Genomic DNA, 144,179 nt, shown 5'->3' with positions numbered 1-144,179 from the left:
TTCCCTATGCTTATGTCACACCAAACTGACTCGACACTGCCCTGTCCATCGATGTCGACTGGCTTCACTTCCTTGGACTTTATGTGTTTCTTAATTAATAGCATAACCCCTCCTCCCCTCCTGTCCTGTCTATCCTTTCTATACACATTGTATTCCCCAAATTCCAGTTCCGCATTACTTATATCTGTGTGACACCACGTCTCTGATATCCCAACAATATCTGCCTTTGATGTTTTGAGCAATACCTCAAATTCATCAAATTTATTTACCAAACTCCTAGCATTGGTGTACACGCAGGTATACATGCACCTGTTTCTATTCTTAGCTACCCTAACACAACCCATGTGTTTACTTGTACCGCAATGACTACCAGCAGTCTCTGAAATATCCTGCATCTTGTTTTTCAGACTTCTGCTCATTTCAATAGAAGCAGTGCAAGAATCACTTCCACCTCTGCCACTGGCTACTGTTAATCTATTAGTCCTTGTATCCCCCCCAACTAGCAGTTTTCCGACCCACCTAACACTGCCTCGACAGCATCAGCAAAAATTCTTGCACCCTTTCTATTTAAGTGTATCCCATCCCTGTAGAAGCAATCTCTCCTGTTAACAAGTACAGTCCAGGCTGAAAAAAATTCTACCCCTTGAGCCTTGCACAATCCCTCCAGGGCCGAATTGATCGACAAGGCTCTCATCATATACTCCATCCTATCGTGTCTGGGCAGAATTGCAGACACTTTCAAGTTCAACCCTAATTCACGGCTTTTTTTCAACAGTGACCTGTACTTGCTAAGTAATTCCGCCGGTCTCCTACTCTTAATATCATTAGTGCCAACGTGTACAACTATATCACCTTTTGTGCCCTTAAAAGATGATATCCGCTCTACAACGTCATCAACCTTTGCCCCTGGCAGACATACCCTGGTCCTATTCCACCTATCCTTTTTACAAAGTATGTTCCCCGTTTCCCTGACAATAGAGTCACCAACAACTACTAGTTCCTGTGGGACCAGCGCATTCTGCCTAGGGGGCTGCTTCTGTGTTGCCTGATGACCAAGTGCAAGCTCTGGCGTTGATGTGGGCAGCTGAGAGCTTGATGGGCCCCTCAATTTATTTCCTTCGAGGGCATCCACCCTGTCCTTCAAGCTCTCATAAAGGCCCATAACAACGCTGAGTTGTCGCCTGATTTCCTTGCACTCCTTACATCGTGCACACACACAAAGACATCCCCCTTGGCAATATCATGTCCCGTACCCGACTGCTCCGCAAACATCAAGCAAACAGTGCATTTTAATAGACTGTGATTCAGAGGGCAACTGCCCCCCTCAGTTCTCCCCTGAACCACAGCACTCCCATTAGCTTGAGCCTTTTGCTTTGCTGCTCTGGTCAGAGTCATGATTCCGATTTAATTCAATAAAATTCAAAACAAAAATTAAATCCTTAAGTTATATCCCAAAACAGTTATGTTATATATATATTTTTTTCGGTATCTAGTGTTTTCTACGAGTTCCCTTTATACAACTTCCGTATCACGTGTACCACTATAGTTATATATTAATTATTTGTTACGATTAAGTCGTTATATATATATATATATATATATATATAGAGTTAAAAGTACAATTTAATTGACAATAAAGTTTATCAAGATTAATAGATTTACTCATTAATTGACAATATTATATTATGCACTATACGACACTAAGCTTATGCTATCGTGTAAAAATGGCGGGAATTCACGAACGGTATTTCTACGGACTCGTAAGTATTGATTAGCTTCCAAATCTCGCTATCTCAATTTAGAATAAACTAAGGATCCTGACTAGGTCTATAATCTACTTATAGAAGATAATTTGATATAACAGTTGGTTAATAAATCGACTAAATTTGGTTAAAAAAAAATTTGGTTTGTGACACGTGGATTTGATACCGTTACCGATACTAAGTAATATCTACAAAATCTCTGTCTAAGTTAAACTTTAAACTAAGTATCGTAACTAGGAATATAAAGCTACTCTAGAAAATAAGTTAATATGACAATTTAAACTAATAAAGCAGAAAATAAATCAGGAAAAACTTCTCTGTTTGAAGAGCTTTAAGGAGCAATGTCCGCACAGGCTAACCTCGCACCCAGACTCGCACCCAAATATTCATTTGACAATGAATATTATTAATTACCATCCTTAGTGATTATGTGGATTCAAACTATAGTCAACTAAAATACATTCACTGCTTTACTGCAACTTGACAACTCAGCAATACCAAACTTTTATGTTAGTTCTAATGTTGTGTCTTACATTTACAGAGTCCAAGTAGTAGAATGTAAAAGGAATGATATAACCATTAGTACTTTGTCTTTTAGTCTGTGTACTCATAAAATATTAGCAAATAAAGTATTTATTTACTAAGTAAAGAGTATTTATGTTTAAAAAAAAAATGGAAAAAAAACGGTAAAAAATTTTCGGCTATAACATGCTTCGCTTTATAACACAGGCATTAAAGTTGTCACCTGATACTTGCATTATATTGGGGTTGCACTGTATTTACTAATACTAAATATTAGTGTGAAGGGTTTGGGAAGAAATTTGATTTTGATAAGAAGTCTACTGCTTCAGTTGTCTGCTGGCATTTTATATTGAAAAACTTGTAAAATTGTAATTGTTTTCAGTTAGAATTAGTTCTAGCTTTCGGTCTTCCTTAATTAAGTCTGACAACAGAATTTAACATGGAATTCAGAAATGTTACCAGTTATTAAGTAGTTCTGTTGTGTGAGATTTTAACTTCTTGTAATATTTTATACCCAGTAAAGTTCAATGCCATTTAATTAGCATTATTCATATTTCACATTAATTCATTATTATTATTATTATCCTCATTATAACTATATCAGCGAGGACTGAAATCTACCTCCTATTTTTTTTAATTCTCAATAATTTGATAAAAAGATAGATACAAAAAACAAAAGAAATATTAGAGATAAAAAAATAATATTAGTATATACATACATATTATTTGTATTAATATGCTTGTATTTGATTTTTAAATTGATCCAGCCAACCATTGTTACATACAAAATCACCGCATCCAAATTATTTAGCAAATTCTTCTGCTTGAGCCTTCAAGATCAGACCGTCTGTTGAAACTCCAGCACTCCTTTGAACCATTGAAGCAATGCTTCATCAGCATTCGTAACCTCGTACTTTCTAATTTTTTTTTTTTTTTTTTGTGTTCTTTTCCAGTGCTGATATGTAAACATGTTTATTCTTCCACAATGTCAATACCGTTGAAGAGGATAAAGAAAACGTTTTACACACTTCAACATTTTTTGCACTGCATTCTAACTCCTGAATAATTTCGATTTTTTCACAAATCGAGAGACACTTTCTTTTGTTAGCAGACATGTTTCCGAAGGAAGGGTACATTTCTAACTGATTTTGCTTTAAAATGACAGTAAAGTGATCTCACACAAAGTTCTTAGAAGTCCCATTTCCAAAATTCTTAGAAGTCTTGAAATAAATTTATGGTTCAGTGAATACAAGAACGCCAATGCATGAAAGGGACAGGGGCTATACAATAGCCCCTGTCCCTGAAAGGACGAGCTCATAAACTTATCGCTAATCTGATGCGAGTGGTCATAAAAGCTAAGTCGCCCTTTTCATTTTTGTCTATTCCAAGAATTGGGTTTTTTTAACTACCCGAGCAATTAAGAATTTTGCGTAGTTATGAAAATTTGTACGGTATATATCCATGTAGTACACATGTTATAACCATGAGTTATTGTATGGGAATAGGTGTAAATTAAAATCATCATGGCTTTTTGCTCGTTACAGCCATGATCTCGTTATTTCTGTCTCGTTAAAACCAAATTCATCTGTATTTCCATTTTGTATAAGGATGCACAGTCAGATCTCAACAAATCATTCTGTGTGCCTTCTACATAAACCATTACGTAAAACTCCAGATTAGGGTACCCCATCCAACATGGCAGCTAGCAAAACAGTTGGAAAGCAGTGATTGACAAGTTATGACTCTGCCCACTGTCCGCCTAGGGTGTTTTTTCCCCACTTACTGCTGTTTTTAGATCCCGAACTCATTTCCCAATTCAAAAACAGCGGGGTGGGGGATAACCATTCTACCTAAGCTAAGCACCCCCTTCCTCAACAGCACTGAGGGCTGATGACCCTCCTATGTGTGAGTCCTGTGGCACAATTTTATTCATCAGACACATTTTAGTTGACTGTCCAGATTTTAGCAATATCCGTTTTACCATTTTTAACCATCTGACTGAGCTGTATACACTCAGTCAGATTTTATCCGACAATGACAATGTGTCTGCTATTTTTAGCTTTTTGAAATCAATAAAGGTTTTTAATCGTATTTAAAATTTATATGTTATTGTTATTTCTTTTATTGATTTATCTTTTTTTATATATTTGTTATTATATATCTGGACATGGTGGCCTAATTAATTAGGTCACTTTTAAGTGACCTAATTAATTAGGTCACTTAAAAATAAAATTTTTAAGTGATAAAAATTTAACATCTCACTGAGATGTTAAATTTTTATATATTACCTGGTCTTGGGGCATTATAGCCTTAGTTGCTAATGCGCCAATAAAATCCAAATCAAATCAAATCAAACCTCAACAACACAAAACAATCAGAAAGAAAATGCCTCCACAATAATCATCCAATCACAGCACTGAGTGGGAGGTGCCTTTGCCTGTCAATCACTTCTTTCCTCCCCATTTTGGATGGGGTACCCTAATCTGGAGCTCAGCCAACCATTATTATGTTGTATAGCTTGATTATTTTTGTTAATTGTAGTTCAATAGAAATGCATTAAAAAATCAAAAGCATTTACTCTTGTCTACTTGAACTGATTAACAAATTATATAATTTCAAAACACAGTAAAACTCAGGTAGTAATATTCTATTTTTGAATTATAAGGTAACATAAAATGCAGCACAAGTTGAAAACATAACATGATAAAATATGTGAATTTCATTAATTGGATTTTAAAATTAGAGTTGCCAGGTCTCTTTTTTAACAATCTTAAAATGAACTATAAAAATTTTGTGAAGGAAGAAAAATTAATGTTGTTGAACATATCGATAATGCTTGAGAACTATTAATTGGTAACCTATAATTACAGGGTATGTCAAAATTATGTTAACCCATATGGAATGAACATTTGAATTTTATTTATTTATTTTTTTAATGTTGATAAATGTTGATTACAATAAATGTGTTTTTCCATATAAGTGTTAACATAATTTTGACAATGTTTTTTCCATATAAGTGTTAACATAATTTTGACATACTCTGTATAACTAAATGAAATTGAATTAGATTGTAATAGATTCTTTGTTACTTTTTCAGAATTCTGTCACAATGTAAGAAGTTAAAATTATTAGATGTCTCTTTTTGTGGACAGATTGATGTTAAAACAGTTGACCAATGGAGAGAAGAATTCCCACATGTAGCTTTTAAGAGAAGTTTTCAACGATTATGACAAAAGATGAAGATATTAAATAATATGTCTTATATTGCAAGTTACAGTTGGATAATTTTATATCATCATCAAGTCCCATCATAAATAAATCTCTGAAACATTCCTTAGGTAACACAATTTTTTTTACTTGAAAAAAAGTTGTGTATTTCTTGTCAATAAATCTGTTGTTAAATTAAAATCCTACTGATTATTATAAAAAAATATATTCTGCATATTAAAAAGTTATCCCTGAAATATTTTCCAGCAGCTCTTTTGTGTTTCATTGTTAGGAATATATAATGAATTACTTTTCAAACGTGTCTTTAAACTCACTATGAGAATTATTTTATTTTCCCTCTAGAAAAAAAATCTCGGCTTTGTACATTTCTTCTATGAATCACATTGAAAAGTGGCCTATTAGGTACACTTACTTAATATTGAGTATGTTCCTCTTTAGCCCTCAAAAAAGCCTGGTTTTGTTGTGGCATGGGCTCAATGAGATGTCAAAAGCTTTTCACAAGGATGTTGGTCCATGTTGACTCATATACCTTCCACAGGTTTTGCAAATTGGATGATTGTAGATCTCTACTCTAAAGAGATTGTTCTACTTCATCCCCACAGGTGCTCAATTGGATTGATATATAGCGACTGCAGAAGCCATCGTAGTAGACTGAATTCACTTTAATAGCCCTGAAACCACTTTTGCACAATTTGTGATGTGGCACAGTTGGAAGGACCCATTTGCAGATGGATACACTGTACCTGTGAAGGGTTGCACCTGGGAAGGGATTGGAAACAATTTCCAAATAACCTATGGCATTCATATGTTGCTCCACTGTTATCAAGGACCGAATATGAATCTCAGAAACATTCCCCACACCATTACAGTGCCACCACCAGCTTGCATTGTTGACACCTGGCAGGATGAGCTCATGAATCCATGCTATTTTTGTATATTCTGGTTCTCCCAACAGCTTGAAAGAGAAGGAATCAGTATTCATCAGACTAAGCAATGTTTTTCCGATCTTCTGGTAGTGTTTCCTGAGTTCGCTGTAACTGTACCTTCTTGTTTTTTACTAATAGATGTGGAACCCAGTTCAGTCATACACTACAATACCTCATCTGTGACAATGTACTATGAATTGTGCATTCTGAAATGCCTCTGATTAATATTGTTGTACTGGGTTGTTATTTGATTGGCTGACTAACCTTTCTATTACCCTACATAAATCTTCTCAGCCACAATTGGCCTCTCACATCAATGATCTCTTTCTGACCACAGGATCTCCATTGGCTGGATGTTATTTGGTTATTGGACTTAGTGGTAGTCATAATCAAAATAATTGATTATGGCTGATAATAGAAATAATCAATAACACCACTCTGCATGATTTTTGATGTTTTTAAACTAATAGCTGTTTTTAACTCAGTATTTTACACTGATTTCAGAAATGTTATTCATGCTTTTTCTATCAACTATCATTTTTTCACAAATCACTTAAGTTGATGCCATGAATTTTATTATTTTAAGTTAGGAGTAAATGCTGGAAATTTGTAAACTAAATCTTCACATGTTGGCAACAATACCTTCAGTCATTTGTTTCTTGACCCTGAAAGCTCCGCACAGCAGTATTTATCATTGTGAGCTTAGTTTATTTTTAAGGTTATCATGTCAAACTTGTGCTGAAAAGTGAGTAAAATGTCGTCATGCATATGTTTGAACAATGTGCATGTATTTTTTTATATTTGTGGAAGTTATGTAGTCCTCAAACCAGGGCCGTGCCAAGCCATTTTAGTACCTGAGGCCAGGATGAAAAATTGTGCCCCACTGTTAATAATGGCAACGTTGGCAATTATTTAATCTTTCTTTTGGTGCCCCTTTCGGCTTTTAAACTGAGGCAAGAGCCTCATTCGCCTCACCCTCAGCATGGCTCTGCCCCAAGCAAAGACAATATATTACAGAATTTGTAAAAAAAAAAAAAAAACTGTGTTGTGCTTACTTCAGAGTGAAACTCAGTAACCAAGATAAACAATGGGCTGCACATAAAGTTTGTCAAACTTGTGTTGAAGCATTAAAATTGTAGAAAAATGGCAAAAATAAGGCTATGCCATTTGCAATTCCCATCATTTGGCAGGAGCCTACAAACTCACTGTGATGACTGTTACTTTTGCTTGGTTAATGTACAGGGATATAATGCAAAGAGTAAGAAGGGCATTGTGTATCCTAATATTCTATCTATCATTAGACCAGTCCCATATGGAAATAACCTTGTTAACAGGAGAGACTGCTTCTACAGGGATGGGATACACTTAAATAGAAACGGTGCAAGAATATTTGCTGATGCTATCTAGGCAATGTTGGGTGGGTCGAAAAACTGCTAGCTTGGGGGGGGGATACAAGGACTAATAGATTAACAGTAGCCACTGGCAGAGGTGAAAGTGATTCTCGCACTGCTTCTATTGGAATGAGCAGCAGCCTGGAAAACAAGATGTAGGGTATTTCAGAGAATGCTGGGAGTCATTTCGGTACAAGTAAACATATGGGTTGTGTTAGGGTAGCTAAGAATAGGAACAGGTGCAGGTATACTTGCATGTACACCAATGCTAGGAGTTTGGTAAATAAATTTGAGGTATTGCTCAGAACATCAAAGGCAGATATTGTTGGGATATCAGAGACATAGTGTCACACAGATATAAGGAATGCAGAACAGGAATTTGGGGAGTACAATGTGTACAGGAAGGATAGACAAGATAGGAAAGGAGGAGGGGTTATACATTAAGTTAAGAAACACATAAAATCCAAGGAAATGAAGCCAGTCAACATTGCTGGACAGTGCAGTGTTGAGTCAGTTTGGTGTGACGTAAGCATTGAGAGATCAAAATTAAGAGTAGGAGTGTGTTATAGGCCTAATGACTCTGATGAGTATAATAAGGAACTGTACAGGGAAATAGAGTGGGCCAGTAAATCGGAGAGTCTTATAATGGGGAATTTTAATTTCCCAGATATTGACTGGAATTTGTGGGTTGGTCACTCACACACTAGCAAGGCTTTTATGGATTTATTGGATGATTGTTTTGTACATCAGCATGTTCAGGAGGCAACTAGAGGGAATAATATTCTTGATCTGATTATCAGTAGTGATTCTTCATGCATTAAGAATCTGCAGATAAAGGAACCACTAGGTGGCAGTGATCACAGTGTGCTGAAGTGGGATTTACTCAAAGAGGTAACTACCATCAGGGGTAAAGGGAAGGGTTTTTGCTTTCGTAAAGGTGATTATGGTGGTCTGAGACAGTATTTAAATTCTGTACGGTGGGACCAACTGATGATGTTACCAACAGCAAATTCAAAATGAGAAGCATTCAAAGAATTCTTCTTGGACACTACTAGGCTCTACATACCAACTAAGAAATATTGTTCAAGGTTTAGGCCTAAATGGATGTCAGATCAACTAATGAAACATGTGGCAGAGAAGAAAAATGCATGGGATACATATAAATTAATGGGTGACATGGAAGCCTATGATAGATATAAGCTGGTCTGTAACCAAGTCACAAAAGAGATTAGGCAGGCAAAGGCAGATTATGAGAAATCCTTGCCAAAGGATGCAAAGAAAAACAGAAAAGAGTTCTTTACCTATGTAAACTCTAGAAGGAAAGGGATGAATCAGATTGGTCCACTGGCTAATAATGGTTCAACTGTTGATGATCCCGCTCAAGTGGCTAACAAACTAAATGAGTATTTTGCATCTACATTCACCCATGAGGAGTTATTCAGGGAGGGGAAACTCTGGTAGTGAGCTGGATGATTTTGTAATAACTGAGAGGAAAGTGGAGGTGAAATTTTTGAAGATAAACATAAAAAAGGCACCCGGGGTGGAGCGGATCCAGTTATACTAAAGGAGGCAGCAAAGGAAGTAAGCAAACCTTAGCCATAATTATGAGAGGTACCCATGGACTGGAGATGTGCAAATGTAACCCAATCCACAAAGGAGGATCAAAGGGAGACACAGGTAATTACAGACCTCTTAGTTTAACTTCTGTTCCAGGGAAATCAGTGGAGGCACTGGTTAAAGAAGCATTGCAGGATCATCTAGACAAGACTTCAGTTATAGCTCGGACACAGCATGGGTTTGTTAAGGGGAAGTCTTATCTGACCAATTTGATTAGGCGCCTCCGTAGCCAGGTGGGAAGGAGCAGTAGTGCATAGCACACGCTTCTTGATTAGACCGGGGTTCGAGCCCGTCACCACCAAATATGGAGGATGCGGAAAGATCAGGGAATGACCACCGCATATTCCTGGAGCAATATGGCCTTAGTTGCTAATGTTACTAAAAACCAAATAACTAATTAGACTGGATACTATGATGTGGTCACAAAGGAACTGGATGCAAGGAATAACTTTTATATCATATATTTGGATCTTAGAAAGGCTTTTGATACCGTTGCACATGGAAGACTACTGCACAAATTGGAGCAGTGTGGCATTGCAGGCAAATTGCTGCTATCGATAAAGGGATGGTTGAGTGGGAGAAGACAGAGAGAGTGGTAATCAATGGACACTGCTCATCGTGGACTAATGTTATTAGTGGAGTCCCTCAGGGTTCAGTATTGGGTCCATTGTTGTTTCTGTATTTATATATGATATTGATGATGGTATATCAAGCTTAATGTCCAAGTTTGCAGATGATACAAAGGTTGGCAGGGTTATTAAGGACACTAATGAGAGTACACTGCTGCAACAGGATCTAGAAAAGTTGAGCAGATGGGCTGAGAGGAGGCAAATGAAGTTTAACATTGACAAATGTAAAGTAGTATATAGGGAAGCAGCAACCCCAGAGTGACATATCAACTCTGTGGTACTACACTGACAGTGGTAGAGAACGAAAAGGACCTGGGGGTAATTGTGCAGGCAGATATGAAGTTTTCTGAGCAGTGCAGCCGTTGTGCAAGAGTAGCTCATAGTGTCTTGTCAATGATATACAGGAATTTTTCTAGCAGGGATAAGGAGGTGATTATCCCCTTATATAAGGCAATGGCCAGGCCACACTTTGAGTACTGTATACAAGTCTGGAGGCCTCATTTTAAGAAGGATGTATAGCTGTTGGAACGAGTACAGAGGACAAGATTAGTGAATGGAACAAAGGGTTGCTCTTATGAAGAAAGGCTTAAATTTTGCAAATTACAGTGACTGGAGACTAGGCACCTGTGAGGTTTTTTGGTTTTTAGGAGCATTAGCAACTAAGGCCATATTGCTCCGGGATATGCGGTGGTCATTCCCTGACCTTTCCGCATCCTCCGTATTTGGTGATGATGGGCTCGAACCCTGGTCTAATCAAGAAGCGTGTGCTACGCACTGCTGCTCCTTCCCACCTGGCTACGGAGGCGCCTGCGAGGTGATCTGATTGAGGTGTATAAAGCCTTGAATGGCTTGAGCATGCTCAATGCTGATGGAATGCTCAGAATAATCATTTGAGAGGGCATAAATTCAAATCGAGGAAAGACAGATGTAGGATAGATGTGCAGAAGTTTGCCTTTAGCCAGCGGGTGGTTGGTTGGTAGAACAGACTTCCATCCTTTGTTGTGGAAGTTGATAGCCTAAATAAATTTAAGGCTGAGCTGGACAGGTACTTGGAACAAACAGAGGGGTGGAGCGTGTTTTTTTTTTTTTTTTTGGCTGACGCTGCATAAGCTTTCTTTCTTGCATCATATGCCTCTACTAATGCTAATCTCCTGATTCTGTGCCCTCCATTTATGGCTTCGCATCTGTTGTTGAGAACTTCGTAGGTAACAACAAGGATCCAGACTACAAGAATATATGGGTAACCCTCACATAACACAGTAGTTAGGTTTCCTATAAAATCTTGTGTAGTGCAAACCGTATTATACGAGACTAAGAACCACTACAAAATGGGGGTTACATTCCAAAAGCTAACAAAAATATATTTTTTATAACTATCTGAAACTTAATTTTTGTTAAAAATAGTAATAACTGAACAAACTGTGATACATATATGCCTGATAATGTACTTTCATTTAATTTTCTTCCTCTTCATCACTGATAAGCTCAATTAAACGAGAATGTTTTCTCTGTTACAGAATATCTTCACCTTCTGCGGCATCTGGATTTCGTGAATCTTCTGCTCTTTCCAAAAAATTTGTAATCTGGGTTTGTGTGCTTTTGCTTGATAGATCTTTGTAAATTTCATTGTATGGAGCTAAGCATTTTTGAAGCTCCCTTTTGAACTTTGTACTCCTTTCAGTCGAAGGATCTGCATTCAAAAAATATGATTCTAATTGATCGGCTAAGTTTATGCCTTCCCGTATGCTTTTTAGTGTAAAATTTGGAACTTCAGAATTTTAATCTGCGCTGTCATCCTCTGAATTGATTAGGTTTACCTCCAATGCCATTTTCACCACTTTGCCAGCCTCTTTTTCTACCAGTAATTCTTGAACATCTTCAGTAGTCATATCATCAAAACCTTCCCATTCTATTGACTTAGCAAGTTCTCCTGTCACACCGATTCCATTTTCTGCTGGTTTCACCATGTTTCCTTAACGAACTGACTCTGGCCATACATTTTTCCAACGCACATTTAATGTTGACGGTTTTAATTCTTTGAGCAATAAAGCTATGATTCTGATACAGTCCACAATTGAAAAATGTTTCCATGCCTCCATCACTTCAATAGATTCGGAATCAATTTTTTTTCTGTAATCCAAGCAGCGGTGCATTAGCACACGCTTCTTGATTAGACCGGAGTTCGAGCCCGTCACCACCAAATATGGAGGATGCGGAAAGGTCAGGGAATGACCACCGCATATCCCGGAGCAATATGGCCTTAGTTGCTAATACTCCTAAAAACCAAATAACAACAACTTCCATAATCCATGTAACAAATTTCTGATATAATGAGTTTTAAAGGTAAATTAAAGAAGTTGTATTAGGTGGTAGGAACGTTACTTCAACATTTGGATGACTTAAATCTTTTTGAAGGCCTGGCACATTATCCAATAATAATAAAACTTTGAACTCTAGATTTTTTCCACAAGTTCAATAGCACAGAACCTAAAACAGGGATTTCCCAAAAAATAAAATAGGCGGATTTCCCAATTTTTTTTTTGCATAGTGACTAGCGAGCCAAAAGCAGGGATTCACAAAAAAGAATAGAAATGTTGAAAAATTACATCTAACGTAATAGCAGAGTTTCCCCACAAAAAAAAAGCTCAACAATCCTGTGTTATGTGAGGTTTTCCCCAGTTCTCTAACTGTGTTAGAGTGAAACAAACCATGTTATATATAAGTACCATATTGTACGGGCACCTCCGTAGCCAGGTGGGAAGGAGCAGCAGTGCGTAGCATACGCTTCTTGATTAGACCGGGGTTGGAGCCCGTCACCACCAAATACGGAGGATGCGGAAAGGTCAGGGAATGACCACCGCATATCCTGGAGCAGTATGGCCTTAGTTGCTAATGCTCCTAAAAACCAAATAACAAACAAACAAACAAACCATATTGTACGAGGATTGCCACAATTTATCAATTGCGTTAGAGCGAAACTGTGGTGTAGAAGTACTGTGTTATATGGGGGTTGCCTGTACAGGGGTATCCCTAATATCCGAATCCCCGCAGTTCCAAAGTTTCAAGGTTACGAGGTTATGATATGAAGAATGCAATGAAAATAATGGGGAGGATTTTTGGAAAAGTTTTAATATTCTACACTATATAAAAATTATTGGAGAAGTTTGGAAAGTTCTCACATAATGTTTGACTCCTCTAATGATTGTGATTTATCTAATTTTTCCTTAAATTTATTCAAACTCTCCACTTCCACAATGAAAGTTTGTTCCGACAATCAATTACTATTTGGCTGAACTTAAATTTTTGCACATTTATCTTACAACCATCCTTTTTCTGTTTAAATTTATGTAACCTTATTTGTATGATCCAAGAAAGCATGAGGATGCTATCAGTATTTAGTTTGCACAATCCATTTAAAGCCTTAAACCAGAGGTCACCAAACTACAGCCTGCAGGCCAGATCTGGCCTGTGAGAAATTTTTATGCATCCCACTGATATTTTCAAGAATGAAAAACAAAAAAAATCGCTCTAGATTAACAGCAAATATCGAACATATCATTACAAGAAGTAAAAAGCAAGTATGCTGCTTTCGTTAATATTTATGTGTTGTCAATAATTCATCATATTTATCTACTTTTCTGCCATTAAAAAAACTTGAATGATTGTGTCTTGTAATAGTAGCAATAATAATAATTATTATTATTGAAAAGTTTATTTAAATTTATTCGTGTTGTTTAAGGTTAGGTATAATATATATATGTACAGTTGACTACTTAATAAAATAAATATTATAAAATGTGAGACAGCTTTTTGGATCCAGCCCACATACTACTCTGAATATTCCTATGTTGCCTTTCCTTCAAAAAGTTTGGTTTAAATTTATGTAACCTTAAACCTTATGGACCCCCTGCCTTAAACACTTCAGTAAGATCTCATTGCAGGTTCCTAGGTTCCAAGCAGCCTTTGCAGAACTGAGGTCTTTTATGGTAAGGGTACCTGTTGGTGTCCTTTATTAAACTTTGTTTTGAGTTCTGAGTGGGCCAATCCATAAGTGCCGCATTATTCTATCCAAAATAAACCACCATATTAGCTTTAGTAGTGCAAATGTTTCAGGAAAGCAAGTGTATACAGCTTCAGCCAAAAAAAATTTAAAAAATACCATATCACCTGTTCATTCTCTCAAATGATTTGTCTAATTCATAAATTTATTCAAACTATCCACTTCCACAATGCCAGATGGAAGTTTGCTCCAACGACCAGTTACTCTCTGGCTGGACGTAAACTTCCATACATCTATCCTACACCATCCTTTTTCAATTTAAATTTACATCCCCTTATGTGTGTCAGCCAAGAAAGAGTAAGAATGCCATCAATGTTTAGTTTACTCAATCCACTAAAGCCTCCTATGCTTCAATCATATCTCCTTGCAAGTGCCTAGTTTCCAAGCCCTGAAATTTTCAGAACTGAAGTCTTTTGTGGTTAGAGTACTCCCTTTGTGTTTTTGACTAATCTGGTTGCTCTTCTCTGCAGCCATTCCAAGAAATCTGCATCTTTCTTAAAATGAGGCTTCCAGTATGCAGTGCTTATGATAAGGCCTAACCACTGCCTTATGCAATGGGATAACCTCACTGTCTCTGCTGGTAAAGTTCCTGTATATCTTGACAGAATCCCACTGCACTGCTCAGAAACTTCATGTCAGACTGTATAATTACTGCTAGGTCTCCTTCGTTCCCCACCACCTCTAGGGTGGTACTACCCAATTGGTATGTCATTCTGGGATTACTGCTGCCCATATGCAGTACCTTGCATTTACCAATTTTAAATCTCAATTGCTACTTCTCAATCCATTTGTACAGTTTTTTAGGTCAGTTGGTGTGTGCCTTGATTCCTGTCATTCACCACCTGCAGGCCTTTATATCACCTGCAAATATAGACAGTAAACTTGATATACCATTATCAATATTGTTAATAAATATTGAAACAAGGGGACTAACATTGAACCCACAGGACTCCACTAATATCATTAGTCCAAGAAGACTAATGTTATTTCAAGGTTTAGGCCTAAATGGATGTCAGATGAACTAATCAAACTCGTGGCAGAGAAGAAAAATGCATGGGATGCATATAAATTATCAAAGGTTTCTCGTAATCTGCCTTTGCTTCCCTAACCTTCTTTGTGACTTGATTACAGAAGCTTATTACAGTCTGTAATCAAGTCACAAAGAAGATTAGGCAAGCAAAGGCAGATTACAAGAAATCTTTGGCAAAGGACGTTAAGAAAAACAGCAAGAACTTCTTTTCTTATATAAACTCTAGAAGGAAGGGGATGAATCAGATTGGCCCACTTGATATCAATGGTTCGACTGTTGATGATCCTGCTCAGATAGCTGACAAAATGAATATTTTACATCTACATTCACACATAAGGACTTATTAAGGAAGGAAAATGCCAGAACTTTATCAAACTGTCACAGGATGCTTAATGATTTTGTAATAACTGAGAACAAAGTGGAGGAGAAATTGTTGAAGTTCAACACAAGAAAAGCACCTGGGGTGGAGAGGATCTATCCAATTATATTAAAGGAGGTGGCAAAGGAAGTAAGCAAACCCTTAGCCATAATTATAAGAGCATCCTTGGACTCAGGAGAAGTCCCCACTAACTGGAGATGTGCAAATGTATCCCCAATTCACAAAGGGAGACGTGAGTAATTACAGACCTCTGAGTTTAATTTCTGTTCTGTGAAAAATAGTGGAGTCACTGGTTAAAGAAGCATTGGAGGATCGTCTAGACAAGACTACAGTAATAATTCAGACATAGTTTTGTTAAGGAAAAGTCTTGTCTGACAAATCTCACTGGATACTGTGATGTGGTTACACAGGAACTGGACGCAAAAAATAATTTTGATATCATATACTTGGATTTCAGAAAAGCTTTTGATACTGTTGCACATGGAAAACTACTGTACAAATTGGAGCAGTATGGTATTAAGGGCAAATTGCTACAATAGATAAAAGGGAGGTTGAGTGGGAGAAGACAGAGAGTAGTAATCAATGGATGCTGCTCTTTGTGGACTAATGTTATTAGTGGAGTCTCCCAGAGTTCAGTGTTGGGCCCACTGCTGTTTTGTATATTTATCAATGATATCGATGAAGGTATATCAGGCTTAATGTCCAAGTATGCAGATGATACAAAGGTTGGCTGGGTTGTTAATGACAGGAAAGCAGAGTGCTACTGCAACAGGATCTAGAAAAGTGGGTAGATGGGCTGAGAAGTAGCAACTGAAGTTTAACATTGACAAATGCAAAGTACTGCATATGGGTAGAAGTAACCCCAGAGAAACGTACCAACTGTGTGGTACTACACTTAGGTTGGTAGAAAATGAAAAAGACCTGAGAGTAATTGTGCAGTCAGATATGAAGTTTTCTGAGCAGTGCGGACAGGCTGCCAGAGCAGATCATGGAGTATTGTCAGTGATATACAGGAATTTTGCTAGTAGGGAAAAGGAGGTGATTATCCCTTTGTATAAAGCAATGGTTGGGCCACGCCTTAAGTACTGCATGCAGGTCTGGAGGCCTCATTTTAGGAAGGATGTAGAGTTGCTTGAGCGAGTACAGAGAAGGACAACAAGATTGGTGAGAGGCACGAAGGATTGCTCTTACAAAGAAAAGCTTAAGTTTTGCAAATTTCAGCATCTGGAGGCTAGGCACCTGTGATGTGATCTGATTGAGGTGTATAAGGCCTTGAATGGGTTGAGGAGGCTCAATTCTGATGGATTCTTCCGCTTGCCCAGATTACAAACTTGAGTGTGCATAAATTCAAATTGAGGAAAGATAGTTGTACAATAGATGTGCGAAAATTTGCCTTTAGCCAGCAATTAATAAGTTGATAGCTTAAATAAATTCAAGGAGGAACTGGACAAACTTTTAGTAACAACAACTTGCCCCCCAGTGTCAAAAGCTTTACTGAAATCTTCATATATGATTTTAAAATTCGTATCAAAATGACCCTGCAATATTTCTTTAATCTCAAAACTCCATTATTTTCCCTGGAATAGAAATCAAACTTACAGATCTATAGTTAATCACATCTTCCTTTGATCCTGCACACCCCTCCTTTGTGAATAGCAGACATTTGCGCATCTCCAGCCTGTAGAGATCTCCACTGAATTCAAGGATGCCTTCATAATTATGCTTGCTTCTCTTGCTGCTTCTATTAATATAATTATTTAATATAATTATTAATATAATTATAACTGAGAGACAAAATCATTTGTCTCTCAGTTATAACTTGTTATATTTCTAATATTCCCATCTCTAAAAATTTCTTCACACATGATTGTTGATGCAAAATGCTCAGTTTGCTGGCAATTTGAACACAATCATCAATAATTATACTATTCATATCTAGTGGGCCAATGTACTTCATTCCTTTCCTTCTAGTGTTAACATAAGCAGTATGCCAAGCTTTGTGGCAGGAGACGTTATTCTTTTGATATTCATAAGAATCTGCACCCTAAAATTGCAGTGATCTTGGAAGAGTGTCATCATCATCAAGGATATCACATTGGAGTTCCTTTTGCATTGTTCATCCACAAAAACCACAAATCTAGTGCCATACCACAGAAAGCAGCTCCAAACCATCAGATCCGCAACACGGTTCTCCACAGTTGGGACAGTGTGGTTTTTTTCAAAATGTTTTGTTTATGTCACACCGAAGTTTTCTATCTAACGAAAACGATACATAGTGTAATTTGTTACATCAGAGAATCCATTTCCACTTTCCTAGAGAGAGTTTATTTTGTGAAAATTTGACATTTGTATTTCTTGTGCTAATCTTAAAAAGTTTCAGCAAAATTTAGGTCATAATTTTGTTTAAAACTTTCTATCCTGTTTTATGTTTAGCTGTAATAATTTCATGCATATAAAATTCTATGGAAAGACTTAATGGTAGACATTTAGTTTTGGATCGAAGAATATACAAAGTCATTCTCTAGTGGTGCACAAATATATAGCTTAAAGAGATACACAAGCTGGAATAAGAACAGAGAAGGCAAGAAAAGAAAGTTATAAACTTATTATTTGCAATGGTGAATTTGTGGTTGTGATAATATTTTGTGGAGAAAATACAACTGAATTCAAACATTATGCAAATAAACAAAAAGGGATACTTTTCATCATATACAGAATTTTAGAATTCTAAACTTCATATACACTTAGAATAAAATTTTGTGCATAAATATGTATACACTGATTCTAGATGAATGGTGGTATTTTTTTTTTTTTTTTTAAATAACCAAAGCAGCTAAGGCTGTTGGATGTCTGTGAGTTGCATGCATTATGTAGTTTTCATATGAAAACCTGTACCACGATGACATGTTCACTTGTAAGGGGAGAGTTTTTCCATATTAAGGCTGAAAATTTTTAAGGAAAAAAGGAATTTTAAACAACAGATTTTGGGTAAAGAGTACTAAGCTTAAATTCTGATTAACTGAAAGTTAAGTTCCACACAGGAATTTACTTTACAAGCTGTAGTGTATTGGGAATATGGGCAAGATCTTGAGATGAATTTAGGGATTGCCAAAAGACAGGAAGCAGAGGGTTGCTATAAATTATTGTCCTTTATAGAGTGGACTAAAGTTATAAGCAGGGTTCCTCCAGTTTGGTGCAAGGACCACTCTTGTATCTGATCCTGATCTGACTTCATCATGCACGCAAACGTTAAAACTGCAATACCATCAGAAAAGTTAAGGATTCCGCGATCATTCGGAACTTGTGCTGATTTTTGGCCTTTACAGAACCTGGAGTTGTAAATTGTTTATTTCTTGTGATATAGTTTAAATACGAGACACTGCAAGCATAATATCATTGCACCTGATGCTATTGGTTTTTTGATGAAAGGGTTCTGGATGGCTTCTCTTCGTGGAATGCCCTTATGCTATTCTGTGCTTATATAAACAGATAATTGTGCCAGCACATTTCTTGACCAGCTGGATGATAAAAATCCCACCCAAAACTGCCAGCTGGCAGTTTTGGGTGGGATTTTTCTTTACATTACCAACAGTTTGATAATAGGGCTAATGGAAATGTGGGTAGCATCACCCAGAAATAAGGGATGATTGATGAGTTTCACTATGGTAGGTAGGTAGGTAGGTAGGCAGGCATGCATTTATGTAGGTAGGAAGGAAGGAGAGACAAAATAGAAGGGTGGGGTGAATGGGGAATGAGGCCATGCTTTTTATGAATAGCAACCTGAACACAACAAAAACTTTCCCAGATTCTGAAGTTGTATGTGCTAGTATAGAATTTCTGTGCTGTGGAGTAGTTGGATGCTGTAAACCAGATGATTGTGAAGAGTATGACAAGAGCCTCTATATGCAGATGGAATGGGTGAGTAAATGTGAATGTCTAATTATTGGTGATTTCAATCTACCCATTATCAATTACATCAAGTGGGGGGAAACTCCCATAGGTAAACAATTTTTAAATACACTAGAAATATTTTTGAATCCACGAATGACAGAGAGTCCTCTGTGACAGTATAGTAGTTATACCACTTGTCATTCATTTGGAGAGGTCTGGTTTTGATTCCCATTGGTGACAGAAAGAATATCTAAAGCTCTCTTTAATCAAGGTTGTAGTTATCCGATCTCATGTGAAGGTTTTAAGTCCCCTTTAGATTTTCATAAGGGTGATTTTAATAGTGCTGTGGCCAGTTATCATATTTGTTGTCTCCAATTTTTGGAGTAAGCCAGGTTAAGGTCTTGGAGGTTAGGAAACCAACTTCAGGGAAGAATTTTCTTGTAGTTTTGCCTTTTAATCCTTGGGTCCATTCACCTCGCCAAAGTCGAGTTACTTCTACTCATAGCCACATCCTTTAAACCATCACATTTTGGGTGGAGGTGGTAGCGATACTCAAGAATTCTTGGTTTTGCTTTGTACAATTTAGTAGACCACTGAAGGCTGTGTTTAAGTTCAGTGGCAGTTGTCCTGTAAGCACTTGACATGGTTCAGCAGGATCTGATCATGCAGAGCAAAAACAGCCTCTGGATCTGTAGAAGCTTCTGAGAAGGTAACTATTGTTACGACAAAACCACAGAGGTACCCAAGGAAACTACGGGGAGGAAAACTGCCAAGTACATGAGTGGAGAGCTCTCCCCTTCAGGACCCAATCAGTCCCGGGTCGACTTTGCCGGCAGTGCTGTACGATTCATGATTTTTCTCTTTGGTATGCTCTATATGAGTGACAAAGTTCGATCTAAAATCAATTATAATTCTCGGATGTGTCAAGGATTTGCAGATTTTCAGTGATTAGCCATGAAGTTTAGTTACTGGTAGTCTTCTGAGGTGAACCCTTGGTTCACTTCACACGATGAAGTCTTCAGGACCTTGAATGCATCCCATTTAGAATTTTCTCTCGGTAACATCAGTTAGCATTAGCATTAGTAGAGGCATTTGATGCAAGAAAGCAAGCTTATGCAGCATCAGCCAAAAAAAATAAATAAATAAAAAATAACCACTTCCACTCACCCCTCTGTTCGTTCGAAATACCTGTCCAGCTGAGCCTTAAACTTATTTAGGCTATCAACTTCCATGACAAGAGATGGAAGTCTATTACACCAACCAACCACCCGCTGGCTAAAGGCAAATTTCCTCACGTCTATCCTACATCCATCTTTTCTCAATTTGAATTTATGCCCTCTCAGGTGATTATTCTGAGCAAGAGGAAGAATCCCATCAGCATTGTGCATGCTCAAACCATTCAAGGCTTTATACACCTCTATCAGATCACCTCGCCCGTGCCTAATCTACAGACACTGCAATTTGCAAAACTTAAGCCTTTCTTCGTAAGAGCACCCCTTTGTTCCATTCACTAATGTTCTTGCCCTTCTCTGTACTCGTTCCAGCATCTCTACATCCTTCTTGAAATGAGGCCTCCAGACCTGTATCTCTACCACTGTCAGTGTAGTACCACAGAGTTGATACGTTGCTCTGGGGTTGCTGTTTCCCATATGTAGTACTTTACATTTGTCAATGTTAAACTTCATTTGCCACCTCTCAGCCCATCTGCTCAACCTTTCCAGATCCTGTTGCAGTAACATAGTGTCAGTAGTGCCCTTGACAACCCTGCCAACCTTCGTATCATCTGCAAACTTGGAAATTAAGCTTGATATACCATCATCGATATCATTTATAAATACAGAAAACAATAATGGACCCAATACTGAACCCTGAGGGACTCCACTAATAACAGTCCACGATCAGCAGTGTCCATTGATTACCATTCTCTATCTTCTCCCCCTCAACCACCCACTTATCCATAGCAGCAATTTGCCTCCAATGCCACACTGCTCCAATTTGTGCAGCAGTCTTCCATGTGCAACAGTATCAAAAGCCTTTCTAAGATCCAAGTATATAATATCAAAGTTATTCCCTGCATCCAGTTCTTTTGTGACTGCATCATAGTATCCAATCAAATTGGTCAGGCAAGACTTCTCCTTAACAAAACCATGCTGTGTCTGAGCTATAACTGAAGTCTTGTGTAGATGATCCTGCAGAGCTTCTTTAACCAGTGCCTCCATTAATTTTCCAGGAACAGAAGTTAAACTAACAGGTCTATAATTACTTGTGTCACCCTTTGATCCTCCTTTGTGAATTGGGGTCACATTTGCACTTCTCCAGTCCATGGGTACCTCCCCAGAGTCCAAGGAAGCTCTCATAATTATGGCTAAGGGTGTGCTTACTTCCTTTGCTGCCTCCTTTAATATAACTGGATAGATCCCATCCACCCCGGGTGCCTTTCTTGTGTTTATCTTCAACAGTTTCTCCTCCACTTTACTCCCAGTTATTTCAAGATTCTGTAGCTTACTGCTAGAGTTGAATACACCTCTGGCATTCCCCTTGCTGAATAACTCCTCATGTGTGAATGTCGATGCAAAATATTCATTTAGTTTGTTAGCTACCTGAGCAGTATCATCAACAGTTGACCCATCAATATCAAGTGGACCAATCTGATTCATCCCCTTCCTTCTAGAGTTTACATAAGTAAAGAACTCTTTGCTGTTTTTCTTTGCATCCCTTGCCAAGGATTTCTCGTAATCTGCCTTCGCCTGCCTAACCTCCTTTGTAACTTGGTTGCATATCAACTTGTATCTATCATAGGCTTCTGTGTCATGTGTTAATTTGTAAGTATCCCATGCATTTTTCTTCTCTGCCATATGCCTCATTAGTTCATCTGACATCCATTTTGGCCTAAACCTTGAACAATATTTCTTAGTTGGTATGTAAAGCCTAGTAGCTTCCAAGATAAGTTCTTTGAATGCTTCCCATTTTGAATTTGCTGTTGGTAACATCATCAGTTGGTCCCACTGTATAGAATTTAAATACTGTCTCAGTCCATCGTAGGCGCCTTTACGAAAGCAATAACCCCTCCCTTTACTCCTAATGGTAGTTACCTCTTTGAGTAAATCCCACTTCAGCACACTGTGATCACTGCCACCTAGTGGTTCATTTACCTGCAGATTCTTAATGCATGAAGAATCACTACTGATAATCAGATCAAGAGTATTACTTTCTCTGGTTGCCCCCCGAACATGCTGATGTAGAAAACAATCATCCAATAAATCCACAAAAGCCTTGCTAGTGTGTGAGTGACCAGCCCCCAAATTCCAGTCAATATCTGGGAAATTAAAATCCCCCATTATAAGACAATCTGATTTGCTGGCCCACTCTATTTCCCCGTACAGTTTCTTATTATACTCATCAGAATCATTAGGCCTATAGCACACTCCTACTCTCAATTTTGATCTCCCAATGCTTATGTCACACCAAACTGACTCGACACTGCACTGTCCAGCAATGTCAACTGGCTTCACTTCCTTGAATTTTATGTATTTCTTAACTAATAGCATAACCCCTCCTCCCTTCTTACCCTATCTATCCTTTCTGTAGACATTGTACTCCCCAAATTCCAGTTCTGCATTCCTTATATCTGTGTGACACCACGTCTCTGAAATCCCCACAATATCTGCCTTTGATGTTTTGAGCAATACCTCAAATTCATCAAATTTATTTACTAAACTCCCAGCATTGGTGTACACGCAAGTATACATGCACCTGTTCTTTTTCTTAGCTACCAAAACACAACCTATGTGTTTATTTGTACCCCAATGATTCCCAGCAGTCTCTGAAATATCCTGCATCTTATTTTCCAGGCTGCGGCTCATTCCAATAGAAGCAGTGCAAGAATCACTTTCACCTCTGCCAGTGGCTACTGTTATACGATTAGTCCTTGTATCCCCCCAATCTAGCAGTTTTCCGACCCACCTAACACTGCCTTGATAGCATCAGCAAATATTCTTGCACCCTTTCTATTTAAGTGTATCCCATCCCTGTAGAAGCAATCTCTCCTGTTAACAAGTACAGACCAGGCTGAAAAAAATTCTACCCCTTGAGCCTTGCACAATCCTTCCAGGGCCGAATTGATCGACAGGGCTCTCGTCATATATACTCCCTCCTAACGTGTCTGGGCAGAATTGCAGACACTTTCAAATTCAACCCTAATTCACGGCTTTTTTTCAACAGTGACCTGTACTTGTTAAGTAATTCCGCCCGTCTCCTACTCTTAATATCATTAGTGCCAACGTGTACAACCTTTTGTGCCCTTAAAAGATGATATCCGCTCTACGTCATCAACCTTTGCCCCTGGCAGACATACCCTGGTCCTGTTCCACCTATCCTTTTTACAAAGCTCTCATATAACAAAGCCCATAACAATGCTCAGTTGTCGCCTGATTTCCTTACACTCCTTGCATCGCGCGCGCACACAAAGGCATCCCCCATGGCAGTATCATGTCCCATACCTGACTGCTCCACAAACATCAAGCAAGTGGTGCATTTTAATTGGCTTGATTCGGAGGGTATCTGCCCCCCCCCCCCCTCAGTTCTCCCCTGAGCCACAGCACTCCCATTAGCTTGAGCCTTTTGCTTTGCTGCTCTGGTCAGTCATGATTTCGATTTAATTTCAATTTCAGTACAAAATAAAACCCTAAACTTATATCTCAACACAGTTATAACGCTATATTTATGTTTCAGTATCAAGTGTTATCTACGAAATCCCCTTATATAACTTCCGTATCAAGTTAAGTATTGCCGACCGGGCTAGCCAGGTGGGTAAGGTGCCTGCCTGGCAAACCAAAGGTCGCGGGTTCGAATCCCGCCTCGGGCTTGGATCAAAGTACTGCAAAAACCTTGGGAGGTGCACTATGGCCACAGAAGCCGATGTGCCAACAACTACCAAAAAAAAGTTAAGTATTAATTATTTATTTTTTACTAATTATTTATGTTACATAACCCAAGTCGTTATATGTACAGTTAAAAGTACAATTTAATTGACAGTCCCTTTATATAACTTCCGTATCAAGTTAAGTATTAATTATTTTTTACTAATTATTTATGTTACGTAACCTAAGTCGTTATATGTATAGTTAAAAGTACAATTTAATTGACAGTGAAGTTCAACAAGATTAATTATCTGATTAATTGACAATATTATGTACTATACTATACTATATTAAGCTTAGGCTATCTATTTTCGAGATATTTTCTATCGCGTAACAATAGCGGTTACTTACGAACGGTAAACATGTGGATTTGATACTAAGTAATACCTACAAAATCTCTATCTAAGTTACTTTAATCTAAGTATCGTAAATAAGAATATAAAACTACTCTAGAAAATAAGTTAATATGATAATTTAAGCTAATAAAACAGAAAATAAATCAGAAAAAACTTCTCTGTTCCAGGAGCGGCAGAAATGTACTTCCGCACAGGCTACGCTCGTCCTCTTCGTTGGTCCCACTATATAGAATTTAAAAAATCTCTGAGATCATTGTAGTCACTTACGAATGCAAAAACCCTTCCCTTTACCCCTGATGGTAGTTACATCTTTAAGTAGTTGTCAGAGACATTCTCTCAAATATGTCAGACAAGCTGTATTTGCTACCCGGAAGTCTAGTTCATTTAGCAAATGAACTAGGAAGTTCAACAATGTCCATTTCCACTTGCAGTCTGCCTAACCCCATGTACTTTTTCTGACAGAATCTCAGTTATTGGTTGATTCAACTACTCATCTCAGTTGCCCAAATTATTCACTGTATTATTCCTTTCGCCTAAAGGTGGTACTTGTCCATATGTCTGTTCCGATATTCCCTGTCAGAGACTTGGTAATCAGAATCTCCTCTTTTTGATCTTCTCTGGCTTAAAATCTCTCTACCTCATTGTGTCAAATTCATCTATTGTCTCTACTGTTCTCCCAACTCCACTAATCACTTCGAGCTCTTTGACTTCCTGTCTTTGCAACTTTACTTTCTCCAGTCCAACTTTCCTAACACTGAGGTAATTTTCCTTGGTAATTTTAATGTTCACAACTCCAGCTGGCTTCTGCTTTCTAGTCACTAACCCAGCTGGTTGAGATGCTGAGGCTTTTGCCATTACTAATGACCTTGCACAGATTGTTCATCTACAAGAATCCCGTTCAATTCTAATCATACAGCCAGCATGCTTGATCTTTTTCTCACAAACAACCCTTCTAAGTACACTGTCGAAGTGAGTAGTTCTTTAGGCACCTCAGATCACAACTTGGTGATTGTTCTCTTCTCCAATGGAGCCTTTATCTCATGGCTCTTCCCAACCTCGTATTGTTTGGCATTACAAGAATGCAAAATGGGATGTTCTGCGAGATTTATTTTCCTTGTTCAGATTACTGTTTCAAAACTTCTGATGTCACCGTTTGCTCAGATCGTGTCAGTGAAATTATTCTTGTAGGAATGGAATCCTTTATTTCACACTCCACTTTAAAATCTCGTCCTTTATCTAAACCTTGGTTTTCCAATAAATGTGCTAAGGCTGTTCAAGAGAAGAACGTTGGATATCGTAATTGTCTTGTTTCGAATTCTTCATTTCATTTTCTGCCTACACCAAAGCTTGCAAGGATTGTAAAGTAGTTATTAATCAGTCCAAACTAGATTTTCAATAGACTAAGAGTAGAAACTGCTTCTTGCCCTAATGGTAGCCGAGCATTCTGGTCTCTTGCCAAAGCTATTGGCCGCATCTTTTGCCCATCTCTGCTCCCACCTCTGTCCAAACCAGATGGTTCTATTGTCACTTCAGCCAAGGATCAAGCTGACCTACTAGCATCCCATTTTTCTTCCAACTCATGTATTAATGATCTTGGTAAAACACCTCCCACCATTCCCAGCAAGCTCCATTCAATGCCTCCTGTGGTCTTCCTTCAAAAGGATGTCAGAAGAATTTTGACGAATCTTGATGCTGAGAAAGCTCCAGGTCCTGGTGGTATTTCTCCACTTGTTCTCAAAATCTGTGCTCCTGAACTTACTCCTGTCCTTTGCCGCCTTTTTTCACTTTCTTATTCCAAAGGTGTTTTTCCTTCTCCTTGCAAATTTGCTCATATCCAGCCAGTTCGTAAAAAGGGTGACAAATCCCTCCCATCCAATTATTGTCCCATTGCAATTACTTCTACTCTTTCTAAAGTAATGGAGAAATCAATTAACCGCCATCTCTTAAACTACCTAGAAACCTTCCGTGTGATCGATAATCGCCAGTATGGATTCCGTCAGTGTCGATCCACTGGTGATATTCTGGCTGATGTTATCCATTTATGGACTAATTCAATGGAAAGGTTCGGTGAAACACAAGTAGTTGCTCTTGACATCTCAAAGGCTTTCGATCGTGTTTGGCATAAAGGTCTTCTAAACAAGCTTCCCTCTTATGGTTTGCCAACTGTTTTTAGTAATTGGTTATCCAGTTTTCTCTCTGATCGCTCACTGAGGGTGATGATAGATGGCTCTCTGTCTTCTAGCTTCTCCACTAATGCTGGTCTCCCTTAAGGTTCAGTTCTCTTCCCCACTCTTTTTCTCTTGTATATTAATGACCTTCCATTGACTGGAAATCTTATCCATAGTTTTGCCGATGATAGCACATTGCATTCCACTTTCCCTTTTGCAAAACCTTGCCCTGCTCAATCAGCTTCAACTTCTCGAATAACCGTTACCAGTTCCTTAAATGCCAATCTCCAGTGGGACAAACAGAACTTAGTTGATTTCAATCCTTCTAAAACTCAGTCTTGTCTTATATCTCACAAAAAGGATTCTTCTGCTCCTATGCTTATCTTTTATTAGGGTATTGAGTGGTCTGGTGATACTCCGATTTCTTTGAAAAATGATATATCTCTTTTGGGGATTACCCTAACTTCTAATCTCTCTTGGCACAAGCATATTACAAATATTGCTATCTCTGCATCTAACAAACTTTGTTTTCTCTTTCGTTCTCGCCGTTACTTTTCTTCCAAACAACTGTTCACTCTGTACAAATCGCAAATCCATCCTACCAGGGAATATTGTTCCCACATCTGGGGCGGTGTCTCCAAAGCCTCTCAAGCTTCTAGATTCCAGAATCCAGAACAGGGCAATTAGGTTAATTAATGGCTCCTTTCTAACAGAGTCTCTCCAATCGCTGTCTCATAGACATACTGTTTCTGCTGCATGCTTTTTTCCATGGGCACTGTTCTTCTGAATTGGCTTCTGTAATTCCCGCTCTCTCTTTCAAAACAGTCCGAACACGTGCCGCCAACAACCATTTACTGTCCAACTTCAGCCTCACAGAACAAACTTTTCATCTTCCTTTTTTATTCATTCAACTTTCGTTTCCTGGAACAACCTTCCTTCGTAAGTATATTCTGAAAATTACAGTCTACAGAAATTGAAGTGTGATGTCAACAAATATCTTCTTTCGTCATCTCAACCTTCAACCCAAGCACAGTACTAGGTACTGTAGGTTCTAATACCACTCGTGTTTTCGTGTTTGGGGTTTTCATAAATAAAAAAAATTTTAAAAAAAGTAATTGCACATCAATACACTGTGATCATTTCACCTAGTGGTTCCTTTATCTGTAAATTTTTAATGCATAAATAATCACTGCTGATAATCAGATCAAGAGTGTTACTACCTGTGGTTGCCTCTAACATGCTGCTGTAGAAAACAATCATCCAATAAATCCACAGAAGCCTTGCTAGTGTGCTAGTAACCAATCCACAAGCTCCAGTCAATGTCTGGGAAGTTAAATTCCCCCATTATAAGACATTTCTTTACTGGTCCACTCTATTTCTCTGTATAATTGTTCATTGTACTCATCACAGGCATTAGGCCTATAACAAACTCCTATCCTCATTTTTGCTTTCCCAGTGCTTATGTCACACCAAACTGACTCAACATAACGCTGTCCATCTATGTCAATTGGCTGCACTTCCTTAGATTTTGTGTGTTCCTTAATTAACAGCATACCCTCCTCCCTTCCTATCCTTTCTGTACACATTGTACTCCGTAAATTCCAATTCTGCACAGCATATATCTGTGTCATACCACGTCTCTGATATCCCATCAATATCTGCATTTGACGTCTTGGCCAGCACTTCATCGTCAAATTTATTTGCTGTACTCCTAGGGTTGGTGTATATGCACCTGTTCTTACTCTTAGTTACTCTAACACATCCTATGTATTTCATGACTCCCAGCAGTTCCTGAAATCCCCAGCAACTTGCTTTCCGGAGCTGCTGCTCGGTCCAATAAAAGCAGTTCAAGAATCACTTCTACTTCTGCCTGCGGCTACTATTAATCTATTAGTCTGTGAATCCCCCCCCCCCCAGAGTTACCAGTTTTTCGACCCATCTAACGTTGCCGCGATAGCATCGGCAAATATTCTTGCACCCTTTCTATTTAAGTGTATCCCATCCCTGCAGAAGCAATCTCTCTTGTTAACAACACTTGCCTGAGGTTGTCATTGCTCTTTGATATGCAGACTCTCACCATCCTTGATTGAGTGGTTATGAGGCCTCTTTGTAGCCTTGCAGTTGACCGCAGACAGGTTGTTTTCTAAGACATCTGGCTGAGGTATGCTCATACGCAAAGCAGTTATAGCATTTAGTAATGGCACAAAATCCCTAATTTTGTGGGATCTTCAGCCAATGTATATTCTCTCCTGTGTAAACAGGATTCTTCTGAAGGTTGTGGTTTGTTCTTTGATCCAATTTAAGGGATTTGGGGTTCTTGACTTTGTACAGAATGAGATTTTTACGTTGTTGCTGGCTTCACTGACTCCAAATAGTCAGCAAGATATCTGTTAATAATGTCTGAGATTAAATCCTTTGATACTGTACTGTCCATGTCGAAATTTACAATACTAAGTCTGTATTGCAATGGTACCTCGGCAGCGAGTCCTAAGTTGGTAACTTCCTTGCAATTTTTGATTGACTCACTGTTGTCCTTTGTTGGGCGGTATGGCTTGGTGTTTGAATTCTTTGTTGGTGGTTAGTGCACAGTCTTGGCTTGCCTTAGTAATTACTATGTTTGGCTCTTGAACAAGCAGTGGAACTAGTTGTTGAGGTCAGCAGTTTACAAAATGCCAGATGTGGTAGTGGATTTGGAGGCAAGCACTGCAGTAATTTTTTCTTTTTTTATGAAAACCCCAAACATGAGAGGTATTAGAACCTATAGTAGTCGTGCCGACCGGGCTAGCAAGATGGGTAAAGTGCTTGCCTGCCAACCCAAAGATCGCGGTTTCGATTCCCGCCTCGGGCTTGGATCAAAGTACTGCAAGAACCTTAGGAGGTGCATTATGGCCACAGAAGCCTATGTGCCAACAACTACTAAAAAAAAAAAAAAAAAAAAAAGAACCTATAGTATTTAGTGCAGTGCTTAGGTTGGAGATTGAGAAGACGAAAGAAGATATTTGTTCACATTATACTTAAACTTCTGTAGACTGCAATTTTGAGGAAATACGTATGAAGGTTGTTCCAAAAACGGCAGTTGAATGAATAAACGAGCAAGATGAAAAGTTGGGTTCTGTGAGTTTGAAGTTGGACAAGTAAATGGATGTTGGCTGGTGGCGGCACGTGTTCAGACTGGTTTGAAAGAGAGAGAGAGAGAGAGAGAGAGAGAGAGAGAGAGAGAGAGAGAGAGAGAGAGAGCGGGAATTATAGAAGCCAGTTCAGAAGAACAGTGCCCATGGACGTCTATAAGACAGCGAGTGGAGAGACTCTGTTAGAGATGAGTCATTACTTAACCTAACTGCCCTCTTCTGAATGGAATCTAGAAGCCTGAGAAAGGTTTGGAGGGGCACATCCCCAAATGTGGGAACATTATTCCATGGTAGGGCGGATTTTCGATTTGCACATAGTGAACAGCTGTTTGGAAGAAAAGTAACGCCGAGAGCGAAAGAGAAAACTAAGTTTTTTAGATGCAGAGGAAGCAATATTTGTAATGTGCTTGTGCCAAGGGAGGTTAGAAAGTCGGGATAATCCTCAAAAGAGAGATATCATTTTGCCTAGAAATCGGAGTGTCACCAAAGATAAGCATAGGAGCAGAAGAATCCTTTTTGCGAGATATAAGACAAGACTCAGTTTTAGAAGGATGGAAATCAATTAAGTCTTATGCAGCCTTAAATCTTGGCATTTAAGGAATTGGTAACGGATATTCGAGAAGTTGAAGCTGATTGAGCAGGGCAAAGTTTCGCAAACGAATGCAACGTGCTATCATCGGCAAAACAATGGATAGGATTTCCAGTCAATGGAAGGAGGTCATTAATATACAAGAGGAAAAGAGTTGGGGGAAAGAACTGAACCTTGAGGGACACCATCATTAGTGTAGAAGTTAGAAGACAGAGAGCCGTGTACTAGCACCCTCAGTGAGCGATCAGAGAGAAAACTGGATAATAGCTATTGCTTATTTGGTACATTGAATGTCACTTTTTTGGTGGAGTTGTGGGGTTTCCCCATCATCTTGTGAAATACCTCATTTTGGGCATAAAGCTGTTTGTTTTCTTCCAGAAGCTTATATGTTATCTTTTCCAGGGTGGACTTTGTGATTTTCTGTCACACTCACATGGGGATTTTTCCTAAATGAGTCACTAATGATAGCTCAATCCTCCATCCGAGGATTTTTCTCTGCTTGTCAAGGGTCGGTTTCCTTAACCCATTGACTAGCTTGAGGTGGTTTGGGTTTATGCAGCTTCTTCAAGACCTCTCCTTTCTTCACTTTCTTGGGAGAAGAATTCAGAGTCTCCACTCCGGAACACTTCCTGCTAGTTATCTTCATTGGGATGGTATTTGCCATTCTCAGCAATATTTAGTGTAGTGTTTTCCTCCTTAGAAGTGTACACTTGACTTCTGACTTTTGCCTTCTGCATAAGCCTCATGTCTGCCAAGTGAGGGCCGAATCCATGTCGTAAGAGCGATGGTTGCTACCTCTTTAGTAGCCACTTCTTCATTGTCTCTGGGGGAGCTTTATACAGTGGCATTGTAGAGAGTCTCTTCCTGGCAGTGGCAAGTTGTAGATAAGATCCCCTGTGGGTCCTCTTCATCAGATTACATTACTGTTTTGGCACCTTCTAGGGAACTACAACTACTGGGTGGTAGCGTTTGTTGTCCATGGTAAGTTGGGGGTGAAGAGTAAATAAAACACATGCATTGTGTGATGTTAGTACTGGAACAGTCTGCGGTACACCATTAATGGTCTTCAGCTCCTCAAAAGCACAAGAGAACTCCAAAACCTGCACAGATGGGGAAGACAGAGGAGGGCAAAAAGCAGCAATACACAACAAGCTTTCTTCTGGTGTTATCTTTAAGGTATTTTTGAATTTTTAACGCTATTCATATTTTTGAATGAATAGTGTTAAGCATATTACCAGAACTCCAAAACCTGCACAGATGGGGAAGACAGAGGAGGGCAAAAAGCAGCAATACACAACAAGCTTTCTTCTGGTGTTATCTTGAAGGTATTTTTGAATTTTTAACGCTATTCATATTTTTGAATGAATAGTGTTAAGCATATTACCAAAATAAAGTTTGACAATGGAATCTATGCACGTTACGCATATATACTTATCTGCAGCCGAAGGCTAGGTATAAATCCGTGGTCGCCTAACAAAGGCAGCAACCAATCTCTCCAATGCTTTGCCTATGGGGAGCCTGATGGCTGCCATAGACATAACACTGGAGATTTTAGACAAAGCACCAGATAAAGATTAGCAATTATACCAGCAAAAAGCTCTGAAAACGAACAGATGTATTCCTTTTGTAGCTGAATCTTCAGGTATATGTAACAAAACTAAATCACAGATATAAGCAAAAAAACAGAAGCATAAAATCCACGTGGTAACATGAAAGACCTCCGTGTTGATCAAGTAATTTTTATGGACTACGTGCTACGGTTGGTTGGTTGTTCTAGGGTTTTAGGTGCATGAGGGACTTAGACCATATTATAATGCGACTCGTGTCACCAGGTGGGGGGGAGACGGCTGATTGCTAAAACACGGTGATGTCAATGGTTTAACCGTACAGTGTATACTACATTGCTAAGGGTATCCAGGCCATCTCTGGGATTTAGGAATAAAGAACCATACCTACTATCCACATGTCAGGAATAGGAATAAAAGCCACTGGTTCACACTTGGATAAGAAAATCAACAAAATGCAGATGAGCCGACGTGTTGAGCTTATCAACATCTTGTGTTATAGAAGCATTCAAATCTGTTCATGCTATTACATCTGACCCTAGGTCAGACATTGCCAAAGTGTGAGGTACACGTCCTGGGGCATATGCTGTTTTAATTTTTTTTTTTTTTAAATTCCATAAATTTTATATTAAATGTATAGAAGTATACATTAAATTTTAAAAGTAAGTGTACTCATTACTAAATTTTATGTAAAATCTGTTTATCTGCAGTTATTCTGGAAAGAATACAATTTATGAATTAATTTAAGGAGGGTGCAAAGTATAAAAGTTTGTCAGTCTCTGACGTAGATCAATGATAAAAACGTCATGGTGCTTTTGCATCTGGCCAGGGTAAAGCAGAACAGGCACTGTCCTAGGGTTGCCAACGTTGCCCCCTCCCAAAAACAAAGCCCGCAAGAAAAATTTTGTATATTTCATTAACATGTTAAAAACAAAATATTAAATTCATAATTTACTAATTTAGATAATTATATTGCATGTAATTTTGTAAGTAAATAAAATGTAAAATTAATCATTTTAAAATCTTTGCATGGGTGGAGGGGACGCCATTAGGCAAAGTGGCTGAGGGGAAAAATATGCCCTTCAGCAGTGCTTGGATTTTGCAACATTAGGATAGACTATAGAAGTCGACAAAAAAGGGACTGGAGAGGGCTGATAAGAGTGGTCTTAGTTTGTAGCACACAAGTCCCTCATGGGTAGCACGGTTAGTATAATCACCATCCTCCCCACACGAGTGGAAAAGACAAGTTCAAATTCGTTAATGACGCGAGGAATTTTTATAGGTCTTTTTCACAAGTTCACAACTTGGCCTGTCATGGCGTAATATAAGCTTGTCGTTTTCGCGGCATAAAAAACCAAAAACCAACCAAACAATCATAACTTGACTGTGTTAGTTGAGATCAGGTGAGTGTAATATAGTCTGCGCGGTAGCACAGTAGTATCATCACCGTCCTCCCCACACGGGGTGGAAAAGGCCCGGATTCGAATCCCGTCGATGACGCAAGGAACTTTAGTGGGCTTTTTTTCACTCCGTGGCTGAGTTAGTCTGTCTCAGGCGTAGATAGCAAGGTTTTTTTCCCCCAGAAACGTCCAGCAAAACAAGCAAATCGACCAGAGAACACACGCAATTTACAGTCATAATATTTAATAATAGCAATAAGAGCTTATCTGACGGTACTCACCACAATTGATCTGCTTACTTACATGGTATTGAAGTGGAAATGAAGTTTAAGATAAATTAAAATAAATAAAGACGGAATTGTTAAAAATCTGTAATTAAAATTTGCTTAAGGAAGAAGAAGTGCACTACCTCGTCCCTGGTTGTCATTTATAAAATATTGATATGAGAACAATAGTCACAACGAGCGACTTTCGTGAAAAACGTCTTCGGTTGGCAATGATAGGAGAAAAGGAATTGTGTATTTAAAAGATTGCCATAATGCATTTCGATACATGTGGAACCTTACCTATCTTACTACTCTGTGCATGTACCGATCTTGTAGTTGAAACGATATACGCAGCTATGTGGGGGGGGGGGCACATAACAATGAATGTAATGAAAATGTTGACAAATATTTGTATTGTTCCTCTTTCAATTTAAATTTATGCATATTCATGTGTAATCTCAGCAAGAAGAAGAATGCCATGATCACTGAGCTTCCTCAATCCATTCAAGACCTCAATCAGTTCTCCTCGCAAGTGTTTCGTCTCCAGATGCTGAAATTTGCAGAACTCTCTCTCTTGGAAAGACTACCCTTTTGTTCCAGAGGTGTATTTAACGGCGGGCGGGCGCCCTCGGCCCCGACTTCTGAAGGGCCCACGCAAAACCCCAACAAATTAGTTGAACATATTAGTTCAACTAATAGTTGAACTAATATGTTCAACTATTAGTTCAAAACTTTGTGATTATTATTATGCTATTATTAATTATATTATACATATATTATATTCAAATTTTATTGGAAATAAAACATTAATAGTACATAATATTTTTTACTTATTTAAAAAAATGGTTAACATGTATTTTAATTTTCCCTGTATCTCTTTTTTTTAAGGGGCCCAATATTTTCTTCTGCGCCCGGGGCCTCAACTGACCTTAATCCGCTCCTGTTTTGTTCCCCTCAGCAATCTCATTGTCCTTCTCTTCACCCGTTCCAGCAGATCTACAACCTTCCTAAAATGGGGCCTCTGTACCTGTATGCAGTAATCAAGATGTGGCCTAACCATTTATTTGTACAATGGGGTAAATACCTCCTAATGCATGCTAGCAAACTCCTGTATATCATTGACAAAACCCCATGAGCTATACTGGCAGCTTGTCTACATTGTCCAGAGAACTTCGTGTCTAACTGCACAATTACCTTCAGGTCATGTATTTTCTTTTTTAACTATCGTGAGTACGTTATTCTAGGATTACTGATACCCATATGCAGTACCTTGCCTTTGTCGAGGCTAGACTATAAATGTCAGTTCTTAGCCCATCTTCCGAATTTTTCTAGATCTTGCTGCAACAGCTTACCCTGATTACCTGTCCTTAACCACCCTGCCGCCTTTTGTATCATCTTCAGACCTAAATGTTAAGCCTGATATACCTTCATTAATAAATCATTTATCATTAATAAATATACAAAACAAGCCCGGCACCAACTCTGGGGGACTCAACTAACAATATCAGTACACGAAAAGAAGGCCGCCGTAGCCCAGTGGTCAGGCGCACGGGTGAATAAGTACACGTGCCTTGAGTGACCGGGGTTCAAGCCCATGACTGCCAAATACGGTGCTGTTTCTTGTATTCTGTCTATTTTGTGAACTCCTCTGACCGTTTGGTCGTCCCGGAGTATAAACAGAAAATTTATTTATTTAAAAATCAGTGTCCATTAATGACCACTCTCTGCACTCTCCCACTCAACCGTCTCTTTATCCACAGAAGTAACTTGCCCATAATGCAATACTGCTGCAATTTATACAGCAGCCTTTTATGTGCAACAGTTTGAAAAACAGTATCAAAAGCTTCTCTGGAATCTAAGAATATACAATATACTTAAGGTCTGGGTGCGAGATTAGCCTGTGCGGCCATTGTACCTTAAAGCTCTTCAAACAGAGAAGTTTTTCCTGATTTATTTTCTGCTTTATTAGTTTAAATTGTCATATTAACTTATTTTCTAGAGTAGCTTTATATTCCTAGTTACGATACTTAGTTTAAAGTTTAACTTAGACAGAGATTTTGTAGATATTACTTAGTATCGGTAACGGTATCAAATCCACGTGTCACAAACCAAATTTTTTTTTAACCAAATTTAGTCGATTTATTAACCAACTGTTATATCAAATTATCTTCTATAAGTAGATTATAGACCGAGTCAGGATCCTTAGTTTATTCTAAATTGAGATAGCGAGATTTGGAAGCTAACCAATACTTACCAGTCCGTAGAAATACCGTTCGTGAATTCCCGCCATTTTTACACGATAGCATAAGCTTAGTGTCGTATAGTGCATAATATAATATTGTCAATTAATCAGTAAATCTATTAATCTTGATAAACTTTATTGTCAATTAAATTGTACTTTTAACTCTATATATATATATATATATATATATATAAAGCATCCATAAAATTACTGAGTTTAGGTTGTAAAGATGTAAAATTATAGTTAAAGTGTAATATATTGGGCTAAATATCATCCAGCCTGTATCATTTATAAATTGTTGTTATGTATTACGGTACGACACTTGTTGTTTTGGCATTCTAGACTTACATTTGTCTCAAATCTTACGTTAATGTTATACTAAATTATTCCACATTTCCACTATTATATTATTTTGGCTTTAGTTTACAGGCAGATGATAACAGAAACCGATGGCTCAGTCTAGCATGGGTTGGTTATTTTGTAAGGGTTTAGCCCTCGACAAAGTTCCTTGCAAAATATTTTTCCTGTGTTGGGCTTATTATTTTAGGGCTAAATATCATCCAGCCTGTATCATTTATAAATTGTTGTTATGTATTACGGTACGACACTTGTTGTTTTGGCATTCTAGACTTACATTTGTCTCAAATCTTACGTTAATGTTATACTAAATTATTCCACATTTCCACTATTATATTATTTTGGCTTTAGTTTACAGGCAGATGATAACAGAAACCGATGGCTCAGTCTAGCATGGGTTGGTTATTTTGTAAGGGTTTAGCCCTCGACAAAGTTCCTTGCAAAATATTTTTCCTGTGTTGGGCTTATTATTTTATTATTTTATTAATTTACTTAATATGATTTATATTTTGGTTTTCATGTATACTGGAGATATGGCAGGACTATGGCTATATGGATTTTCAAACTTTAAAGATATTAACTTTACACTATAACGTATCTATTTAGTATGTATCTATTTAGTATATATATATATATATATATATAACGACTTAATCGTAACAAATAATTAATACATAACTATAGTGGTGCACGTGATACGGAAGTTGTATAAAGGGAACTCGTAGAAAACACTAGATACCGAAAAAACATATATATATAACATAACTGTTTTGGGATATAACTTAAGGATTTAATTTTTGTTTTGAATTTTATTGAATTAAATCGGAATCATGACTCTGACCAGAGCAGCAAAGCAAAAGGCTCAAGCTAATGGGTGTGCTGTGGTTCAGGGGAGAACTGAGGGGGGCAGTTGCCCTCTGAATCACAGTCTATTAAAATGCACTGTTTGCTTGATGTTTGCGGAGCAGTCGGGTACGGGACATGATACTGCCAAGGGGGGATGTCTTTGTGTGTGCACGATGTAAGGAGTGCAAGGAAATCAGGCGAAAACTCAGCGTTGTTATGGGCCTTTATGAGAGCTTGAAGGACAGGGTGGATGCCCTCGAAGGAAATAAATTGAGGGGCCCATCAAGCTCTCAGCTGCCCACATCAACGCCAGAGCTTGCACTTGGTCATCAGGCAACACAGAAGCAGCCCCCTAGGCAGAATGCGCTGGTCCCACAGGAACTAGTAGTTGTTGGTGACTCTATTGTCAGGGAAACGGGGAACATACTTTGTAAAAAGGATAGGTGGAATAGGACCAGGGTATGTCTGCCAGGGGCAAAGGTTGATGACGTTGTAGAGCGGATATCATCTTTTAAGGGCACAAAAGGTGATATAGTTGTACACGTTGGCACTAATGATATTAAGAGTAGGAGACCGGCGGAATTACTTAGCAAGTACAGGTCACTGTTGAAAAAAAGCCGTGAATTAGGGTTGAACTTGAAAGTGTCTGCAATTCTGCCCAGACACGATAGGAGGGAGTATATGATGAGAGCCTTGTCGATCAATTCGGCCCTGGAGGGATTGTGCAAGGCTCAAGGGGTAGAATTTTTTTCAGCCTGGACTGTACTTGTTAACAGGAGAGATTGCTTCTACAGGGATGGGATACACTTAAATAGAAAGGGTGCAAGAATTTTTGCTGATGCTGTCGAGGCAGTGTTAGGTGGGTCGGAAAACTGCTAGTTGGGGGGGATACAAGGACTAATAGATTAACAGTAGCCAGTGGCAGAGGTGAAAGAGATTCTTGCACTGCTTCTATTGAAATGAGCAGAAGTCTGAAAAACAAGATGCAGGATATTTCAGAGACTGCTGGTAGTCATTGCGGTACAAGTAAACACATGGGTTGTGTTAGAGTAGCTAAGAATAGAAACAGGTGCATGTATACCTGCGTGTACACCAATGCTAGGAGTTTGGTAAATAAATTTGATGAATTTGAGGTATTGCTCAAAACATCAAAGGCAGATATTGTTGGGATATCAGAGACGTGGTGTCACACAGATATAAGTAATGCGGAACTGGAATTTGGGGAATACAATGTGTATAGAAAGGATAGACAGGACAGGACAGGAGGGGAGGAGGGGTTATGCTATTAATTAAGAAACACTTAAGTCCAAGGAAGTGAAGCCAGTCGACATCGATGGACAGGGCAGTGTCGAGTCAGTTTGGTGTGACATAAGCATAGGGCAATCAAAATTGAGAGTAGGAGTGTGCTATAGGCCTAATGACTCTGATGAGTATAATAAGATATTGTACAGGGAAATAGAGTGGGCCAGTAAATCAGAGAGTCTTATAATGGGGGACTTTAATTTCCCAGATATTGACTGGAATTTGTGGGTTGGTCACTCGCACACTAGCAAGGCTTTTGTGGATTTATTGGATGATTGTTTTCTACATCAGCATGTTCGTGAGGCAACAAGAGGGAGCAATACTCTTGATCTGATTATCAGTAGTGATTCTTCATGCATTAAGAACCTGCAGATAAATGAACCACTAGGTGGCAGTGATCACACTGTGTTGAAGTGGGATTTACTCAAGGAGGTAACTACCATCAGAGGTAAAGGGAAGGGTTTTTGTTTTCGTAAAGGCGACTATGATGGTCTGAGACAGTATTTAAATTCTATACAGTGGGACCAACTGATGATGTTACCAACAGCAAACTCAAAATGGGAAGCATTCAAGGAACTAATCTTGGAGGCTACCAGGCTTTACATACCAACTAAGAAATATTGTTCAAGGTTTAGGCCTAAATGGTTGTCAGATGAACTAATGAGACATGTGGCAGAGAAGAAAAATGCATGTGATACATACAAATTAATGGGTGACATGGAAGCCTATGATAGATATAAGTTGGTCTGTAACCAAGTCACAAAGGAGATTAGGCAGGCAAAGGCAGACTATGAAAAATCCTTGGCAAAGGATGCAAAGAAAAACAGAAAAGAGTTCTTTACATACTTGAACTCGAAAAGGAAAGGGATGAATCAGATTGGTCCACTGGATATTGATGGTTCAACAGTTGAGGATCCTGCTCAGGTGGCTAACAATCTAAACGAGTATTTTGCATCTACATTCACGCATGAGGAGTTATTCAGGAAGGAGAATGATGTAGGTAAAGTAAACATTGGCAGTGAGCTGGATGATTTTGTAATAACTGAGAGGAAAGTGGAGGAGAGATTGTTGAGGATAAACATAAAAAAGGCACCTGGGGTGGATGGGATCTATCCAGTTATATTAAAGGAGGCAGCAAAGGAAGTATGCAAACCCCTAGCCATAATTATGAGAGCTTCTTTGGACTCAGGGGAGGTACCCATAGACTGGAGATGTGCAAATGTAACCCCAATTCACAAAGGAGGATCAAAGGCTGACACAAGTAATTATAGACCTGTTAGTTTAACTTCTGTTCCAGGTAAATTAATGGAGGCACTGGTTAAAGAAGCACTGCAGGATCATCTAGACAAGAATTCAGTTATAGCTCAGACGCAGCATGGTTTTGTTAAGGGCAGGTCTTGCCTGACCAATTTGATTGGATACTATGATGTAGTCACAAAAGAACTGGATGCTGGGAATAACTTTGATATTATATATTTGGATCTTAGAAAGGCTTTTGATACTGTTGCACATGGAAGACTGCTGCACAAATTGGAGCAGTGTGGCATTGGAGGCAAATTGCTGCTATGGATAAGGGGATGGTTGAGTGGCAGAAGACAGAGAGTGGTAATCAATGGACACTGCTCAACGTGGACTAATGTTATTAGTGGAGTTCCTCAAGGTTCAGTGTTGGGTCCGTTGTTGTTTTCGGTGTTTATGAATGATATTGATGATGGGATATTAAGTTTAATGTCCAAGTTTGCAGATGATACAAAGGTTGGCAGGGTCGTTAAGGACAATACTGACGCTATGCTGCTGCAACAGGATCTGGAAAGGTTGAACAGATGGGCTGAGAGGTGGCAAATGAGGTTTAACATCGACAAATGTAAAGTGCTGCATATGGGAAACAGTAACCCCAGAGCAACGTATCAACTCTGCGGTACTACACTGACAGTGGTGGAGAATGAAAAGGACCTGGGGGTAATTGTGCAGGCAGATATGAAGTTCTCTGAGCAGTGCAGACGAGCTGCAAGAGTAGCTCATGGTGTCTTGTCAATGATATACAGGAATTTTTCTAGCAGGGATAAGGAGGTGATTATTCCCTTGTATAAGGCAATGGTAAGGCCACATCTTGAGTACTGTATACCGTTCTGGAGGCCTCATTTCAAGAAGGATGTAGAGCTGCTGGAACGGGTACAGAGAAGGGCAACAAGATTAGTAAATGGAACAAAGGGTTGCTCTTACGAAGAAAGGCTTAAGTTTTGCAAATTACAGAGTTTGGAGACTAGGCACCGGCGAGGTGATCTGATAGAGGTGTATAAGGCTTTGAATGGTTTGAGCATGCTCAATGCCAATGGGATTCTTCATCTTTCTCAGAATAATCACCTCAGAGGGCATAAATTCAAATTGAGGAAGGACGGATGTCGGATAGATGTGCGGAAATTTGCCTTTGGCCAGCGGGTGGTTGGTTGGTGGAACCGACTTCCATCACTTGTTGTTGAAGTTGATAGCCTAAACAAATTTAAAGCTCAACTGGACAGGTATTTCGAACGAACGGAGGGGTGAAATGGGAGTGGGTTTTTTTTTTTTTTTTTTTTTTTTGGCTGATGCTGAATAAGCTTGCTTTCTTGCATCATATGCCTCTGCTAATGCTAATGCTAATATCAATTGTTTTTTTTTTGCCTCCACTTTTCTTTTGTGACTGCATTATGATATCCAATCAGATTGGGCAGACAATATCGTCCTTTAGCAAATCCATGCTGTGACTGCAGTATAATTGCAGTGTTGTCCAGATAATCCTTCATTATTTCTCTAACCGGTGACTCCATTATTTTCCCTGGAACAGCAGTTAAGCTAACAAGTCTGTACTTACTCATATCACCTTTTCATCCCACTTTATGGGGACACATTCTAGTCTGTAGGAACCTTCCTTCAATCCAAATATTCTCTCATAATTATTATCATGTGTTTGCTTACTTCCTTTTCTGGCTCGCTTAGTATAATTGGGTAGATTCCAATTACCCCTGTCGCATTTTTATGTTTAGCTTCAACAATTTCTCTTCCGTTCCGTTTATCTCCCTGTTAGAATTTGATTAACTTCTGGTATCCCCATCCCTAAAGAATTACTCAAGTATGAATGTAGATGCAGAACACCTACCAATATGAGCAGGATTATCAACGGGAAACCAGTGGACTAATGTGACTTAACCCCTTCCTTCTACTGTTAATATAATTAAATAAGCCTCTGGTCATTTGCTTTTTATTCTTTTTCCGAGACTTCTTGTAATTTCCCTTGCCTTTTCTAACCTCCTTTGTGGCTTGAATGCAAACTACGCTATATATACTATTAATCCTTACTTTTTACTAATTATCATCTGTTAATTTATATGCATTCCATATAGTTTTTTCCTCTGCCAAGAGTATGATCAGCTCATTTGACATCAATTTAAGTCTAAGCTTTGAACAGTATCTCTTAGTTGGTGTTGTTTGTTTGTTATTTGGTTTTTAGGAGCATTAGCAACTAAGGCCATATTGCTCCGGGAATATGCGGTGGTCATTCCCTTGACCTTTCCGCATCCTACGTATTTGGTGGTGACGGGCTCGAACCCCGGTCTAATCAAGAAGCGTGTGCTACGCACTGCTGCTCCTTTCCACCTGGCTACGGAGATGCCTTTAGTTGGTGTAAAAACCTAATAGCGCCTACGATTACTTTTCTGAATTCTTCCCATTTAGAATTTGCTGTTGGTAATATAATCAGATGGTCCCACTGTATAGAATTTATAAACTGTCTGAGAACACTGTAGTCACCCTTAAGAAAGCAAAGGCCCTTTCCTTTACCCCTGGCAATAGCTATGTCGATAATTAAATCTACATCAATATTCTTAATGCTCATAATCAAATTAAGAATATTGCTTCCTCTTGTTTACTATCTAACATGCTACTGTAAAAGGCAGTCATCCAATAAATCCAGAAGACTATTGCTAGTAAGTGTGACCTACCTACATGTTCCAATGAATATTTGGAAAGTCAAAATCCTCCATTATACGACATTTTGATTTACTAGCCCGCTCTATTTTTCTGTATAATTTTTTTTTTTTTAATACTTCACATTATTAGGCCTGTATGTAACACACTCCTACTCTCATTTGTCACACCAAACTGACTTAACATTGCACTGGCGGCCACCCATGTCAACTATACATTTGTATACACGCTCTTAGAGTTGATATGCTTGATAACTAAAAGCATAACCCCCCCTTCACACCTGTATGTCCTTTCTGTACACATCGTACACCCCATATTCAAATTCTTCTTCCCTTATGTCTAAGTGAACTACGTCTCCGATACCCTGCAATGCCTGCATTTGATGACAACCAATACTTAAAATGCATTAAATTTGTTTAATATGCTCCTGGTATTAGCATTAGTAGAGGCATTTGATGCAAGAAAGCAAGCTTATGCAGCATCAGCCAAAAAAAAAAAAAATAAATAAGTAATAAATAAATATTAGTGCATGCAAGTATACATGTACCTATTTTTGATAGTATAAACCAGAGCTATGGTTCTCAATACGTTCTACGTTGATATTAATACTGTATTTGTAGAAGAATAAGAGAAATCTACTTCAATATGATACGTAGAACACTTCAGTAAACTACTCTCCAGAAATTAAAACGAATAGAACATTAACGAAATATGTTACATTAAAAAAATCAATTGAATTTTTAATTGTGTTAAATTGATTTTTTAGTGTTTTCCATTTATTTTTTACTGTAATCATTTTGCATTAATGTTATATTCGTTTTAATTTCGGGAGAGCAGCATACGGAAGTGTTCTACTTATCATATATTGAGGTAAATTTCTCTTAATCTTCTACAAATATGTACCTGTTTGTACCCTCATTTACCCTAATACAGCCTACGTATTTACTTGTTTCATGGAGATCCAGAGTAATCCAGGTCGTAGATGACTTTCATCAACTGGTGAAATACCACCACTTTGCTTATTGGAGGCTTGAAGTGGTGAAACCCATGTTTACATGTTTAGTCTTTAGAGCAAAGTTTCCGGCATCCCCCTCTCCCCATACTTCTCCTTCAACCCATGCACGGTACTAAGTACTATAGGTTTTGATACTTTCGTGTTTGGGGGTTTCATAAAAAAAAAAAAAAAAAAAAATCCTTTAAATCCCAGACAAATACAGAAGTCAATTTGTATATTAAAAGAATCCGTGCATTGGTGATAATAATATACAAATACAACATTTGAACAACAACAAAAAAAAAACTGCCATTTTTGGGACAAATTGAGAATTAACCTTGTCTACCCATATGTATTATGTCTCTAAATTGCGCATCTCTGGTCAGTTTTGCTGGACGAGAACCTCACGTTTCCGTGAGGAAACCTTGCTCTTCTTGCCTGAGACCAACTAACTCAACCATGGAATGAAAAAAGCGTATAAAAATTCCTCGTGTTATTGACAGAATTCGAACTTGGGTCTTTTCCAGCTGGTGTGGATTAGGATGATTATTATTATTATTATTATTATTAGCCATATAGTACAAGGAAGCCTGAGGCTTATGCTGCACCAGCCAAAAAAAAAAAAAAAAAAAAATTTTTGAGTTACCCTGAGAGAGAGAGAGAGATAGAAGGAAATCACCAAGAAAGAGAAGAATGATGATATCCAGCTCAGGACCCTGGGTGTGCCAAGCCCATACTCACTAGATGTGAGCCCCTGGGGTTAATGATGGTTGTAACTACAGGACTACCGCGAAGATTGAGTGTATCAACCTTTGAATGTCGAAAAAAAGAAATAAACGTGACTGTTACCGTAGGTTTTTATTAACTCTTGGTGTGTATTTTACTTTTCCAGTTTTGCTCTATAAAATTTAATGTTTTTTTTTTACATTCTCGCTTATTAAATCTATTATTTATTTCATTCATTTTTTTTTTTTTTTTTTACCTGTACTGCTATACAAATGGCTGACTTCCTGCTGCTGAGCGAATCAGAGTCGATGACTCATTTCTCCACACCGCAGGAAATCACATCCGTTTTCACCACCCTCCAAGTTCCTTGCTTGCTGTTTGTCAAAGCAGGGAAGGGTGCTATTCGTTTGTATGTTTTAGTAACAGAATGATTTTGTTAGAAATTAATAACCGGATTGTTGAGGATATTCTTCGGCTGAAATTTAAAAATGCTTTAGCGGGGTAAGTGATGGATAATTATATATATTTTAAATAATTTTATGCAATAATAGGCTTAGCAAATTTTGTCAACTTTCATCATGTTTATGCGGTGTTGAATGTTGGAGTGCAGCAGACAATTCTCTATTTCAGTGATAATTTATATTCTCATTCCCTCTCGTATTCCTCATTTATGTATATAGATGTGCAATGAAGAACCGGATAACAACTTGCAATTTGAATTTATACTGGATTATTGAGTTACGATCCAGGAGTGGTATGCAGATAAAGATCAAATAACTGCAATCTAATAATTCAAATTTAATAATGTAATTGTGTTCTACTGAGAAAAATCCCTTCTGTAAGGAATTGTTGCATGTGTTTTTACTGTAATTCCAGTGAACCTTATTGGCATTTTGTCCGTTGATATATTTTGGACAGTACAAGTATGTTTTTAATTTGCATTATTTTATATTACGAACTTTTGAAAAGCATAGTACAGAATTTCTGGATGAGTTTCTCAATTTTATTTATTTTTTTCTCAGTAACTGTGTGCATTATCGAATTTGCGCTTATGGCGATCGCATACAATGGTATTCTAAACTCTTGCATCATCAGTACATTCACAGTTTTTGGGTTTACATTTCGTTTATATAGGGCATATTTATATGCTGTTTTATTCGAAAGTTTATGGCGATTCGAACAGTGATCACTTTTATTGTAGAAGCTTTGTGGATTGCACAGCAAAGCAAGAGTATATTCTGCATAAATGAAAAATTTTGTGAAAATAATTTTTTTAAAAATTGCACGTTCCTCTATCCAGTATTAACGAAACATTAATACCTAATCTTGCTTTCTTGCAATGTAATGGGAAAAAACTGATATCTGACTAGCAGTAAGCTTACGAAAAATGTTTTACTAATAATAATATTTTACAATTTTTTTAAAATTATATATTGACATACGAATCACTATATAGTATAACATAAAAAAGTGAAAATAAAAATAGCATGCATGAAATAAAAAAATAAACGTGATACAATGGATGTGTATTCAAAAATGAAAATAAACCTGCACAGTGTGTCACTACAGAACAAATCGAGAATTAACTAAAAATCTGTGAAAAAGCTTCACAATACATATTTAATAACAACAAATTGTTAACAAGTACCATCACTAGGCAATCCCAGGTATCAGGAACTCATTACATTTAGTATTTCACTTACATAACTGATACTACTATATTAAGTGAGGTGCTAAATATATCAGGTGAGACCTTGATACCTGACTTTCACCTCATTGCTATGAGAGGTGTACCATACAACATCACCTAACAACTGCTCCTGAGAAGTGTAGCATTAAAAGAATGCAGCAAGAAAGCCTCTCAAAATATACCTTTTTTTGTTGCTGTTGTTGTTATTTTTGTTTCTATTTTTGAATTAATGGTATCCTGTACTTTTCAAAATTGAATTTTAAAATTTTTGAATCTAGAATAATTGGAAGTGAACTGCCAGGAAAAAGTTGGGAAAGAAGGCCTTTTTAAAAGCACTTTCCCTTATTATGGCTCAGGACTGAATATATGAAAAAATAAAAAACCCTGAATATGGTATCCACCATAAATGAGGTAAGGTTAAGAAAGCAATGGGGGAAAAAAAAGTGGATATATCAGTCTGCTCATTTTTATCAATAAGATGCTTTCTTGATATCTCATCTGATATTTTTTGATAGATTTTTGGTATTGTTTGCTAAAGGACTTCTTGTTCAGCAACTTTGCCATAATAACATTACTTTTCACTACCATACTATTTGTATGGTAATGGATTATCTTCCCCCCCCTCTGCCCTGCTTGGAGACCTTCATGACCGTACAATCACCCTTAAATGTCTTTTGTTTTCCACTATTTTGAGTGTTGTACCACCTAATTGGTATGTTATTCTGGAATTACTGCTGCCCATATGTAGTACCTTGCATTTGCCAATGTTAACCTTAATTGTCACTTCTCAGTCCATCTGCCTAATTTATTTAGGTCTTGCTGTAGTAGTATGTCTTCATTCCTGTTATTACCACTGTCAGTCTTTATATCATCTGCAAACTTATGTTATTCTGGAATTACTGCTGCCCATATGTAGCACCTTGCATTTGCCAATGTTAACCTTAATTGCCACTTCTCAGTCCATCTGCCTAATTTATTTAGGTCTTGCTGTAGTAGTATGTCTTCATTCCTGTTATTACCACTGTCAGTCTTTATATCATCTGCAAACTTAGTAAACTTTATAGGCATTAATATTATTAATAAATACTAAACAGTAAGGGGTGTAGCACTTAATACTGAAGGACTCCACTAATAACATTAATACAAGAAGAGAAGTGCACATTTGAAACCACCTCTATCCACTCAACCATTCATTTATCCATAGCAGTAACTTACTCCTAATGTCACAGTGTACCATTTTGTACAGGAGTCTTTCATATGGAATAGTGTTAGAAGTTTACTGAAATCTAAATATATGATGTTAAAATTATTATTTGCATCCAGTTCCTATGTTATTGTGTCACATTAGCTAATCAAATTGGTTAGACAGATTTCCCGCCCTCATTAATCAATCCAGCTGTGATTTATGTATAATTCCATTCCTGTTAATATGATCAATACTTCTTGAACTACGTACCGTATTATTTTCCCTGAAACAGAAGTTATGCTTATATGCTATAATTGCTCACATTGCCCTTTGATCTTCTTTGTGAATAAGAGACTCATTTCATGCCACCAATCTACAGGACCTCCCCTGAATCCACCAGTGCTCTCATAATTATGGACAAGGGTTTGCTTACCTGTTTTGCAGCTTCTTTTAATATAATTGGATAAATCCCAACCAGCCCAAGTGCCTTATTTACTTTTAGCTTCAGCAATTTCTCTTCCGCTTTTTTTTTTTTTTTTTTTTTCAGTTATAATAAAATCATTTAGCTCCCTGTTGGTGAACTTCTGGTGTTCCCATCCTAACAACTTTGGGAATACAAGGTGTGGCAATAAAGTTCCCAGAATGGTGTAATAAAAAGAACACAAAATTAAAGAGCTCAAAAATGTTTTTATTCAAAGTAATTACCACCCACTTATTACACCATTCTAAGTTTCTGAAAAGTCAATGAAGGCTTTCTAAAGAAGTGATGTTCAGTTTGGTGGTTACATTTTTCTTTATGTCTTCCTCAACATCCTGAGCAGTTTTCACCTTGGGAAAAAGAAAGAAGTCTGTTGATGCTAGATCAGGAGAGTACAGTGGATGGTTGATCTGTACAATGCCATGTTTCATCAGAAATGTCTTCACAAGTGTGGAAATGGGTGGGGGGCATTGTTGTGTAACAAGAACCGGCTGCCTTTCAACTGAAATTCTGGCCTCACCTGGGAAATGTGCTTCAGTAGTCTTTGAAGTATCTGCATATAGAATTCAGCACTGACTCACTCCCCTTCAGGTACACATTCCTTGTTTCTCATACCCTGTTTGTTGAAAAACATGATCAGCATTGTCTTGATCCTGGACTTCTGTAAACAAAACTTTTTGGACCTTGTTAATGATTTTGAAGTCCACTGCAGGATCTGATACTTTGTTTCTGAGTCATACTGAAACACTCATCTCCAGTGACGTCAACGGTTTTCTGGATGAAGTCTTCCCATGATGACACTCTTTATTGCTGTTGCTCATCTGTGAGGATGCAGTGGCACAAATTTTGCACAGACCTTCCTTTTCCCTAAATCTTCATGCAGATTTGATGAATTGTCTTCTTATTCATATCCAACTCATCAGCCATCATTCTGAGCGTCAAACAATGATCTCTTGCCACAATTACCCAAGCTTTTGCAATTTGAAAGGTTGATAGATGCCCACCTGTTGGGTTTTTATGAATATCCTTGTGTCCATCTTTTAACTGCTTATACCATTCAAACACACAGTGGTACAACTTAACATTTCGTGTTTCTATTGCAGGTTTTCCCAGTTAAAGCAAAATTTTATATTCATTCATTGCTCCATTGCAAAGTTGTGACATGGAACGTTGAATGCTACCAACGAAATTGGTTGTTGCTTGCAACTTGTCAGCCTACAGGACAATCTCTGTACCATCTGTTGGAGGAAACTTGAACTACAACATACCTCTTCCATTTATTTTCAAACTCATCGAACATGACCCACAACAGCACCAGTCCAGAAACTTTATTGCCACACCTTGTATGTCTTTTGTCAGCAACCTGATCATCAGTAGTTATGCTATTCATATTTAGTGGACAGATGTTGTTCCTTCATTTCCTTGAGTTAACATAAGCAAGGGTTTATTTGCATTCTTAGCCAAAGGACTTTTTATGATTTGTTTTCATGATCTAACCCTACCTAATCCCCCCCCCCCCCCTAGTAACCTGAATGCAGACTAGTTTGAGCTTACTGTAGGATTCCATGTCCCCTGCTGATTTATAAATACACCATGCATTTTTCTACTTTGCTTCTAGTCTCACGAGTTCATCTGATATCCATTTATGTTTAAATTTGAATTATATTTTGTAGTTGGTATAAAAACTTTGTAGCTTTAGCATTAGCATTAGTAGAGGCATTTGATGCAAGAAAGCAAGCTTATGCAGCATCAGCCAAAAAAAAAAAAAAAAACCCACTTCCACTTCACCCCTCTGTTCGTTCAAAATACCTGTCCAGCTGAGCCTTAAACTTATTTAGGTTATCAACCTCCACCACAAGGGATGGGAGTCTGTTCCACCAACCAACCACCCGCTGTCTAAAGGCAAATTTCCACACGTCTATCCTACATCTGTCTTTCCTCAATTTGAATTTATGCCCTCTCAGGTGATTTTTCTGAGCTAGAGGAAGAATCCCATCAGCATTGAGCATGCTTAAACCATTCAAGGCTTTATACACCTCTATCAGATCACCTCGCTGGTGCCTAGTCTCCAGACACTGTAATTTGCAAAACTTAAGCCTTTCTTCGTAAGAGCACCCCTTTGTTCCATTCACTAATCTTGTTGCCCTTCTCTGTACTCGTTCCAGCAGCTCTACATCCTTCTTGAAATGAGGCCTCCAGACCTGTATACAGTACTCTAGGTGTGGCCTGACCATTGCCTTATACAATGGAATAATCACCTCTTTATCTCTGCTGGAAAAATTCCTGTATATCATTGACAATACTCCATGAGCTACTCTTGCAGCCCGTCTGCACTGCTCAGAGAACTTCATATCTGCCTGCACAACCACCCCCAAGTCCCTTTCTCTACCACTGTCAGTGTAGTACCACAGAGTTGATATGTTGCTCTGGGGTTGCTGTTTCCCATGTGTAGTACTTTACATTTGTCAATGTTAAACTTCATTTGCCACCTCTCAGCCCATCTGCTCAACCTTTCCAGATCCTGTTGCAGCAGCATAGTGTCAGTAGTGTCCTTGACAACCCTGCCAACCTTTGTATCATCTGCAAACTTGGACATTAAGCTTGATATACCATCATCAATATCATTTATAAATACAGAAAACAATAATGGACCCAACACTGAGCCCTGAGGGACTCCACTAATAACATTAGTCCACGATGAGCAGTGTCCATTGATTACCACTCTCTGTCTTCTCCCCCTCAATCATCCCTTTATCCATAGCAGCAATTTGCCTCCAATGTCACACTGCTCCAATTTGTGTAGCAGTCTTCCATGTGCAACAGTATCAAAAGCCTTTCTAAGATCCAAGTATATAATATCAAAGTTATTCCCTGCATCCAGTTCTTTTGTGACTGCATCATAGTATCCAATCAAGTTGGTCAGGCAAGACTTTCCCTTAACAAAACCATGCTGTGTCTGAGCTATAACTGAAGTCTTGTCTAAATGATCCTGCAGTGCTTCTTTAACCAGTGCCTCCATTAATTTTCCTGGAACAGAAGTTAAGCTCACAGGTCTATAATTACTTGTGTCAGCCTTTGATCCTCCTTTGTGAATTGGGGTCACATTTGCACATTTCCAGTCTATGGGTACCTCCCCTGAGTCCAAGGAAGCTCTCATAATTATGGCTAAGGGTTTGCTTACTTCCTTTGCTGCCTCCTTTAATATAACTGGATAGATTCCATCCACCCGGGTGCCTTTCTTGTGTTTATCTTCAACAGTTTCTCCTCCACTTTACTCCCAGTTATTTCAAGATTCTGTAGCTTACTGCTAGAGTTGAATACACCTCTGGTTTGGTTTTTTCTTGATTTGGTAGTTGTTGGCGCATCGGCTTCTGTGGCCATATTGCACCTCCCAAGGTTTTTGTAGTACTTTGATCCAAACCCGAGGCGGGAATCGAACCCGCGACCTTTGGGTTGCCGAGCAGGTACTTTACCCACACGGCTAGCCGGTCGGCTACACCTCTGGCATTCCCCTTGCTGAATAACTCCTCATGTGTGAATGTCGATGCAAAATATTCATTTAGTTTGTTAGCTACCTGAGCAGGATCATCAACAGTTGACCCATCAATATCAAGTGGACCAATCTGATTCATCCCCTTCCTTCTAGAGTTTACATAAGTAAAGAACTCTTTGCTGTTTTTCTTTGCATCCCTTGCCAAAGATTTCTCGTAATCTGCCTTCGCCTGCCTAACCTCCTTTGTAACTTGGTTGCATATCAACTTGTATCTATCATAGGCTTCTGTGTCATGTATTAATTTGTAAGTATCCCATGCATTTTTCTTCTCTGCCATATGCCTCATTAGTTTGTATTACTTCCATGAATTTCTGAAATTTAGAATTTGCAGTTGGGCCCACTTAAAGGAATTTAAAAATTGCTTAAGACCATTGTAGTCACCTTTACAAAAGCAAAATCTCTTATCTTTCACAGTAGGTATATTCGGGGCTGAGGTGCAAGAATTAACAGTGAGAAAAGAATAGCAAACAGGAGTTCTCTTTGGATTGAGGAACCCTCTCTGTTAGAGTTTGAGGCCCTTTTCAGTCTTGGGCCTGGGTGCATAACACTCACTGCATTTCCTCTAGGACTACCCTGTTAATTGTGATATGGGGGGGGGGGGTAAAATAGTGCTTCTTAAGATTTTTTAATGACTTCATATTCTTTTTCTTTATTATTAGAATCGCAAAATAGAGTAGTTCACTTTTGAAGGACTACTCAAGAACATTGATCCTCCTTGTTATATTAAAAAAACTACACCTGAAATTCCTTCTTTTATATCCACAGATGAAATTGCTTATATAAGAGTAACTCATTGATTGGTTTTAAAGTAGACTTCGGTCTCATTATTTTTCAATCATGACAGAGATATTTAAATGACAGTAAAGTACATTTTCACCTTTGTTTATGAAAAGGGAAACTTTTTTTTTTTTTTTTTTATAATTATTATTCTTTCCTTAATATTAAACCAGGTACGTTAAATTATCAATAAAGAGACTAATAAAAGGTCTCTAAATATGTAGTGATATGGGTTGATAACCTTGAAAATAAGTTCTTTTAATATTGATTAAGATTATGGAGAAACACCCATTAATCTTTAATACTTGAAAAATATTCCTGACAATTTATTTTGCTATTAGTAGTGATAAATGATGCAAGAAAGCAAGCTTATATAGCATCAGCTTTAAAAAAAAAGTAATAATGATTACCAGATGAAAATTTGTTCCAACAATCAATTCTTCTCTGGCTGAAGGCAAATTTTCACGTATCTGTTCTGCGACCATCCTTTTTCAATTTATCCAATCATCATCCAATAAACAGTAAGAATGCCATCAGCATTTAGTTGACTCACAATTCATTTACAGCTGTAAACACTTCAATAAACCTCCTCGCAAGTGCCTAGTTTCCAAATGCTGCAAGTTGCAGAACTGTAATCTTTCTTGGTAAGAGTACTGTTTTGTGTTCTTGATTAATTTTGTTGCTCTTTTCTGCATCCATTCGAACAGACTTGTACAATATTCAAGATGTGACCTAATCATTGCCTTATACAATTGGGATAATCATCTCCTTGTCCTTACTGTTAAAATTGATGTTTATCATTAACAGAACCCCCATGTGCTGACCTAGCTGCCCGACTGCACTGTTCAGAGAACTTCTTATCAGATTATACCATTACTTTTTCTTTTTTCCACTACCTTTAGTTAGTACAACCCAATTTATGTTATTCTCAGATTACTTCTGCCCCTATATAGTACCTTGCATTTGTTAAATGTTAAACCTCAATTGCCACTTATCAGCCCATCTGCCTAATTTTTCTGTCTTTTTGTAGCACACCCTGATTGTTATCATTAACTACCCTGCCGAGTTCATATTATCTGCAGACTTAGACATCGAGCTTAATATGCTTTCATCAATATTGTTAGTAAATACTGAAAACAATAAAGGGCCCACAGAGAGCAGTGACTATTAATAACCACCCTCTTTTCTGCCACTCAACCATTCCTTTATCCATGGTAGTTGACTTGTCCCTGATGCCACACTGCTCCAATTGGTACAACAGTCTTTAATGTGGAACAGTATCAAAAGCTTCATTGAAATCTAAGTATATAATATGAAGGCTATTTTTTGCATCCAGATTCTTTGTTACTACATCATAGTAGCTAATCAGACTAGTCAGACAAAATCTCCCTTTAATGTAACTATGCTATGATGTCGTCAAGCCTGAAGGCTATAATTACTCAGTTTGCCCTTTGAACCTCCTTTATGAATAGGGTAGACATTTGCATATCTAGAATCTCTGGGGTCTTCCCCTGAATCCAAGGATGCACTCAAATTATGGCTAAAGATTTAGTGTTGCGTCTTTTGTTGTTTCTTTTAATATAACGGTAGATTCCATAAGCTCCACATACCTTATTTACTTTTATGTTTGTCAGTTGTAAATATTATAGGGATATCAGAAGTGGTAGTACTAAACGGTGGTACTAAGATGCTAAGTATATTTTGAGAAACCAGGACCCATTTCATTGTAGATGTGTTTTTTCTGGACTTCTATAACTGCAAAAGTCCATCTTCTATACCTGCACTTAAGGAATTCGGAGCTTTATCCTAATTTACCACTGCATTGGTGAATTGGGATGAAGCTCTGAATTCCTTAAGTTCCCTTATTTGTACTATTAAACTGTCATTCTTCTCCAAAAACTAGCTGTTAGCCTTTGAAAGCTGCATATTCATTTTCCTGAATTCATTAATTATTCTAATTATCAAACACCAGCCAGCCTGAATTGAACACTCTTGTATGTGATTCAGGGTCAGTGTACAGAAGAGACAGGCAGGAGAGGAGGTGAGGAAGAGCTATGTTCTTAATCAGAAGCACATATTGGCTGACATTATTTGCCAGTGTAATGCTGAGTTAGTTTGGTGTAACTAGGAAAACAAATATAAGTGAGAAATATATTATCATCAGAATTACTGCAATGAATATACCAAAAACGTCTGTAGACAAAGTGGACCAGTAAATCAAAATGTATTATAGTGGGGGATTTTAACTTTCCAGATATTGACTGGAACTTGTGTGTTGGTCACTTACACAATAGCTTAATTTTAACTGTGGAATTATTATTTATTCGAAAGTGCACGACACAAGGCAACTCATTGTGAAGGATTTCACAATATGAGATGTTATAATAATGCAACTTTTGCAAACTTTGTTTGTGTTCCTTGTGAATTTACTTTTTTTTTTTTTTTTTATTAAAACCCCAAACACAAGGTATTAGAACCTGTAGTACTTAGTACCGTGCTTGAGTTGGAGGTTGAGAAGACGAAAGAAGATATTTGTTGACATTCGACTTGAACTTCTGTAGACTAATTTTCAGGAAATACATATGAAGGAAGATTGTTCCAGAGAACGGCAGTTGAATGAATAAACGAGGAAGATGAAAAGTTGGTTCTGTGAGTTTGAAGTTGGACAATAAATGGATGTTGGCTGGTGGCAGAATGTGTTCGGATTGTTTTGAAAGAGAGAGCAGGAATTATAGAAGCCAATTCAGAAGAACAGTGCCCTTGGAAGTATCTGTAGAAAAGGCATGCAGCAGAAACAGTACGTCTATGAGATAGTGAATGGAGAGTCTCTGTTAGAGAGGAGTCATTAAGTAACCTAACTGTCCTCTTCTGAATGGAATCTAGAAGCCTGAGAGAGAGAGAGAGAGAGAGAGAGGTTTTGAGAGCACTGCCCCAGACGTGGGAACAATATTCCATGGTAGGACGGATTTGCGATTTGTACAGAGTGAACAGCTGTTTGGAAAAAAAAGTAACGCTGAGAGCGCAAGAGAAAACCAAGTTTTTTAAATGCAGAGGAAGCAATATTTGTAATGTGCTTGTGCCAAGAGAGATTAGAAGTCAGGGTAATCCCCAAAAGAGATATATTATTTTGCCTAGAAATCGGAGTGTCACCAAAGATAAGCATAGCAGCAGAGGAATCCTTTTTGCAAGATATAAGACAAGACTGAGTTTTAGAAGGATTGAAATCAACTAGAGAATTACCTGGAGATCGGAATTTAAGAATTGGTAGCGGATATTTGAGAAGTTGAAGCTGATTGAGCAGGGCAGGGTTTCTCAAAATGGAAAGCAATGTGCTATCATCAACAAAACTATAGATAGGATTTCCAGTCAATGGAAGAAGGTCATTAATATACAAGAGGAAAAGAGTGGGGGAAAGAACTGAAGCTTGGGAGAACCAGCATTAGTGGAGAAGTTAGAAGACAGTGAGCAATCAGAGAGAAAACTGGCTAACCAATTACAAAATATAGTTGGCAAACCATAAGATGGAAGCTTGTTTAGAAGACCTTTATGCCAAACACGATCGAAAGCCTTTGAGATATCAAGATCAACTGCTTATGTTCCACCAAAAGTTTCCATTGAATTTGTCCATAATTGGGTAACATGAGCCAGAATATCACCAGTGGATCGACACTGGTGGAATCCATACTGGCGATCGTTGATCAGACGGAAATTTTCTAGGTAGTTTAAGCGTTGGTGGTTAATTGATTTCTCTATTACTTTAGAAAAACTAGAAGTAATTGCAATGAGACGATAATTGGATGGGAGGGATTTGTCACTCTTTTTAGGAACTGACTGGATATGAGCAAATTTTCAAGCAGAAGGAAAAACACCTTAGGATTAAGAAAGTGAAAAACATGGCAAAGAACAGGAGTAAGTTCAGGAGCACAGGTTTTGAGAACAAGTGGAGAAATGCCATCAGGACCTGTAACTTTCTTAGCATCAAGAGTCATCAAAATCCTTTTGACGGAAGACCACAGGAGGCATTGAATGGAGCATGGTGGGAGGTGTTTTACCAAGATCATTAATATATGAGTTGGAAGAAAAATGGGATGCTAACAGGTCAGCTTTATCCTTGGCTTGGCTGAAGTGATAACAGAACCATCTGGTTTTGGCAGCTGTGTGAGCAGAGATGGGCAAAAGTTGCGCCTGATAGCTTTGGCAAGAGACCAGAATGCTCGGCTGCCATTAGGGCAAGAATCAAGTTTTCTACTGTTAGCCTGTTCAAAATCTGGTTTGGACTGATTAATGACTGCTCTACAATTGTTGCGAGCTTTGGTGTAGGCAGAAAATGAAACTGAAGAGTTGGAAACAAACCAATTATAATATGCAGCATTCTTCTCTTGAACAGCCTTAGCACATTTATTGGAAAACCAAGGTTTATATAAAGGATGAGATTTTAAAGTGGAGTGTGGAATAACAGATTCCATTCCTACAAGAATAATTTCACTGACACGATATGAGCAAACGTTGACATCAGAAGTTTTGAAACAGTTGTCCGACCAAGGAAAAGAAGAAAAGAAATCTTGCGGGTCATCCCATTTTGCATTCTTGTAATGCCAAACAACACGAGGTTGGGAACATCCATAAGATAAAGGTTCCATTGGAGAAGAGACAATCACCAAGTTGTCATCTGAGGTACCTAAAGGACCACTCGCTTCAACCATGTACTTAGAAGGGTTGTTTGTGAGAGAAAGATCAAGTGTGTTGGCTGTATGGTTAGGATTGTCTGGTATTCGTGTAGGTAAATAAACAATCTATGTAAGGTCATTGGAAATTGCAAAAGCCTCAACACCTCGGCCAGCTGGATCGGTGTGACTAGAAAACGGAAGCCAGCTGGAGTTGTGAATATTAAAATCACCAAGGAAAATTACCTCACTATTAGGAAAGTTGGACTGCAGAAAGTCAGGTTGCAACGAGAGGAAGTCAAAGAGCTCTAAGTGATTAGTGGAGTTGGGAGAACAGTAGAAGCAACAGATGAATTTGACACAATGAGATAGAGAGATTTTAAGCCAGAGAAGATCGAAGAGAAGAGATTCCAAATTACCAATTCTCTGACAGGGAATATCGGAATGGACATATGCACAAGTACCACCTTTGAGGTGAAAGGAATCATACAGTGAATAATATGGGCAACTGAGATGAGCAGTATTTGAATTAACCGATGATAACTGAGATTCTGTCAGAAAAAGTACATGGGGTTTGGCAGAGTGCAAGTGGAAATGGACATCATTGAGATTAGAATTGAGACCACGTATATTTGTGAAATGAACTAGAAAATGTTTGGGAGGTTTAGATCTTTTCGCAAATATGCTTACTCTATTAGTTTGAAAATTCATGGTGTATTCAATAGTAAGAAAGAGGGGGGGGACATGCTGTATGAAGTAATGAAATTTTTGGATATGGCATACACGTAGTAAGAATATCCAGATCCTTGACATAACTTGGCCTCGACAATGTCCCCCCAGATATACACTACTCGGACTCCCTCCAGTATGGCAGAGTAGAGGTAGCAAGATTGTACACTAGCTGATCCGGAAGCCTCCTAAAGAGTTACCAATAGGTTCAGTCTGGTGTACTAACTAGCAGCCTGCCTGCGAACGTTTTAGGGCTGTACCCTCGAAATGTAAGGAAGATTCGATCTCGCCATGATGTTCATCATAACCTCAAAAGTCATCAGTCGTGCTGCATGATGGAAGAGATGGGGAAGGGTTTGGCCGAAACTTAGCTCTGGAGACTAAACATGGGCTCTCCCACTTGAAGCCTCCAATAAGCAAAGTGGTGGTATTGCACCGGATGATGAGAGTCATCTACCACCTAGTATTGCCTGGTAACACAGAGGGGCGGCATTCCTCCATGTGGTGTGGGTGCCACACCTCGATCCCTGCTTTCGTTGGTTCTTACCTGGGTGGTCACCCATAGGTGCTTGTGCATGGAGGTTATACCCAGGATTACTAACAGTCCCACCATCGTGAAGGTGCAAGAAGAGGATTTGGCTGTCACAGACTGTCTGGATTTCGCCGAAATTGGGTCTACTTGACTTGAATGTCACCCGAATATCAGTTCCATCAGCGTTTTAGACTCCCAGGTAGCCAGTACAGCTTGTCTGGCATGTCTGTGACATCCTCAAGGACTCAAAATTGCATATTAGAATTATGCTTTTACACTACCCAATATGTATTAGTAAATTCTTCCAGTTACAGTGCCTTAAAGATTCCCACCCACCTTCCACTGCAGATTTTTTATCACAGATTTATTTTATTTTTTAATTAAATATTCAAACGTTCCAATTTAAATTTCCATGAACATTCTGAGTTAAATAAACAGTTAAATAATTCTGTCTGAAGATATTTAATCATTTATTATGTTTAGATGATTTATGAACTCAAAACATTTGTTCTCAGTGTTGATTAAGGGATGGCAATGATTTGTTGGATTCCATTTAAAATGTTAAAGCAACATCATAAAATATTATGGTCTCAGTTATTTAGGAATATAGGAAAATTTTTCAGTTTCTCCTCTACATATGCCAAATAACAAGAACTTTGTCCACATGTCAGGTGTATAATCAGTGCTTTTGTTGTTAGTCTACCACAGCTGTGTTCTCAGACTTCTGGGATTTTGAAATCTGCAAAAGTTGGCTGGTGGGCATGTTGGGGAAGAAAGATTCCTTTGCCAGAGCTTTTCTGCTACTTGTAGACTTGATTTTAATATTGATATGCTTGTCAGTAGTGTGGCCTATAACGTTTATGTCTTCCTCTGAAGGCAGCTTCCTTTAGTAGCTTGTGTTATACATGGATCCTATTTTTTTGACTGTACACATCCTGGTTTTGTCTAGGAGTGTAATATAGGGTGTCCCATAAGTCCACTTCCATAGTGGTGTTGAATCTGAAGTGTTGCAAGAAATCAAATTGTTGCCACTTTCATGAGAGCAAAAGAGGGACATTCCAGCATAGGGAGCAGTATCACAAGAAAGATGAATAGTGAATGAAACTTTTTTTTTATTGAACTCATGCAGAAATAGTTTCTGTGCAGCCAACAGTGCCAAAGTGTTACAGTTCCCCCTAATAGTTTGCACACTAGAGGACATGATAAACTAATAGAGAAAACTAATAGACTGGCTCTCAGAAAGTTTATATTTGTTGGAAGCTGAGCTTCTTCAGAATAATTTGGACAGGCTTAATGGATGGTCAGAAAAATAGCAGTTACATATTAATATCTCTAGATGTAAAGTGCTACTTTTGGGGAATGATAATCTGAAATGACTCATTCTTCACATTGGCTACAGCTGAAGGGGAAGTTTAAATGAGGAAGGAGACTTGGTGGTTTGAAACAAACAAATGTGGAGGTTTGCATGCAGTGTAAATGAGTAACCAGGAAGGTCCACAGTGTCATTAATAATTTATTGTAGCTTTGCATCTAGTGTGGAAATTATGGTTCCATTATGCAAATCATTGGTAAGAGCATGTGGAATGGTGTGTTCAGATTTGGAAGCCACATCTAAGGAAGATGTCAAGCTTCTAGGAATCCAATGACAGATGACTTGTCTGGTGAGAATAGTACATCCATATGAGGAGATGAAGTAGTGGATTACAGAATTTGAAAATTAAGCATGTCGTGGGAGGGGAATCAATTGAGGTGTTTAAGGCATTGGGAGGAGCAAAACTAGGGGAGTGTATAAACTATTCAGAAAAGTAATAGACTGACTGCTCTCAGAAAGTTCATATTTGGTCTGCATGTTGCAGCCATTGGAATAGAATGCCTTCTTGAGTAATTGAAGTTGACATTTTGGTGAAATTTAAAGAGCATCTGAATTGATACCTCCTGGTGATGAGGAAAAAGTGTGATTAGAAGGATATATTACATCTCTCCTTCTTATTATCTGTTGTACAGACAGGTCTCTCTCTCCCTCCCACACACTCTCTCTCTCTCTCTCTCACGCACACACAGAGTGAAAGCTTTGTTATTTGTATCTTTTGGCTTTACTAATACTATATGTAAAATATTATGTGTATGCATAGTGAAACTGTGTTCATCCATTATTGCAGAAACAAACCAGAGTCCATAGATATCACAGTTGCAGATTTTGACGGTGTATTATTTCATATATCTAATGTGAATGGTGATAAAACAAAAATCAGGGTAAGTATTTTTTTTAAACTGTTCTTCCAGTAAATTAATTGTTTTTCAGTCAAACTTGAATGATTGTATATAAACCAGCATTATTCAATCAATGTTGATGGTCCATCCTTGGGTATGAAAATTAGGTTGTTTTTCTTTTAAAGCATAATTAGCTGTATTTTAACATTCTCCTGTTTTTGATTAGCTGATATCAACATGTGCATTTCATTAAAAATGTATTGCTATATTTTCAAGCATAATAATTTTGTTGATGAAACAGAAGCCAATTTTTTCCATCTACAGGGACATTATAAAATCCTTGTGTAGTTTAAAATTTTCATAACTTCCGTTCTGTACATGATAAAATCAGTCTGTAAAAAGGGTAAAGGAAAGAATTTATTTCAGTTTTACATACATTTATTCCTGGGATTGTTAATTCTCAATATGTCCACTATCATTGCGTATACAAACTGAGATATGATTCTGAAGTTCTACAAATATGTTTTGCAGTTGATTTTCAGTAATACCCTGAATCACATTAGTTATCCTAGTCTGAAGTTTTATTGAATAAACAATAGTCTTAACATGTCCCCATAGAAAAAAATCCAGTGGGCTCAAATCTGGTGAACATGGTGGCCAAGAGATCGGTCTGCCTTTTCCAATCCATCTGTTAGTTGGGAAACTTTTCATTCAGAAACTGCTTAACACTGTATCAACTATAAGTCCTAAATGCGTTAGTTCAGGAATAAAGTAATTCTGCAGCATTTCCAAATAACTTTCACTATTAGCAACCTGTCCTTTGACTTCCAGATCATGGTTTATCATTAACGGAACCTGTTTCTTTAAACTTTTTTTCATCCAGTTAGTTATGGAATTCCTGTGTGGTGCATCTCTGTTGTAATGGATTTTAAATCTTTTTTGTACTGTGATTACAGACTTTAACTTGGCCAACCACAGTACACAATTTACTTTCTCTTCTATTGAAGTCATTTTGTCAAGCCTAATTCTGCAAAAAAATTATAATAATAAAATTTTTGCTAAATTACAATAGAATAAATAAATCACTCTTAGTACATACTAAGCTTCACTAAATTACATTTCTAGCATTTTTTACAGATTAATTTTATCATATATAGCACAGAAGTTATGAAAATTTAAAACTGCACAAGGATTTTATAATAACCCCGTATTTTGATATCAATATTGCTCAAACCAAAAATTGTTTCTGCATGCTACTAAATATGTAATGGTGATGGTGGTAGCAGTTTTTATTTTCTTTCTGTAGGGAATTAGTTTATTTTTTAATTGTGTATGAATTTACAACAGACGGTCTTGGAATTTACAGGGAACATGTGTACTCTTATCCAATTGTCATTGTCATTTTAAATGAACTCTTTCATACTGGATAGATGAGTATTTTCAATATTTATGAAAGGTAGATGTCTCCAGAAAAGGTCAAAAGCACTAGGCTAAATTAATTCCCATAAATATAATTATTACAAAATAATTGGATCTCTTAGCTCTCAGAATGTTTCTGTTTATTATATAATTCCGTTTTTCAGCCTGAACTGCATCCTGTCATCTGTTGACAAATTTCAAATAGTATACAAATGCAAGATAAAAGCTAGCAAAAAAAACCAAAAAAAATCCCCCAGAATCCTGCAGTAACCATTGGTGAATCTGCAGTCTCAGAGGATATCTTGAAGAATGGTAATAGAACCACCATTCATTTTCCTTCTTTCAGGCTTTCCAAATACTTTATAGTAGGCATGCTTTATGAAGTTTGTACACCAAAAACAGAAAAGTTTAAAATATCTGTTAAATTTATATCAGTGTGATTTTAGTATTTCTCAAGTATGATATTCACTTTTGATCTGTATCATTAAGTACTTTTTATTTTTGAGAAGTGCAGCTGGAAAGGAAAAAAAATTCTTTATTGGTCTATGTTATGTTTATGTACAAAGTGTATTGCATGTCCATGCCTGCGCCTGTGTTAATTTTTTGTAGACTTTTGATTTTGCTCACTTCACAGTGCTGAACAGCAGAAGCAGAAATTAGGTGGTGGGAAACTTTTTTTTTTTTTTTTTTTTTCTATAATAAAACTGCTACTATTAAAGATTCTCACACCTGCCAACTTTTCTGATTTTGGCTGAAGTTTTCCAGTAATTGGTTGGTCATATGGTCTCCAAAACTTTAATCAAGTTTGTTATTTTTCAAATATGCCAGGTTTTTTTCCCCTCCAAATTTGGACATATCAAATTTAATAATTTGATAGTATAAACCAGAGCTATGATGCTCAATACATTGATTTCAATATTTGTAGAAGAATATTTTCATATAATAATAATAATATTTTTAATTATTATTTTGAGAATTATTTTCAGTTTATTATTTTTTACTGTAATCATTTTGTGTTAATGTTATATTCGTTTTAATTTCTGGAGCGTGGCATACAAAAGTGTTCTACATATAATATTGAGGTAAATTTCTCTTATTCTTCTACAAATTTAATGATATAGCCAATGTTGGGTGGCTTGGCTTATATTTAGCTGAAGTGTAGTGGCTGACATCACATGCCAGTATAAGGATATAATTGTGTTAGGTAAAAATATATATGGACTTTATATATCACATGTTTTGATATACAAAGTCCATAATTTCTGGTGCTGCTTTTATAAAAAGCATTATGGTGTACCATTGTTACTGGTTATTGTATAGTTTATTCTGTGTTGTGTATTGTAATTTATTGTTAAAAGAAAGTTAGGTAAAACTTTTTTTAAGAGTTGTAAAGAAAGATTTGGTTATTTTGAATTTGTTGAGCAATGTGATTCTGCTGTGGTAATCAATTTGTGTAAGTTGACTAATCTATAATATATATATATATATATATTTTATAGATTGTGCTAACTGATATGGATTACAATAAAATAATCAATAAACCATGGCACATACTATCCTTTCAAGAAAGCAGTGTCATAGTTTCTTCTGTAGTGCTATGGTTTATGATTATTTTATTACATTGTTTTCTTTTATATTCTTTTAATTAATATCAATTAGCAAAATCCATAAAAATACATATAGACGCCCCTCCGCTATAGTTGCTTAATGCTGGTGAGACCATGGAATACTTATACATTCCATATATTTTCCGTATAGTTATTATTATATTCTAAGAAGGTAGTTGAACTCTATAAATACGTACCCAGAGTTGTTGCAATTCCGATCACATGGTTCCTGACTGAGGTAGAAACACTGTCTCAGTGTTACTGAAACCTGCAACCTTAATCACCCAAATTCTGATAAATCAATAATTGATAGCAAAAATTAAAGAAAACAAGTTAATTAATGTATGCAGGGCAGTACATTTTAGGTGCAGTAGCAAATAATAATAATTCATGATCTAAAAAATAGAAGAAAAAAAGCAACAACTTTTATGTATAAACCGAAAGCATTTCATTTCTGTGCATCTGCCATGTTCCCATTCATTCCTCCAATCAGTACATGGATTTCTATTGTCAAATTTTAATGAAATTTGAGAAGGCTCAATAAATTGTTACAAATGAGACAAATAAAAGAAAAAAATCTATTCCCTGGGAGTTAAATTATTACACTCGGATAGAAAGGCAAAGAAATAATAATTGCATATTCTCATTTATTTCATAACATCAAAAATAGGATTGCTTTTGTGTATATGCACTAGTTCATATATAATAAATATAATTATTATATTAATGTTAAAATATAAACCTACAAGTTGACTTAACCTGTCATACTGCTCAGTAAGATTTAAAATACTGCCTTGCATGTGAATTTTTTAAAAAAGAATACTAAACTTACGGCTATAGTGCTAACTCCTGATATTTACCAGCACAGATTCTCAAATATCCTTCAATAAAGTCAAATTTTAAAAGATATTTTATTGTCAAATTAAAGATATGAGTAATTATTGCTAATTAATAAAACAAAACAAATTATAGAATGCATTACTCTACAAAACCTCTTGATAGACAATATTTTTGGTATAGGCTTTCTTTCCTTGATGGAGGTTTGCATCTGCCTTGTAATACATATTTGTAAATTAACTGTTCACATTCACATTGATCAGTAATATTTACTTGTATCTTTAATACTTCAATAAAGGCTTATCCCCGAGGCAGGAGGCGCCTCCGTAGCCAGGTGGGAAGGAGCAGCAGTGCATAGCACACGCTTCTTGATTAGACTGGGGTTCGAGCCTGTCACCACTAAATACGGAGGATGCGGAAAGGTCAGGAATGACCACCGCATATTCACGGAGCAATATGGCCTTAGTTGCTAATGCTCCTAAAAACCAAATAACTAACTAACTAACCCCGAGGCAGGGATTTTAGGACTTATAGTGAACAGCAATTTAATTTGCTAATAAATAGTTTTGGAAAGTTGACTGTGTTCAAAAATATTTGAGAATGTATATAATAAATGTTGAGTTAGTACTGTGATTACATATTCTGTATCTACCTGCAGCAGAGTACTCATTTTATTTTACCCTGAGCAATGCCTATTCTGTGATCAAGTCATCTGTAATAATTGCAATCCAAGTGGATTGCATAATGTCATGGGGTTGGTTATTGCAGTTTAACTTTCAGTAGTTAGTTTATTTAATCAGTAAATTCCCTTTCCAACATGCTTTTTTAAATTTATATTTCACTTCATTCAGTGTTTTTATCAAAAGAATCAAAGGACAGTTGGGATGTGGGAATGAATTCTTAACTTTGAAAAAATATATATATATGAAGTAATAAAAATAAAACTTTTAAACATTACACTACTGAATCAGCTGTTATATTTTGCTTAGAATATCCTGATTTATAATGTCAATCAGTCATTTTCACAGATGACTAATTAAAAAAAGTTAATTATTTCATTTCATATTTAAAAATTAACTCATTAAATTCTTGTTAATAACATAACTTGATTCTTGGTTAAGAGTTATCTTTATAGTTGTAGATATTGGCTCATGGCCAGTATTGTGAATTAAACAAACATATTCAAGAATGGTTTTGATAATTCTGATTACAGATTAAAAAACAGTCTATTCCATGTAATTTTTTTGGTAAAAGTGATCTAGTTTATTGAAAACAGATATAAAAAAAAATTCAAAATCCTTGTGGATATCTTTTTCAAGCCTACAAGAAGTAATAAAGTGGTTGTAAGAAATAATTAAGACAAATGTTGCATTATTTTTATTTTAAAGTAATTATTTGTATTAGGTGGGAAATTTATCAAAAATATGGAATGACCATTAGCAATTAAATGATGTAGTATTTCATTTTGAATTGGATGAAAATTCTCATCAATAATATGGATATGACCATTAGCAACTACTCATATTGTTTAAAAGCTAGTTATGATAACAATGTGCTATTTTCATTTTTAAACTAAATTATTTGGAAATTAAGAGGAAAAACTCTTACCTAGAATATAGGGACAACTGTTAGCAGCTTCCCATATGATATCTCAGTAGATTGGCAAGGGTTAAACTCAAACTCAGATGAATAACAAATGATTGGGTTTTATAAATGGATTATAAAATTATAGTTATGGCAGTTATATAGCTTGAGGAAGGTTTGTAAATTAGATGCTAAATATTGGGATTAGTAGTTTGCTTGGTTTACATACATAAAAAAATTAAATAGAAAAATACTATACATTGAAAAAATTACTTAATTTTTTTGCAAATTTAGTTGTATACAGAAATGATATCATTATATGATGATACTTACTGTATGGGAATAGAACAACTGGGAAATTCTAACAACTGGGTAATCAATTGTGTAAATATGATAAAGCTTGTTAAATTAGTTGTTTTAATTAGTAACTTTCTTTAGCTTACGTGGATTGTTCTTCTTGAGTTGCCTCGCAGCTTCTGAGATAATAATAATGGTTGTTGATGCAACCTGAAGTGGGATTCTCTTCTGCTGGTTGCAGAGGTTTCATTTTAGGAGTTGTTGGAATCCAATTGTGGTGGTATGTTGTAGATATATCTTCTTGTTTGTGCAATGATCTTCTTCTTGAAGAGGTGTAGATACTCTAGCCTGATGTTGATACCTTCTTTCTTTTTGATGGCTGTGACACTGGTTGAAGTAGCATTCCTTGAACATTATTCTGTTATACTTAGAATCCATGGACAGCAATTAAGATTTTGTTGAAATCCTAAATCACTCCCACATTCCAAGGCATTCAGGGCTGTTTTGGATTTGTCCACCTTCTGTGTTGGAAGTCTTTAGTGGAGTCTTCTATTAGATTTGCCTATGTTGATTTGTTTGCAGTTGCATACTAACTTATATATAGGGCTTCTTTGGGTGTATTCACCTTGGTTGAGTTGTGGAAATGGGTTTTAGTATAGTTGAGTCTGTGTAGTATTTGAAAGGTTTGAAAGATATGGCCACCCTAGTATTCAATGGAATGATAAGGGGTGTCTGCATTTTGAAGTGTTTCTGCTCTGTTGTACATAATTTGGTGTCTTCTATGATTTGAGGTATCCATTCCTCTTGGCTGTGTGTCGAATGTATTTCAATTTTTGCAGAGCAGGTCTTTTGCAAACGTTTAGGGCTCTGAATATGTAGACTTAATTACCCCCACTTTAGTTGAGTGAGGATGAGATGACTTAACATTTAGAATAATGTTTGTACTGGTAGGTTTTCTATGTACAGTTTTTGAGATGTCTTGTAATTAAAGGTATCTAAAATTGGAAGTCTTTTGCTGCATTTTTTTTTTTCCTCTCCACATTGGAAGTTATCCAGGAGTGTTGCTATTAAGGGTATTGGAAAACAATTGTAAGCTGTTTTGGTCATTGCTCCCAACTTAAAGCATCATTCATTTGCCTTCCCTAGAACTTTTGAGGTGGTAGTGATATTATCAAGAATCTGATCTTCCAAGTTCTCCATAAAGATCTCTGCCAAGAGCAGAGACACAGGATTCTACATCCAAAAAACTGGTGATGCTCAGGCCAGTTTTCTGGAAGACAGGATTCTCCTACTGTAATATATAATATATTGTCATTATAATAAACCTTTATGAATGGATAAATTATCTGTCATCTTATCAAGTAACCACTGTAACACAATACTAATGCTAATCATGTGCTTATGATGAATTAAGATAAATTTATATGCAGTGCTTGGTTAATATAAGTAGTAATGCTGGATAATGCTTTTAAGTTATATAAGATTTAATTTTGATCACGTGTTAGTTAACTGAAATTCCTTCCCATATAGTAGATTTATACAGGAAGGAAACTCTGCTTTATATCTAATTTATCTGTAATATAATAATGCTTATTATGATAGTAGTAGGGGTAGATTCTGAATAATCAGCAGCAATGGTTCTCATAAATGGCTCGGTGCAAATAAACGTTCGCTATCACTGTTCCTCTTTTACTTTTATGTAGATCACATTAGTATATACTGATAATTATACAGTATATAAAACATTATGTAAGACCTGTGTAATATTTGTATTAACCAGTTGGCAGTCCACTGTATTATGAAAGTAATTTCACTGATTTACACCTTTTAAGTATTTTAAATTTACACCATATACTATCTTGATAGTAAAATATTTAGTTAGCTATTTCTTGATAGATAGTTAATTTTCATTTATACTTTTGTTTTAGATCAGTATTTCACTGAAATTCTATAAAGAACTACAAGAACATGGTGCTGATGAGGTAAGCTATTTATATAATTTCTGTTTCATCTTCAGATGCCTGGAATAAGACCTTTCACATCATAATAGAACAATAATATAATTTTGAAATCAATATGACAGTTTTATTGTAGTAATTTTAAAATATGATCTTGGCGATGTTTACATGGTAAGCATGTTATTTTGAAATTAAAAGATGACAACTCTTGTGTTATAAGAGTTATACTGTTAAGTTAACCTTATTAAAATAACATTAATTATAGTTATGATGGTTAAAATTACAAGAAAATTGTTTAAGAAATGTAAAAATATATATATTATTTTCATATGTTTAATTTGATATTTAAATATTAAATCATTTTGTTATTACACCAAACTACTTTCTTTGGCCAATTTTTTTTGTTTTTTCTGTAAATATATGTGATATAAAACTAGAATTTTTTAATATTTGAGTGGTGTAAGACAAAAACATCGCAAAGTAATTTTACATAGTCTGATAGTTTCATAATCATGATAAAATTGTACAAAAAAAATAGACCGAAACTTAAATGAGTAATGTCCATAACTTACTATCTTGTTGAGTTGACTTTGTGTTATTATCAGCCCCTTCACTTTAAATTGTGAGATAACAGCCTTCATGAATACCTTTGCAGATGTAGCAGTTTAAGTTCAATATGCTCAAGTGCCTTGAGCTGGCATTTGACAGTTACTCCTTTGAAATTTGACCTATAAAAGTATATTGGAGGAGGCTTCTGAAGTAACCAGTCAGGAGAGCTCAGCAAAGTAACTGTAATGAAACTTCCTTAATTTAGTGCAGTCATATATATACCTGATACTGGTTATGATAATCACATTAAATTTGAAAATGAAATGTTATGCTAAATGTAAAGACTAGACATTAGCTTGCACATTTTCATACCCCCTTCCATTTATCCATATAAATTAACTTTAAATATCAGGAGCATTAACAAGGCTCTTTCTTGATAATAATAATAATTTTTATTTATTTATTTATTTTATTTTATTTTATTTTATTTATTTATTTTTTTTTTTTCAACTATTAATTATGCTAAACTACAATTTTTTTCCTAGCTTCTAAAACGGGAATATGATGACCTGCTAACAACCCCAGAAGAAGGTAATGTAATGTAAATATTATATTTCTAGATATATTTTCTAGTAAGATTAATGTACTACATTATTTTCTCAAAGTATGTATCAACCTATTAGGGTCCATTCACACATTCATCATAACATTCACTTATTTAATGGCAATAATTTTTTTAGAAGAAACAATCTATTATAGGTTTCAAATTGTAGAGGACTTCTCCAAATCTGTAAAAAGTTTGAAACTGAAAGTATTATTGATTCCTGTGTTATGTACCAGTTAATGATTAAGTCTGAAAATCAATATTTGTTTCAAAAATGACTATTGCTGTAATTTATGGAAACGTCTTAAGACACTGCAAAACATATAAAAACATTTTAAAAGTAAAAGAAACCAAAGTTAAAAATGGCACTTATTTGTTTAGTTGATTTTAAAGTTATTCATTTTCATAAGATTGTAATACCTAACCATTAATGTAGTGGGGAAATTTTGGTAATTTGAATAAACAAAAATTTGTTGAATTCATAATTTAAGTTAAATTTTCTACATAATTAATAGTTAAACCTTATGAAATATAAAACATAAGTTTTTCTCATTATCACTTGTTATAATTATACTTGTATGTAGTGAAGTTTTTTAAATATGAGAATGATAAATTGCACTTACTCTTATTCCAGATAATTATAGTTATGAAAATAATGTTGAAGCCACACTTATTGTTTTGTTCTATATACAGTTCAATGTAGCATTCTTGATTGCAGGCATAGAAAAATAGTTATACTGCATCACACATATATGCCCGGGGTTCAGTGTTGAGTCCATTATTGTTTTCTGTATTCATCAATGATATTGATGATGGTATATCAGGCTTAATATCCAAGTTTGCAGATGATACAAAGGTCAACAGGGTTGTTAATGACAGTACGCTGCTGCAACAGGATCTAGAAAAGTTGAGCAGATTGGGCTGAGAGTTGGCAACTGAAGTTTAACATTGACAAATGTAAAGTACTGCATATGGGAAGCAGTAACCCCAGAGTAATGTATCAACTGTGTGGTACTACACTGACAGTGGTAGGGAGTGAAAAGGTCCTGGGGGTAATTGTTCAGGCAGATATGAAGTTTTCTGAGCAGTGCAGACGGTCTGCAAGAGTAGCTCATGGTGTCTTGTCAATGATATACAGAAATTTTTCGAGCAGGGTAATTTGAGGCAATGGTCAGGCCACACCTTGAGTACTGATTGCAGTACTCAAGGTGTGGCCTGACCTGGAGACCTCATTTTAAGGATGTAGAGCTGTTGGAACGAGTACAGAGAAGGGCAACAGGATTGGTGAATGGAGCAAAGGGTTGCTCTTACAAAGAGGGGCTTAGGTTTTGCAAATTACAGTGTCTGGAGACTAGGCACCTGCGAGGCGATCTGATTCAGGTATATAAAGCCTTGAATGGTTTGGTTTGAACATGCTCAATGCTGATGGAATTCTTCTTCTTGCTCAGAATAATTGCCTGAGAGGGCATGGATTCAAATTGAGGAAAGACAGTTCTGGGATGGATCAACCACACCTGCCTTTGGCCAGTGGGTGGTTGATAGCCGGAACAAAATTTCATCTGTCGTTGTAGAAGTTGATAGCTTAAACAGATTCAAGGCAGAACTAGACAAACATTTGGAGCGAGTGGATGGGTGAGATGAGAAGGGTCTGTTCTCTCTCTCTCTCTCTCTCTCTCTCTCTCTCTCTCTCTCTCTCTCTCTCTCTCTCTCTCTCTCTCTGTGTTTATTGGCTGATGCTATATAAGCTTGCTTTCTTGCATCATGTGCTCATGCTAATGCATAGATTACGCAATATGATATGCTGCAATGGGTGCATAACTTGCTAACATATAATCCTTGTGACATTGGGACAGCTGGTTGTGGTTCTAAAATTCTTAACTGCTCTTTTAAAAAAGTTAGGAATTTTATGGAGATCTTAACAGTCTGGCAAGTGACTCTGAAAAATCCAATAATCCAGCATTTGAGTGTACTAACCCTCCTTTGCAAAATGCATCTCCTTTCTTCTTCCCCAAATTTGCCAGAGTTAAGTTTGCACTCCACTAATAATACTTTAATATGTCACCGTTTTATAATTACAGGAAGTATTTATTCCAAAAGTTAAAAATACAGTGAATACTGGTTATTGTTATCAGCCACTTATTACAAACAAAAATGAAAATCCAAAGCCATTTATATTTTAATGTATGTAAATTCTGCTGCTTTATATGATGATACCGCTGTTTATTGTTATTTTTCATTTCAATTAGGAGAAATATGTCTTCCAGAAAACCTAAATTGTGTATAAGTCAGTTGTTAATTATTTACACTCTGACCATGCCAAATAATGTTTATGTCATTGTCCCTTGCACGAAAGTGGTACCTTTAACTTCTAATCTCTGCCACAGGTTTTCAGCCTTCGGGAAGATCAGGAGAGTGGCTGTAAACAAAAGCAAGTGAACAATCAAGAAAATGATGGTTTTGCTATCGGGCTATATGGTTGGGGAAAAGAGCAACCTAATCCACTATTGTAAAATTTTGCAACAAACATCAATTAAACACCAAGTTTAATCTGTTGAGAATTGAACCATGATTTATTTTTTTGTAGAGTAGAAATGTTGCAGAAACGTAGAGATTTAAGTTTGAGTGAAAATAACAAAATTCTAACTGCTTGCCTGGTGTAGTCAGGGAGAAGCTGTATTAAAACTTGGTGTTTCACAGCCTCTTTTGTGTCAACTTTTAAGGAATAAAAAATCACATGAATTAGGAGTGACTGAGAATGACAATCTGAACAGAAAAAGAAAAAGATGTGGAAAGAATGAACTTGTGGTAGAAGCATTTCTGAGATGGTTCACAAATGTAAGATTAAAAAATGCTCCTATCAGTAATAATATCCTATGTGAAAAGACAAAGGAATTTGGTGTAAACAATTTTAAGCCTAGAAATGGGTGAATAAGCAGATGGAAGGAGAGAGACAACATTGTGTACAAAAACCTTCATGGAGAAAAATCAGACTCAAATACAGATTCAGCACAAAAATGGGTGGAAAATGTCTTACCTAATCTGTTGGAAGAAGGAAGAATTAAGTCCTGACTATATTATCAACACTGATGAAACTGGTGTTTGTTTAGATCAATGCCTGACCGTGCTTTATTATTCAGAAATGAATGTCTGACAGCTGGAAAAAAGCAGAAAGAAAGAGTGACTGTACTTCTTACATGCAATATTACAGGCACAATTAAAGGGCGAGGAGCTATTTTGTAAATGGAAAAGGTTAGCATCCACATGTCTTCAAAGGGACAAAAAACCTATTAGTTGAGAATAAGAACAACACAAATGCATGAATGATGTTTCAAATTTTCATTGACTTTCTATAGGAATGGGACAGAGAATTATCAGAAGTCAGTAAAAAAAAAATGCACTTACCTTAGATAACTTATCCGAATGTGCAGTTGAACAACATAAAACTTGTATTTCTTCCAGCGAATACAATATCAATGGTGCAACCTTTAGATCAAGGAATCATAACAGTTTTCAAAACATTGTACGGTAGTGCAATGCAATGAAAAATTATTACAGAAATTGAAAAAAGAAACAATGCCCCAGCTAAGGACATTAGCAAAAAGAATTATTAGATGCAGTGCATATAATGGCTAGTGCTTGAGATTTAATTTTCAAAAACTTTCATAAAGCTGGATTTATTCAGCCAGGTGTTATGAATTGAAGAATGTAGTGCAGTGCCCAGGTGTTATGAATTGAAGAATGTAGTGCAGTGCCAACAGAGTATACCAGTAATTCATTTAATATTACACAAAATTTCAATGTGTGGGTAAAAATTGATGAAAATCTTCGACAACAGGTGATTTGTCAGTAAAGGATATAATGTAATTATACCAGATAAACCCGACACTGAGGGAAATGAAAATTCCGATAACAAAGATATCAAGATCCAGAGAGTTATGCCAGTGACCAGAGAAATTAGGAAATCTTTTGAAGTGTTACAGAGAGCATTAGAACTTAAAGAGAAAAGTGACGACTATAAATTATTGTGTAGGTTATAAGAATGTATTGAAAATTTAACTGCTTTAAAACAACAAACATTGGAGACATTTTTTAAATAGGTTGATATGTGTTTTTGTGTTCATCGTTTTTTAATTTTTTTTTAATTTCAACACTGAAATTGTTGATGTGTGTTTATATTGTATGTGTGTAGGATGTAGTTATGCTGCAATGGGTGCATAACTTGCTAGCATATAATCCAAATATGCAGCGTGTCTCAAAAATATTAGTACAAACATTTAGGGGAGGTAGGTAACATCTAAAGGAATGTGAATCGCATAGGAACCCATAACCGGAAACATCACCGTAAGTCGGTATAAAGCGCTGTTCATCAGTTTGCGAGAGGGAAAATTTTTGGTTTACTCATTCAAGCAGTAGTCGCCGCACGAAGAGCATGCATCGATATACGAACTGTGAGCTGGCAGACATGCACCTAGTGTATGGATTAGCAGATGGCCCACACAGTGTGTGCCCCCATGCTGCACAATAAATGTGTGGGCAGGTATGGTCGGTGACTGCTTAGTCGGCCCATACCTGTTACCATCCCGCATGAACTCCGCTAAATATCAGATCTTTCTTGAACAAGTTCTACCAGGGTTACTTGACGATGTTCCAGCAAATGTGAGACGCAACATTTGGTTTCAACATGATGGGGCGCCTGCCCATTATGGAAGGTATGTTCGTGACCATTTGAACAGGCATTTTGGGCATCAATGGATTGGCTGTGGTGGACCCGTTGCCTGGCCCCCATGCTCACCTGATTTATCGAGCCTTGATTTCTTTCTGTGCGGGGACCCTCAAATCTGTCATGTACGAATCGCCTGTGGAGATGGAAATGGACCTCGGGCGAGACTCGTCTGCGCTGCTGCTACTGTCAAAGAAACTCCAGGTGCATTCGACTTTGTCCGCCAATCCATGCTGCGTCGGTGTCACGCATGCATCACGTCTCATGGTGGAACCTTGAAGCATCTGTTGTAACATCACGAAATGCATCCATCTCGTACTCCATTGTTAATATTATGTCAAATAAATGTTTGCCACTAATTACTGTCTTGTGTCATTTCTGCTTTTTGTGCCTCTGCTGCTACTTTCCCGTGACGTTTCCGGTTATGGGTTCCTATGCGATTCACATTCCTTTAGATGTTACCTACCTCCCCTAAACGTTTGTACCAATATTTTTGAGACACTCTGTGTATATATATATACTGTACTGGATAATAAATAAAGATTTGTAAGATAAATAACTTCTTATATTTCATCAAAAAATCCCCTCCATTTAATATTAGCTGCTTAATGTTATCAATTTTCATAAACCAAAGCAGAGCTCACTACATCAGAAATGATACAAATGAAATAAGAAATACAGCACTTTTTACCCCTTGAATGTTGATGTGCAAGATTGGAGCAGTAAAAATATTTCCTGCACTCTAAATATGAAACAGGCACAATATATTATACAATACATATAGTTGTTTTAAATTAATTTACGGCAAAGGGAAAGCTGTATAGATAATCCTATAGAAGGCTATAGAATTATCTCGCTATTTGTGATTAATAATAAATTATTAATGGGAAATTCAAAGACTTCCATAGTTCTGCAATTCTTTCATAAAGCATTTCAGTTGTTACTTTTTGCAAACATCAGTACAGGATCTTTCGCCCATTTGTATTTAACCAAAATAAAATCAACTACAAAAATAAAATTAAATAAAATATTGATATTTTAAGCTTGTTCAATGTGAAAACATTATGCTCTATATCTCATGGAGCTTTATTTGTAATTGGATGTTTATAACATCAGAGCGACCCTATAATTTATCATCTCATGTTTTTTCAGTTTGTGTTGCTTCAATTTGATAGTGTTTTTTGATGGATTTAGCATTAAGATTAAAAGTTAATCATATAAAGAACCTTTTTTTTTTTACAGTTTAATCATCAATGAACCATATCAAAGTGTAAGTTTGATGGCATTGGCAAACAGGTTGTTTTTGGAATCTTATAAAAGATATTGTTTACTTGTAGCACGTTTTCCACCCCACAAGTTTAAGATTTTCTTAATTTTAATAGAGAAACTGCAGCAGAAAATTTACTTTAGGTAGCACCAAGTTCAACAATGATTTTCTAGCAAAATAGAAAAAAGGGGGGAGAAGTGGGTTAGATGGCTGATTCTGAAACAACTGGAGGCTTTTTAATTTTGTCTCTTGCCTTTTTAGCTTTATGTATGTTTTTATTAACCATCACATAAAATAATTTCTAAATAAATAAAAAAAAGTACGTAGACATGGCCTTATGCATGAAAATCATTTTGTTGCTTGAAGACTGTTACTGCTTTTAGCTAACATTCAGTAATCCAGAATATATGCAAACTTGGCAATGCTACAATTCTATGGATGCTGGATTATCAGATTTCTACTCTGGTGATCAGACTAATGGAATCCAAAGGAAATCAGATGTTATAAATCTCAGCAATAAACAATCCTCCACACACACAAATTAACATTGTTCAGGTCTCGGCTTTATTCCAACACCCTATTAAGTTCTATATGTTAATTTTTGGCACACCTTCACACCAGCCTGAGCATATCCAGGATCCCCTAATCTAGGGGGTCGATAAAACATTTTTACTCGTATCCATAAATTTCGGGCTAGGTCCAGGAATAGAAGAAATAGCCAAGATTTTAATATTAAAATACAAAAATATTAAATATCTATCTTATGTTGAGAAAAACTAGTTATTGAATGGCCAAAAATTATAAGTTTTTTTTAATTTTAAATTTATTTACTGATCTAATATAGTTCCCCCAGAATTTTACCATTATCTTGTTTTCTATTATATTATACTACGAATGCTAAATTGAGAGCATCTTAATCGAACCCAATTACTTTTTTCAGGATGTTTCACATCTGCACTTACTCTAAAATTTAAACTGAGCTACAACCCCAATAAGTACAATGGCTGCCACTGTATCTAAGAAAAAATGTTGACAATATTCACATGAGTATTTGAAATTTGGATTTTTGCCCTCAATTAGCAGTGAAACAATGCCTATGTGCCTCTTATGTGAAAAGACTTTTAGTGATGATGATGCCATGAAACCTTCGAAGATGAAAGAACACATTGAACGGATTCATCCTGATAAGAAAAATGAAGATCTTAAATTTTTTTAAGGCGCTGAAGGAAAAATTCAGAAATCTACCAAATTTAAATACATTTTTTAAAGCATCTGCTCATGCTGGTAATGAAGGAGGATTGAAGGCATCATTCAATATCTCTCTTATTATAGCAGAGAAAGGAAAAGCATATATCATTGGTAAGGAGATTATAATACCAGCAATTAAAGAGGTAATTGAAATGATTATGAAAAAAGATTCCTATCCTGTTTTAAAATGCCTGCCATTAAGTGCGAATACAGTGCAACGACGCATTGATGAGATGGCTGATGGTGTGGAGAAAACTTTGATGTCTAAGCTTCAAAATCACAAATTCTGCATCCAGCTTTGATGAGTCAACTTTCGGTAGTTCAGGTATTCTATTGCACATGGGAGGTATTATATCGAAAGCCAAAAATGTATTGTTGACGAGGTTTTATTTGCCACGTATATGAAAGTAGATGGAAAAGGTGAGACAATTTTACAATGTTTGAAGAGTACTTTAAGAAAAAGAATGATTTGCTCGGCAATATAACTGCAGTGGCTACCAATGATGCACCAGCAATGGTTGGCCATTACAGAGGATTTGCCACCCTTCTCAAAGAAAAGGTTCCGGAAGTACGCACTATTCATTGTGGGGCGTCTCCGTAGCCATGCGGGCAGGAGCAGCAGTGCGTATCACACACTTCTTGATTAGACCGAGGTTCGAGCCTCGGTGTGATTTAAGTGTATTGCATACACTTAATTCACATCTGTATGCCATCAGTGTTCTCCACAGAAAATTTTGCCAGCCAGGTGGGGAAGTGTAATACTTCGCAATATTATGAAATTTTCTGTTATTTATAAATGTTACTTGAGTGATCCAGAGCAAAAATTAATTGCATAATATAACATTATATTATGTTCCTGTCGCATTGACCTCAATCGCATAGTATGTTCTAATTAATATTGATCGAGATCAGTGAGTAGTACCATATGGTACTAAGGTATGTTTGTGTCAGACAGCACCTGGAATTTCTCCCATCTCCACAACCATATGATACTATAAGGTATATGGTACTGCGAGAATCGCTTAAATTTTAGCTGAGTGGTCAGTTAAATTCACTGGGCGGTGCACCCATTCAATAGGTCCTGGGGAGAACACTGGCCATGTTATGTGAAAAAAAAAGATGAAACATTCAACCAATTACTTTTGAATACCAAAGTAAGGTGGCTGTCAGGAGGTGACCTGTCAGTTTGTATGACTCAACTGTGGAGCTTCTTACAAGCATAGATCCATCACTATTGACGAGTTGAAAAAGTGTAAGAACCGACTCCAAGGTAAAGATGTTACCATTATTCAAGCCCCCATAATTCTATTAGGGTTTAATTCAAGATAGGCCTATATAGATCTTCATTGGCATGCAGAGATTTTCAGTATTTCTCAAATTTAAAAACAATTGGAAGGAGGAGGTAAAAACGTTCAGATCATCATTTCAAGATATACATAGAGCACCTTTAAAAATTAAGAGAAGACTTTAAAATATGTTTCAAGGACCTGTAGGAAATGAATGTACCTCATTGGATCATTATGCCATTTGATATAAATATCGAAAATGGAGTTGAACCAGGTTACTTAAACAATGAATTCATTGATATGTATGCTGACATAGAAGCTAAATCTTTATTTAATAATAAAATTATCAGCGATTATTGGAAGAATATAAGGCGAAAATCTATTTTTTGGGTACCACTTGTATCTGTGCAGTGGGCATGGTTGTAGAACGGAGTGATTGTATGGTCGAGTTGTGATTGGGTGATTATTGTGGGGGGGGTTGTGTCATCGAGGAGGAGGGTGCTTAGCTTAGGTAGGGTGTTTATCTCCTCCATCCCGCTGTTTTAAAATTTGAAAACAAGTTCCCAATTTTAAAACAGTGGTAAGTGAGGGTATAAACACCCTAGGCATATCAATCTAGAAGGGTGGGGGGAAAGCAGTGAGTGGCACCTGCCAATTGTGGTAAATGACTCTTATCAACCAGTGCAATACCACCACTTTGCTTATTGGAAGCTTGAAATGGTGGAAATCATGTTTAGTCCCCAGAGCTAAGTTCCAGTCAACCCTTCCCCATCTCTTATATCATACAATATGACTGATGACTTTTGAGGTTATGATGAACATCAGGGTGAGATCCAATCTTCCTTACATTTCAAGGGTACAGCTCTAAAATAGCGTTCGCAGGCCTCCCGCTACTTAGTACACCGGATCGAACCTATTGGTAACTCTCTAGGCTTCCAGATCAGCTAGTGTATAATCTTGCTACCTCTCCTCTGCCAGATAGTGACTGGAGGGAGTCCGAGTAGTGTGTATGCGGGGGGGGGGGCATTGTCGAGGCCACATTATGTCAAGGATCTGGGTATATTCTTACCATTCTCGCCATACCCAAAAATTTCATTACATCATACAACATGTCCCTCCCACTTTTTCTTACCATTGAATAAACAATGAATTGTTAAACTAATAGAGTAAGCTTATCTCTGAAAATATCTAAACCTCCCAAACACTTCCTAGTTCATTTCACAAATATACGCGGTCTCAATTCTAATCTCAATGATGTCCATTTCCACTTGCAGTCTGCCAAACACCATATACTTTTCCTGACAGAATCTCAGTTATCATTTGATTCAACTACTGCTCATCTCAGTTGCCCAAATTATTTGCTGTACGATTCCTTTTGCCTCAAAGGTGGTTGTGCATATTTCCGTTCCGATATTCTCTGTCAGTGACTTGGTAATTTGGAATCTCCTCTTTTTGATCTTTTCTGGCTTAAAATCTCTCTACCTCATTGTGTAAAATTCGTCTGTTGTCTCTACCCTTCTCAATCCACTAATCACTTGGAGCTCTTTGACTTCCTCGCTTTGCAACTTGACTTTCTCCAGTCCAACTTTCCTAACAGTGAGGTAATTTTCCTTGGTGATTTTAATGTGCACAACTTCAGCTGGCTTCTGTTTTTTAGTCACACCAACTCAGCTGCCGAGATGCTGAGGCTTTTGCAATTACTAATGACCTTCCACAGATAGTTCATTTACCTACAAAAATACCAGACAATCCTAACCATACAGCCAACACAGTTGATCTTTTTCTCACAAACAACCCTTCTAAGTATACGGTCGAAGTGAGTGGTCCTTTAGGCACCTCACATCACAACTTGGTGATTCTCTTCTCAATCCTTTATCTCATGGCTAATCCCAACCTCGTGTTGTTTGGCATTACAAGAATGCAAAATGGGACGACCTGTGAGCTTTCTTTTCTTCATTTCCTTGGTCGGATTACTGTTTCAAAACTTCTGATGTCAACGTTTGCTCAGATCGTGTCAGTGAAATTATTCTTGTAGGAATGGAATCCTTTATTCCACACTCCACTTTAAAATCTCGTCCTTTATCTAAACCTTGGTTTTCCAATAAATGTGCTAAGGCTGTTCAAGAGAAGAATGTGGCATATCATAATTGGCTTGTTCCAATTCTTTAGTTTCATTTTCTGTCTACACCAAAGCTTGCAACAATTGTAAAGCAGTTATTAACCAGTGCAAACTAGATTTTGAACAGGCTAAGAGTAGAAAACCTGCTTCTTGCCCTAATGGTAGCCAGGCATTCTGGTCTCTTGCCAAAGCTATTGGCTGCAACTTTTGCCCATCTCTGCTCCCACCTCTGTTAAAACCAGATGGTTCTGTTGTAACTTCAGCCAAGGATAAAGCTGACCTGCTAGCATGTCAGAAGGATTTTGACGAATCTTGATGCTCAGAAAGCTCTAGGTCCTGATGGTATTTCTCCACTTGTTCTCAAAACCTGTGCTCCTGAACTTACTCCTGTTCTTTGCTGCTTTTTTTCACTTTCTTATTCCAAAGGTGTTTTTCCTTCTGCTTGGAAATTTGCTCATATCCAGCCAGTTCCTAAAAAGGGTGACAAGTCCCTCTCATCCAATTATCGTCTCATTGGAATTACTTCTAGTCTTTCTAAAGTAATAGAGAAATCAATTAACCGCCAACTCTTAAACTACCTATAAACTTTCCATCTGATCAACGATCACCAGTATGGATTCAGTCAGTGTCGATCCACTGGTGATATTCTGGCTTTGCTACCCATATATTGACAAATTCAATGGAAAAGTTTGGTGAAACACAAACAGTTGCTCTTGACATCTCAAAGGCTTTCAATCTTGTTTGGCATAAAGGGCTTCTAAACAAGCTTCCATCTTATGGTTTGCCAACTGTATTTTGTAATTGGTTAGCCAGTTTTCTCTCTGATCACTCACTGAGGGTGATGGTAGAGATGGCTCTCTGTCTTCTAACTTCTCCACTAATGCTGGTTCACCCAAGCTTCAGTTCTTTCCCCCACTCTTTTCCTCTTGTATATTAATGACCTTCTTCCATTGACTGGAAATCCTATCCATAGTTTTGTCGATGATAGCACATTGCTTTCCATTTTGAGAAACCCCGCCCTGCTCAATCAGCTTCAACTTCTCAAATATCCGCTACCAATTCCTTAAATGCCAATCTACAGGTAATTCTCCGGTGGGACAAAGACAACTGAGTTGATTGCAATCCTTCTAAAATTCAGTCTTGTCTTATATCTCGCTAAAAGGACTCTTCTGCTGCTATTCTTATCTTTGGTTACACTCTGATTTCGAGGCAAAATGATATCTCTTTTGGGGATTACCCTGACTTCTAATCTCTCTTGGCACGAGCACATTACAAATATTGCTTCCTCTGCATCTAAAAAACTTGGTTTTCTCTTTCTCTCTCTCAGCGTTACTTTTCTTCCAAACAGCTGTTCACTCTGTACAAATCGCAAATTTTCCCTACCATGGAATATTGTTCCCACATCTGGGGTAGTGCTCCCAAAACTTCTCTCAGGCTTCTAAATGCCATTCAGAAGAGGGCAGTTAGGTTAATTAATGACTCCTCTCTAACAGTCTCTCCCCACTCTTTGTCTCATAGACGTACTGTTTCTGCTGCATGCCCTTTCTATAGATACTTCCATGGGCACTGTTCTTCTGAATTGGCTTCTATAATTCCCACTCTCTCTCTCTCTCTCTTTCAAAACAGTCCAAACAGCCACTGTCCATTTACTGGCCAACTTCAAACTCACAGAACAAACTTTTCATCTTCCTCGTTTATTCATTCAACTGCCGTTTCCTGGAACAACCTTCCTTCGTAAGTATTTCCTGAAAATTACAGTTTACAGAAGTTCAAGTTTAATGTCAACAAATATCTTCTTTTGTCTTCTCAACCTCCAACCGAAGCACGGTACTAAGTACTATAGGTTCTAATACCTCTCGTTCATTAAAAAAAAAAAAAATCACTGCTTTGTTCCTGTATGTCTGTCGAAATATGGACTAGTACCCATGATCTGGAGTTTACCAAATATGAACATTACAAAAAAATATCCCAAACTTTCTGCAGCCATTGAGTCATTTTTACTTGTGTTTCCAAGCACTTGAATGGTTGAAGCTTGGTTTTAGTCACATAAATGGCATTTTTTCAAAAGAGGGGAACCAACTAAACTTGAAAGAGCGTGGTGAGTTAAGATTAAAACTCATAAACCTCAGACCCAATATTAAAAAGCTTATTAAAAACCACCAACCACATCCTTTGCATTAATGATGTTCAATAAATATAATATTTAATATGATATATAAAATTCAATAAAGAATATGTTAATTTATTTTTAATATGCTTTATTTTTACAGAGGAATTCAGAAAAAAACAGATTCAAAAGTAAATTCTTTAATTAAAATAATTAAAAAATATTTGAAATATTTTAATTTTAAACAATACATCAAATCAGTGCCCATTTAAAGCTCAATTAAATTTTTCCCACATTTTTCAGTATAAATTGAGAAATATCCACTTCACTGCGATTAAACTCAGAAACAGTGCTTAAAATATTGTTATTTTTATTATTTTTTTTTTAAATGGTTAGGGGTCGATGAAATATAAAGGATTTCATTAAGGGGTGGCGACTTCAAAACGTTTGGGGACCCCCTGCCCTAATTAGAGGCACTATTGTTATAAGAAAGCTTGCAGATTTTGGAACAAATACCATGCAACGAGAATTAGCAAAAGTATAACAGTCCATTGAAGGAAGGGAAGCAATAAAGGAACTCTAGGAAGACAGCATTACAGTAGTAGTTATTGACACATCTGACAAACAACAGAATAAGCTAACTTCTTCAGGACCCACCATCATAATGCTAAAGACCTCGCACGCAGAGTTTAAAGGGAGTTAAAAAAAAACTTAAAAATCCATTACACAGCAGTAAAATCACTGCTGACACATTAAACACATTAAATCACTGCCTCATTAAACATTTGAACCCAAACAACTCAGAATTTCTTTTTATATGCAGAGATCATTGTCTTCTCTGGAGTCATATGCTTATAGTCTGGAGTCTCAGTCTTATAAAAATTAAGATTACATGAATAGAATAAATTTCTGCATAAAGATTAGTTCCTAGAATTTTTTTTTTTTTTTTTTTTGAAAACCCTTACAAAAATTTGTCATATTGAAACAAAACTACTGACAAAATGTAAAAATATAAACTAAAACTTTATTAAAATATAATACAATATACAGAAACTTTACAAAGAATACAAGCTAGGACAGAAATAAAATACAGTCAAACTTCCCTATAATGAATTCGATAAATCCAGCAAAAAAATTTATTGTAGAGAAATTTCATTATACAGAGAATATCTTTTTTATTGGAAATTATTTAATTAAAAAATGAAAACAAATCTGCATTTATTTTTAATGTATTTTATTTCAAAAACAACTTATTTAAATTACGTTTACACAATTTTCGCCGGTATCACAGATTTAAAAAAATCGCAAGTGTAATTTTCGTTTGCGCAGAACAATTAAAAAATGTTTGATTCTGAAAGAAAACCTCACATTTATTCAGAGCATTAAAAACATTATCTGGAACATTTTCACAAAACTAGACTCAGACGAACCATTTTAAAAGTGTGAATCATTTCTTAGTGATTATGATCGCGTCTAAAACTATTCAACAGTATTTCATCTTCATTTGGATGTTCTGTTGTAGTCAGATCTTGGTCTACAGAAACATAACCATCCAGTGTTATTTCATTTTCAGGACAATTCTAATAATGTCCAAACGTTTTTCAGTGAAAGGTGCAGTTTGTCCGGTTGTCATTCAACTTCTGTATCCAATGTAAATCCTGCTTTTAAAAAACAATTTTGAATAGTATATTCAGTGACATCGTTTGTCCAAACTTTTGCCAGTTCAGAGATGCAATCTCTAAGGTTAATTGTAACCTCCAAGTTTCTATTTTCATGTAATGCATTGACAGTCTTCGTTATTATTCTCTTTTGATAATGAAATTTAGAATTTTTAATAATGCCTTGGTCCATTGGCTGGAGTTTTGACGTTACGTTTGGTGGTAAAAACCACTTCACACTTTTAAGTTTGGCAGAAATACTGGCAGGATGTGCCGGACAGTTGTCAGTAATCATCACTATTTTTCTTTTTTTTTATGCTTGTCTAGTTTTAATATCCATTCTTCAAAAATATCACTTGTCATCCATGCTTCTTTATTAAAAGTGTAGTCAACTTCCAAAGATTTTGTTCCTCTAAAACATCTTGGGTTTTTTGATTTTCCAATGACTAAAAGTCTTAATTTTTCACTTCCTGTCATATTGGCTCTAACTAGCACAGTGATTCTTTCTTTGCTTTGTTTTTGCCAAAACATTTATCATCCTTAAAAGCAAATGTTCTATTAGGTAAACATTTATCTAACCACCCAGTGCTCACATTAAATTCTGTATGTCCAAGGGACTGTGCAGTTTCAGAGCTTGTTGCTTAATTATTGGGCCTGATATTGGTATATTCTTTTCACGTATCATTTGCAACCCATTTTAGAACAGCTTTATCAACATCATCGTATATACAGCACTTAATTCGCTTCTTGTCTGCTCCTCCTTCAATTGCATTTAAAATTGATTCTTGATCAACTTTATCTCGAATCATAGATAATCTGCTTGCAGGTATGATATATTTATCCACAATATCTTTTTCTTAAAACCCTAGTCAATATCATGAAGAATCTTGACTTTATCGTTAATACTTAAACATTTTCTCTTTGACATTGTTTCCACAAGTGTAAAAATTACTCAACTGCAGCTCTTGCCGATACATACACTACATACCCACTGCATACTTCATTGCACTGGCCATATAGTGAATTGTTAGTACTGCCTACTCAATGACATTTGTTTGTCAATTCAACAGTATCACGTGACCTTCCCTATCAATCACTATGAAGTAATATATGACTATGTGGCGCCTCTATAGCCAGGTGGGCAGGAGCAGCAGTGCATAGCACACGCTTCTTGATTAGACCGGGGTTTGAGCCTGTAACCACCAAATACGGAGGATGTGGAAAGGTCAGGGAATGACCACCGCATATCCCTGGAGCAATATGACCTTAGTTGCTAATGCTCCTAAAAACCAAATAACAAACACAACTTTGTGAATTTCTTTTATTCTGCTTTCATTCATATTTACATGAAAGAAAATTTATTGTTAATGTATGCTGTATGTTACTTTTCAGAAAGAAAAAAAAAAAAACAAGAGCATATAGCCTATGTGATTGATGACGAATCATTCTAAAAGAACAAAATTTTAAAAAAATAATAATTCATGAAAATCATGTATTGGGAGTGCAGTTAGATGAGAACGGACATATACAAAAACTATCATATGATGATTGAGAGAAAGGTCACGTGGTACGGTTGAGGTGAGAAGTGAATGTCACTCAGTAGGTGTTACTAAAAACTAACTATTGAAGCATTCTATGTATTGCTGCCACAGCAGCGCGCTAAAGATTTACCCACAGCAAATTTCCTTTTCCCCTTAGCCAACATCAATTTACAAATCTATACTATTTATTTCAAAGTTTATGACCACTTTTAAGAAAACTCATTTGGTTTTATAACTGTAACAAAAATGAAATAAAGACCCTCCTATGGGTGTCCTATGACCCTCCACCAAAAGGATGATTAATTTCATATGCTAATGAGCAGTTTCGGAGGAAAGGAGGCCATATATTTGAGCGGCTGTTTAGCAGTAGATGCTTGAAAATCTTCAAACTTAAAAATTCCTATATGGGGTTAATTTTACATGTAATTTCATTTCAGGGTGCAATGTTTTGCGAAAAAATTCGTAATATAGAGAAATTCATTAAATAGTAGTTCGTAATAGAGAAGTTCCACTCTATGTGCATGAAAAGATAAAAAATCACGTGTACCCTGTACGCACGAAAGATGTTTTATGTGTAAACATCTTTGATGATACCTACTAAATTTCAAATAGCTAGAACCGAAATCATGAACGATGTAATTTATGCTCACGCCTGCTACTTACTCTACCGAATTAATGTTAGTGATAAATAGGATACACACGCCCACTGCTTACTCCACCGAATCAATGTTTGGAAGAGGTAGGCCAATAGCCTAATTACCCGTTTCATCATAACCATTTGTTGAATATTATGATTGTAAGTATTTGTATTGTTACAATCATACTCTCATGTTGGATCGTGTTACTCTGTCATGCTTTGTCGCAAATTACACATGGAGCACTACGAGAACTGCAAGAAACGATAGTATCCACGAATAATACGTTATCGAAACTATGACTTGTCTCAGGATCTGAACGAGTACAAGTGCGAGATGGCAATGCTGCACATTCCATTTCGCAATGAGGAAACAGAGATAATGTCAGAGATGAAATATGTCAAGATCTACGACAACAATGAAGAGCTCATACTGGATGGTAAATTTTATGAATGGGACTTGGACATTCGCAAAACGATTGAAATATGTAAGACAATGTGTCAAGACAACGACATTGACCCTGATGAAGTGTGCAGTAATTACATGCATAGCTTTGTAATGCAACTGCTAGAAGACAACCCCTTTTGAAACTTTTAAAATCATCTAAACGGCGAGATAAATGAGGATCTAAAGCTTGCCACACTCAACCGACGCAGTGCAATTGCAAAGAAATGCGAACGCTTGATGAAAATGAGGACTTCTGCAACTTAATAAGAATGGCCAATGACAAGCAAAAGATTCTACTCATACATGTAATTTGGAGTCTGTTATCTTCCAATCACGAACCATTTCAGATATTCTTGACTGGCCCAGCTGGTTGCAGAAAAACGTTTATGATTCGCTTCTTGATGGAAATATACAACTGCTTCAGTAATACAGATGGGTACTGTAATGCCTACATTACATGTGCTTCAACTGGTAAAGCTGAAGTGCATGTAATGTAATGATCTTGGATGTGCTCAGAGATGATTTATGCCAGCTCTGAGCACATCCAAGATCACTGCCCTCAAGATATCCATTTCTGTGGTTACCAAACAGTTTCTGCCACAGGTGGCAATGGTTAGCCCAAAGCCACCTAAGTGGTATGCCCCGAATCATAATCATTTTTCTGCCACCAGCTGGTTTATGCAAGCTCTGAGCACATCCAAGATCACCTCCCATGATCCTTTGTGTGATCTCCTCTCCCGACTCCGTTTTTCTTTGTTATGAAACGGAAATGGCATAATTTCCTGTCGCAAAATCATGGCAAATTGATTTTACTATCATTTGAAATTTAGTAGGTGCTGCCAAAGATATTTACACATCAAAAAGATATGCACATAAAAGTATTAAAAGTGATAAAAAATAAAATATACACTAAGAAACTGAGTGGTGTGCTCCTTTGTGAACTTTGAAGACAAATAATACACTATCATTATATTCTACAGTGCGACACATATGCACATGCTACAACAAGCTGATGCAGATTGTGAATGGTGATGGGGGGGGCGAATGAAGAACAGATTGAAAGAAAGAAAGGGGGAACAAAACATCGGTTGTCAGATCTGCGGGAGTAGAACAATGTACATTTGACACATAAGCTTGCCATCTCTCATCATGCATGGGATACAATTAACTTGCTGCTCAAGCCAATAATGCTCAGTAGAACAACATTAGCCCACGTTCCAGTATTGAAATTTTGGACTATGCTCATTATTATTGTTGTTGCTCTTGGTTGGAAGTGCTTCATATAGTTGTGGCAGGTTCCAGCGGTAAGCTCGCCACATAACTAATATAGCAAATGTACATCATCCTGCTTCTGCAAAGACTGTAATCTTTTAAAAGGAAGACCTGAAATAATTGAATTAAAAAGTAACAGTAGTTCTTAATGCAGACATTACTGTAATTGCCAATACTTGAGATGCAAAAGAGGGGTCAACTTATGGCAAATATATGAGTAAGCACCAATTTCAAAGATAAAAAAAAAAAAAGGTCAACTTGTGGTATGTTTTTTCATATGTTGTACTTTGTTTATTTCCTGTGTTTTCATTCCTTTAAAAGTAATTTTATAGAAACACCCACAATATATTTACTTGTATGTATATGTCAGATGACTTCAAACTTTTTGATTAATTTTTAACTAGCCATTAACTCTGAATTTCTTCAATGGCACTGGCTTAGAGTTATGAAATGACAATTTCTGTACATGAAGCTTTGCATATTTGAGCTATATTGTCATTTTAATAACTTTTCAGTTTATTATATATTTTTTTTAACACAAATATTTCCACTTATTGTGTAGGCCTTCCCCAACAAAAGAAGCAAAATATATATATTTATGATATACCATATAACTACTACTTTCTTATTTCCATTGCACTCATCATTTTGATGATTAAACCTCTGTCACGGTTTAATTTTCTTGATGGTGAAGAAACCAAACACAGTTTGGTTTCTTCTCCTACTAAATTTCAAAAAGGTTCAAAATTTGTTTTAAAGTTCTGCATTGCTAACTCTAGTCTAGTCAAGCCTAAATGATATGTCACACATGCTCTTAGTCTGAGAGCTTGTGTGACATATCATTTATATACATATTTTAAAAATGAAGGTCCTAGCACTGAACCTTGACTGGTTCAGCTATGAGTTTAATGTGCATTTAATTTTTTGTTGGTTGTGCTCTGTGTTGCTATGTATTTCATACTAATGAATTCCCATCTCTCTACAGGTTATAATGTGACATTACTTTTTGATTTGGAAGTCGTTCCAGAAAACTATGAAGATTTAATTCAAAAAGCTGGTCTTTTAAAAAGGAATTGTTTTGCTTCTGTTTTTGAGAAGTATTTTGAATTCCAAGAAAATGGTGAAGAAGGTCATAAAAGAGCAGTTATTCACTATAGAGACGATGAAACAATGTAAGTTCAAAATTTTTATACAGCTCATGTTAAGGGATCATACATAAAACATGCATTAACTCAGAACCATTAACAAAGCTAGTGTGCATATTTCCCACATCTTACCCTAAGTTACTAATGCACCATTAAGAATAAAATCAAGTGCCTTTTAATAAGCAATATTTATTTATCTACCTTGTATTGGTGAAATTCGTTTTATGAAAAAAAGTGATCAGAAATAGACCAATCCTCGCACGCATTATATCAATTTATTCCCTCCCTCCCCAATATAATTATCTATCACATGTGGCCATTAAATAACAAGACTGTTGTAGTAATATAATGAAATATTTGTACTTTAGATGTGATCCCCTTCAAAACAATTTCCTTGGGCTTGCATGCACTATTCCATACGTTTCTTTCAAGCACAGAAATATTTCTGGAATTCATCTACTAAAAGTCTGGATCTTCTTCAGTTTTTTTTCAAAACCCTTTATATACATAAGAAATAGTAAAGAAGGAAAAGAACTATCATTTTCATACTGAATGGGATGTGTCAGCAAAACATTTTTTTGTTTATTTAAAAAGAAAACTTTTCTTGGATAATTGAAAAATTGCACAGCAGCAAAACTTATCACTCATTCCAAAATTTTGGTAGTAAATATCTCACTGAACAATAGCAAAACTGTGCAAATTGAAGGATGACTACTATGAATCCCTTTAGCAAACCAATCCCTTCTTTTTAACAAAGCTTAACTTATAATGTATTTGTTAAAAGTCCATTACCATTAATAGAGGCATATGATGCAAGAAAGCAAGCTTATGCAGCATCAGCCAAAAAAAAAAAAAAAAAAAAAAAAAAAAACTCCCATTTTACCCCTCCGTTCGTTCAAAATACCTGTCCAGCTGAGCCTTAAATTTATTTAGGCTATCAACTTCCACAACAAGGGATGGAAGTCTGTTCCACCAACCAACTACCTGCTGGTTAAAGGCAAATTTCCACACATCTATCCTACATCTGTCTTTCCTCAATTTGAATTTATGCCCTCTCAGGTGATTATTCTGAGCAAGAGGAAGAATCCCATCGGCATTGAGCATACGCAAACCACTCAAGGCTTTATACACCTCTATCAGATCACCTCGCTGGTGCTTAGTCTCCAGACACTGTAATTTGCAAAACTTAAGCCTTTCTTCGTAAGAGCAATCCTTTGTTCCATTCACTAATCTTGTTGCCCTTCTCTGTACTCATTCCAGCAGCTCTACATCCCTCTTGAAATGAGGCCTCCAGACCTGTATACAGTACTCAAGGTGTGGCCTGACCATTGCCTTATACAAGGGAATAATCACCTCCTTATCCCTGCTAGAAAAATTCCTGTATATCATTGACAAGACACCATGAGCTACTCCTGCAACCTGTCTGCACTGCTCAGAAAACTTCATATCTGCCTGCACAATTATCCCCAGGTCCTTTTCTTTCTCTACCACTGTCAGTGTAGTACCACAGAGTTGATACGATGCTCTGGGGTTACTGTTTCCCATATGTAGTACTTTACACTTGTCAATGTTAAATTTCATTTGCCACCTCTCAGCCCTTTCCAGATCCTGTTGCAGCAGCATAGCGTCAGTAGTGTCCTTAACAACCCTACCATCTTTTCTATCATCTGCAAACTTGGACATTAAGCTTGATTTACCATCATCAATATCATTTATAAATATAGAAAACAACAATGGACCCAACACTGAACCCTGAGAGACTCCACTAATAACATTAGTCCACGATGAGCAGTGTCCATTGATTACCACTTTGTCTTCTCCCCCTCAACCATCCCTTTATCCATAGCAATTTGCCTCCAATGACACGCTGCTCCAATTTGTGCAGCAGTATCAAAAGCCTTTCTAAGATCCAAATATATAATATCAAAGTTATTCCCTGCATCCAGTTCTTTTGTGACTGCATCATAGTATCCAATCAAATTGGTCAGGCAAGACTTCCCCTTAACAAAACCATGCTGTGTCTGAGCTATAACTGAAGTCTTGTCTAGATGATCCTGCAGTGCTTCTTTAACCAGTGCCTCCATTAATTTTCCGGGAACAGAAGTTAAACTAACAGGTCTGTAATTACCTGTGTCTCCCTTTGATCCTCCTTTGTGGATTGGGGTCACATTTGCACATCTCCAGTCCATGGGTACCTCCCCTAAGTCCAGGGAAGCTCTCATAATTATGGCTAAGGGTTTGCTTACTTCCTTTGCCGCCTCCTTTAATATAACTGGATAGATTCCATCCACCCTAGGTGCATTTCTTGTGTTTATCTTCAACAATTTCTCCTCCACTTTACTCTCAGTTATTACAAGATTATCTAGCTTACTGCCAGAGGTGAATACACCTCTGGCATTCCTCACCCTGAATAACTCCTCATGTGTGCATGTTGATGCAAAATATTCATTCAGTTTGTTAGCTACCTCAGCAGGATCATCAACAGTTGAACCATTGATATCAAGTGGACCAATCTGATTCATCCCCTTCCTTCTAGAGTTTACATAAGTAAAGAACTCTTTGCTGTTTTTCTTTGCATCCTTTGCCAAAGATTTCTCGTAATCTGCCTTCGCCTGCCTAACCTCCTTTGTAACTTGGTTACAGACCAGCTTACATCTATCATAGGCTTCTGTGTCACATGTTAATTTATATGTATCCCATGCATTTTTCTTCTCTGCCATATGTCTCATTAGTTCATCTGACATCCATTTGGGCCTAAATCTTGAACAATATTTCTTAGTTGGTATGTAAAGCGTAGTAACTTCCAAGATAAGTTCTTTGAATACTTCCCATTTTGAATTTGCTGTTGGTAACATCATCAGTTGGTCCCACTGTATAGAATTTAAATTCTGTCTCGGTCTATCGTAGGCGCCTTTACGAAAGCAATAACCCTTCCCTTTACCCCTAATGGTAGTTACCTCTTTGAGTAAATCCCACTTCAGCACACTGTGATCACTGTCACCTAGTTGTTCCTTTATCTGCAGATTCTTAATGCATGAAGAATCGCTACAGATAATCAGATCAAGAGTGTTCCTCCCGAACATGCTGATGTAGAAAACAATCATCCAATAAATCCACAAAAGCCTTGCTAGTGTGTGAGTGACCAACCCACAAATTCCAGTCAATATCTGGGAAATTAAAATCCCCCATTATCAGATTCTCTGATTTACTGGCCCACTCTATTTCCCTGTACAGTTTCTTATTATACTCATTAGAGTCATTAGGCCTATAGCACACTCCTACTCTCGATTTTGATCTCCCAATGCTCATGTCCGACCAAACTGACTCGACACTGCACTGTCCAGCGATGTCGACTGGCTTCACTTCCTTGGATTTTGTGTTTCTTAACTAATAGCATAACCCCTCCTCCCTTCCTATCCTGTCTATCCTTTCTGTACACATTGTACTTCTGAAATTCCAGTTCTGCATTCCTTATATCTGTGTAACACCATATCTCTGATATCCCAACAATATCTGGCTTTGATATTTTGAGCAATACCGCAAATTCATCAAATTTATGTACCAAACTTCTAGCATTGTTGTGCACACAAGTATACATGCACCTATTCCTATTCTTAGCTACCCTGACACATGGCGCATTATAGCCTCAGTTGCTGATGCGCCATTAAAACCCAAACCAAAAGCTACCCTGACACAACCCATGTGTTTACTTGTACTGCAATGACTCCAGCAGTCTCTGAAATACCCTGCATCTTGTTTTCCAGGCTGCTGCTCATTTTAATAGAAGCAGTGCAAGAATCACTTTCACCTCTGCCAGTGTCTACTGTCAATCTATTAGACCTTGTATCCCCCCCCCAAGCTAGCAGTTTTCCCACCTCGATAGCATCAGCAAATATTCTTGTACCCTTTCTATTTAAGTGTATCCCATCCCTGTAGAAGCAGTCTCTCCTGTTAAGAAGTACAGACCAGACTGAAAAAAATCTACCCCTTGAGCCTTGCACAATCTTTCCAGGGCTGAATTGATTGACAAGGCTCTCATCATATACTCCCTCCTATCGTGTCTGGGCAGAATTGTAGACACTTTCAGATTCAACCCTAATTCACGGCTTTTTTTTTTGAACAGTGACCTGTACTTATTAAGTAATTCCGCTGGTCTCCTACTCTTAATTGCATTGCCCATGGCTTCAACATATAATTTTACATAATTTAATAATTCGTGTAGGCATAGAAAGAAAAGAAGAAATTCTACAGTAGGAAAAAAAACTGCAGAAGTGATGCATATAAGTTCAGTACATTTTAAATTTAAAATTTTCTGTTTATACTCCGGGACAACCAAACGGTCAAAGGAGTTCACAAGATAGAAAGAATACAAAAAAACAGCACCGTATTCAGCAGTCCCAGGCTTGAACTCCGGTCACTGAAGGCATGTATGCACCCACATGCCTGACCACTTGGCTACAGCGGCCTTAATGTACAGAACATGTTAGTATTAATTAATGAAGTGTTAGTTTTTGCCACCATAACAGTTATACAGCTTGAGGAATATGAGCTGTACATTAAAGCAAGTGCTCTGTTGTTTGTTATATAATTGTACGTACCTTCTGAAGTGAGAGAGTATCCAAATTTTGGGGTATTTGCTGTTTAATACTTGTAATCCAAAAAAAGGTGACATTTCTCTCTTTTTTGCATTATCACGCTTAGTAAACTTCACAAAGTGTTAACTGCTCTTTCTAATTACATTACGTGAGCTAGTGACCAACTTGACTAACAGCTTAAGTAGTAGACAAAAATGTCGTGTCTGAGTAAGTTAAAAAAATGTTTGATTGCATTTATTGCAAAATTTTATCTTGGTTGTGTTGAATTAAATCTGTTTTTTTGTGCACATGAATAAGTTGCTATTTACAGAACAAAGCATTAGGGAAAAAAATGCCATTTACAGGACATTAGAACTGTTCAATTCGAATGTGGAGGTATACGATCAAATTTTAAAGCTCTGTTCACACACTGAGCTTGCTCTTGCTCTCTCTCTCTCTCTCTCTCTCTCTCTCTCTCTCTCTCTCTCTCTCACACACACACACACACACACACACACACACACACACACACACACACACACACACACACAGCTGTTTTAAAATAATGTCAAATGACCACTGTTTCATGCAAGTGACCATTTTGACTAGCTCCATGACCAGCTTAATGAGCAAGAGTAGTTTAGTGCTGTGTTACAAAGCTTACTGAATGAGCATCAGGGCTGGAAAGTTGATTGATAATTTAAACAGCAAATGATATATCAAAATTTGGATACTCTCTTTAAAAGATACGTACATAACAAACGATGGCACTTGTTTTAATTAATATACAGCTTGTATATACAAAGAGCTGCAGACTATTATAATGACAAAAACAAAACTGTGATCTTTGTTATTACTTGTGAGAAACTGCAAAAGATCTCTCGTACATTGTTGTGAATTCCTTAAGAATAGTCAATTTTTTTTTATATCATCCAATGTGAAAACATTTTTTTTATGTGAAACACATTTATTATCATTCTTCTTAAACTGAGTGTGTACATTGAGTGACTTGAAAATGTACAGCACTTGCATTGAGAAATCATGCATTTGTATTGCTAGCGATCAGATTGTATATCTAAATGCGTCTGGAAAGGATAACTGGCATGTGCTGGGTGCCCAAGCAATGGCTATTCCAAGATATCAGGATTCTCTCTTCCCTGATTTCTGCGAACTTTCTCATTGATGATACCCCCCTCACTAAAGTCAACCTCTCTGCTAGTATCTCATTTCCAGAAACTCTAAAATTGTGTGACAGGTTGCCATACAATACAAAAGTTTGCAACTATCACTAAATACAGAGCATAGATCGTGCAACAGCTGTTGAACCAATCCTAAGTTCTTTTATGGAAGTACAGTATCTGTAAAGAATCACAGAATGGTATCACCACACGCAATCACTTATGACGTTATGAATGCAGAAGTGATCAATCATGCTTATGCATAACTACTATTACTGGACTATATCTGAGACAGACTATAGTATGCATATGGAAATTAGGTCTGTTTGGTAACCTCTTGGGGATGGAAACATTCTTTTGATTAGTTATTCAATAATTAGTTCTCTTATGTGATGATGCATATGAGTCACGAAATCTGTTATCTGGATGTATGGTGAATTGGTTCATATGGATGCCTGTTTGTACATTTTATTTTATTATATATTTGTATTATCATTTTTTAAATTGTATTAGAATATCATTCATATTACCTACATATTAATTTTCTTTGTAGCTCTCCCTGTTTTTCATATTTTCAGTGTATTTTCCAAATGTAACTAATTACACCTCATAGTACTTTATTAATTATATGCTTGTACTTGTTGGTGGAAAACCCCTGGCATCACATCTTGGTGGGTATATTTCACAGTAATGCATTGGTGTATTTATACTCTACTATGCAATAAATATGATTTGTCATCTTCTTACCCTGAATTCTAATCCTTCATCAAAGATGAAAAGGTACAGTAAATCATTGATAAGACTGTGCACCTTCCTGACCACCTGCTTATTCTGCATGCTAATCTTCGTGTCTGATTGTATTAAAATTCCCATGTCTCATTCCTCATTCACATCCTTCAGTTCTACTCCACCTAGTGTGTAAATTATTCTCAGATTATTATTTTCCAAATGTAGAATCTTGGATTTGGCAGCATTAAAATGTAACTGCAACCTCTCCAACCATCCATTTTGTGAGATAGGTATAAAAAATATTGCCCAAGTTTAATGGAATTGATTGACAGATCTTTCTGAAAGAGCCAAATGTAAAATTTCATGAAAGGAAAGGAGATGAATTGTTACACGTAACATACTTGTTGAAGTTAACAGGCACTATATGCATTTGTGAATCTGCTTAAATAACTGATATTTTAGATAACATACCTGATGAAAAATGGGATTTTTTTTCCAATTGGAAGAAAAATTGCATCATCTTTATCTGTATCTCTAGTTAAATTATACAGCATATTTAATTCACTGAGTATATTAGTAACATTGAAGTTCTCTATTTAGATTTTATAGAACCATAAAACTCCAGTATGTCTAAAAGACGATATAGTTATTTTTAGTATGAACAGTTAAGCTTTTAAAAATAGCCCCCCCCCTCTTTTTTGCACAGATTATTGCTGTTTCACTGTAAATGATATTTTTATTTTATAATATATTTTAATCTGCAGGTATGTAGAAGCAAAGGCTGACAGAGTTACTGTAGTATTTAGTACCATATTCAAAGATGAAGATGATATCATCATTGGTAAAGTATTTATGCAGGTATGTATCCTTTTTGTGTTGGAAAAAAACTTGGGCAAAGTACATAGTAACTTTTTTTTTTAATTTGGTTCTGCAGAGCTCTTGCTTATTTATTTATTTTTATTATTATTATTTTATTTTTTTTTTTTTCAGTATACTCTAACAAAGAATATTGATCCAAAAATAGTTTGCATATATAAATTTGACTTTTTCAAGATCAAGTGAAATCAGATCTTTAATTTCACTAAAACAAGTGAAATTTCTGTTTTACTTGTTTCTGGCCTGATTTTATTAAATATTTCATTTCTGCTTTTTACTTTCAAGATAGTTATTTTTTATCGAAATTATATAAGAACAGTTTGTAGACATCGGTTCTGTCAGTTTACCTGTGATTTATTCTGAGGTCCCATAATATCTTGAATATGAATAGTACAGAACCCCAAATTAAATCAAAGGTAACCATTTTAATTTTTACTGATTTTTATTGTTTTTAATAAAGCTTTTTTTTTTTTGTCAAACAACTTGCTTAAACTAATATATGAAAGGCACATACAACAGAGACAAGTAAATAAATTAAAATTCAACTAATTTAGTGTATGTAAGAACAAAGCCTACTTAAGTTAAGAGCTACATAAAATATAGTTCTTGCATAATTGATTTAAAAAAAAACACATGGTTGTATCAAATGGAAGTTTGCCAGAAAAGGTAATAGTCTCCATAACTGCATTGGCTAGCCACCAAGCAGCAGCTTGCAGTATTGATTATCTCAGTCAGGTGGCTGATAAGTTAAACAAGATCTTTGCATCTCTTTCACTGAAGAACATAGATAGAAGCATCTTTCCTGAAAGTTTGTTAATGAAAGGGAAATGTACAGATATCCATCCCATTCAAAGGAGGGGGGGGGGTCTCTGAGCAATCAGGACAATTATAGGCTTGTAAATCTGACATCTGTGACAGGAAGAATTATGGAAGCTATGAATAAGGAAGCATTGCAAGGTCACCTTAATAGTCATAATATTAGAAGTCACAACATGGTTTGGTTTTGTTAAAGGGAGGATGCTGTCTACCCAGTCTGAGGTAGTTACAGAAAAACTGGATGGAAGGAAGAATCCTTGTAATTTAGATTTTACAAAGGCCTTTGATAGTCCTGTCATGAACATCTTGGGCATAACCTGAAGATGTGTTACACTGGAGTGGTTTACCACAGTAGAGAAAGGGAAGGTTGACTGATAGAAAATTAAGAGTAGTTATAAATGGGCTATGCTCTGACTGGGCTATTGTTATGAGTGGAGTTCCTCAAGTTTCTATGCTATATACCATGTATTCTGGCAAATAAATTGATTCTTGCATATAAGTTGACTTCTATTTTTTGCCTTAAAAATTCAAGTCAGCTTCCTTTTTTATAGTTATCCTTCATGTCTCATTTAGTGATGTATTACAGTAAAATCTGAATTAAAAACCAATCTACTTTTTAATTCAGTTATTTCTGCTCTTTCTGTCACACATATGCATTATTGGTTTTTCATCCAATTGCATGAAAACCACCTGGCTTTAAGAGCCATTTTCTTCCAATTTAATGGAAGAAAAATTGGGTAATTTGTCAAGCAACCTTTGCCAGCAGCTGACTAATTCAGCTATAGTTAAAGCCCAAAAAATGTCTCTGCCTTTCCCAGTCCAGATTGATTCAGTGTGGTTCAGTTCATAGGTCAAGCTGGCACAATGTACATTGTGACATTTTAGTAAACTGTAAAGATAATGGTAAAATTATACCGTACTCTCTTGTGTGGAAGGTCACAAAACCAAGCCTACAGGAATAGGCAATGATTTTACATTGCTCTTGTTGATGCCTTATGTGTACATTATGTAACCAAGTCATTCCTTATTGCCTGTTTGGTATTGCATTTAAATTGACTTCTCTGTAAATAATGCCCCAATACAGAAGCATGTTTGCTATAAGAAATTGACACCCCTTGAAAATTTACTTTTCTTAACCTTAAAAACATAACTCCCACCAAATTCCATGAATCGATGAACAAATTCTTGAGTTTTAAAAGGTAAGAAACTATCTATGATTTTATTTAAAAAAATTTATATGTAATAAATTATAAATGTATCTATATTAATTCTGTCTTTCTAACCCTAACAACATATCTTTATTTCAAGTTTAGGATTTTTATACTTTGCATATAATAAAATTTTAGACAGTTTTTAAGAGCTTCAGAGATCAACTTATGCTGGAATATGTGGCATTTTTTTATTTATTTATTATTATTATTTTATTAATGATATCAGTTATAGTATCGCAAATTCTTGCCAAAATTTGATGATGTTAAGATGGAGAGTGTTGTTAAAAAGGGACAACCGAATTGTATTGCTATAGCAAGGTTTGGATAAATTATATAGCTGGTCTGAAAAATGGAAATTAATCTTTAATGCTAGTAAATGCAACAGCAGTCTTAAATTAAATTGTTAGTTGAAGCTAACACATGCAGCACTTTTGAAAAGGATCTAGCAGTTGTAATATGGTCTGTTGCAAAGTTTGCTTTGCAGTGTAATAAAGCTGCTGGGTTAGTATGTGGAATTCTTTCATTGATGTAGAGGAATTTTGCCAGTAGAGCTAAAGAGTTGATTATCCCATAGTACAAATCAATGGTCAGTCCACATCTTGAATACTATGCACAGGTCCAGAAACTTCATTTCAAGAAAAATATCTTGCTTGAAAGGATACACAGAACAACAACAAGACTGGTTGTGGATGCAAAGAGATACTCTTGTAGGAAATAGTTCCATTTCTGTAAGCTACACAGTTTGTAAACCAGGTGTCTGCATGGGGATCTCATTTGAGGCCTTAAAAGAGTTGATCAGATTTAATGGCGGGGGCAATATTTTCTCTTTCTAGGATGACAAAAAAAGGGGACATAGGTTCAAATTAAGGAAAGCTAGTTCTAGACTATTATTATAAGAAATTTTACTTTTAGTCAGTGAATTTATATAGATTTAAAGATTAGATAAATATTTAGAAGAAATAACTCAATTAGGAAACAACTTTTTTTTTTACTTTGCTTCCTTTCATCATTTTGCTATTTTAATACCAATTCTAATAATGCCATTAATGTCTTTGTGGTGGAACACTCACTCAGGCAATTCATAGTAATATTTTCACAGTGTGAAAGATCGGTGCCATTATGAAAAGCAGATATGGCACAAATTTAACAGCAACCATTGCATATTCAAATCTTGGATCAGAAGGCTTTGGTATGATTCAGATAGGATATTAAAGAGAGATTTTTTTTTCTTTAACCAAATCCCAGATAGATTTGGTTAATAAGTGAAAATCATTACAAATAGGGAGCTGCATTTCTTTTGTTTACAAGTTCTTCAGTTCATTCACATTTCCACTTATTTTGCATTAGGGAGCCTGTCCTGAATAATTAGCATTCTACATAAGTCATTGCACTGTTAAATAGTAGCTTGCAAGATCTTCGAGAGTATCTGAATAAATTAACTAAATAATGTTGCTTGAAAATTAGCCCACGTGAAAACAGGTTATGAGAGTTGATAGAGATCAGAAAAATTTAGAGTATAGACTAAACTGGAAAACTGAAACAAGCAGTAACTTTGTCTATCTAAATACAGGTTTTAAAGAAATTGGAAAATTAGACCTGTAAGTAAATAATAGACTGAATACAGCAGGAAACCAATTAAATAAATTCATTTGGAGAAAAATAAAAATTAGATTTTAAAGACAGTTTTATATAGTGCAGTTGTTAATCCTGTTTGAACCTATGGAATTGAGTAAGTGTGTTTAGGGTCAAGCGGTACCAGGGGTTTCCCCCATCTCCGTGTAGTTTACATTGTGGGTGAACCAGTTGACTGGAAAAGCCAGAGATTTAAAAGTGTATGGACTTTGTATATGTGTGATGCCTTGTACCATTGTTCATCTGGTCATTTAGCCGCCAGACCCCTACTGAGGCCCGACGTTGGATTGAGTAATGGAATAAAAAGAATTCACCTAGGGTGGATGGAATCTATCTAGTTATATTAAAGGCGGCAGAAAAGGAAGTAAGCAAGCAAACCCTTAGCCATAATCATGAGAGCTTCCTTGGACTCGGGGGGAAGTACCCATGGACTGGAGATGTGATCCCAATTTCTAAAGGAGGATCGAAGGGTGACACAAGTAATTACAGACCTGTTAGTTTAACTTCTGTTCCAGGGAAATTAATGGAGGCACTGGTTCAAGAAGCACTGCAGGATCATCTAGACAAGACTTCAGTTATAGTTCAGACACAGCATGAGTTTGTTACGGGGAAGTCTTGTTGACCAATTCGATTGGATGTGGTCACAAAGGAACTGGATGCAAAGAATAATTTTGATATCATATACTTGGAGCTTAGGGAGGTTTTGATTCTGTTGTACATGGAAGACTGCTGCACAAACTGGAGCAGTGTGTCATTGGAGGCAAATTGCTGCTATGGATAAAGGGATGGTTGAGTGGGAGAAGACAGTGTGGTAATCAATGGCCATTGCTCTTCGTGGACTAATGTTATTAGTGGAGTCCTCCAGAGTTTGGTGTTAGGTCCATTGTTGTTTTCTGTATTTATTAATGATATTGATGATGGAATATCAGGCTTAATGTCTAAGTTTGCAGATGACACGTAGGTTGGCAGGGTTGTTAATGACAGAATGCTACTGCAACAGGATCTAGAAAAGTTGAGCAGATGGGCTGAGAGGTGGCAACTGAAATTTAACATTGACAAATGTAAAGTATTGCATATGGAAAGCAGTAACCCCAGAGTAATGTATCAACTGTGTGGTACTGCACTGAGGGTGGTAGAGAATGAAAAGAACCTGGGGGTAATTGCGCAGTTAGATATGAAGTTTTCTCAGTACTGCAGACCATCTGCAAGGGTAGCTCATGGTATCTTGTCAATGATATACAGGAATTTTTCTATCAGGGAAAAGGATGTGATTATCCCCTTGTATCAGGCAATGGTCAGGCCACACCTTGAGGACTGTATACAGGTCTGGAGGTCACATTTTAGGAAGAATGTAGAGCTGCTGGAACGAGTACAGAGAAGGGCAACAAGATTAGTGAATGGAACAAAGGGTAGCTCTTAGGAAGAAAGGCTTAAGTTTTGCAGATTACAGTGTCTCGAGACTAGGCACCTGCGAGGTGATCTGATTGAAGTGTATAAGGCCTTGAATTGTTTGAGCATACTCAATGCTGATGGGATTCTCTCTTACCCATATTAATCTTCTGAGGGAGCATAAATTCGGATTGAGGAAAGACAGTTGTACAATAGATGTGCGGAAATTTGCCTCGAGCCAGCAGGTGGTTGATTGCTGGAACTAACTTCCATTTGTCGTTGTGGAAGTGGACATAAATAAATTCAAGACAAAACTCAAACAATTGGAGCGAATGGATGGGTGAAATGGGAAGGTGGGGTGTTTTTTTTTTTTTTTTTGGCCAATGCTGTATGAGCTTTCTTGCATCATATGCCTCTACTAATGCTAATTGAACTAAGAGATGGATGCAATGGCAAATTAAAAATATGGAAATAAGAAAAAATTTTTGGATATCCAAAATTTGAAGCGACAGGACATCTTGGTGTTCAACCAGATAGAGTTCAAAAACAAGTAGACTCCTCTCGTTTTGAAGATGTGGCTATGGCTGTCGTCGATTTATCAAGTCAATCTCCATGTGGTAGAGCAAGTGTGCCACCTGTTTCTTGTGAAGTGGACATGCCGTATTTCACTGTAAGGCTAGTAATGCATCAGGTGTTGCGGTACTATCCTTACAAGGTGCACATGCTACAGCAGCTAAAGCACGGTGATGCAGATATTCGTTTCACATACGCACTTCAGTTTCTGGCGCGAATGACAGTGGATATCACTTGGCCACGGAACATCCTTTGGAGTGGTGAAGCTGACTTCTGCTTAAATAGACAAGTGAATACGCACAACTGTTGCATTTGGTCAATAGAAAACCCTCGAGTTATCCAAGAGGTCCCATTGCATTCTCCAAAAGTGACAGTGTGGATTTACGGCCACATTCATGATTGGGCCATTTTTTTTGAACAGGTAACACTGACTGGACCCCGCACCTGTTTCCATCACTGGACAGTGATATTATGAAATGTTGGCAAATTTTGCAATACCAGAGCTGCAGCAATGTGGGTGCCTTCAGGATACCATATTCATGCAAGATGGTGTGCCACCCCACATTCACTTGTTTCTAGACATCTTGGCCACCCCGATCACCGGACCTCACACCGTGTGACTTCTGGTTGTGGGATTTTTTGAAGAACCAGGTTTATCGGGAAGGGTGTCAAACTCTGGCAGATCTGAAGGACAGCATTAGACATCATGTACTGGCTATTCCAGTTGACATGTTACGTTCTGCTGTAGAAAATGCTGTTCTTCGAATGGAAACTGTTGTTGACCAAAATGGAGGACACATTGAACAATTGTAGCACTGTTCAAGTGATTTGTATTTCCACAGTGCCATATAGTGACAAATTTTGTAACTTTTTTTTTTTTTTTTTTCCAGTAAATGGCAAGTGCATTCTTTATTGTTCCTGTGGTCCAAATTTCTCTTCAGTTCGAGCCCTAGAACTCACTCCAGAGCCCTCTACATAGGGATACTTTAATTTTAACAATCCTTTGTGTGTGTGTGTGTGTGTGTGTGTGTGTGTGTGTGTGTGTGTGTGTGTGTGTGTGTGTGTGTGTGTGTGTGTGTGTGTGTGTGTGTGTGTGTACACACATTACATGTATTCCCACAATAATTTTAATAATGAAGAGACAAGTTATAATGGCATGTTTCTCAACAAATAATACTGGTGTTTTTTTTTTTTTTTTTAGAAAAACGTGTTTTGTTTTCACTTTCTGAGTCATCAAATAGTTATGCTTTATTTTATTCCAAAATTCTATAGGAATTCAAAGAAGGTAGGAAGGCTAGCCATACAGCTCCTCAAGTGTTGTTCAGTCATAGGGAGCCACCTTTAGAATTGCAAAATACAGATGCACGGGTTGGTGATAATATCGGGTACATTACTTTTGGTGAGTGAGTATTCATTTTAATAGTTTGCTTTCCTTGAAATCTTACAAATTATTTTTGCGAATATTAGCTTAACCAGATATATATATATATATATCCATTTATGCTAAGATCTTATTTTTTTATGAATGGTAGTCAAAACTCCTAGATCCACCATTTTTCAGCCATTACATTTACTAAACTGCCAGGTAAATGCAGTAGTCTTAATGCCCAAAAGCAGAAAAACTTCCATGAACTGGCTTGGTATTATCCCACTACTTTGAAACATATGACATCATATAACCTGCCATTGATTTAGAAGATAAGATAAGAAATTCTTCCTACTTTCATATTTGAAAAAGGTCAGAACAGCATTAGCTATTTTATAATTTTTAATTTGTGAGAATTTTAACATTTGTTTATCAACTGTGTATAGTATATTTTGGAAGGGGAAGTTTTATTTTATTATTTTTATATATATACACCGATGAGCCAAAACATTATGACCAGCGAGTTGTTACTCAATTCGAAGCAACTGCAGGTGAACTATGGCACGTGTGCAGGTCGGGACACTGTATGAAAAACACTTGATACTGAGCTCCGTTAAGCAGTGTTACTCTTGTTCTTCAGATGGGAAAGGCAGCAGACTTAAGCAAGTTTGACAACGGCCAAACTGTAATAACCAGATGACTGGGACAGAGCATATCCGAAACGGCACAGCTGGTGGGGTGCTCATGGTCAGCCATGGTAGTGGTAGTACCTACCGAAAGTGGTCGGAGGAGGGAAAACCCACGAACCGCCAGCGAGGTGTTGGAAGGCCATGGCTCATCGATGCTCAAGGTGAGCCAAGGCTCTCCCAGATGGTACATGGCAACAGAAGGGCGACTGCTGTGCGGTAATTGGAATGCTGGTGATGGGAGTAATGTGTCACAACACAGTACATCAAACCCTGCTGAAAATGGGACTGCATAGCCACAGGCCGCTTCGAGTGCCCATGCTAACAGCAGTTCGCCGGTGACAGTGCCTACACTGGGCATGCGAGCATCAAAACTGGACCTTAAGTGATTGGAAGAAAGTCGTCTGGTCCGATGAATCATGTTTCCTGTTGCACCATGTGGGCAGGCAGGTGCATCATTTACCTGGGGAGGTGATGGCGGCGGTGTCACGCTTTGGACGATGTTCTGCTGGGATACCTTCGGTCCAGTCATCCATGTGCCAGGCACTCTGACGTCTACCACCTATCTAAACATCATTGCTGACCAGGTACACCCTTTTCGTGGCAACGGTCTTCCCGTCTCGTATTGCCGCCTTTCAGCAGGATAATGCACCATACCACACTGCCCGGATTGTTCAAGACTGGTTCGTGGAACATGAGGAAGACTTCCAAGTATTGCCTTGGCCTCCAAATTCCCCAGACATCAATCCCATCAAGCATCTGTGGTTTGTGTTGGAACAGCAACTCTGTTCTGCAGTGTCTCAACCACGGAACTTACAGGAATTAAAGGATCTGTTGGGTTACGTGTTGGTACTGGATACCAAAAGACACATTTAGAAATCTTGTAGCAGCCATGCCTCGCCGGGTACGAGCTGTTTTGTGGAGGACCAACATCATACTAGGTAGGTGGTCATAATGTTTTGGCTCGTCAGTGTATATTATAGTATATAATACTTGTCCATGTACTGTATGTTTGCTTTCAATGTAGGATATATTTGTACATACTGTGCTATATAACAGCAAGCTGTAGTATTGAAATGCAGCAGTTTTGCTGTGTCTGTTGCTCATCTAGCAGATACAACACACATGGACAAAATTTTTACTTTCCTAAAATGGATACAACTCTACAACTCAGTTTAAACTTCAATCACAGTCATGCAGTTAAACTATGTATTTAACTTTGCCATGGTTTGGTGCATTATGCCCTTGTTTTCATTCGTGTGCCATAAAGCCCTTAAACTGCGTGTGTCTGTGTCTATGATATAACTGCCTGAAATATGGCAAGGGTTGAGTCCTAAGGTTGCCAGATTTGATTGTATTATATTTCCAAATTTAATCAAGAATTTATTTTTTCTTGAACTGTACCTATGCTTAATTGTTATGGTAATTAGGTTACTAAATTATTTGGTATGAATGCTATGAACCTTAGCTTTGCCTGTTATTTTTGCCCATAATAGCAGAAGTTTATTAGATATATATGGGGTTATTTCTTAGATATTTTTACTTTTGAAAAATAATTATGGTTACTGTAGTACTCATTTATACATATTACGATGTATGGTCTAACATATGACAGTCTTAGTTGCCAGTTGAATATATTTTTTTGCAACCATTCTCGTGACAAAATAATTTTGTGTGAAATTTTACAGAGAATTGTGTTGGTGACGATTAAAAGCAAGTCTCCATGCTTGTTTAAGATTGTCAGTAGTTTCATAGTGCTGCTGTACAGTAATCTTTATGAAGTCCTAGAAATTATCATATGTTGGTAAGTTTAAGGTGGCTAGTCAAATGGAGCAGGTAGAGGGTAACAATCCATAGCCAATCTGACATTCCAGGAAACCTCACTAAGGTATTTATTCCCTAATAGTGACTGCATAATGCTGGTGCTCTGTTTTGTTAGAACTGGACATCATCTTTACTTTCTAAAGATTTCCAGCTATGTGCAAGCTAGTTTTGCAACATGCTCAGATGTGTGTTGTCTAGCTGCATTAACAAAGAAATACAGCCAAAACTGCCATTTATTTCCATCCAGTGCTTCAATTCCTCTACAAAATATAAAATCTCCTTGGACTAGAATGTGTTTTGTAATCAGCAGGTCTGATATATTGCATATTCATCACTGAAAGCAACTTTGATATTGTATCAGATGTTCTAATCATCCCTGCACAGGTATCCCATTCTATCTGGTTTATATTGTCTGCTAATGCATGAATTAAAATAAATTAATCTTCATGTGTTTGCATTGCCGAACAAGGTATTCCAAGGTCTGTGGATGATCATTAATGAATACGTGGTAACCTTGCATCATATTTCACAGTAAATTCACACTGCTGATTTCTGGTTGATGGCCTTCCTGTCCTTGGATTATGTTTTATGCTTCCTGTTGCAAAGAGTTTATTTCTATCACAAAAGTGTCTACTTTGGGGGCTTCGTGTCCAAATTTTTGGCATCAATTGAACTGCACTTCTTCCTCCACTGCCTTCCCTGTATGCAGATGTTTGTGAGTCCAGACACTGACAAACTCCAATGTCCCATGGTGTAATTGCTTGGATCACTTATTGTTACCTTCATCTAACCTGCAAGTTTAGATATAGCACACACATAAAAAACATACTTTGGGTAACAAAGCTTGTGTTATATATTGTGTCACACATTGTAATATGTGTAAAAGAATAATATAGTTGTATGATAACCATTTCTGTAAGGTGTAAAAAGACATTATGCCTTCTCCTTGCACCGAACAAGGTATTCCAAGGTCTGTGGATGATCATTAATGAATACGTGGTAACCTTGCATCATATTTCACAGTAAATTCAACACTGCTGATTTCTGGTTGATGGCCTTCCTGTCCTTGGATTATGTTTTATGCTTCCTGTTGCAAAGAGTTTATTTCTATCACAAAAGTGTCTACTTTGGGGGCTTCGTGTCCAAATTTTTGGCATCAATTGAACTGCACTTCTTCCTCCACTGCCTTCCCTGTATGCAGATGTTTGTGAGTCCAGACACTGACAAACTCCAATGTCCCATGGTGTAATTGCTTGGATCACTTATTGTTACCTTCATCTAACCTGCAAGTTTAGATATAGCACACACATAAAAAACATACTTTGGGTAACAAAGCTTGTGTTATATATTGTGTCACACATTGTAATATGTGTAAAAGAATAATATAGTTGTATGATAACCATTTCTGTAAGGTGTAAAAAGACATTATGCCTTCTCCTTGCAGGTGAAGGCAACCACATGACAGTCATTCTTACTGATGTTACATGTGTTATGTGTGAGGAAGTTGATTAAAAATACAACAAATTTTCTGTTTATACCCCAGGACAGCCCTGTAGAGCCATTGGAATTCAATGCTGAGTGTCAGAAAATATTCAACCGAGTGAGGGGGAAAAAAAAAAAAAAAAAAAAAAAAAAACACGAATTCAGATTTTTTCTTTCTGGTGCCGTTTTGGAAATGTTATTGACAGCCACGTCTGAAGAGTAGTGCCATTATATAATCAAATGTTTCACTAACGTTTCAGAAGAGGTGCAAAGTGCTACAGTATCTTTCTTGAAGCAGTCATAATCAGTTGATGTTTATGAGACAATCCAAACAGAAATTCACAGATAGAAAAATATTAGGTAAGCTAATGGTTTAAAATCATGCTGTACTGGTAAACAATCGTATGGCTGTATTTCAGTATAAAATTTGTGTTTTGTCAGTGAAGTTTGATTCCTAGTGCAGTGTAGATTTTAAAAATAGCTCCTGCTTTTTTCTGTAAATCTTTCCCTCCTGTTTTTTGCTGGTTTTTGACCAAAAAACCTCTTCTGTTTTCTTCCCAACTACAAATACCTGATCTGCAGCTTTTTGAAAGTCAGAAATTGACAACTATCTGCATCTTACTGTTTATTATTATCTTTCTGTACATTAAAATAATTTTTTTCCTAGTGATATTTATTCAGCCAATGGGAGATTGATATTTGATATTGATATTTATTACTTAAGGCGGTCCCAGCCAACCAATGGCAATCCCGCTAGCCAATGGAAGAAGAGAGATGCGGGTTATGTGGTAATACATAACAGAAGCTTGTTTTAGTGTGGTAAAACAAGCTTCTGTTTAAGCGTGGTCACGCGCTATGTTTATTAGCATTAGTAGAGGCATTTGATACAAGAAAGCAAGCTTATGCAGCATCAGCCAAAAAAAAAAAAAAAAACCACTTCCACTTCACCCCTCTGTTCGTTCGAAATACCTGTCCAGCTGAGCCTTAAACTTATTTAGGCTATCAACCTCCACTACAAGGGATGGAAGTCTGTTCCACCAACCAACCACCCGCTGGCTAAAGGCAAATTTCTGCACGTCTATCCTACATCTGTCTTTCCTCAATTTGAATTTATGCCCTCTCAGGTGATTATTCTGAGCTAGAGGAAGAATCCCATCAGCATTGAGCATGCTCAAACCATTCAAGGCTTTATACACCTCTATCAGATCACCTCGCTGGTCCCTAGTCTCCAGACATTGTAATTTGCAAAACTTAAGCCTTTCTTCGTAAGAGCATCCCTTTGTTCCATTCACTAATCTTGTTGCCCTTCTTGAAATGAGGCCTTCAGACCTGTATACAGTACTCTAGGTGTGGCCTGACCATTGCCTTATACAAGGGAATAATCACCTCCTTATCCCTGCTAGAAAAATTCCTGTATATCATTGACAATACTCCATGAGCTACTCTTGCAGCCCGTCTGCACTGCTCAGAGAACTTCATATCTGCCTGCACAACCACCCCCAAGTCTCTTTCATTCTCTACCACTGTCAGTGTAGTACCACAGAGTTGATACGTTGCTCTGGGGTTGCTGTTTCCCATGTGTAGTACTTTACATTTGTCAATGTTAAACTTCATTTGCCACCTCTCAGCCCATCTGCTCAACCTTTCCAGATCCTGTTGCAGCAGCATAGTGTCAGTAGTGTCCTTGACAACCCTGCCAACCGTCTGCAAACTTGGACATTAAGCTTGATATACCATCATCAATATCATTTATAAATACAGAAAACAATAATGGACCCAACACTGAGCCCTGAGGGACTCCACTAATAACATTAGTCCACGATGAGCAGTGTCCATTGATTACCACTCTCTGTCTTCTCCCCCTCAACCACCCCTTTATCCATAGCAGCAATTTGCCTCCAATGTCACACTGCTCCAATTTGTGTAGCAGTCTTCCATGTGCAACAGTATCAAAAGCCTTTCTAAGATCCAAGTATATAATATCAAAGTTATTCCCTGCATCCAGTTCTTTTGTGACTGCATCATAGTATCCAATCAAGTTGGTCAGGCAAGACTTTCCCTTAACAAAACCATGCTGTGTCTGAGCTATAACTGAAGTCTTGTCTAAATGATCCTGTAGTGCTTCTTTAACCAGTGCCTCCATTAATTTTCCTGGAACAGAAGTTAAGCTCACAGGTCTATAATTACTTGTGTCAGCCTTTGATCCTCCTTTGTGAATTGGGGTCACATTTGCACATTTCCAGTCTATGGGTACCTCCCCTGAGTCCAAGGAAGCTCTCATAATTATGGCTAAGGGTTTGCTTACTTCCTTTGCTGCCTCCTTTAATATAACTGGATAGATCCCATCCACCCCGGGTGCCTTTCTTGTGTTTATCTTCAACAGTTTCTCCTCCACTTTACTCCCAGTTATTTCAAGATTCTGTAGCTTACTGCTAGAGTTGAATACACCTCTGGCATTCCCCTTGCTGAATAACTCCTCATGTGTGAATGTCGATGCAAAATATTCATTTAGTTTGTTAGCTACCTGAGCAGTATCATCAACAGTTGACCCATCAATATCAAGTGGACCAATCTGATTCATCCCCTTCCTTCTAGAGTTTACATAAGTAAAGAACTCTTTGCTGTTTTTCTTTGCATCCCTTGCCAAGGATTTCTCGTAATCTGCCTTCGCCTGCCTAACCTCCTTTGTAACTTGGTTGCATATCAACTTGTATCTATCATAGGCTTCTGTGTCATGTGTTAATTTGTAAGTATCCCATGCATTTTTCTTCTCTGCCATATGCCTCATTAGTTCATCTGACATCCATTTTGGCCTAAACCTTGAACAATATTTCTTAGTTGGTATGTAAAGCCTAGTAGCTTCCAAGATAAGTTCTTTGAATGCTTCCCATTTTGAATTTGCTGTTGGTAACATCATCAGTTGGTCCCACTGTATAGAATTTAAATACTGTCTCAGTCCATCGTAGTCGCCTTTACGGAAGCAATAACCCTTCCCTTTACCCCTAATGGTAGTTACCTCTTTGAGTAAATCCCACTTCAGCACACTGTGATCACTGCCACCTAGTGGTTCATTTATCTGCAGATTCTTAATGCATGAAGAATCACTGCTGATAATCAAATCAAGAGTATTACTCCCTCTAGTTGCCTCCCGAACATGCTGATGTAGAAAACAATCATCCAATAAATCCACAAAAGCCCTGCTAGTGCGTGAGTAACCAGCCCCTAAATTCCAGTCAATATCTGGGAAATTAAAATCTCCCATTATAAGACTCTCTGATTTACTGGCCCACTCTATTTCCCTGTACAGTTCCTTATTATACTTATCAGAGTCATTAGGCCTATAGCACACTCCTACTCTCAATTTTGATCTCCCAATGCTTATGTCACACCAAACTGACTCAACACTGCACTGTCCAGCGATGTCGACTGGCTTCACTTCCTTGGTTTTTATGTGTTTCTTAACTAATAGCATAACCCCTCCCCCCCTTCCTATCCTGTCTATCCTTTCTGTAGACGTACTCCCCAAATTCCAGTTCTGCATCCCTTATATCTGTGTGACACCACGTCTCTGATATCCCAACAATATCTGCCTTTGATGTTTTGAGCAATACCTCAAATTCATCAAATTTATTTACTAAACTCCTAGCATTGGTGTACACGCGAGTATACCTGCACCTGTTTCTATTCTTAGCTACCCTAACACAACCCATGTGTTTACTTGTACCGCAATGGGTCCCAGCAGTCTCTGAAATATCATGCATCTTGTTTTTCAGGCTTCTGCTCATTCTAATAGAAGCAGTGCAAGAATCTCTTTCACCTCTGCCAGTGGCTACTGTCAATCTATTGGTCTTTGTCTCCCCCCAAGCTAGCAGTTTTCCGACCCACCTAACACTGCCTCGATAGCATCAGCAAATATTCTAAAATTACCAGGCGGTATCATGCTTGATTTCCATATATAATGTATTTATGTATTCGTAGCAAAGAGCGACACTGTGTCGAAAGCTTCTGTAAGTACAGTATTTTATTTTACTTCATCAAAAGAAGTGAGCAGGGGGCGAAGCCCTCTAGTTATTTATTATTATTTTTTTAACTACTATAATATTGAATTTTTTAACTATATAATATTGAATCAGTTGCCTAAACTTGTTTTAAGTTTAGGCAACTGTCATCAGAATAATAAACCTTTAAAAAGTGTGCCGAATTAAATTTGTCTACAGTAAAAGGTGTTTACTTAATTAGTGTTTTGGGGGGGTTGCTGATTGACTGCTTGCTGTTCACATCAGATAGGATGGGGTCAACAAAAATCCTCCACTCAGCAGAGGGTGATGTTTAATAGTGCCACTAGAAGTAGGTTTCACTGTATTAGCACTGGAAGCAGATGTGATATGCTAATCTGTACATTACAAAATAGAGCAATGCTGAACAAATTAAAAAGTTTTACCCTCCAAATAAGTTTCACTTAACCTAACAGAATTTATTAGAAGTAAATTTTGACTAGAAGTAAACTATTGCAACCATTCTAAATTTGCACTAATTATGAATACAACAAATGCCACAACAGTTTACACCATCTAGTGGAACTATAAGAATTATGAAGACACCTCAGACTCCAAAGGAATTTAATAAAACTTTACACCGTCTAGTGGAACTATAAGAATTATGAAGACATCTCAGACTCCAAAGGAATTTAATAAAACTTTAAATGAGATTTGAAATACATTATAAATATGGAAAAAGTAACCTAACAGAATTATAAGAAGTAAATTTTGACTAGAAGTAAACTATTGCAACCATTCTAAATTTGCACTAATTATGAGTACAACAAATGCCACAACAGTTTACACCGTCTAGTGGAACTATAAGAATTATGAAGACATCTCAGACTCCAAAGGAATTTAATAAAACTTTACACCGTCTAGTGGAACTATAAAAATTATGAAGACATCTCAGACTCCAAAGGAATTTAATAAAACTTTAAATGAGATTTGAAATACATTATATAAATATGGAAAAAGTTTATAAAAAGGGATTTTGGATTACTTTAATAGTAAGTTTTAATTATAAATTTGGTTTATAGGTAATATAAATTTATCTCATTTGTGACCTTAGACAGTAATATTTTTGGAGTACATTTGATGTAAAAATACACAAACATATTACTCTCTGCAAGAAAAACTGGTATCTATGCTCAGTGTTTTTACTAGTTACATTTTTCTTTCCCAATACGTACATGATAAGCATTTATTATTATTATTTTGTAATGAAATCATTCAACTTTAACCCTGTCAGGTGTAAAAAAATATGAAAAATCAGCAAAAAATAATTTAAAATTGTTCATTTTTTTTATGCCACCTATATTTTCGATGTTTTCTGAACATTGAACAATGGTTTCAATTCTGGAACAGTAAGCATCTGCTTATCACATCTATGCTTAAATCCACTCAGTTCTAGGTGCATGGACAAAACATGGAATGTGAGCCCTGTACACCCAGTTCAACAAGTTCTAACTCCAGTTCTGAATCTACCACTGTTATTTATTTATTATGCATTTATTTCTTGTTGATAAGAATGAAAATGGCAGAATTGTTTTACTTGGTTATATTATCCTATTGTTGAATTGCAAACAACCACAACTGCCCACCAGTGTGCAGTTGTGGTTGTTTGCAATGAATGCGATCCTGCAAAGTGTGCAGAACAGTTCTGTAGTAAGATCCTGTAACAGTCATATGACATGGCACAATGTGCTGGTAAACCATTCCTTGAATGTCAAAAAACAAGATGACCATAACCTTTCCTGCAAAGCTACAACTTTTTTTCAGTGTTGCTAATTACATAGACTTCCAAACAGAGCTCTGTTGCTTACTGTCTGGGTTGAAAACACAAAGCCATGTCTCATCTGCCCTTATCACTTTGTGCAGATCCTCACCATCTTCAGTAACCACCTGTTGCAGCTCTTGACAAACCTCCATATGAAATTTCTGTTTCTCGGGTGTGAGTAGTCTTGGAATCCAGCACGTACAACATATGCAAATGGTCATGGACAATATTGTGTGCGCGCTTCGTGCTGATATTCTCAACATCCCTGCTAGTTGCTTTACTTATATGATGATCTTCCCTCATGATTACAGAAGCAGTGTTTTTATGGTTTCTATAGTGACAGCAGTGGTTGGTGTATCAGAACTGTCAATTTTTGTGATTGACTCATTCTAAACAATTTTTGGGATCTTTAAACATTCTAAACCACCTACAAGCTGTGCTACATGGAAGCATATAGCACAGATTCACCATAAGCCTCTTTTAACATTTTGTACGCTTCATCTAATGTTTTCTTGAGGCAGAAACAAAATTTAACAGCATCATACTGTTCCTCACGTCATATCCCTTGTTACCTAAGTGAAACTGAACAGGCATAAACTGACTGACAGCAAAGGTCATATTATGCGCAGTTGCTATGTGCTCCAGATTGGTTTGGTCTTAAATTCCACAGTTCAGCTAGAAAAGCAAGCAATACAGTTCACAAAAATTTATGATCATTCTTTATCGAATAGCCCTCATACTAACATACATTGTCACTAAAAGTTTACTTCTGATTGTAATGAGTACAGCTAAGGTGCTTGTAAACTAAATTTTTGGAAAATGCCCTTAAAATTGTGGCTTTATTTCCCTTAAAATATTTCAAAAATTTCCTAAAAGCAGAAAACTAAAAAAATTATATAAAATAGAAAAATAATATATAAAAAAGCAAAATTTTTAGTTTTTACTTTATTTTCTGAAAAACAGTACTTAATTAATACACATTCCAATTATTAAAAAAATAAAAAACTTTAGTAATACAGTAATACCCTGACTTACGCGAACTCGGAGTTACACGGTTCTTGATTTTTTCGTTTGGTGTATATCTAAAATTAGTTTACTAGTGATTTGGAAGTCAAATCATAAAGTGACAGCTTCTGTTTTTGAGGACTGGTTTGGTCACCACTTCATACCCGAAGTCGAATGTTATTGTAAGTCTAAACAGATTCCATTTAAAGTGATGCTTCTTATTGACAATGCACCCGGTCACCCTCCTGCCACCCTAATTAATTTCGACCCACATGTGAAAGTTGTGTTTTTGCCTCCAAACACAACCAACTTGCTTCAACCGATGGACCAGGGAGTCATCAAAACATTCAATGCTTACTACCCGAGGCGTTCATTTGCACGTCTGAATGAAACTATGAGACAAAATAGTGAGATACCTGTTAAAGACTTTTGGAAACAATTCAATGTTTTAGATGCCGTAAGAATCATTGAAGAATCTTGGGATGAAATTCACAAAGAAACATTGAATGGGGTCTGGAAGAAACTTTGTCCATTTTTTTTTTAAAAAACGAGACGAAAACAACGCCAAAAACTGATCATGTCGCTCATGTGATAGAAGACGTTGTTAATCTTGCCAGGCAATTATATTTGGAAGTCAATGGTGATGATGTCAACGAGCTATTGGATTCACATAGTCAGAAGCTGACAATGAATGAGCTCATAGAGATGCATGAGCAAAACGTCACAAGTATCCGACACTTCAGACCCAGTTCCACCAGAAAAGCATGACAATTGCAAGTTTGACAGAATGTCTCAGCTCAATTGAAAAGGGCTTAAAAATTTTAGAACACATAGACTCCAATGAGGAAAGCGTTGTAACTACAAAGCAAGGAATAAAAAAATTATTAGCTTGCTACGAAGAAATTCTGCATGCGTGAAAAAAAGAAGGCGTGTGTCGTCAGACGAATTTGTTAGATTTTATGAAGCCATCGACATCGAAATAATTTTTTACATAACTTATTTATTTTTTTAATACATATTTTGTATTAATATGTATAAATAACTGCAATTTTATTAAATATTTTTCTTCCAAACTAGTGTTTTTGTTAGTCCTTGGTCCCAATTAAACAAAATTTATATGTATTTATATGCAAAGTTGTACCCCGACTTACGCGAATTCGACTTAAGCGATTTTCGTTGGACTCACCTATCGCTTAACTTCAGGGTATTACTGTAGTAGTGCCAAATGATGGCAAGCAGGCTTATACACAGTATTAGCCAAAAAAAAAAAAAAAAAAAACACTTCCCACACAAACCTGTCCATCCCCTCTAATAATTTGTCTAATTCTTCCTTAAATTTATTCAAACTACCCACTTCCACAATACCAACACCTGATGATTTCCAACAATCAGTTACCTTCAAGTTCGTTTCCACACATCTTTCCTGTAACCATTCTTCCTCAGTTTAAATTTATGCCCCCTGATATGTATTGTCTGAGCAAGACTAAGGATGCTATCAACATTTAGCATACTCAGTCCATTCAAAACCTTTTAAGCACCTCAATCAAATCTTCTCACATTTTCCTAGTTTCCAGATGCTGCAATTTACAGAAGTGATGTCTTTCTTGGTAAGAGTACCCTTTTTGTTCATAACTAATTTTGTTGCTGTTTTCTGTGCTTCTTCCAACACATCCACATCCAAAAATGAAACTCCAGGCTTGCATACAGTACTCAATGTATAGTCTAACCATTTCCTCATACAGCAGATTTCCTCCTTGTTCCTACTGACAAAATTTCTATATATCATTGACAAAACTCCATCCATTCTCTGAGCAGTGCAGACAGGTTGCTATTGTAGCAGCCTGTCTGCAAAGCTCAGAGAACTTCATGTCTGATTGCGCAATTTCCCACTTTTTCATTGTCCCACTACCTTGGTTGTGATACTACAAAGTTGGTATGTTATGTTTAGGTGGTAAATAACTCTCATCAACCAGTGCAATACCACCACTTTGCTTATTGGAGGCTTAAAGTGGTTGAAACCCATGTTTAGTCTCCAGAGCAAAGTTTCTGGTATTCCCCCTGCACACACACACACACACACACACACACACACACACACACACACACACACACACAGTACAAATAGTACTAACCAGAACCATTATTAATATAATATAATAATAGTAATATAATACTAATGCTAACACTAAGTGATAGATGACTCTCATAAACCAGTGCAATACCACCAAGTACCATAGGTTTTGATACCTTTCGTGTTTAGGATTTTCATTAAAAAAAAAAAAAAATTCTGGGATTACTGCTACCCATATGCAGTATCTTGCATTTGTCAATGTTAAACTTCCATTGCCAATTCTTGGCCCATGTGTCTAATTTTTTTCTTGATCTCATTGCAGTAGCATACTCTTATTAGTGTCATTAACCACCCTGCCAACCTTTGTCTTCTGCAACCTTAGACTTTAAGCCTGATATACTTCAGTATCATTATTAAATACTGAAAACAACAGTGGGCCCAACACTGAACCCTGGGGGGCTCCACTGATAACATTAGTCCGTGAAGGGTAGTGTTCATTGAGATCACCCTCTGTGTTCTCCCACTCAACCATCACTTTACCCATCAGTAACTTACCCCTAATATCACACTGCTCCAGTTTCTACAGCAGTCTCTTGTGTAGAACAATATCTAAAGCCTTTCAGAAATTTAGTATGTGATGTCAAAATTATTTTTTGAATCCAGTTCCTTTATTACTGCTTCATAGGTTTTGATACCTTTCGTGTTTAGGATTTTCATTAAAAAAAAAAAAAAAAATCTGGGATTACTGCTACCTATATGCAGTATCTTGCATTTGTCTCCATTGAGCAATGACTCCGTTATATTTTCTGAAACAAGAGTCAGGTGTACATGGGGATCAATAAATTCACAGAGGGAGGCAAAGGGTGAGGTGGGGTGACATTTGCACCTATCCAATCAATAGGGACCTCCTCTTAATTCAAGGATGCTCATGATTATGACCAAAGGTTTGCTGCCTCTGTTTATGTAATTGAATAAATTCCATCTGCCCCAGGTGACTTATTGCTTTTAGCTTGAACAATTTGTCTTCCACTTTTACAAGTATATCTTATTCTGCATTACAACTAACAACAGAATGCATTGTCAGGTAGTAGTGCACTCAGAAATTTTGTTTGAAGGAAGGGCTAGTAAATTTTAGAAACATCAACACATGACAGTACAATTACATAAAATCCATTTGAAAATTCTGGTTAAATGAAATGATTTATGCATCCTCTGAAAAGTTCATTGTAACAATATTTTACTATAATGGATTGTTGGTTCTTTCACAGACCACATCTATGGATATACATGTATCTAATCAGCCAATGTTTTGTTCTGGTAAATAAAACAGAATACGTTTTAAAATTAAAAATGGTTCTGATACCTTTAATGTACAAGTAATGTAAATGCATTATATACATAGCTATAACAGCAAATGAAAAGAAATGACAATCTAAGTTTGCCAGAAATATGTTAGCACTCACTACTTCTAAATTTATACAGATGGTTCTAATACATAATTAATTTTCGTGTGTTGTGTTCAGTTTGGGCTCCACTTTATTTTCTGAATAAACATTGCACAAATATAGCTCGTTTTGTCTTGACCACATAACATTATGCCTTCTGTATTTGTTTGCCATTGTTTGTTCAAAGTTCTTCTCATGATAGCTTCTTAATGCATTCATAAGTTAGGAAAAAAAACTTTAGTTATCCTTTCAAGAAATGCAACTTTTGTTTTAGTTTACTCGTGAATTTTTTGTAATAACTATAAACATTGACATCTTAACATAAGTTATATAACTTTATGTTAAGATGTCATCTTAAATCAAACTCGGTGAAAAGTTTACATGGACACACGTGCACATTTTGTAATATTGGTCTTTATTTTATAATGGAAACAGTTATGAATAACATTTTTTAAAATTAGAAACAAATTTTTAGTTAAATTTTAAAATAAAAATATGTGCTGGCAGACACAAAAAATTTCATTCATGGTGAAATAGAGTACCTGAACACTGAAGCCATACTTGTTATATTTTTCTCTTGTCATACTTCTTAAATTCTAATGCAATCAGAATGAAAGCCAAAATTGATGCAGAATGGATGCAAAATGAAAGCCAAAGTTACAGATGTCACGCAAGATATTTAATTGAAAATATTTTTGGCCTCTCTTTCTGCAAATATGTGCACTGAAGGGTTAAAGCAATGTGGAGTGGGACTTCTCTCCTGAAACTTACTGACATCAGTAAGTTTTAGCAGTAAAGTAATACTAATCAAAATACTTGCATTTTGTTTGATTTGAAATATTCTGTGGCCTTCTGACATATGAGGACACACATGATATAAAACACTTCCACGTGGTTAACATGATATTTTATATGCATCCTGACAACATAAACATTGAGCAGTGGGAAAGTGGGCAAACATAATTAACAGCAAAGAAATTTTCTGTTTATCTCTATAATTCTACTGAATTAACCATAAAAATTTTAATAAAAACTTAGTTTTTATTTAAGATACCTTGTGGCTAGCATGGACAAAACATTTTCTACAATAACTGACATCCTAGTCTAAACCTGTGTTTTTCCATTTTTTCTGAAAGAAAAAAAAAAGTATTAAAAAGGTCTAAAATATTCTAAAATGCTATCTATCAAAAAAAAAAACCTAATATGAAGTATGTTAAACCATAACAAGAGGGAAAGTTATTTCATTTTTGAATTTATTTTCAGTGTAACACAGACATTGAACATCTCCATTACCAATTTTGGTTATTTATAATTTTTTCCCCCTTCTAGTTCTTTTTCCACGGCATACGAATAAACAAGCTAGGGACAACACAATCAATCTAATCCACACTTTTAGAGATTACCTGCATTATCACATTAAATGCTCAAAGGTAAGTATTTTTTTTTTTTTCATTATTTATTTATTTATTTTAACAATTTGACAATCATTTCTTTAAAAATGAAAGACTACTTCAGTGCATGCTTGGCTAAAAGGAAAAAGTCAGTGTGGGCATCATATATTATTAAAAAATACATCAGCTATTTCATAACTAAAAAAGCTGAAACCAAACAAGGAAATATGGTAAACTATGCATAATTAATATGAACTTCTAAAATAATCATTTTAAAACTAAACAAACCCCATGAAAATAATAAGAAAGAAAAACATTTAGTGAAATAGTATTGACAAAAGATTATATGGACTTCACAGAAACTAAATTAAGAAAGAAACCCTAATAAAAAATTAATTAAAACAGTTGTAAAATAATAATTTAAACAATTAAATTAATTTGAAGGGAATATAAGATCCTTTATTTGAAAGGTAAAATCAAATCATTTTTTGACATTAATACATTTTCAGCAAAGGGAAAATTATAATAATTTGACCATTCATTTAAAATGAGTACAGTAGGGCCCCGACTTATGATGACATTGACATCCGATATTCTCAGGAACCGATATATTTTTCCATGCGATCTTTTATTTTAAAGACCGATGATATTTGCAAGTACTGATATAACTAGAACGATACATGGGTGGAAATTTTCAGAAACGTGGCACACGGAACATCACTCGTATGATTGTTCTCAACCAATTAGTGTCTTTGTTATTTTGTTCAATGCGTGGTGCGCAGAACATCACCCGTATGATTGTTTCAGATTGATGACGGTATGAATCTTAAAGCTCCATCAACCAGTGGCAGTGCTGTGCACTTTGAAGACTTTAAAGCCGGCGCATCAAAAAAAAAGGCGAATATCAAAAGTGTTGAAATGCATGGAGGAGGCATTCAGTGCTGATAAAAGGTGCCTCCGTAGCCAGGTGGGCAGGAGCAGCAGTCCGTTAGCACACGCTTCTTGATTAGACCGGGGTTTGAGCCCATGACCACCGGATACGAAAAGGTCAGGGATTGACCACCGCATATCCCCGGAGCAATATGGCCTTAGTTGCTAATGCTCCTAAAAACCAAACAATAACAGTGCTGATAAAATTGCAGCTGAGATCTTTAAAATTGAATTCCAAGAGTTTGTTGATCAGGAGGGTCATCTTTCCCATCCGGTTTTTAACACTGACAAAACCGGCTTCTTCTGGAAGCAAATGCCCAGGAGAACGTATGTCACTAAGGATGAACCTAGTTTACCTGGATATAAGCCTATGAAAGATAGGCTCTCTCTCCTGTTGGGTGCCAATGCCTTTGAAATTTTAAGCTGAAGTCTTTGCTTGTGTATCACTCTAACACTCCCACAGTATTTAAACAACAAAAGGTCGACAGAGGCATGCTGGGAGTATTTTATATTTTAGTGCAGTAACAAGTAAGCCTGGTTTACAGGATACACCTTCAATGAATAGGAGCTTGGAGTTTTCTGTCCTTCAGTGAAAAGTTATCTTGAGAAAAATAAGCTGAAAGCACTGCTCCTGCTGGATAATTCACCAGTACATGATCCCACCCTTGTTCAATCTCTTGAGGCACAGTTTGACTTCGTTCAAGTCAAATTTTTGCCACCCATTCCTCTTCAACCAATGGACCAGCAAGTTATTGCAAACTTCAAGAAAATCTACACCATGAAAATGTTCGCAAGTTGCTTTGCAGTGAGCTCTGGTGAAAATGTTGTCACCGTCAGAGATTGAAGTTCAACATGCTGGAGTGTGTTGATTTTTCCACCAAGGGCTTAAATTCAGCCTGGAAAAACATCTGGCCTTTGATTAGCCATAACGTTGACGGAATTGAAGATCTTGGTGATTTGACAAATGATATTGTCACTCTTGGTAAATCAATAGGTCTAGAGGTTAGTAGTAATAGTATAATAGTGGCATGTCATGCAAAAATAAAAAAAATTTACATGACCATTCTCTCTAAATGTTTGTCCAGTTCCTCCTTCAATTTATTTCACCTATCAACTTCCACGACAGATGGAAGTTTGTTCCAGCAATTAAACAACCGCTGACTAAAGGCAAATTTCCGCACATCTGTTCTACATCTGTCTTATCTCAATTTGAATTTATGCCCCCCCTTAGGTTCGTAATCTGAACAAGTGGAAGAATCCCATCAGAATTCAGCGTGCTCAACCCATTCAAGGCCTTGTACACCTCAATCACATTACCTCACAGGTGCCTAGTCTCCAGCCACTGCAATTTGCAGAACATAAGCCTCTCTTGATAAGAGGATCCCTTCATTCCCCTCACCAATCTTGTTGCCCTTCTCTGTACACACTCAAGCGAATCTACATCCTTCCTAAAATGAGGCCTCCAGAACTGTATGCAGTACTCAAGGCCTGACCATTGCCTTATACAGAGGGATAATCACCTCCTTTTCCCTACTAGCAAAATTGCTGTATATCATTGACAAAACCCCATGACCTGTTCTTGCAGCCTGTCTGCATTGTTCAGAAAACTTCATATCTGACTGCACAATTACTCCCAGGTCCTTTTCATTTTCTACCACCTTAAGTGTAGTACCACACAGTGTTGGTACGTTCCTCTGGGGTTACTTCTACCCATATGCAGTACTTTGCATTTGTCAATGTTAAACTTCAGTTGCTACTTCTGAGCCCATCTTCCCAAATTATCTAGATCCTGTTGCAGTAGCACACTGCTGCCATTACTGTCATTAACAACTGCCAACCTTTGTATCATCTGCAAACTTCCACATTAAGCCTGATATACTTTCATCAATATCATTGATAAATATACAAAACAACAGTGGACCTAATACCAAACCCTGTGGAACTCCAGTAATAACATTAGTCCACGAAGAGCAGTGCCCGTTGATTACCACCCTCTGTCTTCTCTCTCAACCATCCTTTTATCCATTGTAGCAACTTACTCTTATACCATTCTGCTCCAAGTTGTACAGTAGTCTTCCATGTGCAACAGTGTCAAAAGCTTTCCTAAAATCCAAGTATGTGATGTCAAAATTATTTTTTGCATCCAATTCCTTTGTAACCACATCACAATATCCACGAAAATTGGTCAGACAAGACTTTCCCTTAACAAACCCATGCTGTGTTTTAATTATTGCTGCAGTCTTGTCTAGATGATCCTGCAATGCATCTTTAACCAGTGACTCCATCATTTTACTTGGAACATAATTAAACTAACTGGTCTGTAATTACTTCTGTCACCCTTCGATCCCCCCCCTTTGTGAATTGGGGATACATTTGCACATCTCCAGTCCGTGGGGACCTCCCCTGAGTCCAAGGATGCTCTCATAATTATGGCTAAGGGTTTGCTTAGTTGCTTTGCCGCCTCCTTCAATATAACTGGATAGATCCTATCCACCCCAGATGCCTTTCTTATGTTTAACTTCAACAATTTCTCCTCCATTTTGCTCTCAGTTATTACAAAATCATTAACTACCCTGCTACAATTTGATAACCTTATGGCATTCTCAATCCTTAATAACTCCTCATGTGTGAATGTAGATGCAAAATACTCATTCAGTTTGTTTGCTATCTGAGCAGGATCATCAATATCAAGTGACCCAATTAGATTCATCCCCTTCCTCTTAGAGTTTATATAAGTAAAGAAATCCTTGCTGTTTTTCTTAGCATCCTTTGCCAAAGATTTCTTGTAATCTGCCTTTGCCTGCCTAACTTCCTTTTTGACTTGATTACAGTCTAGTTTATATCTGCCGTAGGCTTCTATGTCGCCTGATAATTTATATGCATCCCGTGCATTTTTCTTCTTTGCCACGAGTCTCATTAGTTCATTTGACAACCATTTAGGCCTAAACCTTGAACAATATTTCTTAATAGGTATGAAACTTTTAGTAGCTTCCACGATTAATTCCTTGAATGCTTCTCACTTAGAATTTACTGTTGGTAACATCGTCAGTTGATCCCACTGTACAGAATTTAAAATTTGTGTGAGACCACTGTACTCACCTTTACGGAAGCAAAAACCCTTTCCTTTACCCCTGATGGTAATTATATCTTTAAGTAAATCCCACATCAGTACACTGTGATCACTGCCACCTAGTGGTTGCTTTATCTGCAAATTCTTAATACACGAATGATCACTGCTGATAACCAGATCAAGAGTATTACCCTCTCTGGTTGCCTCTCGAACATGCTGCTGTAGAAAACAATCATCCAATAAATCCACAAAAGTCTGACTAGTGTGTGAGTGCCCAACTCACAAGTTCCAGTCAATATCTGGGAAGTTAAAATCCCCCATTATAAGACATTCTGCTTTACTAGCCCATTCTATTTCTCTGTACAATTGTTCATTGTACTCATTCGAGTCATTAGGCCTATAACACACTCATACTCTTATTTTTGCTTTCGCAGTGCTTATGTCACACCAAACTGACTTAACAGTGCATGTCCATCTATATCAACTGGATGCACTTCTTTGGATTTTATGTTTTTCTTAATTAACAGCATAACCCCTCCTCCCTTTCTATCTTGTCTATCCTTTCTGTACACATTGTACTCCCCAAATTCCAATTCTGCATTCCTAATATGTGTGACACCACGTCTCTGATATCCCAACAATATCTGCCTTTGATATCTTGACCAACATTTCAAATTCATCAAATTTATTTAGTATACTTCTAGCATTGGTATACATGCACCTATTCTTATTCTTAGTTACCCTAACACATCCCATATACCCACCTGCTTCACGATGACTGCCATCAGTCCCTGAAACACCCAGCACTCCTCACTCCATGCCGCTGCTTATTCTAATAGAAGTTGTGCAAGAATCACCTTCACCTCTGCCTGCGGCTACCTTTAACCTTTTAGTCTGTGAATTCCCCCCTCAAGCTATCAGTTTTCCAACCCACCTAACACTGCCTCTATAGCATCAGCAAATATTCTTTCACCCTTTCTATTTAAGTGTATCCCATCCTTGTAGAAGCAGTCTCTCCTATTAACAAGCACAGACCAAGCTGAAAAAAATTCTACCCTTTGAGCCTCGCAGATTCCATCCAGGGCCGAATTGATTGACAAGGCTTTCATCATGTACTCCCTCCTATCATGTCTGGGTAGAATTGCAGGCACTTTCAAACTTAACCCTAACTCGTGACTTTTTTTGCAACATTGACCGTTGGCAAAGAGAGTGACAATGGAGAGGAAGAGGAAGACACTGAAAAAGTGTCAGTTGAAGGCTGTCATTTCTGTTGGGAGTGTTTAAGAGAAGTGGAAACTCCCCCCCCCCCCCCACACACACACACATTGAAAACACTGAACTCATGATGTGCAAAATGGAAGACGAATAATTTCTTACTTCAGGAAGCTACAAAAAAAAAAAAAAGTCTTCAAAAACAGTCCACGTTGGACAGTTTCTTTGCCAATAGCAACAGAAGAGTGAAAAGAAACTTGACGCTTGATATAGTCCCACCACCACTATGCCACCGTTGATTTCATCAGCTCTGCACTTCAAGTCTAAAGTAAATGCTAATTTATTGTTCATTTTTTATTTTAAGATGTTTTATGACTATTTATTAAATAATCTTTATAAAACACTCATTTTTAATGTAAAAATGAAGTATAATATATAAGAAATGTGTATAACATATAAGAAATATATAATATGTAAGAATTACAGAAAATCAATGTGTTATTGGTTTCAACTTACAATATTTTCAACATATTACCAACGAATTACCATTGTATGTTGGGACCCCACTGTAATATTACCATTTGAAATCAAGGGGGTGGGGGAGAGAGAGAGAGAGAAATAAGTAAGTATAAATCAGAATTAAAATGAACAATTATTTAAAAAAGAAAAAAATTTTAAAAAAAGCAAGTATTACTTAGATGCTTATGTCTTGGTGCTTAGCCCATGTTTATCAGTAGATCCAGAACTGTGCAATAGCAGGGGGGGGGGGGCAGTGGGTACAAAACACCCAGACTTAAACACTTATTACTTTTCTTTACTTTTCTGCATTACTTTTCTTATAAACAATTACTCACTCTGTACAAATCTTAAATACATTCTACCATGGAATATTGTTCCCATATTCTGGAGCAGAGTCCCCTAAACCTCTCTGAAGCATGTAGATTCTGTTCAAAAGGGGGTAGTTAGGTTAATTAATGACCCATTTCTTACACAGTCTGTCTCATAAATACTCAGTTTTTGCTGCATGCTTTTTCTGTAGACACTTCCATGGGCACTGTTCTTCTGAATTGAAATCTATAATTCTCCAACTCTCTTCCAAACCACTCCGAACATGTGCTGTCAGCAGTCACTATCCCTTCATTACCCAACTCCAAACTTGCAGAACCAACTTTTCTTTCTCCTTGTGTATCCCTTCTATATGGCTGTTCTGTAGAAGAACTTTCCTTCGTATATTTACTAAAAATTACAATCTCCAGAAATAATGTCAATAAGTATCTTTTGTCTTCTTGGCCTTTAACCCATGCATGGTACTAAGTACTGTAGATTCTAATACTTTTTGTGTTTGGGATTTCATTTAAAAAAAAAAAAAATTTTAAATAGAAGGTGAAAATGGTTATAAGAAAAGGATTAGTCAAAATCTAACTTATCTTAAGAAGAAAGGGAAAGAACTTGAAATAGATGAATATTAACTGCTTGTTTTTTATCATTCTTATTGTTAAAGTTTCAGCCATCTAATTTTGACTGAAATTCTTGACCATTGTGTGAATTTATTTTACAATTGCATTTATAACAATAAAAATTTCATACTTTTTTATTTGCTGCCTCCATAGTCAGGTGGGCAGGAGCAGCAGTGCATAGCACACGTTTCTTGATTAGACTGGGGTTCGAGCCTGTCACCACCAAATACAGAGGATGCGGAAAGGTCAGGGAATGACCACCGCATATCCCCAGAGCAATATGGCCTTAGTTGCTAATGCTCCTAAAAACCAAAACAACAACAACTTTTTTATTCTTTTTTTTTTTTTAATTAGACTTTGTCTCTGCCCAGTTTTTTGAGAAGCAAAATTGTAACTAATGAATACAAATCAATTGGTGCCTCAGTTTTCTCACTTTGACGTGCATACTGAAATTTGTGGAAATGACATGTTACAATATCAGTTTTGCTTACCTGAGCTAATTTCCCCTGGCAAAAGTTATGCAGGTTCACTTAACATTGTAATCATTCTGTCATCAGAAAACCTAAGCATTTCTGGTGTTTTGATTACAATGAACATAGACAAACAAAAACGACTCATTGATTTCACAAAAACCTCTTTACAATATAATAATGAGATGTATAATAAATTAAAACATATGTTAGTTAGCTTTGATATGCAAAAATTTTTTTTGTAGAGTAGTCAGAACATTTATAAACAGAATTTTCTTCAACTTTCCAGCTTTAAAAAAAAAAAAAAAAAAAAAAGTTAGAATGACAGCTGTTACAGGCCTGGTTTTTGTCTTGATCAAAATTATCAGCAATAATGCCAAGAAAATTGTCAAGTCTGAGTCTGTCTCTGTTTTTATTCCTTATAAAGCAAATCAATTACCTTCTATTTGTCTGCCATTGAGATGGCACCTCCGTGAGCAGGAGCAGCAGTGCATAGCACACACTTCTTGATTAGACCGGGATTCGAGCCCGTGACCACCGAATACAGAGGATGCGGAAAGGTCAGGGAATAACCACCGCATATCCCCAGAACAATATGGCCTTAGTTGCTAATGCTCCTAAAACCCAAATAGCAAACAAACAGCCATTGAGATAGAACTCCTTGTGAGTGAAATGATATGTATAAGCTTTTAATTTTGCATAAGATATTAGTGAATCTTTTATGCTTAACAGTGAGAACTACAAATTAAGTAGTTTAAAAAGGAATAATTATTTCAACCCCTGAATATCCAGTATACTGAACTAATTTGCTTACACGACAATGTTTCCAATCCACTTTTCGTGTTGTTTTCCTTTCTGGGACTGACTATTTATATATCCTCACTACTGAAAACCAGAAATATTCCTTCACTAATACCAGATCCTTGACATTAACTGTTTTATCTCTATAATTCTCCCTCTACTACTGGTTAATAAATAAATAAATTTCTGTTTATTTTTAAAATGATTCAAGCTAGAAGAGTTTGTATTTACCATTACCACATACATGTTCAATTATTAAGGGCAGTCAGATTTTCATTGCTATAGTTCACAGTGGGCCATGCAATTTTCATGGTAGCATATGGGTTTTAAGTAACATTCAAAAAAAAAAAAAAAAAAAAATATTGGTTTCCATATATTTCATATTGCATCACATTGTTTCTTGCATAAATTGGTTTCATTTCTACACTATGAACTTACTACTCAAAGTTGTAAACAAGACCCTAAAATAAAAATTAGAAGAGAAAGTTTATAGTAGATACAAAATAATTCAAATAAGTTTCTAAATTAAATTTATTTAATTTGTTTCACAATTTGCAAGAGGAGAATCACAATATACGATGCACAAATGCATTATACCATTCAGGTGATTGCAAAAATCCGCCATTGATAACAACAGAAATTTGTACAGTTTGCTCTAAATTGTCTTTATAGACTAAACTTAGTTCAGTCAGCTGAATGATATTGCAGTTACCTGGTAAGTTTTAGTCTCTCACACTTTGTTATGCCTCCCAAGCATATCCTGGTCAATAAAGGCTTTGAGGCCATGGGAAAAATTTTCAAGACTAAAATCATTAAAAGTAAAATGAGAATTAAATATAACCTTACAAAAGGAGAAAAAAATAGAATTTGAGAATAGTTATTTACAAAGCTTGGTAACGGTGATATTTGTCATGAATTAAAACTAATAGAGATAAAATAAGAGTTTAAATTATTATTTTTGACAGTAGCAATTATAAATTTATTAAAAGAGATCTTCCAATACAGGGTGGTGCAAGAAAAGCAAAAGTTTCCAGTAATAGTTACAATGAACAGAAGAGTAATTCCAAGTATGCTACATATGGATTTTAAACTTTTCCCATACAAAATTCACTCTTCAAGCCATGTAATAAAAACGAAAAGTGATGAATGGAAGAATGTCCGAAATGTGGCCTTAGTTGCTAATGCCTATCACTTTTATTCTTTTTAATGCTTTTTCTCTTCAAATGGCATTGAATAGTAGTGCTAACTTCAAATAAACAGGACTTCTAGAAATATAATGTTGTTTATTTGTAATGGAGCAATCTTTGCCACTTCATCAGTGAGAAGTTAAGTGCCCCATTACTTCATAACCTGACAGCCCGATAACAGTTTAATGAACAAGTTGAAAGTGCTGAAAAAACTCCTGTTTCTGCATGCTAAAAATGTTAGTTTCAGCAGTTAATGCAGGAATTCTCGGAAATAATAGAAGCACCAGACAAAGGCCTGCTTGATTATTCAAGAATCATGCTCAGCAACAACCCTCAGTTGTGTTTTTGTAGTGACTAGGTAACATGTATAACTGGTGTGTGACAAAAACCAGTGTTGTACTTAACTTTGATTTTTAATGATAAGATTATTATAATAATCCTATAATTATCATAATAATCATTCTTATAAGATTCATTAAATAATCAACATGTAATGGTATGAGATTGCTGTTTGAATTCTGCTTGTTTGTGTGATAGTAAAATAATTGCAATATATAAATTATTTTTTTTGATAAAAAAAACATATGAATGAATTGTTAATGAATCATACACAACTGTTTCCTTTACTGCTGGATTCAGTACTGCACATTTCTCCGTTGTATCAGTTTGATTGTCTTGGTTATATTTGCATGCAGTAATAATTTGATAGATTTCATATTTATATAAGCTCTCAAACAGTCAATATATGTTGTTGTTTTTTTGTGTGTGTGTGTGTGTGCATGCGCGTAGGCTTATATCCATTCCCGAATGCGTGCCAAAACTTCAGACTTCCTAAAGGTGCTGAATAGGGCCAGGCCAGAACCTAAAAACGTTGAAAAGAAAACAATAACGTATGTATAACTTTTCAGAAAATACATTAACTTATTAGACTGCTGAAATTTAATCTTTCCAGCTTATTTATAGAAGTCATATATCTTCCATTTATGAACAATATATAAAATATACTTCACATTAGAAATTTACTTTCTGGTTAACAATGAAATTAACTTAAATTAAAACTTGTAAATTACCAACTTGCTCTTTATATATTAACTTACTCTTTATAATTTTTTGAAATTCAACTTCATTGGGAAAATACTATTTAGGTTCTTCCTTAAAATGATAAAATCACATTAGTGAAACTGAAATTCAGCTAAGTTCTAATATAGTTAAACAAATAACAGATAATTGCTTTGATATTAATATTTAGTGGCAGACCCGATACTTATAACATAGGAACTACTGAGAACATTTGTAATAATAATAATTTATGCAACTCTTCATTGATTAACATAGAGCATACCTTATGGTAATCTTGAATGATAAAATATGTTATTGCTAACTGATATTCAAAGACCTTAATTGACCTGTCTCAGTTGGCACGTACAATGGCAGACAAAAAAAACTGCATCACTTGTGAATTTTGCAAATAATGTGTTTTAGCTGCATTGTGGGTTGCAGAAATGTTCGAAATATGTTTGTTAGGTGGGATATGTATCTCTGTGAATGAAATCCAATAAAAAGACTCCACCTGATATACCTAATTGTCATAATTATCTTCCCAAAAGATAAAATGCATAATTAATGGAAATATGAGAAATCATGTAAATGGCAATCACGACAACCAAACATACGTTTTATTGCATTTACACGACAAGTTAACATAATAGTATTATGTAAGTCGGCGAAATAAGTCCTCAATATTTTATTGTTCCTCCTCGAGCTACAATTACAGCCTTGCAGTGATCTGGCATAGAGTTAATCAACTTCTGGATATATTGTTGCCAAGTTTTGTGGTACCACACCCTTACAATGCTCTCCTGCAGCTGAATTTTACTTGTTGGCATCTTCTGAGCAATTTTAAACATTATCTACCAGCAATTTTCAATAGGGTTCAAATCTGCACTGTTGCCGGGACAGTCCAACACTGATGCCAGCATTTCTGAAGCATGACTGCACCTTAAGGGGAAAAAACGAGGGAAAACATTGGTGTGAGTATGTTTTAAGCCTTGTGAGACGAGAAGACAAACACATCATTAAATCTAAATAGCATAAAAGTTACAAATTTTGCTGTGTCAAGATGCTGAGTCCTGTTGAAAAATGCAGTTTTGGACATCTGTGTAGTGATCCCTAATAACGGGTTTCAAGCACTCCTCCAAGATAGCAGTGTAGGTTTCTGCATTCACCCTTCTGTTAATTAACTGCATAACACCGACTGTAAAGCCAGCTTATGCAGTCAGGATGGTATGCCTCTGCTTTTCATCTTTTGACCTATCGCTTCCCATCTGAGCCATGCAGGTTGAATTTCAATTCATCAGGAAAAGATGACAATGTCCCATTGCTCTTTTGTCCATGACATGTTTTAGCCCAAGCAAGTTGCTTCTTCCTCATTTGTTGGGTCAACAAAGGCTTCTTGGGCCAATAGGCACATTTCGGAAGCCATCTTTGGATAATTCATGTACTTGTTTCAACACCAGAGGCCATCTCAAAATCCAGTTTTAGATCAGGAGCACTAGCACTAGCATGGCGATTACAAAGGCATAGCCATTTCAAATATTGATCTTGGGAAGGCATAGTCACTCTCTTGCAGCTTGATCCAGGTTTTCTCTTCACATCACTGGTTTCATGCTTATAATTTCAGCACCCGGGATACTGTTGACTGGTGGCAGCCTATTTTATCAGCAGCACACATAGAAAGCCCTTTCTGGGACAGAAATAGCTACACTTTTTTTTTTTTTCTAGGTGTCAACTGAACATATGGAGCCATGCTTACACCTCTGCAAAACAGGATACTAATGAGCATGTACACCCTTCCAACGCTGTATTTATAGAAACGGCTGATGCAATACCTTGCAATTACTGTCTGATACAACAGAAGCATTATCTGACACAATACCTTTGCTTTGCGACAAACAGAATGACTGTAATCAAACAATATCTTATACGTTTCACTACAAATGTTACTTTTTTTAAGGTGATGCAGTTTTTTTTGTCCGCCACTGTATTTGCTGCTGCTTATGAAGTGATTTTTGTGGAAGCAGTGACTGTTCTTGCAGAACAGCCTGTGCCAAACTATTATGATGTTTTGGAAATACATGGTTTCCTATACACTGCCTGCCTGCAGTGAATATTCATCAGCTTCTGAAGGCTGTATAATTTCAATCCTATTCAGATAGTAGTGAAATTTAATACACTATAATTTATAACCTCCCATCACGTAGATGATCATCTGCTTTCAAACATATCACATGGCTAATAGACGCTCTAGTCTATCCTGTTGACGTACAGGGGTGGACAAAATAATGGAAACACCTCTAATAAGAGTTACAGGTATGCATTAATATGGTGTTGAGCCACCCTTTTTGCTTTTAAAACAGCTTGTATTCTATATGGAATAGATTCAAATGAATCTTGAAGTGTAACTGTCTTAAGATTATTGGACCATTCTTTGTGAAAGAACATTTCAAGCTCCTTGAGTGATGGTGAAGGAAATCTGCTTCTTATTCTCCTCTCCAATTATGCCCACAGTGGCTGAATAATGTTTAAGTCTGGTGATTGTGCAAGTCATGGGAGATTCTTACCCTCAGTTCCACTCCTCAAACCAACACAGTAACTCATGAGCTGGATTTAGGGAACAATTTTGACATAGTTTATTTGGATTTTACAAAACATTTGACTCAATTCCTCATGACAGGTTACTGTATAAGTTTGAACAGGTTGGGATTACTGGTAAGGTTCTAAGATGGATTTTGTTGGGTGGCTGCAGGGCAAAAGGCAGAAGGTTGTGATTAATGGATATTCTTCAGATTGGTGTAACACTAGGAGTGGGGTCCTTCGAGAATTGGCTCTTGGACCTCCGTTGTTTCTCATTTTCTAAAATGACATCAACAAAAGGATAGAAGGTGTGATGTCAAAATTTGCAGATGACGTAAAGATTGGCAGAGTCATTAATGATCAGTGCCAAGCAGCGCTCCTTCAGGATGACTTGAACAGATTTCAGAGATGATCACAGAAGTGGCAGCTATGTTTTAATGCTGCTAAATGGTCTTACACATGGGGAATAGCAACCCCCAAATAAATTATACACTTGGTGGGGTTGAATGAAAAACAGTGGAGGAGGAAAGGGATTTGGAAGTTACAATACGGACAGATGTGAAGTTTTCTGAACAGTGTAAACAGGCAGCCAGGAAAGTCCATGGTGTCCTATCAATGATTTATCCAATGTTATCCTGTAGAGACAGGGAGGTCATAATCCCACTGTATAAGGCAATTATAAGACCACATTTGGAATGCTGTTCAAGTATGGAGACCTCATCTGAAAAAAAGACATTGAGCTTCTTGAAAGAGTCCCCAAAGACAGACAACTTGAATGATGAGATCAGCAGAAGGATGACCGTGAAGACTCCGATTATGTGGGCCACAGAACTTGGCAACCAGGCTCTCTGAGGTAATCTGATTGAGGTTTATAAGGCTCTGAGAGGGATTAGTAAAATGAATGAAGGTGGAATTCTCACTGTTAGAAATAATTCCAGAACTAGGGGTTGTAAATTCAAGTTACAGAGGTTGAGGTTTAGACTAGATTGTAGAAAGTTTTCTTTTAGCCAGCTAGTCATTGATTGCTGGAACCAGTGGCCCTCACAGGTGAGAGAAACGTATAATTTATATTTTCTTATCTACTTAGTTGTGTTTTTTTTTTTTTTTTTTTTGCCAAAACAATAAGTCTGTAGTTTCCTTGCACTATATGCCAAAAACTATAAGATTGGATATATCTGTCTGTGTGAATTGGGACATTATCACCTTGAAACATGGCATCATTTGTGGGAAACAATGTTTGCAACATGAGATGAACCTGCTCACTCAAAATGTCAAAATAATCAGTGTTAATTGTTATTGCTGACTAAACCATTGATTCTTGTCCTCCATATTAGAAGGTTGGCACAAGATAGTCAAGATGATGCTTTTCCTTTGGCATTCACCAAACATAAACTCTCTCTTGTGTTGGAAAAAGTGTGAATAATGATTCATCCGAAAATGACATTTCCAATCGTCCAGTTTCTGTGCTCCTTAGACAACTGCATCCTCTTTATATCATTACCATCAGTAATGAGTGGCTTGGCAATAGCAGCACTACTATAAATTTAAGCTTTATGGAGTTCTCACCAAACTGTTCTGCTAGAAACTGGATTGCTGAGATTCACATTAAGTTCTCCATTTATTTTTGAGACAGTTTATTATGTTTTTGAGTTAGTCCTTTTCATTGTCTGGTGGTCTCTTTCAGTCAGCTTTGATTTTTTGCCACAATTCGTCCTATCAGGTTGTAAATACACACCTACAGTAAATACACACCAACAATTTGACCTCTGTGGAATTTAGACAAGTCAGTTATTTTCTTCATGTACTTTTTTATATTAGCTGTTATCATTTTTCCTTCACAGTAATACCTGCAAGAAACAAAAAAAAAAAAAAATCACCATTGTATGTTCTTAAATACATCATAAATAAATAAATACAACCATTACAAAAACTACTACTTTTATATCAGGTGTTGCCATTATTTTGTCTACCCCCTGTATGTATAGCATGTGGTGATATGGTATTCTCAAACACTGCACTCTGGATGGGTGTCTGTTGAACCTCCCTTATATTTAAAAATTCATTTGCGTGGGCACATTTGAAGAGCAATTTTAGTATTAGTTTCACAGAACTAATTTGATCCTAATAATGGCTGTATTACTTGCCATCCGTATGGAGAAGGATATGGATTTGAATCCCATTGATGATATGACGTAGCAAACGCTTTGAAGACCCTTAAAGCAAGGCCAAGTTAGCCAGCCTTATGCAGTATGTAAGATTTTCCCATCTTTCTGCTATGAACAGACAAACTAACGTTAAAAGACATGCTGTTTAAAAACAACACAGGGATGCCCCACAGCCTGAGTTGTCTTGCCTGCTAATTCAGAACCTTATTTCTAACCCTGATGTGCATTCTTCTCTATCTTGTGACCTCCTCTGACCTTATGTGGTTGTCCTGGAGTATAAACAGAAAATTTATTTATTGTATTTCCATATAAGACACCATAATTTAGCAAAGATTATTTAGGTAAAAAAAATATTTTTGAGGAACTGATTTATTTTATTGCACATATCACATTACTTCTAATTCTTTTTAAACAAAAAGCAATTTTATTACACATATGACTTTTCTTATAATACCATACATACTACTAAGGTGAATCAAAAATATTTTAATTATCTCGAAATTCACATGCAAAAAATTATTCTAATTCATCTTTTAAGGGCAATAAAAGAAAAAAGGAAGTTTTTATTCATCCTCAAAACCAAGAAATTCATCACTGCTGTCATCCTCATCATGATGATCCTTGTGGTCAATGCTAGTGTCTTGTAGTGAACTGTCATTCTCATCACAGAATATCATCTCTGCCATCCAAGATGTTACAGATGCTCTGCTTCTTAAATGCCTTCGATTGTCTCAGTCTTTGCTGCACTCAAGGATTTTTCCCATTGTCAATGGGTAAAAAATGAGAAATTGTTCACCTCTTCATATGACCTGTAGGTGTTAAGTTGTGTTGTCTTCATCCATTTAGGCCATTCTTTCTTGAAAGTTTTAAAAGGCTTGTTAATAGAAACATCCAGTGGGTGTAGTTGACCAGTAAGTCCACCCAGAATTACTTGCCACTGCAACTACTGGCTGTCTCTATTAACAAGCCTTTTAAAGCTTTCATGAAAAAATGGACTAAATGGATGAAAGCACCACAAAAACTTTTCTTAATTCCAGATGGACTTACAGCAAGTTGTTTATAACTCTTCCCCCCCTCTTTGTGGCCCGTTTTAGGTGCATGAAATTTATCCCATACCAGTAGGGCTGGTTTCTTGAGAAGGCCACCAGGATGGTATGCCTACACTTTTCCTATGATAATTTGACTCCATCTATCCCCTTAGGATGAACAGAGACAAAAGTACCTGGTGGTTCATCAGTTTTTCTCTTGAATATGAGAAAAGGTGAAAGTTTAGTTCCATCAGCATTATAGTGTCTTTTTGTCACCTGATGCCTTCACAGTTACTGATTTTGTACCCTTAATATCCACACCTTCTATTTGAAGGTACATCAGATATTAAAGGTACTTCATCCATATTACTAATTTGGCCAAGCTTACTGTTTGTTTGCTTCCTAGCATTAATTGTAAATCTGTAAAATTCCAGGATTTGGTTTTCGTATTATTCTGGCATTTTCTGGGCTATCCTTGTTCATTTCCTCATAGCTAAGCTGTTTTGCTTCATAAATCTATAACACAAATTTGTTGTGCCACTAGAATTATTAAGTCCCTTGGCTGCTGCTCTGATTTTTGCCTCAAAAATGATTGTTTTTGTTGACACAGATATACCACAGGTCCTCTGCTCTGTTACCCAGCTCTTCAGTTCTTTCTCAAGTCCTGCCCATTTTGCTGTTGGTTGATGAAGGTTATGCTTGTTTTTGATTGCCATACTGAGTTTATCCTCTTGTTTCTGCCACTCCTGGATTATCTTCTCTGTTGGTGGTGGCCCAAAATGTTTTTCTACAGCTCTGTTTCCATGTTCATTTGTGTAACTGATGACTTGTAATTTGTAGCCAGTTGTGTAAGCAAGCCTTTTCTTTGTTGATGCCATTATAATAGGGTATTGGTAATCTTAAATTTATGATTAAAGTTGAATCAGTGTGCACATGTATAGTGGCTATGGCTATACCATGAAAACCATTAAAAACTCTAAAATCATCAGCAAGACAAGACATAACAACATGCTTGTTTATGATAGCTTAAAATATATAGAGTTTCCAGAAAAATGTTCCTTAATATATTTACTGAAATACAAAGCATATATTCAATATGTTTGATTTCTGTAAACTCAACAGGCATGGGAGAGAATAAGTCATTTGAAACAATTTCAGTATATGCACCATTGGCATTAAAAACATTCAGAGTTGTATCTGATGTTTTATTACTCCAGTCAGAGTTTCTTCTCGACTGTTAAAATTTATTTTTTCAGTTCTTGAACTGTGTATAGATTGTTTTTATGAAGAGTTTACTTCTCCTAAGAAGTTACATAAGAAGTTGTATGAATTCAGATATGAAGAGTACAGTGGCCAGGATACACACAATTTAGCTTCTGAATTTAAGCAGCAAACATTCCCTCTTGCCAACAGCTACTCTATAAAGTAAGTGCTATTGGAAATGTACCTAAGCACAAAATGCAGTTTCAAGAAGCACAATTTCTTCTTAAATTCAGATGTGTTTGAGTGTGTATTTATTCTCTGATATTAGCATAGCTTTATGTTATCGTGTTGTTCACCTTTCTGATACATTTGATGGTGAGTCTTAGATATTTCATCTTTATGTTTATGAGCGTATAGATATGTTAGCTAGAGGGCTGAGGTGAAGAATGCAACTGACAGTCTCTTTGATAAGCCAGTAGTAGCAAACCATTAGTACACTTGCCATGGTGTACAGAAAAATACGCAGGCATGCATTCATCCATAAATAGTTTACATTATTAAAAAATATTAAAAATGGCTTTTTTTTATTATTATTATTATTATTTGAAGGCAAATTTGCTTTATGGTCTGTCAGTAACATCTGTTGGTGAAAATCATAAGTGTAATTGTGTGAAGAACTATACAACAGTAAAGTAGAACTATACAACAGTAAAGTAAACTTTCAAGCATTGTGCCACTCACTAATTTTAGTTGTTGTTTCCTTCCCCCCCCCTCCCCCATGGCGCACAAAAATTGTTATACAGTGGATTCCAGTTATTTGGGCCACTGATTAATTGGGGCAGCCGTTTATTTGGAACAAATCTTAAAAAATAGAACCCAATTGAGAAAATAGCCGGGGTTTACTTCACTTAATTGGGACAACATGCCATTTAATCGGGGCAGGAGACTGCAGATTACTCAAGATTACCTTATAATTGTCTCTGACCATACCACGTGGTTTGGTTGGATTTCTGGAGATCACAACCATAAAACAATTAGCAGGCTCCTATTTATTGGACTTTTCCTTTAGTGCAGTCTATTATAAACAGATAGTAAACTCGACCTTATTGAATTTGGGATACCGATAGTTGGAATTCTGTGGGTTTTCATGTTATGGTGAAATGTGTTTCTCCTTCCATGAAATCTTCAATCATATAAAAAACAAATTTTCAAAATCTTCTCTTCATTCCTATTTTTTAAACTTTGTTACTGTTACTCTGTTCTCACTTGCAAGTATCGTGTTACTTGCAATTTGTGTGTGCGCCATGTTCTTTGTTATTGATTGCTTATCTTTTTTACTGTTTAAATTTTAACCCCCCCCCCACCCACAGATGTTAGTGAACAGAAATATCAACTAGATGGTATGTACATATTACAGTACGTATTAATTAAGCAATGCACGTAAGAATAAATTTATTTTGCTAACCTGTGGAAAATATTCTTCCGATTTTCACGTATCATTTAATTTTTTAATTAGTAAGATAATAAAGTGTAAATTTGTGCTTGATATATCTTTACTTTTATAGCCTGTGGATAATTTTACTCCTATTTTTGCTAATTAGAATTGCTGTTTAATAGAATTAAAATTCAATTCACAAATGTGATCACAATGACCGGCGCTTACTACATATTGTATGGTGAACGGTACTTTACTTTGGTGAGTCCATCGTAATGTGATTTGATCGTACAGAAAATCAATCGTAAAGCGGGGGCCATTGTATTTTTAACTATTTACATGAAACTTCGCATAATTGGGGCAGCTACTTAATCGGGCCAAAATGCACTAATCCCAATGTGTCCCAAATAACTGGAAATTACTATTTTGTTTTAGCTTATTTTTGACACATAGGCATAAAAGTTTTTCCATTCCTGCACTGAGTACAGAAATATCTGGAAGCAGCACATGCATACTTTTCTCAGTGATGTTAAATATTAGTCTAAAACTGAAATATATGTTTTGTTTAGCTGTAATTATGGCCTATTTTTTGATGAATTTTACATTATTCCTAAGTGTTCTAGTTAAATATTTTCAGTATTAAATTAACTGTTTTTAAATTGTTTTCCTTTTCTTTCTTTCTCTCTCCTGTTTTTTTTTTTTTTTTTCTTTAGAGGAAGGACGTTTATTAGGACTTGATACCAAGATTACTGTTATAGGAGGAAGATGAAAATGAATGTATACATATGCATTTGCTGCCTAAAAAAATTAATTTTCTGAGGCAGATGTATAAATATATTTGATATGTTTACATTAGTTTAAAAAGCAGTTGCTGAATTTTTCTTCAGATAGGTTGAAATAGAACACCATGAAGTTAAGTACATTCTCGAATGATTCTTTAATAGTGAAGTTGAGCTACTACTGCTTTTATCCATTATGTTTAAAGTATGCTTCCTTTTCTTTGGACAACATTGTAAAGATCATTAATCACTACTAATTGCAGCCTTGTTCATAATTTTAATCCAGTATGCAATAATGATTTTCCTAGCTGTATGTAATTCACTGAAGAATGACTATCATGTTGCTTTCTGATTTTCTTTGTTAAATTAAATATTTAAAGGGGTTTGCCACATGAAGAATGTGAGAGAAAGATTAATTAAATTGCGTTACATTTAATGGCTTTGTACTTCATTTATCACAGTTTTTTTTTTTTTTGTGTTCAGTGATTCACAACCTTACTAGCATTCATAAGTTTACTTAATTTACACTTTCAGAATATTGAATGTCCAAATTTCATTATTGTTTTTTTAATATACATATGTAATTCTCAATGTAATTCCCACATATTTTCAAAAAAAGAAAAGAAAATGAACAGTCAAATTATTCCTCTGAATTTGACTAAGTCGTTATCTCGCAAAAAAAAAAAAATAAAAATAAAAATGTAAATAATGTTTTCATAAGATTTAAATTTTTCCAGTAAATATCCTTGAAAAATTATTTAAATGATATTTTATTTTTAAGAATAGAAATTAAAAAGAAAAATCTGTTAGTCTTCCTTCCACTAATGAAATTTTACATTTCAGACATAGAAAGTTAACCAAATAACTCAGGAAATTAAGGTAAAGTTATTTTTGCTCACTTACTAAAAGAAAATTTCAGATAATGGTACACTGATAAATCTCACACCATGTTTTTGAAAGAACCATCTTCATGAGTTAGATTCCTCAAATACTTGGTTAAATTGCACAAAACACTGTGATACTTGCTGTGTGGTACATGGCTTGTTACAAATGGCCTTGGTGAGAATCTATACACTGCCACAAAAATGCATGGCCTGTTATTAACTGAATATTTTTCAGTTTAGCTGCAAAACAATGAACTTGTCAACTACAGCTAAGATCTGTGAAGAGTATAAAGGTCTCTCTCTCTCTCTCTCTCTCTCTCTCTCTCTCTCTCTCAATTATTCTTAACACAAGAATAATTCTGTGCCACTCTCTTGTTCACTTTATAGTTTGTGCAGTTTCACTGCACAAACTATAAAGTGAAACAGTAACTGTAGCTAGTGATGTCATATTTTAAAAACATATCTTTAGCATAATCTTGTTCTCTTGTGGTAAGGTTGAAAAATCTCTGTACAAAGGTTTGAGTTAATCCTTTGTATTTTTGCACATGTGTATAGCTCATTAGGGCTTTGACAGCCCATACATCTTAAAACCTTTACAGACAACAACAACATCTGCTTGAGGGATTATAAGTTACTGTTCCTTTTGTGCCAGTTTAAGTAATGTTACATGTGACCAAGAGATTTATATGGATCCTACAACATAATGCTTTTTCTTTCATTGCAATTCTTCACAGAACAAATTATTATTAGTATCATGGTATGATGTGTAACTTAACCAGTTTACTTGATGAATTATTTAAAAATATTTCTATTGTAAATATTTTTATTTGTTCCCATACACAAATACTTCTGCTTCAAGGATGCAAAAATTATGCCCAAGACTTACTTCAAATATATTCTCTTGTTTTTTTTTTTTTTTTTTCCAAAACTATCAGAGCCTCTTCCTGTTATTTCAATAAACTGATTTTTTATTTATAATTGTTTTATAGCCTAAGCCTGGATAAAATATCTTTCCAGTATTTCAGAGCTTAGGGTTTTTTTTTTCTTTTTGTTTTTTTTTTTTTTAAACCGTGCTACCCACTAGAATTTTGCAAAAGATTTTGCAACTTCCCATTACATATATGGAATTGGTTTCCACCTTTCTAAATGAGAAATATAACCTGAAGGAAATTACATTTTCAGGAACAACCAAATATTCAATATACTGAACAAAAATGTAGGAACTGGTGAACAACATTGTGAATTGAAGTCTAAAGAAAACTTATTTACCTCCTGAGGATTCCTTCCCTTTATATTTTACTTGTTTAAAATGTGTCCATGTTGGCAATGACCTTCTACAGTGAATGGGGAACATTCACCTGTCACTGTAATAAAAGTAATATTATTGCTTTGTACCTAAATTTGAATGATTCATATATGTGTGTGTGTTTTTTTTTTTTTTTTTCCTTTAATTTTAAGTAGAGTAGGTTTGCTTTATTTCTTTCTTTTGTGTGTAGTTGAAATAACATCAGGTATCCCTTGGTTAAAAAAGGAGATATGTTTCTAAAAAGCTGGTTAGGTGAAATCTGTTCATCATCCAAGCATATAACAAAAGAAGAATAAAAAAAAAATAAAAAATGATTATACTTATATTTAGCATTCAACTGAATTTTTTTAAAAAAATCAATATATAATGCTATAATGTGCATATTAACTCAGTGTCATATGTAGATGCTGTTTCTTTTTCTGTATGCTAAAAGCAAGTTTTGAAAAATCGGCAGTTAAATGTAATGTAAGTGCATTTAAACACACAGATGCATTGTCTGGTTTTATTTATTTATAATCAAAAACCTGTTTTATTTTTGATACAACTGAGTAGCAAGCAAAATATAGGCCTATATATAATAGACAGTATATCCTCATTAATTGAATATCAAATGCGATATATTTTGAATTCTCTACCATTCCCTAACTAACAATGTAGAATTTTAGTATGGATAATTCAAAATATGTCTACAATGAAATTCAGTCTGAATTGGGTACTCACTTGGTTGCCATATTTTAAAATCCAAAACAGGAGGATACCAACCTTTTCAAAATGAAATATGAATTTGGGGTATATAACATAATAATTTTTTTAAAAAATAGTTGCTGTGAACTTGATACATTTCTTTGATTCTGTTTGTTTTTCAGTTACAGTGTGCGTGATAAAGTCATCTGTTCCTTTATTTGGTACTTCAATATCACAATAAACAATATGCATGTGTTAACCTTCACTACTTTTCTTTTGTGCAGTGGTATTCTTTTTCCCACTATCCTGAGATGATGTTGATCACATTTCAACAATTTTAATGTGGGACCTCAGTAACTAAGACTACACTGTATATGCAAGCGTGAATTAGTAGTCTGTATGGCCTCCGTAGCCGAGTGGGCAGGAGCGGGAGTGCAGTAGCACACGCTCTTTGAGTAGACCGGGGTTCAAGCCCCTGACTGCTGAATACGGTCGATCTGCCAACCCGCACTGGACCAGCGTGGCAGATTATGGTCCATTTCCCTCAGCATGAATTGTTGAGGAGGCTTCCATCCTGCAGTGGGTTGATAATGGCTGCACTTTACTTTTTTACTTTTTTTATGTACCTCAAAAAGATATTGGAAGAACTTTAAAATAAACACGCTTGGAATGAGCTTAACTTGGAGGAATCTGACAGTGTGCTGTAACTACTTGTTCACTTAAATTTGTTTATTTTATATTAATTTGAAAAGCCAGAGAACTGTTGGCCAAAGGAAGATCCCTGTGGGTAAAACTGGATATGTGGCTGATCTAATTAGAAGGCCTGCTGAAACTAACTACAGTCAAACATCATTATGAGAATTTGCTGCTATACGGTATCTAGAGTTGTTATATGACACCTTTAAATTATGCACTTCTACTCACTTCCTCTAGAACTGCATACAGAATCAGAGACAATTCATGTATTTCTAACTAATGCTACAAGTGCACATGTAATCCATTTTGTTCACACCACTAAAACCAAAATACACAGCAACTGCTGATGACACAACATGCACACAATACAAGAGAGAGAGAGAGAGAATATTCAGAGAAAAAATTAGCCGGGTGGACAGGAGCAGCAGTGCGTATCACACACTTCTGGATTAGACCGGGGTTCGAGCCTGTCACCACCAAATATGGAGGATGCGGAAAGGTCAGGGAATGACCACCGCATATCCCAGAGCAATATGGCCTTAGTTGCTAATGCTCTTAACAAACAAACAACTCAGAGAAAAAATACTTCCATACTGGTGGATAAAAAAAAAATTAATTATTCTTAAGGAATTCACAACAAGGCATGTACAATCTTTCTCAGTTTCTTGCATAATAAAGATGACTTAGTATTAATTTCTGCCAGCATAATACACTGGTATGCAAAATTTAAGGACCAGTCAGGTTTTCACCTGTAGCTTCTCATAGGAGTGGCCTGGATGTGGGAAAAGCATACCAAAGGAACCTCGTGAGGTACGGAAATGAAAAAGGAAACAAAACAGTACAGAGGGACTTTATTCAAAAATGGCAACGTAGCACTGGCTGCTGTGATACAATTGCATCACTGCCAAAGATGGAACAAAGGGAAGAGGTGGTCCTCAATAGGAGATATGGCCACCCCTAATGTCAATGCAGGCTTTGCATCGCCTGTCCATACTTAGAACAATGTTGTTGATAAGTTCTTGCGGTAACATCATCCATTTCTCTGTCAGCGCCATCCTCAGCTGGTGAGTGGATATGCCGCAAGGCATCTCTCCAGAGCGTCTCAAATGTGTTCAATGGGATTTAGATCAGCAGATGGGGCAGACCAATCCATACGAACAATGTCCACGTTCCAAAAGCATATCAAGAGCTGCAGTGCGATAAGGTGTGGTGTTATCATCCATAATCCATAAACATGAACTCAAGGCCAATGGCACCTTGAAACAGATGCACATGGGGAAGGGTTACAGTACCGCCTTCCAGTATCTGGAGTTGTGTACATCCGTCTAAGATAACGCCTCCCTGGACGAGAACGCATCAACCGTCATATCGATCCCTGTCAGTGATGTTTGCAGGGTGATACCGTGTGCCAACCTCTCACCAGATTAGCTGACATCCAGAATCGCTGCTGAGACTGAATCTACTCTCATCAGTAAAGGGTATCTTAGGTAAAGATTTTGTCATAACCTTTAGAAATAGTGGTGGTGAAGTTTTGCACACCAGTGTAGTATAGGGCAAAATGTATACAAGATGTATGTTAAAACAAGCTATGCTGTTTATAAACAGCTTAAGAGTATTCATATTTTAGGACATTACTTGCTCTTTATTTTAACCCCTAATAAAAAAAAAGTGACATTTTTCTCTTTTAACATTATCAGTTTTTCACTAAACTTCATAACGTAGCATGAACTGCCCTTACAAAAGAGAGTGCTTGCATGAACCAGTGACCAAGTTTTACTGCAGAGCAGGCATGAGAGAGAGAGAGAGAGAGAAAATTCCCACTGTGTGCTTTTTATGCATGTAAATTATTTACAGATGAGCTTAACATGGATGCTGCTTTGGGAGTTTCTCTTGTTTTCAATACTACTTTTCCAAGCCAAGTTAAAAGGCAAATGGTAAAAATTTTACCAGTATACCTCTGTGTTCAAATTAGACAAAAGTAACATCTGAAAATCAGTGTGTGAATTTTTTTTAATGCTTTGTTTATAATCGTGTAATCTTTTCTTTCAAGCAACTTCTATATATAGCAAATTACATGCTTGCAACAAAAAATATATATATAATTATATACAACCAAGGTAAGGTAAAATGTAATCAAATATTGCATTTTTTCAGCTCTTACCTATATACACAGTTGACATTGCCTTTCTTTTCTCACAGCTGTTCTAAAGGTAATGCCAAACTTGGTCAAATATTTACAAAAGTACTCTATGAACAGTTTGGCCAGCTGCTGTAATTTGCAAGTGCTAGCATATGCTAAGTTACGAAGTAATTTAGCAAATAAGTAATACCATTAAAAGAGAGAAATATAACCCCTTTTTACGTGGATTACAAATATTAAGCAGAAAATAAAATCCCAAAATATGGGTACTCCTTTTAGTGATATGTACACTTATCTATAATGAATAAAATAGTATTCTTTTAATGTACAGCTTGTATACATTGCACTTTGTGTGTTTGTCTATTATGGCAGCAAAATGACACACACCTTTGTTATTATGTACAAGAAATTAAACTGAATTTCTCCACAGTACAATTATTATCTTTCTCATAGTGACTAAATTAACATGTTAATTGATTATGATTCACAAAACTAAAAGAGTCAACATTTTAAATGAAATAGCAAAAATTCTATATAGCATAATAAGTGTCCAACTAAAAATTTCAATTGATAATGGTGAAATGTACTTATCTTGTTCAAATACTTTAAACTTATTTAAATATGAATAAGCATATTTTTGTCACTTGAAACTTCAAA

General features: G+C 36.4%; 2 protein-coding genes across 2 annotated transcripts in view; both read left to right on the top strand.

Moving 5' to 3' along the window:
- The window catches only part of Fbxl4 (F box and leucine-rich-repeat gene 4), a 105,501-nt gene extending 99,934 nt beyond the window's left edge, over nucleotides 1-5,567 (top strand). Inside the window, exon 15 of the mRNA XM_090370048.1 lies at nucleotides 5,383-5,567. Within this exon, the coding sequence (XP_090226174.1) occupies nucleotides 5,383-5,515 (133 nt within the window). The 3' untranslated portion in view covers nucleotides 5,516-5,567. The remainder of the gene's footprint in view (nucleotides 1-5,382) is intronic.
- A 39,031-nt stretch (nucleotides 5,568-44,598) lies between these two features.
- Arpc2 (Actin-related protein 2/3 complex, subunit 2) lies at nucleotides 44,599-138,178 on the top strand. The gene is made up of 10 exons (XM_090379609.1): nucleotides 44,599-44,758; nucleotides 60,026-60,119; nucleotides 67,750-67,803; nucleotides 68,874-68,919; nucleotides 88,218-88,404; nucleotides 95,623-95,716; nucleotides 102,628-102,754; nucleotides 118,381-118,481; nucleotides 128,359-128,459; nucleotides 137,747-138,178. Exons 1-10 carry the CDS (start codon nucleotides 44,685-44,687, stop codon nucleotides 137,769-137,771), a joined length of 903 nt encoding a protein of 300 aa, XP_090235735.1. The 5' UTR covers nucleotides 44,599-44,684; the 3' UTR covers nucleotides 137,772-138,178.
- The last annotated feature ends 6,001 nt before the right edge of the window (nucleotides 138,179-144,179 follow it).

Source organism: Mastigoproctus giganteus, chromosome 1, assembly GCF_048544385.1.
Source record: "Mastigoproctus giganteus isolate SK-2022 chromosome 1, ASM4854438v1, whole genome shotgun sequence".
Classification (NCBI taxonomy): domain Eukaryota; kingdom Metazoa; phylum Arthropoda; class Arachnida; order Uropygi; family Thelyphonidae; genus Mastigoproctus; species Mastigoproctus giganteus.
The sequence above is the reverse complement of the archived record's forward strand: the minus strand, read 5'-3'. Positions and strand labels throughout refer to the sequence as shown.

Coding starts and splice junctions, on each gene's coding strand:
- Arpc2 (XM_090379609.1), top strand. CDS start 44,685: ATGATTTTGTTAGAAATTAATAACCGGATTGTTGAGGATATTCTTCGG. Junction 67,804..68,873: donor AAGAACATGGTGCTGATGAG/GTAAGCTATTTA, acceptor TTTTTTTCCTAG/CTTCTAAAACGGGAATATGA. Junction 102,755..118,380: donor TATCGGGTACATTACTTTTG/GTGAGTGAGTAT, acceptor TCCCCCTTCTAG/TTCTTTTTCCACGGCATACG.